This window comes from Cryptomeria japonica, chromosome 9, assembly GCF_030272615.1.
Source record: "Cryptomeria japonica chromosome 9, Sugi_1.0, whole genome shotgun sequence".
NCBI lineage: Eukaryota > Viridiplantae > Streptophyta > Pinopsida > Cupressales > Cupressaceae > Cryptomeria > Cryptomeria japonica.
In genome coordinates, this window is record NC_081413.1 from 546,389,355 (window position 1) to 546,511,250 (window position 121,896).

A 121,896-nucleotide genomic window follows, 5' to 3' on the forward strand; every position below is an offset into this window, starting at 1 on the left:
AGTTTGACCATTTTTTCTACTTTGAGCGCTCAAGGGAAAACGTCGCTACGAGGTGGCTCGGAATGATCAAACATCTTGGAGAGCAAGACAAGGGCACACCTAGAATAAAACCGACCACCCGGACGCGCTCGTGCTGACGGTTCATTCCCACGACGATAATAATGAAAGATACTGACATTTTTTTATGAAAGAAGAGATAATTGGTTTGATTTGATGTTAAAATGATTGCTTCAACTCTTCTTTTATAATCAATTTGGATGAATAGGTGTGTCTCTTACCCTAAGGCCGACTTGTTATGGAATAAAATTTAAATGAAAACCTTACCCAAGTCGATTCATCCGTAGATAAATTTCAAATCTGTTTTGTGCACTTAAATCTTGTCTTAATTGGTTCTTGAAATGATGAACTTCACTCCATAAGCATGTTTATGAAATAATAGCTTCACTCCAATCTCTTCATGCATGAAGGAATCAAATCAAATTCACTCAATCAAAATACACAATATCAGTATTACCGGTGTCGATACTTGGGTATACACAATATGAGAAATAGATAGTTTAAAAGTATACGCCATATGAGTAACAAGTAATGAACAAATTGGATCACATTTCAAGACATATACACAATGAACAAGTTTGATCACATTTCAATAGAAAATAACTAAGTTTCAAGAATATAAGTTTCATATATATTAATGAACAAATTGGATGGAATATCAAGTTTCATATATATCAAAATGAACAATAATTGTGTACATATCAAAAAATGGAATAGATGCCAAACCAATAATAGTTACAAAAATGTGGCATGTGCCATGTCTGTCAAAGTCGATATATACATATAAAAATGTCGAATATATAAAAAAATTGGTCCTTCAATGACCACAACTATAACTATATGTCTCCATCGGTATCTATGACTATGGAAGATCATCAAAATCGAGCCTCTTCGGAGCAGTATGTGGTTGTGCAGGTGGCTGCACAAGGACAATTCAAATGTCGAATCAGATATATTTTCTCAATATAACATCAAAATAAGTAAATACTGAACTCTAAATTGTTTGAAGTTGAAATGTTGATTACCTCATCTCTGTCTTCTGCAATTGGGTGAGGCTGAGGATCTGTGGGATGTCCTGAAGGGGGTTGTAACTGGTAAAACAACATTAATACATGTTAATAACATATATGTCAAATAACACATAATAACTAAAAATGAATAGACTAAAAAACTAAAGCATATTGGAGCCTCAGATGGATGTGATGTGGTCGTAGGAGGGAAATTCACAGATGAAACAGCTACGACCATTTCCTATATCCATGGTAAGTGATCCAAAAGGAGTTAACTAGAGGGTTTCAACTTCGTTGTGCACTTAGTGAAAAGGAGTTGATCTAAGACAGACATACATTTTCCCTTGGTCGTGTTGGATCCCATAATATACGTGTAGGACTTCTACTGAAATGGAATGGTAGAATAACAGTAGGAAGTTTGGAAGGGGCTTGTAATAGGCTAAAGACAATTATACAAGTTAATAACCCAAAGTTATTGACAATCTAGATAAAACAAATATTTTTAACATATGTAGAACAAATGCACACCGAAGCCTCGTATAGTTCTCCTGTAACCTTAGGAGGCCTAGTCAAATCTGATGCAGCTATTACCATTTCATGTATGAAAAAATGATAACATATGATATAGACATAAAAGGATTTAGTTATTTTGAACAAGCAAGAATGCAATCCAAAGTGAATATGAAGATATTACCTCTTCCCTCTATTGAACCTCATTGACATCAGGTGCATTCATTAATTTCGTAAACCCCATATGTTTTTGTATATAGAACAAATAAATTAAGTGCATTTATCAATATCTACATATACATGTTTAATCATAATACATTTCAAAAAAAGAATTTAAAATGTACTGAATTACCTTATGTCATTTAGGTGTCTGAGAGGATATCTTTTTCTGCCTCGGATTGCTAGAGGATGGCTTTCTCACACGAGATGTGGGTATGTGCAAGATCATGGTGTGTCAAAATAGGCCCTTAAGTGGCAATGAAATTTCAAAAAATCAGAGTTATGCAACTTGACATGAAAATTTGAATAAGTTGTGAACATTATTTTTAAAATATGTAACAAGAGAATCTATAGAAAATTGAATGTAGTTTCTAAGCTACTAGTTGTTTTTAAGAAAAACAAAATCCTATTTGATGAAAATTTCAAATTTCAATGCAATAGTATTAAAATTTCAGGAAAAAGATAAGAAGTAGACGTATGTCTGACCACCCTAATCACAATAAAATCATAATATTTGTTTATAAAATTTATAATATAAGTATTAGACTCATGTCCGAATGTGGCAAATATTTTTTATAATTTTTTATAAAGTAAATAATTATTTATGATTTTTTTACTACAGCTTTTCAGAAATTTAGAAAGTCCTACATCTGTCCACCTTAACTTGGTCAAAACCTTATGAAATGTTATTTTTTTTAATTTTTCCCTATAGTAGACGAAGCATAGGATGTGATGCATGTTTCAAATTCAAAAAATGTTATACCGTTTGAAAGTTATTAGTGTTTTTCAATCAATCTATCAAACGGGACTTTTGTCAGAATTCAATTAGAAAATAAATAATAATTATTTATTAAAGTTGAACTAAGACAAGCCTTATATTGTTGGAAAGTTGAGAACGTCCTTAAAAAACCCTTTTCGTTTTATCAATTTTGGCTATAAAAAAAGTCGTCAGCCACTAGTGTAAAGTCTGGAAAATCAAGGAATACTGAAAAACACGTTTTTTCAATTGACTTTCCAGGCTTGTCACTTCCAAGCCAAATCCCAAAGCATTCTCGAGCCAAAATTTCAAATTTGAAATTTGTACAACAAAAATCGGATATCCAATAAAATTGGATATCCGATACAATCGAATATCCGATTTTAATAAGTAAGTTCCCTAACTAAATTTGCACATAATTAATCTATAGTTTATTAATATTTTAATATATTAATTTATAAATAAATTAGGATATGATATTAGACAGAGGGAGAGAGAGAGAGAGAGAGGGGGGGGGGGATATAGATATATATATATATATAGAGAGAGAGAGAGAGAGAGAGATAGAGAGATAAGGAAGGGGAATGGAGAGAGAGAGATGGGGAGGGAAAAGGGAGATAAGGATAGAGAGATTAGGGGAGAGGGAGAGAAAGATTATGGGTCCTACAATGTCCTAAGGGGTCATATTGTGCACTATGACCCCTTAGGACACCATATAACCCCTTAAGACACCAAATTGTGTCGTTATGGGTCATATTGTATCCTAAGGGGTCATATTGTGTCATAAGACCCCTTTAAGACACCATATGAGCCCTTAGGACACAGTATGACCCTTTACGACTCTATACAATGTCACTATGGGTCATATGACCCCTTATGACACCATATGATGTCGTTAGGGGTCATATGGTGTCCTAAGGGGTCATGGGACACCATATGACCGCGAAGGAAAACATATGACCCCTTCTGACATCATATTGGGTTGTTATGGGTCCTATGGTGTCCTAAGGGGTCATATTGTGTCCTACAACCCCTTAGGACACCATATGACCCCTTAAGACACCAAATTATGTCGTTGTGGGTCATATTGTGTCCTAAGGGGTCATAATGTTTCATATGACCCCTTTAAGACACCATATGACCCCTTAGGACACAATATGACATTTTACGACTCTATACGATGTCATTATGGGTCATATGACCCCTTATGATACCATATGGTTTCGTTAGGGGTCATATGGTGTCCTAAGGGGTCATGGAAAACCATATGACCCCTAAGGACAACATATGACCCCTTATGACATCATATTGGGTCGGTATGGGTCCTATAGTGTCCTAAGGGGTCATCTTGTGTCCTATGACCCCTTAAGACACCATATGACACCTTAAGACACCAAATTGTGTCGTTATGGGTCATATTGTGTCCAGAGGGGTCATATTGTGTCATATGATCCCTTTAAGACAACATATGACCCCTTAAGACACAATATTACCCTTTATGACTCTATGTGGTTTCTTTATGGGTCATATGACCCCTTATGACATCATATGGTGTCATTAGGGGTCATTATGGGTCATATGACCCCTTATGACACCATATGGTGTCATTAGGGGTCGTTATGGGTTTCTTTATGGGTCATATGACCCCTTATGACATCATATGGTGTCGTTAGGGGTCGTTATGGGTCATATGACCCCTTATGACACCATATCATGTCGTTAGGGGTCATATGGTGTCCTAAGGGGTCATGGGACACCATATGACCCCTAAGTACAACATAGGACCCGTTATGATGCCATATTGGGTTGCTATGGGTCCTATGGTATCCTAACAGGTCATATTGTGTTCTACGGCCTCTTACGACACTACATGACCCCTTAAGACACCAAATTGTGTCGTTATGGGTCATATTATGTCCTAAGGGGTCATATTGTGTCATATGACCCCTTTCAGACACCATATGACCCCTTAGGACATAATATGACCCTTTACAACTCTATACGATGTCGTTATGGATCATATGATAACATATGGTGTTGTTAGGGGTCATATGATGTCCTAAGGGGTCATGGGACACCATATGACCCCTTATGACACCATATTGGGTCGTTATGGGTCCTATGGTGTCCTAAGGGGTCATATTGTGTCCTACGACCCCTTAAGATGCCATATGACCCCTTAAGACACCAAATTGTGTCGTTATAGGTTATATTGTGTCTTAAGGGGTCATGGGACACCATACGACCCCTAAGGACAACATATGACCCCTTATGACACCATATTGGGTTGTTATGGGTCCTATGGTGTCCTAAGGGTTCATATTATGTCCTACGACCCCCTAAGACATCATATAACCCCTTAAGATGCCAAATTGTGTCGTTATGGGTCATATTGTGTCCTAAGGGGTCATATTCTATCATATAAATGCTTTAAGACATCATATGACCCCTTAGGATACAATATGACCCTTTATGACTCTATATGGTGTCGTTATGGGTCATATGATCGCTTATATCACCATACGGTGTAGTTAGGGGTCATATGGTGTCCTAAGGGGTCATGGGACACCATATGACCCCTAAGGACAAAATATGACCTCTTATGACACCATATTGGGTCGTTATGGGTCCTATAGTATCCTAAGGGGTCATATTGTGTCCTACGACCCCTTAGGACACCATATGACCCCTTAAGACACCAAATTGTGTCATTATGGGTCATATTGTGTTCTAATGGGTCATATTATTTTATATGAACCCTTTAAAAAACCATATGACCACTTAGGACACAATATGACCCTTTACGACTCTATAGGATGTCATTATGGGTCATATGACACTTTATGACACCGTATGGTGTCATTAGGGGTCATATGGTGTCTTAGGGGGTCATAGGAAAACATATGACCCCTAAGGATAACATAGGACCCCTTATGACACCATATTGGGTCGTTATGGGTCCTATGGTGTCGTAAGGGGTCATATTATGTCCTACATCCCCTTAGGACACCATATGACCCCTTAAGACACCAAATTATGTCATTATGGGTCATATTGTGTATTAAGGGGTCATATTGTGTCATATGACCCCTTTACAACACCATATGACCCCTTAGGACACAATATGACCCTTTACGACTCTAAACAATGTTGTTATGGGTCATATGACCCCTTATGACAACATATGGTGTCGTTAGGGGTCCTATGGTGTCCTACGGGCTCATGGGATACCATATGACCCCTAAGGACAACATACAACCCCTTATGTTGCCATATTGGGTTGATGTGGGTCCTATGGTGTCCTAAGGGGTCATATTATGTCCTACAACCTCTTACGACACCATATGACACCTTAAGACAACAATTTGTGTCGTTATAGGTCATATTGTGTCCTAAGGGGTCATGGGACACCATATGACCCCTAAGGAAAACATATGAACCCTTATGACACCATATTGGGTTGTTATGGGTCCTATGGTGTCCTAAGGGGACATGTTTTGTCCTATGACCCCTTAGGACACCATATGACCCCTTAAGACACCAAATTGTGTCATTATGGGTCATATTGTGTCCTAAGGGGTCATATTGTGTCATATGACCCCTTTAAGACACCATATGACCCTTTAGGACAAAATATGACTCTTTACGACTCTATATGGTGTTGTTATGGGTCATATGACCCCTTATAAGAACATATGGTGTCGTTAGGGGTCATATGGTATCCTAAGGGGTCATGGGACACCATATGACCCCTAAGGACAACATACAACCCCTTAGGACACCATATTGGGTTGTTATGGGTCCTATGGTGTCCTAAAGAGTCATATTGTGTCCTACAACCCCTTAGAACACCATATGACCCCTTAAGAAACCAAATTGTATTGTTATGGGTCATATGGTGTCCTAAGGGGTCATGGGGCACCATATGACCCCTAAGGGAAACATATGACCCTTTATGACACCATATTGGGTCGTTATGGTTCCTATGGTGTCCTAAGGGGTCATATTGTGTCCTACAACCCCTTAGGATACCATATTACCCATTAAGACACCAAATTGTGTCGTTATGGATGATATTTTATCCTAAGGGGTCATGGGACACCATATGACCCCTAAAGACAACATATGACCCCTTATGACACCATATTGGTTCTTTATTGGTCCTATGGTGTCCTAAGGGGTCATATTGTGTCTTACGGCCCCTTAGGATGCCATATGATCACTTAAGACACCAAATTGTGTCGTTATAGGTCATATTATGTCCTAAGGGGTCATATTGTGTCATATGACCCTTTTAAGATATCATATGACCCCTTAGGACACAATATGACCCTTTACGACTCTATACGGTGTTGTTATGGGTCATATGACCCCTTATGACACATAATGGTGTCGTTAGGGGTCATATGGTGTCCTAAGGAGTCATGGGACACTGTATGACCCCTAAGGAAAGCATACAATCCATTGTGACAACATATTGGGTTTTATGGGTCCTATGGTGTCCTAATGGTTCATATTATGTCCTATGACCCCTTAGGACACCATATGACCCCTTAAGACACAAAATTGTATCGTTGTGGGTCATATTGTGTCATAAGTGGTCATGGGACACCATATGGCCCCTCAGGACAAAATATGACCCCTTTATGACACTATATTGGGTCATTATGGGTCCTATGGTGTCCTAAGGGGTCATATTTAATCCTATGACCCCTTAGGACATTATATGACCCCTTAAGACACCAAATTATCTTGTTATGGGTCATATTGTGCTCTAAGGGGTCATATTGTGTCATATGACCCCTTTAAGACACCATATGACCCCTTAGGACACAATATGACCCTTTACAACTCTATATGGTGTCATTATGTGTCATATGACCCCTTATGACAACATATGATGTCGTTAGTGGTCACACGGTTTCCTAAGGGGTCACGGGACACCAAATGACCCCTAAGGACAACATACAACCCCTCATGACACCATATTGGGTCGTTATGGGTCCTATGGTGTCCTAAGGGGTCATATTGTATCCTACGACCCCTTAGGACACCATGTGACCCCTTAATACACCAAATTGTGTCGTTATGGGTCCTATGGTGTCCTAAGGGGTCAAGGGATACCATATGACCCCTAAGGAAAATTTGCAACCCCTTATGAGACCATATTGGGTCGTTCTAGGTCCTATGGTGTCCTAAGGGGTCATATTGTCTCCTACGACCCCTTAGGACACCATATGACCCCTTAAGACACCAAATTGTATCGTTATGGGTCATATTGTGTCCTAAGGAGTCATATTGTTTCATATGACCCCTTTAAGACACCATATGACCCCTTAGGACACCATATGACCCCTTAAGATACCATATTGTGTTGTTATGGGTCATATTGTGTCCTAAGGGGTCATGGGACACCATATGACCCCTAACGACAACATATGACCCCTTATGACACCATATTAGGTCGTTATGGGTCCTATGGTGTCCTAAGGGGTCATATTTTGTCCTACGACCCCTTAGGACACCATATGACCCCTTAAGAAACCAAATTGTGTCATTATGGATCATATTGTGACTTAAGGGGTCATATTGTTTCATATGACCCCTTTAAGACACCATATGATCCCTTAGGACACAATATGACCCTTTACGACTCTATACGGCATCATTATGGGTCATATGACCCCTTATGACAACATATGATTTTGTTAGGGGTCATATGGTATCCTAAGGGGTCATGGGACACCATATGACCCCTAAGAACAACATACGACCCCTTATGACACCATATTGGGTTGCTATGGGTCATATTGTGTCCTACGACCCCTTAGGACACCATATGACAACTTAAGACACTAAATTGTGTCGTTATGGGTCATATGGTGTCCTAAGGGGTCATGGGACACCATATGACCCCTAAGGACAACATACAACCTCTTATAACACCATATTGGGTTGTTATGGGTCCTATGGTGTCCTAAGGGGTCATATTATGCCCTATGACCCCTTAGGACACCATATGACCCCTTAAGACACAAAATTGTGTTGTTATAGGTCATATTGTGTCCTAAGGGGTCATATTGTGGCATATGACCCCTTTAAGACATCATATGACCCCTTAAGACACAATATGACCCTTTACGACTCTATATGGTGTCGTTATGAGTCATATGACCCCTTATGACACTGTATGGTATCGTTAGGGGTCATATGGTGTCCTAAGGAGTCATGGGACACCATATGACCCCTAAGGACAACATGCGATCTCTTATGACACCATATTGGGTCATTATGGGTCCTATGGTGTCCTAAGGGGTCATATTGTGTCCTACGACCCCTTAGGACACCATATGACTCATTAAGACACCAAATTATGTTTTTATGGGTCATATTGTGTCGTAAGGGGTCATGGGATAGCATATGACCCCTAAGGACAACATATGACCCCTTATGACACCATATTGGGTTGTTATGGGTCCTATGGTGTCCTAAGGGTTCATATTGTGTGCTACGGCCCCTTTAGACACCATATGACCCCTTAAAGCACCAAAATGTGTCGTTATGGGTCATATTATGTCCTAAGGGGTCATATTGTTTCATATGACCCCTTTAAGACACCATATGACCCCTTTAAGACACCATATGACCCCTTATGACACAATATGACCCTTTACGACTCTATACAATGTCATTATAGGTCATATGACCCCTTATGACAACAAATGGTATCGTTAGGGGTCATATGGTGTCCTAAGGGTCATGGGACACCATATGACCCATAAGGACAACATACGACCCCTTATGACACCATATTGGGTCGTTATGGGTCCTATGGTGTCCAACGGGGTCATATTGTGTCCTATGACCCCTTAAGACACCATATGACCCCTTAAAACACCAAAGTGTGTCGTTATGGGTTATATGGTGTCCTAAGGAGTCATGGAACACCATATGACCCCTAAGGATAACATACAACCCCTTATGACACCATATTGGGTTGTTATGGGTCCTATGGTGTCCAAAGGGGTCATATTGTGTCCTATGACCCCTTAGGACTCCATATGACCCTTTAAGACACAAAATTGTGTCGTTATGGCTCATATTGTGTCCTAAGGGGTATATTGTGTCATATCTCTCTCTCTCTCTCTCTCCCCTAATCTCTCTCTCTTTCTCTCTCTCTCTCCCCTAATCTCTCTCTCTCCTCTCTCCCCCTACCCCCTCCCCCCCCTCTCCCCTAATCTCTCTCTCTCCCCCTCCCTTGATCTCTCTCTCTCTCTCCCATAATCTCTCTCTCTAAAATATGAGTAATGAAATCAGATATCGGATTTTATCGGATATCCAATATAATCCGATATCCAATTTTTATAAATAAAAAGGAGCCTTGTGGGCCATTTTGTGGATTTAAATGGCCCACATTCTTTTTTTTGTCGACAATCATGGGTTTTCAAAGAGGTTGAGACAAATTTGTGCTTTTTAGAGATTCTTAAAGTCAAATCTTACATTGTCAATCATTTAGGAGCATCTTTGTGGAGGTAAATGGGGAGTAGTAGTCGTCGAAAGTCTAAATGCAAAAGAAAACTTTCAAATGACCAAATTGAAGTGTATAGAGAAAGAGATAGAGAAGGTCATAGTAGGAGAAGACAAGGTATGTTAAATATTGCTAATGTTACTTCAAGTTAAGAGGAAATTGAATTTGAAAATTTTGAACAAGTTATTGAAAATGAAAATGTAGATTTTGAAAATGAAAATTTTGAATATGTTGAAAATATTGAAAGTGATAATGAAAATGCTCAACATGACGTGAGAATGGAAAGTGAAAATTTGGGAGTTGACAATGAAGGTGTCCATAATTTTGGTGTAAATATGAAATTTTTTGACATTGGAGGTGAAAATGTAGAAAATTTTGACATAGGAGGTGAACATGTGGAAAATTTTGACATTGGAGGTGAAAATGTGGAAAACTTTGACATTGAAGGTGGAATTGCTCAACCAAGTGAACAATATGTAACACCTAATTAATTTAGAAATGAAGACCCTCTCATGGTGAAAGACAAACTCCAAATCCAAGACCTTCAAGAACCCAGAAATAGTTACTTGAAATTGATGAGAACATTATTGCGAATCTTGAAGGCAAGAGGTCAACAGGAACCGTTTGGTTGTGGGCTACACAACTTTTCGACCAAAATTTTAGCAATAAGACATTGACCGAGCAATGCCAACTTTTTGTGCAATTTCTAATTATGGTAAAGATGAGACCATTGCTAAACAAATTGAAGCTTTGTATGAACAAGAAGATGGAGAGATTCTATTATTGCCAGAAATCTATTTGATGCTCTCAATTCTATTGGAAAGAATATCAAAGAAAGAGATAAGAGAGCCCCTCGAATAGTGATTACAACCTCCTTAGTAAGCCATGAATTGAGGAAGGCTAGTCAAATGAGACAAACTTGTGTTGGTTTGAACATAAACCATAAAACTTTAGATAGATCACTTGCACGAAGACAAAGACTTGACAATCCACTTCAACATGATACATGGGATTTTGGTGGGAGGCTTCCATGTGTTGATAGAAAATTGACTGACAATGTGAAGGAGGAGATTCAACAATTTTGGCACTCTAATTATAGAGTATCACCCAATGTAAAGGACATTTTGAAATTAAGAATTGACAACCGAGACTGCACACCGCATCCCAAACATTTCTTGGAATCAAGCCAAACAATGTTGTACAATTTTTTTTGTGAAGTACATCCAACTTTGAAAATATCACAAAGGGCCTTTGAATCTTAGAAACCATTTTATTTTGTTCCTCTTAAGATTCGTAATACTTGTTGTTGCAAGTACCATGTGGAGTTTTCCAATATCTAACTCGTTTATCTAAAACAATATCCTTGTCAAATGATGACATGGAAAGTTCACTTGAGTATGACCGTCTATCAGATCTTGTACAACCAAGACATGTTTTTGCAGTTGTTGCACCACAAGGGAATGAAGAGAGATCAAAATATTGGTTGACACGATGTGTACAAGGAAAATAGAAGCTAACACAACCAGTGACAAATGATGATGGGCTCACATATCCGACAGGTTCAGTTATTGTTGTGGGAACTTGGTTGCGAACATACATGATTAGAAAGAATGGCATACCTGCATTTGAAGACTATGAGAGACACAAAACCATTCTAATGTATTCACACCTTATTATAGCTACAATTGTCAATTTGTTGAAGCATCAAGCAAAACTGAAGACCGAAGACCTATGGACAGTGACTATTGTTGATCATGAAGCAAAATTGGATACTCTTAAGTAAAGAGATGACCCTTTAGGCATACTTGAGTAGTAGGTCTTTAATGGTGCCTTTTTTTTTTTATCATGCATTTCATTTCAAACAATGATCATTAAACCTTAATGTTCAAGTTTGTTACGTGTATATTAAGGATGTGTTCAAAATGCAAGTCTATTGATGAACATTTTTTTTTGGCAACACAGTTTTTGCATGCACATAGTGGGTACACTCGATATAATTGGAAGGAACGTATTTTTTCAACATGACTTATTATCATGCATTTGATGAGCTTTACAATTTTTGTTATTAGACAACACTATTTGACAATTTTTGATGATATAATTATCGCAAAACCTTTATCCTCATGCAGGTCTTTTTTGATGATATACAATTTATCGCATTATGATTTTTGCGTCAACATAGTGGGTTTTTTTGATATAATTCGAAGGGACATATTTTTATGGTATATAATCCCACCTTTTCATTTATTATCATTCATTTTAGTTGAAGTGATTATCATAAAGCCTTTATGTTCATCCATGCATTTTATGTGTAGACTAACAATTCTTAAAAGTACAAATTCATGCTAGATCATTCGTCGTTGACTAGTTTATTCTTGGTGATGGTACATATTCCTTTGTGCATAAACACTAAGTCAAGTGAATGTATTTCTATTTATAAATGACAATATCTACCATCATCTTCAACCATGTAGAGAAATGCAGTGAGAAGGGCTTTAATCAACATGTGTCTTTCTTCAAAGTTATGCTTGTAGAATTTGCAGAGAAACTGGTAAGTTTCATAATTATACAATCTTGTACGTCTTAAAAATGTTTGAAATGATCTATTTATAATTTGACAAAACAATTTGTATTAAGTGTTGTAATTTGTTTCTTGTAGCACATTCATTCCACATAAAAAGGTTGCTTATTTTGGTCTTCATTTATATGCAGGCATTGTTGTACGTAAGCTTTTCTCTTAGGACATGAGGATGTCTGATGCTTGGATGAAGTGGGATTTTGTATTTGTATATGGATTTGAATTGATGTAACTTTTTTATGATGATATACAATGTCCATGAGAAAATTGATCATGTTTTCATATTCCTTCATGGATGTCACATGCGAGTGCAATGGTAATTATGTGTATACAATACATGGAAATATTGATGATCATTATGTGTCTACAATCTAATGCTTATTTATCTATATTTTTCATTGAATGAGACTGACGATTTTTTCGCCAACCAAAAAAATGCTGCCCTAATAAAACCGTAGGGAAACTTGAAAAACCAAGATAGGATTTTGTAGGGACCCCTCTCATAGCCCCATAGGTTCAAATGGATCGTTCGCAGGTGCCCCTAATTCTGAGTTAGGGCCCATCAAAATTTGACAATTTTTAGCACTTAGGGTGCTCAAGGGACGACGCCGGTAGGGTATGACCCTGAGCGTTTGACTAAGAGGGGGTGAAAAAATAGGAGCATGCATAGGGTAATAATTCCTAACTGGACATGTCGGAGCCAACGGTTCATTATCACGGTGAAAAGAACGAGAAATTGGCCATGTGACAACATTCGATTGAATGAGACTAACGATTTTTTTGCCAACCGAAAAAATGCTGCCCTAATAAAACCGTAGGGAAACTTAGAAAACTGAGATAGGATTTGTAAAGACCCCTCTCGTTGCCTTGTAGGTTCAAACAGATTGTTCGTAGATGCCATAGATTCCAAGTTAGGGCCCGTCAAAGTTTGACAAGTTTTAGCACTTAGGGTGCTCAAGGGATGACGTCAGTAGGGTATGACCCCGAGCATTTGACCAAGTGGGGGTGGAAAAATAATGCATATCGGAGCTGACGGTTCATAGGGTAATAATGCTTAACTAGACATGTCGGTTCATTATCACGACGAGCAGAACAAGAAATTGGCCACGCGACAACATTCGATTGAATGAGACTGACGATTTTTTTGCCAACCGAAAAAATGTTGCCCTAATAAAAATGTAGAGAAACTTGAAAAAATGAGATAGGACTTTGTAGGGACCCCTCCTGTGGCCCCATAGATTCAAACGGATCATTCATAGGTGCCACAGATTCTGAGTTAGTGCCCGTAAAATTTTGACAATTTTTAGCACTTAGGGTGCTCAAGGGATGACGTTGGTAGGGTATGACCCCGAGTGTTCGATCGAGTGGGGGGGGGGAATAGGAGCATGCATAAGGTAATAATTCCTAACTGGACATGTCAGATTCTACGGTTCGTTATCACAACGAGCAGAATGAGAAATTGGCCATGCGACAACATTCGATTGAATGAGACTAACGATTTTTTTGCCAACTGAAAAAATACTGCCCTAATAAACCGTAGAGAAAATTGAAAAACTGAGATAGGCTTTTGTAGGGAGCCCTCTCATGGCCCCATAGGTTCAAACGGATCGTTTGCAGGTGCCACGAATTCCAGGTTAGGGCCCGTCAAAGTTTGACAATTTTTAGCACTTAGGGTGCTCAAGGGATGACGTTGGTTGGGTATGACCCCAAGCGTTCAACCGAGTGGGGGTAGAAAAATAGGAGCATGAATAGGGTAATAATTCCTAAATAGACATGTCAGACCCAACGGTTTATTATCACAATGAACAGAACGAGAAATTGTCCACATGACAACATTCGATTGAATGAGACTAACGATTTTTTTGCCAACCGAAAAATGTTGCCCTAATAAAACTATAGAGAAACTTGAAAAATAGAGATAGGATTTTGTAGGTACCCCTCTTGTGGCCCCATAGGTTCAAATAGATCATTTGCAGGTGCCACGGATTCCGAGTTAGAGCTCGTCAAAGTTTGACATTTTTAGCACTTAGGGTGCTCAAAGGACGATGTCAGTAGGGTATGACCCCGAGCATTCAACCAAGTGGGGGGGGGGGGAAATAGGAGCATGCATAGGGTAATAATGCCTAACTGGACATGTCAGAGCCGACGGTTTGTTATCATGACGAGCAGAACAAGAAATTGGCCACGCGACAACATTCGATTGAATGAGACTGACAATTTTTTCACCAACCGAAAAAATGTTGCCCTAATAAAACAGTAGGGGAACCTGAAAAAATGAGATAGGATTTTATAGGGAACCCTCTCGTGGCCTCGTAGGTTCAAATGTATTGTTCACAAGTGCCAAAAATTCCAAGTTAGGGTCTGTCAAAGTTTGGCATTTTTAGCACTTAGGGTGCTCAAGGGATGACACCGGTAGGGTATAACCCTGAGTGTTCGATCTAGTGGGGGGGGGGGGGGATAGGAGCATGCATAGGGTAATAATGAATTGTATTGTATTGTTTATTAAATGAATTATATTGTATTGTTCATTAAATGAATTGTATTTTTCATTATACAAATAACACTTATGATGAAATGAAATGAATTGTATTGTTCATTAAATAACCATTATTAACCATTGTTAATATTGGATTGAAGATTAAAGTTTTCCATGATAACACCATGCACACATGAGAAACAATTTAGATGATCAAATATCAACTTCTGTATATATGAAAATGTCAAATGATTACAAATCTATGTCCATACACAAATATGGCATAAACGCCAACTCAAACAAAATGTATGTCTATATACATGAATGTATGTCTATATACATGAATGTATGTCCATATACAAAATATACATGCCAAATAAACATGTAAGCATTATAAAACTATCTATAACATCCTAATCTACTGATGGATCATCAAAGTCGATCCTCTTCACCGCACTGCTCAACTTTGAAGGATCTTGCACAAGAAAAAACAAACCACGATTAAGATTTGTTATAATATGTAACTCACATTCAAAAATTTAACATAAAAATGAACTATAATTGAACTATTCTTGTTTACCTCATCTCCATGTTTTCTCTTCGGCTTTGCAGGACTCTTGATGTATGTCTTCGGTAGAGGAGTATGTTTTCAATATTTTCATACACAGCCTACATATGTTCACAAACATGACATTGATACAAGTTAGCATATAATTATTACTCATAAAAATGAATTATATATACTAAACACAAAATAAAATAAACACACATGTACTCGAGACATCTTTTCTTCTTCATCATCTTCAGGTATAGTGGGTGTAGTCAATAAGGATGTGAAGCCAAGATTTCTCTGTACATATACACAAGTAGTATATGAAACTATCAATCTATGTCTAGATGTGTATAATCATTATAAGTTATTTAAACTATTCATTCAATCATATTTGCATTCAATTACCTTTCCCTTGTCTCTAACTGCACTACCAAATCCTAAATCTCATAGCCCCGCACTCATGCTGCTTGTTCCCTACAAGAGTAAAATAAGATATACATGCAAGTTACTACATAATCTAATTAATACCAATATAAATGATGAGCGTGTATGTACAATAAAATATAAACAACTAGGTGCAATAACATATGTACCGTAAAGCTATCAAGGCCAAATGAAATGGCTGTCAAGGTGCCCTCCTGGATCTGTGTCGACTCCTCCTTGGTCATCAATTGTTAAATACACCATGTAAATAAAAATTAGTACTTAATAATATCTAGATTATAAATATTCATTTAAAATATAGAATGAATTATGAAAATACAAATCTTACCACTACATCATCAATGTATGATGAAGATGCCTCCTCGCCTCTAGCATGCGAGGACTCTCCAGGGTATCCTCCAGTATGTTTCATAACATCTGGTGCTTCGTGCATCTCATGCACCTCATAATTTTCATTGTGTGCAGGAGGATCAATAGGTTGTCCAACTGGACCCAACCATACGTGCCCACACATGACACAACTATGAGGCACACAAATGTGTGGAGCCGAGGAGGACGTGTCAGCGCCACCAAATGCACCGCTACCATCAAAAGTAGGCTGAGCTACTGACCCAACCTAAGAAACCAAAAGGCTACTCAAAGAGTGAATATCCGATATGGTCTGTGATGCCACCTCATAAATAATATATGGATGTTGCATTGGAGGTGGGGGATCAACGAGAGGAGGGGGGATATATGGATCTAACTATTTGGAGATGTTGCTCCAACAATCATGGTGTTCTTTTTAACTTTCAAAGGCAAAATGTGTTGTATACTAGGAACTTGAAATCCTGGTCAACTGAATTGAAAAACAAGTTTTTGCTTGAAATAAAATCACTTTTGAACTTTGAAGAAAAAAATGGCTTGTTGTTTTTAGTTGGCCCCAAAATGAAATGTTGATCGTGAATTTCCTTAAGTTGATGCAAGAAATGAAAGTTGTGTTGTTGATTTTAAGCACCAAAATAAAGATTGTTCCTAACTTGAAAATAAACTTTGAAGTTTGTGGTTATTTTTAATTTGCAAGTGGGGTTGTTTTTACAAACCAAAACTAAAGATGTGATTCTTTTTATGATCCAAAATGAAAATGTGAGGTTCAATTTTTAAGCTAAAAGAGACAATGAATTTGTTTTAATCCAACTTTGAAAACAAAGTGAAAGAAAGAATTCAATTCTTTCTAATCTAACTCCTCCAATCCTGCATAAACAAACAAACAATTACTCCAAAAAATAAATAAAAAATGAGGTATTGGTGGGCTTCTACAAGCCTAGGTTTTGATTTTTGGTTACAATAAAAAAAATTACAACTCTCTGTTACAATAGCGCCACTCTGTGTAAACAAAGAAGTGCTATTTAACACGAAAGCATTAAAGCACAACCTGTGTGGTAATTTAAACAAAAAACTTAGTAGTTAGCAACACACACAAGAGCACAAGAAACAAACGTTAGTGTTAGCAACAAAAGATTATCCTAAACAAGCATATCAAGAGAGATATTAAGCATGAAATAGAAAGCATACAAACATATAAGAGATAAACTATACTCCTTCAAATGCTAATCAAGATGCTCATAGTTTCTCCTCCCTTGTTCCTCTCCTCTCTAAGTTCCACATGAGTGTAGCTCTCAGCTTTTAGCACTAGCCATGGATGCCATATAGAGATTCAAGATGGTTGAATATGATAAACAAATGCTATGCAAGTGTAGATAGCGATGCTATGAAAAAGCTCTATGCTAATACCAGTATAACAACAATACTCTAATGCTTCCTCCTTTGCTTGAGGAGAAGGGTTCTATTTATAGAATAAATGGGGAAATGAAGGGTTAAGATTGAGCAATCTTAACAAGGATTAGGATTGAAAGATATTCAATCCATGTGAGACTTTCAACCCAATCCCATGTTGACAAGTGTCACCATGAGGAGGCTTGAGAGGAGAGATAAGGAGCATGAAATACTTGAGGGGACACGATGGTTACCCTGGGGGGTTGGGTTAGGGTTAGGTTAATGGATATTCTTTTTATCCAAGGGATAAATGAATGTGCAAGGGTTAAATGGTTACCTTAGTCAAATAAATAAATGCTTTGAAGAAACCCATGAGTCAAAAGGATGGTTAAGTTAGAGGAAAGTCTCTAACCAAAGGTAAAAGGTGAGTTAACCATAAATGGTTATGTAAGAGCCTTTAATGGTTTGGAAGACTTTAGAGGTTAAACATTTGAAGACATAAAGCCTTTAATGGTTATTGAAGACTTTGGAGGTTTTTGAGAAGTGACTTCCTTTTATTTAGGAATGTGACAATGATTAGGATAGGATTAGGCTAATTAGGAGTTAGAAGGGATTTAGGCATGCAAGTGGATTTTGTAGGAGAATGCAAGTGGGGGGAATTTTGGGATTTTCAATTGAAATAAAATTATTTATTTCAATTAAATAGTGTAATTTGCATTTGGATAGTTATTTAAATAAATATTAATTTATTTAAATGTGAATGTGAATTTTGGATTTTATTTAAATAAATCTTAATTTATTTACATGAGAAAAAGGAAGATAAAGGATTAAATGTTTCAAGACTTTGAGGGAAACCATTAAAGGCTTGAGAAGACTCTAGAAGGAAGCCATTAAGTTTGAAGACTTTAAGGGAAACCATTAAAGGCTTGAGAAGACTCTAGAAGGAAGCCATTAAATTTGAAGACTTTAAGGGAAACCATTAAAGGTTTCAAGTGGGTGAGGATAAATAGGATTTTATTTATTTAAAATAGTTGTGCAACTTGCATTTGTAGGAAAATGCAAGTGGGTGGAGGATAAAGGTGATTTAAGTAAATGTAAATGTTAATTTATTTAAATGTGAGAGATGGGATTTTGGGGGATTTAAATAAATATTAATTTATTTAAATGTGAGAGAAGATTTAATTAAACAAATATGATTTATTTATTTAATTAATGGTCTGAATTTGGTTAAGTGAATTAAATCAAATAAATTAAACAATTTATTTAATTAATAGGAGAAGAGGGTTGAGATGAATTAATTAAATATTAATTTAATTAATTATTGATTGATGGGCAAATAATCAAATAAATACTTAATATTTATTTAATTAAGTGGACAGATTTATGTGACTACATTTGCCCCTCTTTGAGACGATGTGGTTTTATCACGACGTTAATATGCCCCAGAAATGTTAATTTAGTGGGTGGTATACCCCCTTGAGAGATGGGCCGAAATTTTTTGAAAAATCGGGTGATCTCTCGAAAAAGAGAGAGAAGTTGGGGAGAGGTAAAATAGAAGAATTTAGAAGTTAGGGTGAAAGAATGGAAGAAAACAAAGTGAATACAGAGAAATGGCAAGCCTCGAAAGCACACGGGGTCACGGTGCAAATGTAGTGTTTGTGCTTTTGATTGATACTGTACAATTGATCGAAATGGTTGGACAATCTGGTGCAATCGGTTTAATTGCCCCGGTCGAGTCAAAGCATGACAGTTGATGTCAATTGTTTGCTTAGACAAGATAAAGTCTGAGTAAGTGAATCAAAGTGACTTGTTGTGACTTAGACAATTGATGTAATTGCCCAATGAAGTCAAGGTATCTGAAGAAAAATACTCATTGAGACTTAAGACAATCGATATAATTGTTTGTTTTGATTGTGTTTGATTGGTTGATCAATTGATAGTGTGTGTGTGGGATGGATGATTGTAGTGAATCATAGCAGCCCCGTTGAGACTATGTCATTATGATAAATGCATGTTGTAGTCTAGGTGTGCCATGATCTATTACCTATTGAGATTTGAAGATACTTGATTAGAGTATCTGTCGATAGTCTAGGTGTGCGTGAGTCGATGTACCTATGTAGATAGAGTAACTTGCTTGATTGGGTTGATGGGAAATGATGTAGGGTATGTGATGTTGATTACCAAGATGGGGAGGGTGAGGGGGGGTTCGATGTTAGATAGAAGAAATGGAGGACCTATGATGCATTCCTATGGAAGAAGAGGAAAATAGAGTATCCATTGTCATTACTATGTATGCATGATATGCATCTATTATGAATGTATGGATGGATGGAATGCAACGGAATGCAATATATACAGATGAGATGGAATGACCATCCATAGTGCTTTATTTTTCATCATTGAGCATGGTAGTATCAATCTTGGATGAGGCAGTAGGAACCAAGGATGGAGCATTGTACCTACAAGCAAGCAGCATAAATAAAGAATAAAGAATATGGACTCTCCATAATGGTCTATGCTCAATTGGTCGAGGTATACGCTATAGTCAACAAGTTTTAGTGATCCATGACTGTATTTTGCATAAGATCATGTAACTTAGTGAACTTCCCACGTAGACACCATTAGTACATGCCTTATAACTTCATTGGAATAATTCACAGAAGACATACAAACAAAACGATACTTAGGAACCATCCTGGATACTCTAATCACTTGTGGATATCCCATAGTAGCGTAGGAACCTGATATAAATGAATAAATAACTAACAAATCGACCAAGTAATTGATAGCTTAAACATAATTTTCTTGTCAAAGAAAATGTCATCTTTGTCTTTATTTTGGTAAGGAATGAAGCATCCTTGTTAAGACAGTTGGCGTGTTGATGTTGATTGTTTGGTTGATTTGATTTAATGGTCATCGTTTGAGTATTTCACAATGTTTGTTTGGTATCTACTTGGATGGGTATGTACAAGGTGTTTGCCATGTTTTTGATTGATTTTTTATGTTTTTTGGATTTTTGTGAGTGTTTTTTAATGTTTTTGGTATTTTGTGAGACAATTTTTTTAATGTTTTTGGTATTTTGTGAGACAGTTTTCAAATGTTTTTTGGTATTTTGATGATTGTTTTGAATGTTTTTGGATTTTGTGAGACATTTTTGAATGAAGAACTCAATGAATTACAAGTAATGCAGAATCCACTTCCATCAATAGGTTAAGGGCATTGTCCCCAGTTTAGGCATGACTATGAAAAAGCAGGATGCAAGATGCATGAAGTATTATCCTTGATTGCAGATCAATAACAAGTCATAGTTTTGATGGATGGATGTGTGTATGTAATGAATGTGATCGCCACAAGTCTGAAATACAATGGAGCCATAACCTTTATGAGTGGTGCATGTTTGCCAGATTTTCACCATCGCACTTACCCAAGGTGCCACCGGAGTGGTTGTTCACTGTTTGGATGCATGATTTTTCTTTACTATTTTTATTTTATTTTTTTAATTTTTTTTTAGGACATTTTTCCTGAATGTTTTTGGTGTTTTTCTGGTATGTATGGGAGCTTGATGCTCTGGATAGCTTATGTATAAAACCATTCGAGGTGCATGTTGTTGATCGGATCTATTAGCGGTTCTCCTTTTGAAGTAGCCAACTGATATGCCCTGGATCCAAATACAGCAGTGATAACATATCGACCCAGCCAGTTTGATTCAAAATTTCCCTAATGTTCTCTATTTGGTTGGTTACGAGGATTCTCTCAAAGAACAAGATCACCTACCTCAAATGTACAACATCTAACTCGATGATTATAGCTTATGCTCATGCACTGCTGATAGGCTTTGAGGTGATTGTATGTAGCTTGTTGCTTCTCATCAAGTATCTCTAAGTCTTGCAGACATAAGACTCAGTATGCTTCATCATCTATGAGATGATGCAAGGAAACTCGTAGTGATGGTATCTCAACCTCAATAGGTAAGATAGCTTCTACACCATAGACCAGTGAGTAGGGAGTTGGGCCTGTAGGGGTTCGAATGCTAGTTCGATATGCCCATAGTGCTGGATTCAATTGAACATGTCAATCACGACCAAAATCATTGATTGTCTTCTTGAGGATTCTCAATATGTTCTTGTTTGATGCTTCGGCCTGACCATTTCCTTGTGGGTAATAGGGAGTGGAAAAGCGGCCTTGGATGTGAAACTTCTCACAAAGTTCATGGACATCCTGATTCTTGAAAGGAAGACCGTTATCAGTGATGATGGACATGGGTACACCATATCAGCAGATGATGTAATTAAGGATGAATGAGGTGAACTGCTTACTGGTGACTTGGATAAGTGGAACAACTTCAATCCACTTTATGAAGTATTCGGTGGTTATAATAATAAATTTGTGGTCGTTGGATGAAGATGGATGGATTTTACCCACAAGGTCAAGTTCCCATTGACAAAAAGGGCCATGGTGTTATGATTGGTTGCAATTCCTATACTGGTGCATGTATTAGGTCTCCATGAACTTGGCATTTCTTGCATTTTCTGAGAAAGAAGTAAGAGTCTTTTTCCATGGATGGCCAATAGTATCCAGCTCGTATGATCTTTTTGGCTAGTGAAGGACCACTGGCATGAGTTCCACAAATACCTTCATGTACCTCTTCCAAGGCCTTTTTTATTTCATCTTGTTCCAAACATCAAAGGAGAGTACCATCAAAACCGCGTCGGTATAGGGTTTCAACAATAATGGTATATCAAGCGGTTTGGTGAATGAAGATTTTACGTTGGTTATTCGATTGGTTAGGAGGAAGTGTGTGATCACGTAGATAGGTGTAGAACTCACCATACCATGGGGATTCAGAACCGATAAGGTGACATATCATCTCAGATTCATGGATATCATAAGTGGGAATCCAAAGTTGTTCGACCAAGAACTCGTAGCGTGTTGAATTATGTGGAAGATCTAGGAGAGATGTAATGGTAGCCATAGCGTCAGCAAGTCGATTCTGATCTCTGGGTATCTGCTCAAAGGTGGTAGTAGTGAATGATGCTTTTAAGTTGTTCACCATTTGTTTGTACGATAGGAGTTTGTCATCCTTGGTCTGATATTCATCTGTTACTTGTCGGATGACCAGTTGGGAGTCGCCATATATCTGTAGCTCTTTCAATTTCCATTGTATGGCTAGTCTGAGTCTTGTAATCAAGGCCTCATACTCTGCTGTGTTGTTTGTGCATGGAAATGTGAGCCTATAAGACTTCGGGATGTTGTCACCTTGAGGTGTGATAAACAAAATGCCTGCCCCCGAGCCATGCCTAGTGTATGAACCATCAAGTATAGTTTCCATGGTTGTTCTGCTGTGATCATGAATATCTCTTCATCGAGAAAATTGGAAATGAGAGGATGATCGCCTATGAATGGTGCATCAACCAACTGATCTATAATAACTTGACCCTTGATAGCCTTACGATCCACATACTCCATGTCAAATTCACTTAGAATCATTACCCATTTGGCCAAGCGGTCTGTCAATGCTTCTTTGCTGAGTAAGTACTTTAGTGGATCGATCTTAGCAATGAGTTGTACTTTATGTGTTAATAGATAGTGCCTTAGTTTAGTGGCTGCCAAGATTACTGCTAGGCAAGCTCGCTCAATAGGGGTGTAATTGAGTTCATAGCCAACCAGTGTGCGCGAGATATAGTAAACAACATACTCTTTCCCTTTTGCATTGTGTTGTGCCAGTAGTACTCCCAATGTTGTATTAGTTGCTAAAATATAGAGCAATAGAGGTCTACTTAGATCTGGGGGGATCAACAATGGTGTATTCATGAGATAGTCTTTAAGTATCTGGAATGCTTGCTAGCATCTGGTATCCCATTGAAAGTGGATGTTCTTGTGTAATAAGTGTGTAAAGGGGTGACACTTATCTACCAGTTGTGCAATAAATCTTCAAATGAATTGAAGCTGCCCTTGTAATGTCATGAGCTAACTAATGTTCTTTGGTGGTGGCATGTCCATGATTGCTTTGACTTTTGTTGGGTCGACCTCAATGCCTTTGCTTGAGACAATGTATCCTAGAAGTTTCCCTGAGGTTACTCCAAAGACACATTTCTTTGGGTTGAGTCGAACATGATATTGTTCCAGTCTATCAAAGATTTTCTCTAATATTTCTAGATGACCTTCTCTTGTTAGTGATTTTGCCAATAAGTCATCAACATAATCTTCCATTGTGGTATGCATCATGTCATGAAAGATGGTGGTCATTGATCTTTGATAGGTCCCTCCTGCATTCATTAGACCAAAAGGCGTGACATTCTAGCAGTATGTGCCCCATGGACATTTGAAGGTTGTCTTATGTTGATCCTCTAGTGCGATCTTTATCTGGTTGTCTCCTGAAAAGCCATCCATGAGAGAAAGCATGGCATGTCCTATTGTTAGGTCCACTATTATGTCGATGTTTGGTAGGGGGAAGTCATTTTTAGGACATGCTTTGTTCAGATCTCTGAAGTTAGAACAGATACGGATGCCCCCATTTGGTTTGCCGACAGGCATAATATTGGATATCCAATCCGCATAATCAATTGAACTAATAAAACCAACATCTAGGAGTTTCTTAAGTTCTTCTTTGACTAGTACTATAATCTGAGGATGCATCTTGTGAAGCTTCTGCTTGACTGGTTTGGCTCCTTCTACTACGGTGAGGTGATGCATGAGTAAATAAAGATCAAGCCCAGGCATGTCTGCATATGACCATGCGAAGTTGATTTGGCACTTCTAGAAGAATTCTACAATCTTAGGTTGTTCCTCTGGAGTTAAAAGAGATGCCAGATGTTTGTGGTGAGGAGTTTGAGAAGTCCCCACGTTGTATTCTTTGGTTTCTTCGATGAGAATTGTTGATCCTTCCTGTTGTGTACTAGAAGGGAGAATGTCAAACCTTTCATCCTCCGGCACCTAAAAGAGGTTTTCACCATTAGATACGCTCTTTCTTTTTACTTTTGTGGGATCAAACAGTGCCACAGTGTGGTTTTCACTGGAAGATCCATGTTTTATTGTTATATTTTTACAGCTGAAAGGTTTGGCATCCACCCCGAAGTATACTACGCTATTAAGTTCAATGGCGAATCCAACTTTGTGATCCCCGCTTGGTATGTTATCCCGTAGTTCCAAAAAGTCAATGATCGCCTCATCGTTTTAGAAATGGTCAAGACATGGGGGATTAGGTTGGTTCCATTCGATGAGTTTAGGATGGATAATGGGCATTACCTCATCAATTAGGTTAAGTTCGTTAGATGTGTCAATGAGGGTTAAGACGTTGTGGTGAAGGTCATTGATGGTACTCTCCCTGTCAAAATCAGGTGTAGGATGTGACGTAGGGTCTATGGAAGATGTTTCCAGTTTAGGAACCCAAGAGGTTTTAATTTGCGCTTCTCCATAAACAAGGATGTCTTTACGAGGTGGAGGTAGTGATGTGTCTTCCTCATCTGAAGTATTAAGTTGTGTTGAATCAAATTCCCACTCACGCAAGTCGGTCTCTGAGTCACTTTCCAGGATCCGATTACTATACCATATTGGGATATCCTTTGAGTTAAACATTGCAGGTGTGATCAGTTGATGTACCATTGTAGATGAAATGATCGGTGTTGTAAGAAGAATTATGGGGATCAAAGAATCTGATATCGGGAGTATTAGTAGTGTTGAATCTATTGCTTCTGCTAGAATTGTCAGTGTTGTCGATACTATTATGGGTTCTGATACAGTTGTTGCTACTAATGGTGCTATTGATGTTATGGTTGCTGCTGATGGGGTTGCTGGTTTGATCGGTGGGATGACTAGTGTTGTGGATGGTTTTGTTGGGATTTTTAGGCTCAATGGGGCAGTTGCTATGGTGCGCGGTGTTGTTGATATAATCAAAGGTGACCTCTTTAGAGTTTTAGGCTGATATAGAGGTTTATTGGGTTCTCCTTTGAATCTGAGTTTAGGAAGAATATCCTTTTGAAAGCCTAAGACTGTGTTATCTTTGGGCTTTAATTTCGGCTACAGTAGTTCATGTATTCCTTGCTTGCAAGGTCCCAAAGCACTCTGACCATCATAACCCATTCTTTGCATAATGAGAAGGCCTTTGCCATACTGATATGTGGGAAGCTTATCTTGTGGGATGTCCACGGTGATTGGGTCTTTATAGATCCATTCTGCTAAGTCTTCATCTCTGGTTTCTTCTTCTTGACTCTTTCCAAGGATGAAAGGCGTCAAAGTGCATGTTGGCTTGACGAGTGGTGTTTGAAGTAACCGTTGAGTTTTACCATGAGTTATAGGAGAAGTAGGCATTTTTCCAACACAAAAGAGTTGGCTCAAATTGTACTCCCTAGGACCTTCCTCTGCCATTTTCATTTTGAGCTTCTCTTTCTTGGGTATAGTGGTGTTTGAACTAGAAAGAGAGGCTGGACTAACATATGAGTTGGATGATATAGCTTCTTTTTTGTTAGGAACGGTAATCTCTGGTTGATGATTGATATTGTGACAATATGAAAATCCCCCAGGATTTTAATTTCTATACCATTATGAGGAAACTTGATACACTGGTGGTAGGTGGATGGAATAGCTTGCATGGCATGTATCCAAGGTCTTCCTAATAATAAATTATACGGCAGAGGAATGTCCAAAACCTGACATATGATGTGCTTCACCACTGGGCCCACTTGGATTGGTAGCACAACTGCTCCTTTGGATGAATGCTCTACATCATCATAAGCTTTTATGGCTATCTTTTTGCGAGGATCCACTGATTCAACTGTATAGCCCAATGTTGTGACCAGTTGTAGTGTACAGGTATTTAGGCCTACTCCATTGTCAATCAAGACTTGCTTGATCCTGTGTTGGTTGATAAATCCTTCAATATGGAGTGAGGCATTATGAGGTTGTTGGAAGGATGTATTGTCACTTTCAGAGAAAGTGAGACAAAGTGATGACCTTAGATTTCCAACCATGGCTTGGAACTGATCTGTATTTAGGTTTGCAGGGATTTACGCCTCTTGGAGAGCTTGATCCAAGATTTTTTTATGAGATGGGGATAGGCGCAATAGCTCTAAGTTAGATATCAGTGCAAGTGTTTTATCTAATTGGTCCACAAGGTTATACTGCTTTGGGATAGATGTGGTGCCTTGTGGAGCTTCTTTTATGGTGATCTTGCCGCGACGTGTAACAACATTGCAAGTAGAGTTGGGATTTTTTATGGTAATAGTTGCAATTTGTTCACTGGCATCATATAGGTGATTCATAGTGTAATTATAGACGACGCACATATAAGCAGTGGTATCTGTGTTTCACCCTGAAGTGAAAGGACCCCTTTGATCTTGTGATGGAAGTGGATTTTTGAACATGAGATGATCATTGTTTGCTGTCTTTGGGTCGTGTCCTTCTATTTCAATTTCACCTCAGTCAATAAGATCCTGAATAAGATCTTTCAATCTGTGACAATTGCTTGTCTTATGTCCTTTCCCTTGATGGAAATCGCAATGTTCAGTATCCCTTCACCATGAAGGTTTGACCTGAGGTTCGTAATTTGATGTTTTAGGTAAGGTCACCAGATTTTGAGAAACCAGCTGACATAACACCGTTTCAATAGGTTCCCCTAAGGGAGTGTATGTTTGTTTTGGTTTAAAATTTTGTTGGCGTTGTCTGGGTTCCTCTTGAGATATATTGCATCCTTGATTTGGAGGAGCAACTGTGTTATTCTTGGGTGGGGGGTTATGTCCTACAAAGCGGACCGTGGGTTGTGCACTTTTGATAGTTCTTGCATCTACAACCCCATCATTGACAATGTTTTTGTTTTTGTTCCAGAAGTTAGGTTTATCACCGTTGAATCGCAGGTGAGGCGCATCTTTGGGTTCATTGTATATTTTGATAAGCCCCTTTTTAATGAGGGCCCTTTCACATTTTAAACCCTGTGTGATCATGTCATTGAAATACTATGTACCTTTCATGTCTAAATGAAATTCCATTTCTTCATTCAAGTTGGAAATAAATATTTCCACTAGCTCTCTTTCAGGTAGCTAAAGGGAACGTCTGCTAGACATTTGTCGCCATCATTGCAGGAAGGCTGAAAATAGCTCCCATGGTTTTTGCTTAGTGTTACATAGATCGGCCATGGTGATATCAAGTTCAATGTTGTGTGAGTAATCTGCCAGGAACTTCTAAACTAGTTCTTTGAAGGTCTTAATGCCACCTGGTAGTTGGGAAAACCATGATGTGGTTGTTCCTCCCAAACTTTGAGGAAAGAGACGCATTAGGTATGTGTCTTCATAGGCCACTTTGAGGCAAGTGGGGTGAAATTCTCTAACATGATCACGAGGGTCTCCTTTTCCTTGATACTTTTCGAACTTAGGTGTTTCAAACCCTCATGGAAAAGGTGGCATATGAATATTCCTATCAAAGGGATAGGGACAAATATCATTAAATGAAAACTGGTTAGTTTTCACACCACTCTGAAGTTGTTGGGCGAGATTCTCGACTTGTTGCCGCAACATGTCTATGTCATTTGGAGGAGGAGGTGGTGGGGGATTTCCTTGATGAAGGTTGTATCTAATGTGATCTTGACCTCTTTCATCCTCATAATGACTTTGGCATTCTGATGCTTCCCTTATTTGTGCCACATGAAAATCAGAGGGTAGTTTGGCCCCCTCTTGAGCAAGTCTTAAAAAATGAGCATCAGAATTGCTCCTAAGTATTTCATAAAAAATTTGATTGAAAAGAAGGTTGTGTTGTGCCCTTTCTATTGCTGCAGGAGTAGGAGTACTTGGATTTTCATCATTTGCGTTTCCTCCAAGGGCTTCTTGTAATTCAATGATATTTTCCTCCTCTTCTTCCTCAATCTCTATTTGTCTAGATCTGGATCTAGTTTGAGCCATTTTGTTTATAATTTTTTGTTGAAGTTTGATGAAAATGATGATGAGTTGGTGATGAAATGAAAGATTGATGTTTGGTGAAGTGTTTTGCATATGGATCTCTAACACTAAAGGTAGATGTTACCAAAATTTCTTCCTTGAATTGCTTGTTGTGTTTGATTGACAAAGTTTGATGTGATAAGGTTTTGAGAGATCTGAGATGTGTTACAGACCCAACTACCTAGTAATGAGAGGATTCACTCATAGACTAGTTTTAACCTGCGTAGAAATGACTCTTAGGATGAGTTTATCCTAGATGTAGAGACACTCTAAAAAAAGGTGATATGTTGTGTTTGATTCAAGCAGTATTGAAATAGAACTTAGGACAAAAACCTTTGATGTTTTGAGAGTTGAAATGGATTGATGATATGTGAATGTGAGAATGGATGAAATGTTAACTTCAATATAAACTTTGTGTTACAAAAGGAACAAACTCTACCTCTTCTTGTTCAGGGGTTGGTGGTTCTTCCCTAGCTAAGTTATATGTGATGCAAATGTCTGGAAAGAAGGTAGGATTGATCTTGCCTCCCTTGCTTTTGTGATAACTCAAAGCTCTATATTGAATAAAAGCTCCGTGATTTAATGACTCTTGATCAAACTCGTTTGATTTTCCTTGAAGATATAGACGCATGTGACGTAAGAAGGTTCTATGTGAGACAGAGATTTGTCTATTAAGATAGAAGAATTTCCTCCTTTTGATAAGAGCCTTTGAGCTCAATGGTCTTCTCTTCAAGTTGACATGTTGATGATGATTCTTCTTCTTAAGATGTGAAGAATGGTCATATAGTTTTGACAATTTGCTTTTGCTCTTTATTTTTGATCTTTTTGCTGGTATTTGAAAATGTTGTGTTGGATGAATACTTGTTTTTCCAACTGATTTTTAATTTTTCTTTGACAAGAAAACAAAGCAAGCACACAAACACAAGAATGTTTCCTCAAAAGGCACAAATAGGTGTGGGTCTAGATCAACCCAATCCTTTGAAATTTTTATGACCCTTTCCTTCAAATGTTATTTTTTAGGTGCTTTTCCAAAGTTTGAAGTCAGCTCAATTTGTACTGGTCTAACACGAAATGAAGACACTTCAAACACACTTTATCCCTAAGGTCAAATGGCCAGTTGTGATAATTTCAGCCCACATCTTGATATTTCTTCAACTTTGGTACTACATACCTTATGAATCTCGTCGTGGCAAGTAAGGATGCGATATACTAAGTCTTGCACGAGCATAACAAATAGATGATCCCTATGATGGGGGAGTCACCACTTTTATCAAGCTACAAGTAACCTTTCAAAAAGCTATGTTTCTACTCTAGGAAATATGTATGGTAAGTATCTTGGGAGAAAAACCATCTATGCTCTTGCACTGAATTTATCACAAATATCCTCAATCAATAGAACGGGTGGGCTACTAAATAAAGGTGTTTAGTAATTTTTGATGTTTTTGGACATAAGTTCATTCTACAGTGACTCACTTAAGAGCCTTGTAACTTGTGGTGGGGCCCATTTGTCCTTTCGGCAATTTACACTGTAGGAACATCTATACCCAAGGCTACAACTTTCACTCACACCTAATTTCTATAGTGGCTCGAAGGATTTACCGCGTGAGGTCGTTCCCAACAGTGATGTGTCTCTTGACAGGCCTCTCTTAAACATATAAAATCTGAGTGTTACTAACACTTTTCTCTTGCACCTAGGACCACGAAAGCCAAGGGAGAGGATAGTGTGTGTTCAGAAGTAGGACCACTCTATAGATTTTGTACAAGTGTGCCAAACAAAAAATACACTTGTTCTTTTTAACTGATTTTCATTGCAATGTGATCTAACTATTTGGAGATGTTGCTCCAGCAATCATGGTATTCTTTTTAACTTTCAAAGGTAAAATGTGTTGTAAACTAGGAACTTGAAATCCTGGTCAACGAAATTGAAAAACACGATTTTGCTTGAAGTAAAATTGCTTTTGAACTTTGAAGAAAAAAAATGGCTTGTTCTTTTTAGTTGGCCCCAAAATGAAATGTTGATTGTGAATTTCCTTAAATTGATGCAAGAAATGAAAGTTGTGTTGTTGATTTAAAGCACCAAAATAAAGATTGTTCCTAACTTGCAAATAAACTTTGAAGATTGTGGTTCTTTTTAATTTGCAAGTGGGGTTCTTATTACAAACCAAAACTAAAGATGTGATTCTTTTTATGATCCAAAATGAAAATGTGAGGTTCAATTTTTAAGCCAAAAGAGACAATGAATTTGTTTTAATCCAACTTTGAAAACAAAGTGAAAGAAAGAATTCAATTCTTTCTAATCTAACTCCTCCAATCCTGCATAAACAAACAAATGGTTAGTCCAAAAAATAAAAGTAAATGAGGTATTGGTGGGCTTCTACAAGCCTAGGTTTTAATTTTCGGTTACAATAAAAAAAAATACAACTCTCTGTTACAATAGCACCACTCTGTGTAAACAAAGAAGCGCTATTTAACACGAAAGTACTAAAGCACAACCTCTGTGGCAATTTAAACAAAAAAGTTAGTAGTTAGCAACACACACGAGCATAAGAAACAAACATTAGTGTTAGCAACAAAAGATTATCCTAAACAGGAATATCAAGAGACATATTAAGCATGAAATAGAAAGAATACAAACATATAAGAGATAAACTATACTCCTTCAAATTCTCATCAAGATGCTCATAGTTTCTCCTCCCTTGTTCCTCTCCTCTCCAAGTTCCACATGAGTGTAGCTTTCATCTTTTAGCACTAGCCATGGATGCCATATGGAGATTCAAGATGGTTGAATATGATAAACAAATGCTATTCAAGTGTAGATAGTGATGCTATGAAAAATCTCTATGATAATACCAGTATAACAACAATACTCTAATGCTTCCTCCTTTGCTTGAGGATAAGGGTTCTATTTATAGAAGAAATGGGGAAATGAAGGGTTAAGATTGAGCAATCTTAACAAGGGTTAGGATTGAAAGATATTCAATCCATGTGAGACTTTCAACCCAATTCCATGTTGACAAGTGTCACCATGAGGAGGATTGAGAGGAGAGATAAGGAGCATGAAATGCTTGAGGGGACATGATGGTTACCCTGGGGGGTTGGGTTAAGGTTAGGTTAATGGATATTCCTTTTATCCAAGGGATAAATGAATGTACAAGGGTTAAATGGTTACCTTAGTCAAAGAAATAAATGCTTTGAAGAAACCCATGAGTCAAAAGGATGGTTAAGTTAGAGGAAAGTCTCTAACCAAAGGTAAAAGGTGAGTTAACCATAAATGGTTATGTAAGAACCGTTAATGGTTTGGAAGACTTTAGAGGATAACCATTTGAAGACATAAAGCCTTTAATGGTTATTGAAGACTTTGGAGGTTTTTGATAAGTGACTTCCTTTTATTTAGGAATGTGACAATGATTAGGATAGGATTAGGCTAATTAGAAGGAGTTAGAAGAATCTAGAAGGGATTTAGGCATGGAAGTGGATTTTGTAAGAGAATGCAAGTGGGAGGAATTTTGGGATTTTCAATTGAAATAAAATCATTTATTTCAATTAAATGGTGTAATTTGTATTTGGATAGATATTTAAATAAATATTAATTTATTTAAATGTAAATGTGAATTTTGGATTTTTTTTAAATAAATCTTAATTTATTTACATGAGAAAAAGGAAGATAAAGCATTAAATGCTTCAAGACTTTGAGGGAAACCATTAAAGGCTTGAGAAGACTCTAGAAGGAAGCCATTAAGTTTGAAGACTTTAAGGGAAACCATTAAAGGCTTGAGAAGACTCTAGAAGGAAGCCATTAAGTTTGAATACTTTAAGGGAAACCATTAAAGGTTTCAAGTGGGTGAGGATAAATAGGATTTTATTTATTTAAAATAGTTGTGCAACTTGCATTTGTAGTAAAATGCAAGTGGGTGGAGGATAAAGGTGATTTAAATAAATGTAAATGTTAATTTATTTAAATGTGAGAGATGGGATTTCGGGGGATTTAAATAAATATTAATTTATTTAAACGTGAGAGAAGATTTATTTAAACAAATATGATTTATTTATTTAATTAATGGTCTGAATTTGGTTAAGTGAATTAAATCAAATAAATTGAATAATTTATTTAATTAATAGGAGAAGAGGGTTAAGATGAATTAATTAAATATTAATTTAATTAATTATTGATTGATGGGCAAATAATCAAATAAATACTAAATATTTATTTAATTAAGTGGATAGATTTATGTGACTACAATTATATTATATTATTTTTTTTATTAAGGAAAAAGCAATTTTTGAAGGGGCCCCGAAACCCTTTACAAGCAGAACATAAACAACAAAGCTATGAGAAACAGAAAAGAACAGAACCACAAAAAAACCAGCAGAAAACCGAAGAAAACCCAAAAAAGCCCCATAAAGCTAGCAGGCCTTGCAGCATTTAGATTTTTTCCAGGGCTTTAGCCAGGGTGTTGTTGATTTCATATAGCTCTTTGATGTTATCTTTGAAGTTAGGGGGATCCTTTGCTGAAGCAGCCATAGCTTTCTTGATACTGGCCCTAGTTCTCTTCGTTGTACCACCCACCAGAGTAGCATCTCCACTTCTAGTTTGGATGGTCTCTTCCTCCAGGTCAAGATCCACGGCCGATTTTGGAGTGGAGGTATGATCAACAACCTTGGCGATGTCCTCCAGGTTTTTAGTGACAGCAGAGAGGATACTTAAGATAACTCCCATCAAATTTTTCATTGCTTCTTTTCCCTCTTCCAGCGATTTTACCTTATTCTCCATTTCCTGCTTCCAATTAATCCACTCTTTGTTTTCATCCTCCCTCTTTTCATCCATTTTTATCCCTTTCTTATCCAGGTTTTTCAGGGTCTCGTAGGTCCATCTATTGAAATCCATTCTAGCCTCAAAGAGCTTCTTGAGGTTATCTAGGATAAGCCCTTTACCAGCACTTTCCTTGTCCTCGATATCCCTATCCTCAGTCAGGTCCTTCTCAGAGTCTTTGTTCATTTCCTTCTCAAAATTCACACCAGTTTCCTCATTGTCCTTGGGATCCGCTTCTTCCATCAAATGGTTGTTGTCCTTACTAGGGCAATCGCTGAGGGTAGGGCTTTCTTGACCAGGCTCATTATTGCCACTTTCTTCCTCGTTACCCAGCTCCTCGTCTTTCCAGTTGTCTTCACTGTTGGAGTCATCCATCTCCATTTCACTGCTTTCCTTCACAATGTCCTCTGTTTCCAACCCAGGGATGCTTTTCCTTTTTTTACTGGAGGACGCCTTCTCCTTGCTAGTTTCTCCCTCTTCCATCTTTCTCTTGCCTGGAGAGGCAAAAATCCTCTTATTTTCCAGCAAGGCGAGGGATTTGCAATGCTCATCTATAAATAATCTGATTTTCTTAGGTGTTTACCATGCCAAGGTGTACTGACACCTAGGCCAAGCAAAAAGTCAACACGGATTTTCACGTTTTTAGGCGACTAGAAAAGGCTATTTTTTTCACATCGCCACTTTTTGGCCCCCCATGATCCTGCACTAACCCATGTCCTCGAGGTAGGTGGGGTAAACTAACAGAAGGAAATTAACATAAGGGAAAAGAGCATGTATTTAATATATCACTTAAGTCAAAAATATATAAATCTAAATGGTACCGCATAGCTATCTTGGCCAAAGTCAATGGCCAAAAGCATGATATCATCAAGTTGGGACATCTCAGCCATTGATAAGCCCTATAAAACACCAAGTAATGATACATATAATTAACAAAAGATATTTTGAACCTAATGTATTAATATATTTTTAACAAATTTACAAATATTTACCTCTAGTGGCGAAACTACCCGTGACCGTGGAGTCGACTGAAAAGTATGGGGTGTACTCCCACCACCTGCTACACCCTCCAATGCATTTTATTTATATGTCACTTTAAATTATTCTAAAAATAAAAATTTATTTCTTTTTATAAGATTTAGTCACTTAATTGATAACATGTCATAAACAGAATTAAATGCACCTGTGTCTGATAGAGAGGGTACAACATATTGATCAGTTCGTCGGTGAGGGCCACATCCTCTACATTAGAAGCATGGCATCTACTCCTGCAACATGTACATGAATGATATGTTGAACCATCCTCGTCCGCATCAGTGTTTACACCAGAACATACACCCTGTCACGTGGGGCACATATGCTGAATGGGTTGGCTCGTGCCAAATGATGCATGAGGTGATGTTGATGAAGGAGGTGTCGTTGATGAAGGAGGTGTTGACGATGAAGGAGGTGCCACTGATGAAGGAGGTTTCGTTGATGAAGGAAGTTTCGCAGGTGCTGGTACATCCTCTGCTCCAACCAGCTGTGTGCCATGTTGAACAATGACATCAGTCAATGATGCAGCTGCCTGAAGAGTTTGTAATTCCATAGACTCCTTCAAGGATATAGGGATAGTGACATGAACCATAGGTTTAGGAGCTGTATGCCTCCTATGATGTGGCTCTACCACCCTATGGGCCCCAGGTCTATCCTACACAAAGCCTCTCCCTCTATCTTGAAATTATCGGATGTCAAAGTAATTCAGCTTCTCGCCGAGGCTAAAACTCACAATACAACTTTCTCAAAAAATATAGAGGCACCTCCCAATTATTTCAAGATGGTTGGTCAAAGACCATATACCACCTATCCCAAAAAGCTTCTTTCAGCCTAGCATGAACATGCAAATGTATATGAAATCGAGTCGTATTTAGTTCTAGGTTGTTACTGGTAACAGGATCGGTGAAAAGAGCACATATGTCAACTTTACCTATGCCCTTTCTTTTCACTTGATCATATGACAACCCATTCGCATAAAATGTTCGACATTTATCCCTCCATAAACCCCATTTCATAACCTCCCTAGATACCTCATTTGCACTATTAGCCATTGTTTCTAGTGTCCTGGCGAGGGTTGAGTGGTGCTCAAGCCTAGAGGACCTCAACCTATTCACCAATGTAGAAATTTGGGCACTATTTTGTGTAAGGCGGTTGATGAGATCCTCTTGTGTGGCATCTACATGATCTAATGGAGGATGTGGAGGGTTTCGGGGGTGGCGGTAGTTGTTGAGGAGCAGCATTTTGAGGATTTTGAGGGTTTTCTTGTTGCTCATGTGCAATTTTTACAATATTTTATTGTGTTTCTTGTGTAGGAGGAGGTCTTTGTTGTCTATTTCATTTTGGGGGATTGCTTGAAGAATCTGACATCAAATTAATAAAAATAAAACTTAAATCAATTAAAAAACCCTACTTCAATTAAAATGCAAACAAAAATAATCAAACCAATCAAATCTTACCTTTTCGATGGGGTGTCGTTGTTGAAAATTGATCTCAATGTTGGGAAAATCCAAAATAATTGCAAACCTGTGCGGGTTCTATGGTTTTTTGGATTTCCCTTGCTGTTGTTCTATGGGTTTTGGCATTGAAAATGGCCAAAACCCGTGGCCTACACAAAAAAATAATGTTTTAATTTTTTATTAAAAAATAAAATGTTCCTCAAAACCCATACGAGTTGTTTTTTAAATTGTTTTTGGCTAGGCATGGTGTTACCAAGCCTAGCATGTTTTTGAATTTTTAGAACCCGCATGGGTTATGAAATTTTGGGGTTTTTTTTTGCATGTGGCCACTTTTCTATTCACCATCTTGGTGCACTTACCCTAGTTGATGAAATTATAGGGTTATTTATTTAAATCTCAAGTACATCATAAGAATGGAGTAAAAGACAAAGAAAAAGTTGGAGTAATAATTGGGAGAAAAAAATAGTTCCATGAAAAGAAAATACAAAAAGGTAGAGTGGGAAGAAATAGCAAGGAAAATTTGGCTCCCTAATGAAGCATACATGGACCTTATCGCTCAAATTGAGAAATCATCATTATAATCACCACAAGAGGAAGAATAGTGGGAAGAAAAATCCATATGCTCACTACTATCTAAATATATAAAAATAATTTCTGACAAATTAAATCTACTACTTATGGAAAATTTGATAGTCAAAGGATCTGAGTCTCAAACTCGAGTACAAAGACAACATGGGAAAGATTTTGAGGGAATCCTAAGCATATGAAACATTGAGATAGTATGAGTACATAATTGTTATGTGGTCGAGAGTGATGGGATCTCAATTTATCATTAAGTTGTTACTTTTTGTCTTGCTATTTCTCATGAGTTGCCAAAACTTTCAAATATTTCAATGACAATTTCTAAAACTTATGTTAAATATAAAGCATTAAATGTACTTGCTAATGTTTTGAAAAATATTTTCATATGTATGTGATTTTTGATTGAAATGTGAGATAATATGATAAATTATGATGAATGATTGCTTTTTGGAAAAGACTAAGTTTATTTTGTAGTAGTTAGTTTGTAGATCTTTGTAGATCATTGTATGTGTTATATATTACTAGATGATATTCATGAAATTACCACACCCTAATTGTGAGTGCTATTAATGAAATTTTGGATTCTTTGATCTTTTTTTATATTTGATATTATCCATGAAGTGTGAGTTCTAAATTATATGTGTCCTTTGTGTTGGAGTATTGCATTAGTTAATAGTTTTTTTTTTAATTTTACATCACTAAACTACTGCTTGATTAGTTTTGTGGTTATGTAAGAGTTTTGGTTTTCTGGTCTATTGCTATTAGGATTCAACTGTGTAATTTTTGAGTCAAACTCATTGAACCATGTTTCATAAATATAAATTCAAATCAATTTTGATTTTATTTTTACTGCCTACTTAAAGACATTTGCTTTGAATCGGTATCATAAAGTTTTTATCTATATTCTCATATGGTATCAGAGCATGCAATGATTTTGTTCTTGTGTGTAATCTAAAGTTTGAAGAATAGGTGTAGTCAAGAAGGAAAGTGATGTCCATGATATGCATTGTCTAGTGGTGAGAAGATTTCCAACATTTTGGTGCCAGGTTGAAATTTTTGCTATAGTCATTTGAAGAAAAGGTATTCATTCGTATTGGTAGCAGTGATTCAACCTAGAAAATTTAGGAGACTTGCTCCACGTGGAGAGTTAATTGGAATTTTGTAGCGGCTATCTGTTTGACCATTTGTACCTAATTTAAAGTTACAAATATGAGTTTGATGGTTGATCCAAATTATGGATTCAGATGACAATACCTAAGTGAGAACCTGTGGTATTGTGGATTTGCTTACACAAACAAGGTAAACACAGAGTTGAAGCAAGCCAAAAAGTAGTTCATTCTATTTGAAAATCCAACATATAATAATTCATGAGATTCCAAGGGTCACCAAAACCCTTTGAGAATTGAAACTCAATAGTCATATTTGTTTATTACATAATAAAATCAAAATCTACAAATTTTTTTAAAAACTATATCAAATTTTGTCCTAACTTTGAATAGACCTAACTTTCTACTCAAGGCTCAAAATTGCGAGCTGTATAACTCATTGGAAATGTCTCCAAGAGTTGGAGGTGAAGTCCTATACAAGTTTTCCTATGGCAAGACTCTAAAGGACCGAGCAAAGTTTCAAGGGCTAAAAATACCCCGAAGGCCTTCAAAAATCTCAATTACTAACATGTAGAAAAAAACTAGAAAAAAATATGAATTTTTTTTTTCGATATTTCAAAATTGCTTTTGATCATTACTTCCCCCTTGAAAATAAATGGGCCCCATAGCATCAACACTCTAGATGAGATGAGGAAAACGGAGCTGAAGCTGCTCCCGAGTAAGACACTTTCCTTGTTGAGCAACCTGACTTGCTCTAACCACTTTGTATAGATAGATTTGTTGTTGTTTCAAGGTTTTCACCATGGTGTCCACAATCTAATCACATTGCAATGGAGGGGCTACATGTAGATTCAATTCTGTAGTGGAAATTGTTTCTGCAACATCCAATAGTGGGGAAAATATGGCTTCAAGAGTTCCACATTGAATATTGGATGAAGACCTAGAAAGGGGAGTAAATTGAGCTCAAAATCATTATCACCAACTTGCTTGATGATTGTGTATGGTCCATAACGCAAAGGAAAAAGCTTCATATTGGCACCCTGCAATCGTTCCTTCTAGATATGCAGCCACACCATGTCCCCAACTCGAAAATTATGGGGAGTACGATGCTCATCATGTATCTCCTTATATTTCTTATTGGTATGCTCCAATATTTCATGAACTTGTTGTTGCAGATGATGAATTCTATCAATGAACCGTGCTGCATTTTCTTCCTCATCAACACTTGGAACCAAATCAAATTGAATAAGTGGTATGGAAACATCTATGGGTGCAAGTGGTTGATAACCAAGACAAACCTCAAATGGGTTGTGACCAGTTGAACTGTGAATTGCCCTGTTGTAGCTATGTTGGACGTATGGAATACTTTATCCCATGTGCGGGGATGTTTTGAGTGATACATGTGTAGGATGTAAATGATCATCTGATTCACTACCTTTGTCTGGCCATCTGTTTGAGGATGGAAAACAATAGACTTTATTAATTTTGTGTCCATCTTCTCCCATAATGTTGACCAGAACTTACTAAGAAACATGTTATCCCAAATGGACCCAAATGTGTTCAAATAAAAGCTTTGCAGTGTCCTCTATAGAAATTGCCTTTTTACAAGCCACTATTACTACCATTTTTTAGAACCTATCTACCACAACATACACACAATCATGGCCTCTTTTGGTGACAAGAAGACCAGACATAAAGTCCATAGAAACTGAATGCCAAGGTTTTTCAAGAATAGGAAATGGTGAATATAGACCAAGTTTACGATTGGCACGATTAGCAATAGCACATGCAATTCAAGCTTGAGTATATGAAATGAAATCATTTCTCAACTTTGGCCAATAAAAATATCTCTGAAGTATAACAGTAGTCTTACCTATTCCAAAATGACCAGCAACCTTACTATAGTGAGCTTCCCATATCATCTTTTTGGATTATACATTGGGAACACAGATTTGACCAAGGTGACAAAGCATTCCATCCTACAAATAGAAGTAATTCACTTGATTTCCCTTCACCAATTGATTATAAACATCTGCAAACTCAACATCATTCTCGTACAAGTGAGCCCAGGCTTTAGTTTGATGACCACATGAGTCTAATACCATACTTATAGCTACAATCGAAGGCCTTCTCAAATACTCTACTACTTTTTTAGTGCTCCCCTTCTTGTGGAAAATATTGAGATGAAATTGTTGAAGATAGGCTGACCATCTTTAGTGTCGATCACTCTGCAACTTTCCTTGTGTTTGCAAAAATTGAAGAGGTTTGTGGTTTGTGTGGATAATAGTCTCCTTACCCAAAATATAATGTTTCCACTGCTTACAAGCCTGAATGATAGCATACAATTCCTTGTCATAAGTGGTATACCAACGCTTTATATCAAAAAAATTCTCACTATGATATGTAACTAGGTGACCATGTTGCATGAGGATTGCTCCTAGGGAATATTCTGATGCATCAGTTTGTATTTCAAACGACTGTTGTAGGTCAAGAAGAGATAAAACTGGTGCAGAACATAACCTACATTTTAACTCCTTGAATGCTTCTTGTTTAGCACCTATCGATTTGAACTTTTCTTGTGTTCCCCCCCGCAATGATTGATTTAAAGGCCGAGACAAATGGGAAAACCCCAACACAAATCTATGATAAAAGTTTATCCTGAGGAAACTTTGTAACTCTATGAGATTTCTAGGAGATGGCCAGTCCTTAATCACTTGTATCTTGTTAGGATCAACATGGACACCCTCACTATCAATAGCATACTCTAAGTATCTAATACTCTACATACCAAAGGAGAACTTCTCTTTGTTTGCATAAAGCTCATGATCTTGTAAAGTTGAGAGAATTTTTTCCACATGTTGCAAATGTTTCTCCCAAGTTTTGTTGAAGATGAGTATGTCATCCAGATATACCACCACAAAGGAATTAGTGAACGGTCTAAGTACATCATTCATCATTCTCATGAATGTCACTGGGGCATTTGTTAGACTGAAAGATATCACTAGCCACTCAAACAATCCCTCTTTAGATTTGAAAGTTGTCTTCCATACATCGGCTGAGTCAATTGGTACTTGATCATATCTCTATTTCAAATCAATTTTTGTGAAGAATTAGGCCCCTCTAAGCTGGTTCAAAAGGTCATCTATCCGGGGAAGTGGATACCTATTTTTTACTGTAATTTTATTCAAGGACCTATAGTCAATACAAAGTCTCCAAGTTTCATCCTTTTTCTTTGCCAGAACAATGGGACTACCACAAGGTGATGCACTTGGACAAATATGTCCCTTCTCAATCAATTCTTGTATTTGCCTCTTAATTTCATTATTTTCTAATACTCATCTACAGTAGATTGGTTCATTAGACAATGGAGTTCCCGGTATCAAATCAATAGTATGTCTCACTTGGTAGTGTGAAGGTACCCCAATTGGTAACTTAAACAGATTCTCATTTTTATCAAAATCTGATCCATTGATCTTTTCTGCGGTGTTGTGGTGTTTGTGATGGCATGGGAATTATATACTGATTTCCTTTCTTCTTCAAGAGGAATCATCAATAATATGAATGTTCTCGTTTTAGCAATTGACCTCCTACATTGCTTAGCACTAATCAAAGATGTAGATTGTGCAAGGCATACCTCTAGTATCTGGTATTTCTACTCACCCAATCTGATTGTCATGCTACAAGGTATGGATTCATAAACACCATGGAGCTGGTACATGTATGGTTGTCCCAACAAAACATCACAAACATCTAGAGGGGCTACATCACAGATTACCTCATCTTTGAAAGGATTTATAGAGTATGAAAGGAGGCATTACTGGTGCACTTGAATATCTCTCCCTTGACTTACCCATCCCATTGAGTAGGGTTGTGGATATGTTGTTGTTTTCATATTCAATCTCTTCACAATCTCTGTTGATATTAGGTTCTTTTGACTTCCACTATCAACAATAAAGTGCAGGGCTTTTCCTTTGACCCACATTTCTGAATAAGACAATCTTTCCTCATCCTCTTAAGGCAATATTTTTGTAGTAGCTATTGTTCCATATGGATCAACCTCAATGACCTGTTCATGATTTTCTTTTGTACAAGATTCTGCCACCTTAGGTTATACCTTGTCCTTATGTGTCTCCATCATTAAACTTTTTATAGTCCTGCAATATTTTGTGTTATGAGAGGGACTTTTATGGAATTCACACCACATACTGGTTTCTTGTGCTTTCTTCACACCCCATGCCTTTTTCAGTGGCGAATTGGGAGAAGATTCCTTGGAAGTTTGTTTCCCTACAGTTTTACCACCTTCACCCTTCCATTTGTTGTTTGTGATGTTTTCCCTCCTCCCTTCCTGTTTGAATTTCTCCTCAATTTTTGTAGCAAATTTATATGCACTAGGTAAAGTCTCTATGTTCAGGAACTCAATTTCGGTTTGGATATACCTATGGATCCCACCGTGATATTTCATAACTTAGTGCTTTTCACAATCTTTGATGCCAAGTTTTGCTGATAAAGTATGAACCATATTAGTATATACCTGAACAGTTTGGTCCTTTTTCTATCGAAGAAATTGCCACTGCATATATTTATGTTCATATGTATCTACAAGAAAGTATTATTCCTTTATGTGCTCCATGAATTCTCTCCATGTGGATTTTTGATCAAAAATAAAAGTACTGCTAGTTTCTACTGCCTTGGATGCTAAATTTTCTTCCCACAAATCTTTCACATGATTTTCATCTTTGAGAAGAGCGAAGGTAAGTTTCTCTTCATCTGAGAACTGGATGAGAAAGAAATACCTCTCCAATTTTGAAACCCAATCATAAACAACATCCACATCAATCTTTCCTTGAAACGTGGGTATATCAAAACTCACTTGCACCTTGAATGGTGTATACCCCGTGAATGGTGGGTTTGCTTGTGACTCGCAACTTTCCAGCATTTGCTTGAACTGCTCCATCATTTCTTCACGTTGTTTTGTTAATGCATCTGCAACCAATGCTTTAATGTCATCATCAGTCTACAACTTAGCCATCTGTGATCATGTGCATCTCAAAGGAAGCTAGTCTGAAGGATTTCTTGTTTCCAACCCCAATCTTTGATATGTTGATCATTTGTGATATGACATATAGGAGCGAACTTTCTATGATACCACTGATCCAAATTATGGATTCAGATGACAATACCTAAGTGAGAACCTGCAGTATTGTGGATTTGCTTACACAAACAACGTAAACACGGAATTGAAGCAAGCCAAAAAGTAGTTCATTCTATTCGAAAATACAACATATAACAACTCATGAGATTCTAAGGGTCACCAAAACCCCTTGAGAATCGAAACTCAATATTCATATTTGTTTATTACATAATAAAATCAAAAACTATGAAATTTTTTAAAAAACTATATCACATTTTGTCCTAACTTTGACTAGACCTAACTTTCTACTCAGGGCTCAAAATTGTGAGTCGTTTAACTCATTGGAAAGGTCTCCAAGAGTTGGAGGTGAAGTCCTATAAGAGTGTGCCTATGGAAACACTCTAAATAACAGAGCAAAATTTCAAGGGCTGGAAATGCCCCGAAGACGTTCAAAAATCCAACTACTAACATGTAGAAAAAAAACTAGAAAAAAATATGAAAATATTTTTTTTGATATTTCAAAATTGTTTCTGATCGATGGTGGTGTAGACAATGCATGAGGATCAATACTTATTTTTGGCTCATAGTAGGATCTAGCGTAGTGTAGAGATATCACTTTGAGAAAAGAAAAGCATAGCAAGTTGTTGCCAGATCTCCTTTGCGCACAACCCATACAATAAGTGGATATCAAATGACGTAAGTTGGTTATTGAACTTTTCCTGTGTTTTTATTGTAAATAGTCGCAGAGTAATTTCATAAAAGGAAAAAGAGAACAGAATAAATTGATCATTTTTTTGTGACTGCAAGTGGCAATGGATTTGCTCTAGTGAGTTGTGCAAAGAAGCTCTTGAATAGATACAAGTGATAGCAAGAAGACTATATTAGTTTCTATCACATTACCAAATTAACCACTAGTGTTTAAAAAGAGGAGACAATGGGTGGTTAAATGGTGTGGTTAGTTATTGACAGAAAGTGCCAAAGTTAAGTAATACTGATAAGGCTTAATATTGTAGTTCATGCTCAGGACGTAGAGCTCAAAATTATTATGATTATATTCCTATAAATGGGTATTGTCGGTCTGCTACATGAGATTCTATGAAAGAAGGTGAAGAGAATTTGATACCATACTTAATTTTAAGTTGAAGATTTCCCAAGTGTTTTATATGAATGATAATCAATAGATGCTTTAACAATTTTGGTCATGTAGATAAATTAGAGGCATGTGTTTTGAACCTAAAAGGTGCAAAAGGAATTGCATTGATTCATTTGTGTTTGCATTCTATTGTAAAGGTTTATTTTCTATTGAATCAGATGTTCTCTCCATTTTGTTTTTATCATGGTCACACATGTCTCAAAGATTGCTAGTATTATCAAGGCCATTTATGCTATATTTAGTAGGGATTTCAATGCTTTCAAATTTTCATATGTGAAATCAGATGAATAGAATGTAACAAGGTCCTAATGAAGGTTGGAGGAAGGATGTCTTTTATCATAGCAAATTAACTTCTCACTTAGGGATAATTAATTACATGAGAAGTACCCTAATTGTGTCCCTAAAGAAAAGAGGGGACTTGGCATTATGTGCCCCTATAAGAAGCAAGGGAGGGAAATATTTATTATGGGTGCACTTTGTGTATTCACATTTGGTTGGGTCTTTGTACAATAGAGGAGGGATTGTTTCCACAACACTTAAGGAAGTATTTGACATACTCAGAGGAGATGTGGACTTTCAGAGGAAAGGTATCTCATGAGCAATGCTAGAGGACACAATAGACACACTCAGAGGAAATGTGTCTCATTGTGCAAAGAGGTTGGGAACACTTCATGTGAACTCTCATGTTGTGCAGATGGTTGCAAGTTCTACAATTAGGAGATCCACTAATGTAGTCAATTAATTTTTTCCTCGGTGAAGGTGCCTCATCAAAGTTTCCAGAAGGGTTTTGTTCAACCCTTGCAATGTTCCACTCTTGTTTAAATTAATATAATAAGGGGGGAATGTTGGAGTATTATATTAGCAAATAGATTTAGTTTATACTTTACATTAATAAACTATCGCTTGGTTAGTTTTTGTACGTTTATGTAATAGTTTGTATTTTGTTTTCATTTCCTATTTAAGGGCATATTCTTTGAATCAATATCATAAAGTTTTCATCCAGTTCTCACTTTGTTGGATGTTCACATTATACTATAGTGCTCAAAATTTACTTATGTATGAAGAATAATGTATATTCTAGGACTTGTGATTATATATTGCGTTGGATATGTTGATTACAAAAGGTATAATTTTGATTATGAATATACCTTATTCTTTAATGTATTATTAGTTGGATGTGTTATAAACTAGATATGGTTTTTACTCCATTTATATAATTGATGATTTTTTAGTATCTAATCAAGCCTATTGTTACCATTTTATTTGATATTTGTGTTCAAATATTGAGTTGAGGTAGGATCCATTATTCTATATGGAAATAATTATGGAAAATATTTTGGACAAGATCTTATCTTTTATGCATTCACATAATGGATAATGAGTGGGTTCTTGTTTGAGATTATGATCGCCTTGATTGTTGTTGTAGGTATCTTGATGGAGCACTTAGATATTTTGATAGTACATGGTTTATATTATATGGATTATGTTTTTGATGTTTAAGTTTAGTTTTAACCACTTATAAAGTGTATACAAAAGGTGGGAGAATATAATTAAAGGTGTTTTGCATAGCTTAATAATTAATTGATAATGCTAGCTAATAATGTAAAGATAATATTAATTATGGTTATCTTAGAGGTGTGGACATCAAAACAGGTTAGGCATTCTTGCGGACACTTTTTGTTGTATGTGACATTGGAATAAATATTTTATTTTTTTCGCAAATCTTGGGAATTTTAGTCTGGCCCAAGTCTAGGGGAGCTCACAAGGCGAACCTACTCCCCAATCGACATATTCAACTAATAATCCACTTATTCAACTCAAATAAACTTAGAAGCCACAATGGAAGTCTAAGAGCCACCACTTGCAATTCCAACATAGATGTCACTTTAGGGATTTGAACATGGATCTTCATCTTGAGAACCATATGGCCTTTGCCATTAGAGCACAACCCCATTGAGAAATATTTAATATTAGTGTCACATTGGAAAATATTTAATAGTGAGAAAATTTAGTACTAAATATTTAATTTTGGGTCATATTCTAGTGAGCTCATAGTTTTGAAGTAGATGGTCTATATAGTTCCACTTAGTGGTTTTGTACAAGCTTATTTTAATATAACTAGGAAAATTAATAGTGGTTTAGTGTGGCTTGTGTAACCTTTGGGTTATTAGCTTTAAATCTTGGATTGATCATCTGTTATAGTTTGCAAAGTTGAATAATGGATTGGGATGTTTGGATATAAGGTTCTCATTTTCTTGTTCATATGGAGGAATACAACTAGGATGCTTGATACCTCAAAAGTCTTTCATGTAGACTCTACAACTATATTGTGGTCTTTTTCTTAAGATAATATATTGAGTTGTATGGGTGCTTGTAGATGCTAGATTTTCCCATCGGGGGGTTTTCCTATGGTAAATTTGGTGTTATATTGTGGTATTTTTATTATTCTTTTATATTATAGATTATAAATACTTTTTGGCATACCATTCTCTCATCAGATTTATATGCAATATCGATATTATTGTAAATTTTTCTTTCAAAGATTTCATAATGTAATGAGATAGTAGTATTTTCCTAAGATAATGGGCACTAGATGGTTGAATCACCTATAGGTTGGTAGTTAGTGATGGGCCCATAATATCACATTATCACTAAGTTGATAATACACTAGAAAATACATATCATCTTTTTAGTGAAACAAATAGAAACTCGCTGATAGGTAAGCATTAGCTCATACATATATATTTTATCATCGTGTTTTATCTTTAAGATCTTTCTCTCCCTTATTGTTAACACTTAAATATTTTTCTAGGTGTTGGGTTTTTATTATTGTTCCTTCTGTGTTGGAAATTGAAATATTTTTATGGCATGTGTATTTTATTAGTCCATATTTATGGCCATGAATTCCTTATGTAGGATTGACATATATCAACTAGTTACATTATCCCATTTCCTCTAAGATTGTGTAAATGGTGGGATATTCATGGTTAATTGGATTTTTGGTCTTATGAGAGACCAATGAGTGACTATTGTAAGGGTCTGTAAGTGCATATGAAATGAAAAGAGTTAATATGGTTATAATTTAGTCATAGTGTGGTCCTTTTGGTATTGTTTAATGAGCTCAATGATTTTTTAAATGTGAAAATAATGTATAGATGGAGCCAACACTTCGTAGTTTCTTACTAGCTAGTAAGAAAAAAATATTTATGGATGATTATTGTTTCACATCTTAACTATTCCACCAAAATTTACCCACCAATTTCAAGGATCAATCAATACTAAACATTCTTCTACGATAATTTCTAAAAGGGTTAAAAATATGTTATTCCTAAGATGAAAATGTAATTTACCCCAATTAGGGGCATAATAGAAAGAAGGTTATAAGAGAATGAATATGTAGGAAAATAACCAAAGGCTTTGGTGATTATATGGGTCTATTGGACGGTTAAAAGGTTATCAATGGATTCTAGTGCCTTGGGAAATTCCTGAAATAGATTTTCAAAAATTAGAATCATGTGTGCAAGGCCAATGCTGACAATGAATAAAAAGTGACTATAGATTGTTCCATAAAGTATACATTGATGAATCATAAAAGATGACATCTTGAGGTTGAGAGATACACTTATAGTATCTATTTTTCTTAGATATGACTTCAATAATGAAGATTCTTATACATAGCTATCCTAGAAGAATATGAAAATTCTTCACTTGTTCATACACAACAATACTTACAAGAAAAATTCCAACTTGCTTGTAATTTACAAGTTGATGAAAATACTTACATGTTTAAACATGGGAAGGCCTTATTCAACTTCAAAACTCTTGTAGGTCTAGAAATTATCTCTCAAACACTAAGGTAGTATCTCATAAGTAAAATTTGGCCTAAATGATTACTACAAATACAAGTTTTTAAAAATTGAAACTCATAAGTATTCTTGTCCCCGCTTTTATATTATGTTTTTTATCAAGAACATCAATAAACAACTACATTGTCAATTCATAATTTGAAAACAAGATGACTAGGAAATACTCAAAGTTTAAATGAATAGCACTTTTAGTTTTAATTTGACTCATTAATGTCTTTCAATTATCTAACACATCAAGAAAATCTTCCTTAAGAGATTGACATTTAATTTTTTATTAATATAATTTTATTGCAATAATAATACTTAGTATTTTATGTTTTTTATTTTTTATTTTTTATAATAATTTTGATAATTATATATATAAAAACTTAATTGTCTCATAAATCATTATAGTATTTTTCCATCTCCATAAGAACAAAATTAACATAGCCAACTGTCTCATGAAATGTTTTTTTAACTTCAGAAGATCAAAACCTCTTTTCTATGATTGTATTCTTATATTTAATGTTTGTCATGTCAATAATGCTTAACTTTGCTGGCTCTGCTGGATTTGTGAGCGATATATTGCAGATCAAACGCATGAACTTCCACGTAGAATTTCTTGAGAACGCACAATTCCACAAGAATATTATTATTATGTTGGATGTATTTCTCTATACTTTCAACAAAAGAAACCGTCAAATAATATTTTTCTCTAGCTCATTAAAATAGGTAGTATCCTCTGATTAAAAAAGATGAATAACAGGAGTCAAACACAGATCATTTGTTGTCACATAACAGTAAAGTACAATTCTCATTTAATGGAGACAACAATATATGTTCTGAAAACAGTAGGGATGCTCTAGGAATTGAATAAAAGGAGTCAAGCTCAGATCATCTGATGTCACTTAACAGAAAACAATCAACCACATTGAAGAATTCTGATAATGCCAGGGTGCATCTAAGTTGTGAAAATCTTGTAAGAATTGTATATGAACTACAAGAAGAGTCAATTGCGTCCTTTAGTAACAATACATATATTTTATATTGACTTAACTCTTGCATTTCTAATATAAAACGTTCCAGGGGCTATATTGTCTCTATACTACTGTCTCTATTGTTATATTGGTTCAGAAAAGAGCAAATAGAAAATAGAGAATGTAGTAGATTTGAAATTTAGATTATTTTGATCTAGTATATAAGTTCTGATTATGTTTGGTCCATTTTATTATCTTTTATTGCAAAATATCCCTTTAAAATTTTGACCACGCTATAGCATTTTACATTGTCTTAGGGTTAAGTGCGACCCACTTCTTTGTAATGGAGTAGGCTTCTTCCTTTTTTCAAATAGATGAAATTGTATCCTCTTCTAAAAATAGTCCTTTACATGGAGTGAACATAATAGTCATAGAAATAGGTCATACTTATACAATTCTATTGTGAATCAAAAGGTGGTCATTGATAGATGATTTTACCTAGGAAGCAACAATAGAGATAAGGATTTTGAATTCCATTTCCATCAGGAGATCTTAGATATCATTGATGAATATAAACATGAAACTAGAATCCTTTTTTTCTTAGAGGTGTGCTTTGAAAACACATTTTTTTATAAATAGGCTATCTTAAATTGGGAAGATGGAGAATGGAGAATAGAATCTATTAGGGGAATAGGTAAATATTATTTTAAGTCTCTAAATCATGTGCAAGTGGTACTTCGATCTAGAAATTATAATTTTTGTAGCTAAGGATGTTATCTTTAGGCCTAAAACTTTGAATTTCACCCTTAAGGCACTTCTCACTTGACATACCCAATATGGAAGCAGAATCCCCTTTCATTTAACTTGTATGTCATTTGTTTCATAATATAAATGAAGAACAACTACAAACCAATATTTAGTGCAAATGTAATGTAAAAAAATTCATTAACCTGTAATGGAAGAAATGTGACTCTACCAAAGGAAAACTATGTTCCTTCCAAAGCCAATTTCACAACATACATTCAAATAGAAGGGGAAGTGAAAATGCAGGTTTGTGAAAGGTGTGAGCAAAAACAAAGTGGACATTAGGCGTCAAAAGACAAAACTAATTACCAAACAAGAGGAGCAAATGTATTTTGACTTAGGAAATTTTTTCTTCTCATTGTGAACCTACATTCTATGGCCCTATGACCAAACTAATTACAAGAGAAACAATAACCAAGAAAGGAGTGATTGAATCTAATTGCTTGTGATTGTCTGGAAGGTGGAGATTGCATGAACCTTATTTTTCTTCTAATGACTCTAGTGAAACCATTATCCTCCTTATTCTCTATCTTCTTGTTTTCAACTTTCTTTTTTGTATCTAGTTTGTTCTTCTCCTCATATTTTTTTTTATCTTCAACAGCACCCTACTGCCCCAGTCCTATTAATCAGAACTTGGATTTGAATATGGGTTATAAAGGTAGTTGAAAATGTAGGTTTCAGGTAGGTGTGAGAAGAATCAAAGTAGACATTAGGAACTGAAAGACTGAACACCATGGTGAGGTCTAGGTGAGGATGCAATTGTATGCGGATACGATTTATAGTGTTACAGTTGGTATAGGAGATGGTTGGGAAACAAGTGGAGTACTCATGGAAGGAAGTATGTAAGAGTATTTATTAATAGGATTTCCCCCATGACTAACATGTGTAGGATTAGCATTTTTTGTAAAGTTAGTCATGATAGAGGATGTATATGTAGGCACTCTAGGCAAGGATGTAGGCATAGGAATGGAATTCTCAACTTGGCTAGTAGGATGAGAATAACCAAGAACTTTGGCACAAATTTGAATAGGTATAATATTGGTATCAACTATATGAGTAACGCCACGCAACACTTCCACACCATGTGCGTCATTTTTTAATCATTCTCCTCAATCCTTCAATCAAGGTAATTGCCTCACTATTCGAGTATGGGTGGCTGCAAGAAGTTGAGTCCCACTTTTGGGCAAAAAGTGGAAGTGTTTTCTCTGTTTTTTAAATTTTCTGTCGATTGATGTCAAAATTTGATGCACTTAGAGATTGAATCTCAAAAAAATTCAGTAATAGAAAATGTAGTGCTCAGAGTCTACTTTTCAAATATGTAATTTATTTTAATACCCACATGCTAGAAATCCCTTTTTAGTAGGCATGTTTAAAAACCAGTATTTCAAAATGCCTGTTTCGGGACCATACCACACATGTGTACGACCACCCTTTTTTGATGCAAATAAACGAATTTTTGCAAATCCTTCTGGGAAATGATACCTAAGACACTAAATATTGATGAAAATATTTTTGCTTATTTTTTTATTGAATATTTTTTTTTTATTAATTTTTAACTGACAATAAAGTATATTTTCAAAACATCAGGTGTACAACCACCATAATTTGATGAAAATTTCATATTTTTCAATTTTTTTTTTTAATATTCAAAAGAATTGTATGTAGATTGATGTCATACAATTTTTTTTTCTAAAATCCTATAAACAAAAAAGTTATTAAAGTTTTAGTGAACCTTGGTATTTTAGGTTTAGGTTCCACTTTTGATTAATAAATAATACAAAAATAGTAAAAGTAATCTTATCACTATGAAATTTACATTTCTGAAATCAGGACGCTGAAAACTCTAATGGGTTTTCGTTTCATCAAAAAATTCAATCAGAAAGGCCCTCAAAAAATTAGGCCAAGGTAGAAATCTAATGTCATTTTACCTTAGTAATTTTTTTGGAGGTCCAAGCATAGGCTTTGTCCCACCAAGGCTATCCCAAAGCAAAAAACAAAGCTGAGGGTTGTTTCCCACCCCTAATTTTAACAAATGGGCGCCCGTTTTTTAAATTCAAAAAACGGGCGCCCGTTTCGCTTTCAACCGTTTTTTAAATTCAAAAAGCGGGCGCCCGTTTCGCTTTGTACCGTTGAAAGCGAAACGGGCGCCCATTTTTGAAAAGATCCGTTGGGCCAGAATCTGGCCCACAAGCATAAATCCTAATGATTGAATGATTTTTCAATCATTGCCTGATAGGTACGATTTGCAAAGAGAATGTTTTGATTAATCATTCTCTTTGTTTGTCTTATTGTCGATTTGGTAAGAAAATCGATTTGAATTCAAATTTTGGTGTAGCCATGGGATCAAATCAATGCAGGAAGAGGCAAATGAAGGTTCTGACAACTGAGGAGATTGCAACAAATAGGGAGAAGGAGGCAATGCATCAACGAGAGAGAAGATCAAGAATGAGAGAAGGAGCTTCAAGTTCCACAATCATTTTAGAAGAGGAGAACATCAATGAGACCATAAATGCTAACGAAGTAAACACAATAGAACCATTTAATTCAGGTGCATTTTCTAATCCATTATTGGATACATTTATGTCTTCACAGCCCTTTTTTTTTTCTCATGAAGAAATTGGTGATTTAGTAGAAGCAGGTTACTTATTAAATGAAATTCTAATTGAAAATCAAACCCCAAATGAAATTAGAACTCAAGTTGAAACTGAAATTAAAAACCAAATTGAAACCCCAAATGAAACTAGATCTCAACTTGAAACTGAAATTGAAATCGAATTTGAAACTCCAAATGAAATTGAAAATCCACCTACAACTAAAACCAATAATGTGTATGTAGACATGGAAACACCAATTGAAAATGAAACATGTTTGAATGATAATCATCTTCTTGAAAATTTTGAAATTAAAAGTGATGTACTAAACAACCTTCCTGGCTTGGTTTCATGGAGACAGATTAGGACACATGCAAATAGATTGTTTAGACATTTTTTTTATAATAAGAAATTTGGGTTTCAATGTACATTAATGGTACAACTAATTAAAATGACTAAAATGCGAAAAGTGATGAAGAAGTTAGGCTTTTATGTCAAACCCAAGAAGAAGGACGAGTCTTTAAAACAAGTTGTATTGACTGTTGCTAGCACCTTTGATACAATTGGAAAGAAAATTCGTTCTAAAGATAAAAATGCAGCGTGACAGGCAATAAAAACAACTTTAGTAAGCCAAACAACTTCTAATAAAAGAATGATGAGTAACATAAGTGGATATCTTAAAATTCGTTGCAAAACTTTATCAAGAAAAAAGAAGAGTTAATTTTGAAATTGATCCGGCAAACAAATTGTGGACTTTTAGTGGTAGACTACCAAGGTCTGATATGAAACTTACTGGTGGAGTCAAAAATTTGATCGAAAAATTCTGGCACGATAATACGAGAGTATCACCTAATGTTAGAGATGTTCTTAAATTAAGAGTTGGGTCAAAAATTCATGATCCACATCCAAAACACCTATTGGACATGACTCAAATTGAATTGTATAAAAAAAATTTGGATGATAAGATGTTGACTATTAGCATTTGTCAAAGGTCTTTTGAAAAGTGTAAACCTTGGTATGTTCGAATTAACAAGGAAAGAGTCACATGTTGTTGCAAAACTCATGTTCAATTTCACTACCATTATGATGTATTTCGATATATACGTGTTACCATGCATAGTAATGGAATGTTCCAAGAATGTGGTATAAATATACCACCTAAAACTATAAAGGAGTTTATTTCAAGTTTGTTTTTCAACCCACTAAATGAACAAAATCTTGTTTTCAATGCATGTGTTTATGGTGTATGTGATATATGTGGCAATCTTGCATTGTTGGATGAATGTTTGCATGAAAATCTTTTAAATGATTTTGGACAACAATTAGTTGATGTTAAAAGATTTAAAACTATTGAGTATCCACTGAAGGATGGAAAGGTTGGAAAATGATGTGATCTAATCACTGAAAAAGTTAGTGTTCATGCATTTATGAATGAATTCAAGAGTAACATCATACCTAAATATGTTAAACACACTCAAAATGCTAGATGGCTTGATGGTCAGTTTTGAATATGTAAGGATACATTTCCTGTTGCTAGTATACTTTCGGTTGTTGACTTTGCAGAGAACTACACACTTGCACCACAAGATGAGGTCCAATCACAATACTACAATTCAGTGCAAGTATCAATTTTTGTCCATATTGTCTATAGGCATGCACCAGATAGTACAGAAGGGGATTGCAAAATTTTGAGAGAGTACCATTTCTATATGAGTGATAATAAATTACACTCATCTGAGTTTGTCCAGTTTTGCTTCAAGACCTTTTTTGAGAATTTGAGGGAGAGAGAAATTCAGATGACACAACATCTAATATGGTCTGATAATTGCACAGGGCAATTCAAGAATGCTAGAATGTTTTATTGGTTGAGTAGGATTCATAAGAAAACTAATATCGAACACATGTGGATTTTTTTTAGGCTGGACACGAGAAAGGAGAACATGACAGTGTCGGTGCATGTGTTAAGAGAGCCCTTTGCAGAGAGCAACTCAAATTCGAGGAAAAGGCTAAATTTAAAAATGCAAGTGCAATTGTGGATTGGTGTAGTGCAAATTTATCCACGGGATCAAGTCGGAACTCTACAATTAGAAATTTCTTCTAGCTAGTTAAAGAGGATAATATCCTTCCAAGATATGATTGTGATACAATCAATGGGTCAGCTAGATGGCATTCATTTAAGAGTTCTAATTCTAACACTTGGACTATATGGACTAGAGAGCTTGCATGTTTTTGTCAATATTGTGTTGCAGGTGATGGGAAGAATGCAAGGATGCGGAATGGGTCGAAGAATGGCAACACAAATCCTTAACACCTACTGAGACACAATATGAAGATGTTAGAAGAAATGAAGACCCCGATCATGCATTTGCATCAGAAGATTATGATCGTGTTTTAGACCTCATACAACCTAGTAATTTAATTCAACTTATTGTTTATAACTTTAAATTATATATTTTTATGTATTGTCATATAATTTATGATTTCATATTTGAATTATAAATTCTAACAAGTTTTATTTCTACATGTACTTAAATTTGTTTTCTAGGACATGTGTATGATGTTGTTGCACCTGAGGACAATGATGAGCAGGTTGAGTATTGGCTAGCTAGATGTGTAGAACCTAAGAAAATGTTGATATGTGATCAAGTAGATGATGATGGTTTTCAGTATCCAGTTGGGTCTGTTGTGGTAGTTGGTACATGGCTACACAAATACTTAACAAGAAGGAATGGCTTACCAGCTTATGAAGACTACCAATCAGAAAAGAAGATTATACACTATTCTCATTTGGTGGTGGCAACAAACATCAAATTAGAAAGATACAAAGGTAGACATTCTAATAAGGTATTGTGGACACTTTCAGTAGAAGAGCATGAGGCAATCATAGACGCATTGTAGAAGAGAGAGGATGCAGATGGTACATTAGGTTGAATCAATTTTATATGCATGTAAGTTTGTGTTACTTGTGTGAACTCTTTTATATTTAATCATGATAATTGTTTTTCTTTGTCCCTTTAACATTGTATTTGTCTACATTTGATACAATTTTGGTTTCATAAACAACATTGTATTAGTTATCTTCTTCTTAATGTTATTTTGTGCACATTGTAATTGTGTTACAATTGAATTCTAATTTTTTATGATATATTTATTTTATCGTAATCTCTTCATAGATTAATTGTAAGTTAACTTAAGATGAAAGTCAACTAGTAAACCACTACTATCCACAGTAATAAACCATCAATACACTAGTAAAGTAGTGTGGTCAACTTAAGAGGAAAGTCAATACTATGTTTGTAGCTTCCTTTACTTATTTCAATGTAATTATTCCATATAGCAGGGCTTCCTTTACTTATTTCAAATCATTGAATAATGTTCTTCAAACCTTCCTAATAATTTGGTTAGCCTTAGTTCCATAAATCTATTGGATTCCTCTATGAGATTTATTTATAATTAAATATCCTTTTATAATTTTCATATCAAATTTATATGCATGTAAGTTTGTGTTACTTGTGTGAACTCTTTTAAATATTTAATCATGATGATTATTTTTCTTTGTCCCTTTAACATTGTATTTGTCTACATTTGATACAATTTTGGTTTCATAAACAACATAATAAAAAAATAATGTATCACATAGATAATCACTAGAGTGTGCCAAATCACATAACACAACCTGATATCATAATAGAAAGGAAATGACATAATAAAAAGTCCTATATATAATCACATAACAACAAGTCCTATATATAATCACATAATAACAAGTCCCAGGATAACATAACAAGTGTCGTCATAAAAAGTCCACAATACAATAACATGACATGATCTAAAATATACAATCTAAGAACTCGCATGCATCTCATCTGCAGTCCACGTGAAGGTAGCTGAGATGAATCATCCTGTTGCACGTGGTCCTAAGATGCACCATCCTGTGTCTGTGCAGTATCAGTGTCTCCACCCTCTTGTGTAGTATCAGTGACTCCACCCTCCTATGCAATATTAGTGTCTGCACCCTCCTGTACATTATTAAAAGATTTTACATGAGAAGAAGATTTAACATGAGAAGAAGTTACTTGCATAATTCACTTATAAAGTAATTAAATACTAAAAAAATTAAAATAAATTACCATACGACCGTGCTCTACAATGCCCTCACTGGTACGTGGAGGTCCACTATCATGAACAAGAAAAGTGGTCGTAGTCAAGTCCTACAAAAAAAATATTGTACATCAATTTTGATAATCCTTATAAAAGCCAGGTACACAATATAAACAAATTAGAAATTATTTTTCTAATCATCACCTCAAATGATAATGTCAATGGTTGCATCTGGCTCAATCCCATAGCCATACCAATACTGGTAGTGGTATCGACCTGAACAACATATATAAAACATGAATCAAACTTGTATATATACATAAATTATAAAGTATATATATAGGCTACAAGATTATCACATAAAAGCATACATGTGATGCAGGCAAAGTAACTGATGGTCGAAGGCGTACATGTGATGCGCCATCAAACAATCCAGAAGCCTACAATTGCAAAAAATAACGAACATGAATCAAAGTTTTACATAAATTAGTAAGCATGTAAACACTTCAAATTAATGGATGAAAAACATACTAGTGGTATATGAGGATGAGCCTCAGTGGTCCACGGGTCACGTGAAGAACTACCCACCTCAGTGCTACACGAAGCACCCTACAAAATTGAAAAAACATATCATATACATCATTACATTAAAAAAATTATTGTTTATTTTAAATGTACATATCAATACAATGTATCTAGATGAAAGTGCATACCGTAAATGGGTACCAACATCTCTAGGTATTGAGGTAACATGTTGTCGGTTCCTCAATGATGTGGTATGATCCATCCTCTGTTCAGAAAAAAAATGACTCATGTTATGGTTCATATGTGTATATATAAGGAATTTAATATTGCACTGTAAATTATACAAATAAATTTGTACCTCTATAGGCTGATCATCATTTGCCCACAGGAGATCAACATATGAAGAGACGACATCAGCATGTGCAGCCTCCTCGGTATCATCATAACCACCATGGGCAGCATCAACATCATCAAAATCACCATCTCCTTCAGGGGCAGCCTCACTTTGTGGACCCCTACATACATCCCCACAGCTTGTGCAAACATGTGCTAAGCTGGGGGCAGCCCTCACCTCCCGCAACTGTTGTACCAAACTGCCCGACAGGGCACTCAATGAACCTAGAGTAGAATCCACTGCTCGATGATGGGCAGGTGCTGGAATAACTGGTGATGGAAGAGGAACCAATGGATCATCGCGCACACGGTTTCTAACCCTCTCACTCAATTTTGCTCCTGGCCTATCCTGGGCCATGCCTCTCCCAACCCCTGAAATGATCTAATATCAAAGTAATTGGGCTTTTTGCCTAATTCAAATTTGGCCCATAATTTCTTCAAAAAATACATCGGGACCTCATGATTGGAGTGTGGTGGATGGTCAAGACCATCCACCACCGCTCCCAAAAGTGGCTAGCAATGCCTAGGTGCCTACACCATCAAATAGAGATTCGTGGCTTCTTCGGATCTATCTCTTCACCCGTCTTAGGGTTCACAAAATATTTTTTCAAATCCATTTTTGTTATTTTTAATTCATTAACTTGTTTGTATGTGAGACCATCAGCGTAAAATGCACGCAATCCCTCACGCCAACTACGATAGCTATCTAGCTCGCTATCTAATGCCTGCACAAACTGTACAATGCCTTGCATACTATCTGCAAGGTGTAACAACTAAGGAGGTGGATGAGGCTCATGCCTAATAGTATGAATATCTCTAATCAAAGCATCAATATTCGTCCTAATTCTGTCTCAACTGATCGAGTGGAGGTGGAGGTGGAGGTGGTACTAGACCTAATAGCTCATCTATCTCAAACTCATCCATCATGTGAAAATAATCTGCATATATATACAAACATGAAAATTTACAATTACAAATACAAACATGAAAATTTACAATTACAATTACAAACATGAAAATTTACAAATACAATTACAAACATGAAAATTTATAATTACAAACTATTTAATTTACATTTCACCTTCCAAAAAAACTTATAATTAAATACAATTTAGCAACTTAAATATAAAAAAAGGAAACTCACATAGATCTATAATATTATTAATGGGTGGGTAATAATAAGCATCATTTAAGAAATATTATCCACTTAAATCAAAGTATAAGAAAAATTCTACAAAATAAAACATCATAATGCCCATGCAACTCAAACAATACTTTTTAACATCTAAAGATGAATTAGGATAAGTTCCATCAAAATCATAAAAATAATCATAAGTTAAAGTCATTTAAGTTATATCTATGAACTTGTCAATACATGTACTACTTTGTTGTGTTCTTTTCTAGAATCATTGGATGATTTAGTGATCACAACTAGTACTACTACGCTAAGTTGAAGCTTGAATAAATAGTAGGTTCTCTACTCTTGGAGGAGTTAAAACAAAAAAAAATTGTATTGATCTATATTTGATTCTTAGTTTTATTAAATCTGCCACTGGTGTGATTTATTGTCCTCTTAACTTAAATCAAGCTATGTAAATTTAAAGCCTCGTAACTTTTGATAGAGAGCATATTTTTTCATGCTTCATGTGGCATTGAAAAGGTGGTTCATAAATCTTCATAGATCACACAATTATTTTTTAGAATATTTCCTCATATTTTATATTTTATTTTTTGTGATTTCACATTCTAGTCATTTACTTGGACATCTTGGCACTTGAAAATGACCGTCTTACATGAGATGAATTTGTTTGATATGTTTTATATGTATTGATTTTATTGATCTTTTAAGTTTTTTAGGAGGTATCATAGGTTTCTCTATTCATCCTTTTGTGGTAAAATTAGAAAGGGATAACTATGATTCTTTTGTAAAATGGTATCTTGATAAGTTTTAGGTGGTGTAATCACTTTCCTTTTATGTATGGAGTCATACCTAAACTAGAAACACTAGAAATTATATAATTTTGGTGTAACATCATTGACCATGTAGAAGTGATTTGATCCAGTATCAAGATCATGATTCTATGTGTATTGCATTGGATATTGATTTCCCCCACACACTTTGGAACAAACTTTAGGAGATCCATGGAGACCCACATATCTCTCCATTCCTAGAGGATCCTATTGTAGATTGTTTCATTCCCTTTGTAGATGAAGATTACGTACCCTTCAATGGTGATACTTAAGAGGAAATTTATTATATCATATTAAATAATTTATTTACTTAAGATCAACTTTTATTTACATATTAAATAATTTTCAAAATATATTATAATTATGTACATCAATTATATCAATTAGAATAAACATTTGGTAATTTTAAATACAAGCAATTATCAGAAAAAATTTAGAATCAATTCATTCTAAATGTAAAATGATACATACACATATAAATATATAATCAGTTTTTTAATTTAATATATACTTGGCAAAATAAATTTATATAGAAGTGTAAATTTTTAAGTAATTTAGTGGGGTTTATAATGAAACCTATCCAAGAAAATTTGTCATATATTAGAATAAGATATTTTATCTTACCATATAAATTAAGGATCATGACTCACAAGATTTCTATATATCTATGTGTTGTAAACAAAATATGTAAAATACGTACTACTAAAAAACATGTTTCTTTATAAAAGAAAAGATATGGACAATTTCCTATAAAATACAAATGGAAAAAAAATACATAACTCATCTACCCTATATAGACACCACCCTCAACTCTCCCTTCTTGTTGGTTCTTATTTTACTATTTCAATTAATTCTTTCACATAATATAATACATTCACTTCCAACACACACTCTACTATTTTCATGTGCATTTTGCAAACCAGCCAACACTTTACTAATATTGCTACAATAAGATTGCAATACCTCAAACTCTTGATGTACACCTTCTATTTATACTTTCTTGCTTTCCATTTGAGGCAAGTAGGTCACTAAGTCCAATCCTTTCGAGAAATCAACAAACATTTCTTAGACAACCCTACCTTGATTCTCCCTTAACAATTTTCATGTCCATAATTAAAAGGAGTCTTAAGATCCATTTTCATAAGCCTACATTAATAATGAACATAATTAGGTTGAAGAAAAACCCCTCTTAGATAAAAAAAATTTGTGATGTTACCTACCTCCATACTTGTCTCTTCTAGTGCAACTTTCATGAATCCTAGAGTTTATTTTGATTTGTAAATAAAGATTTGGTTAAACCTTTTGTAAAATAAATTATTACAGGGTTTTGGATCCTTTCCTTTCTCTATGTTTATTATACTTATCATCCAATCCAATGGAAAAATACACTCTCCTATAACCAAAAAAAACTAAATTTAACTCTAAAAGCTCCAATTAAAAACTAAATATATGTTCCATTTGATACAACACTGCTAGGAAAAACACGGATCACTAAGCACCATTTAATACCATAAGCACCAATAACACTCCTTCAAATTTTATAGCACCACCTTTATTAAGTTAATCCATTAAATTAGCATTCTACAAAATGAACACTAATCTAATGAAATTAAAACCATTTATTTAAAACTTATAATTCTCCTTAATAGAATCCTTATCAAACCTCAATAATAGTTAAGGAACATTAATCCATGGTGTCCAACTCAATTGCTTTGGACATGAAAACGTTAAAATTTCTGACACTAAATATAGCCACCATTACGAATGCTTAAGGTGGTTGATAACATACATGTTACTCTAAATGTTTTCTTGAGCTAGGAATCATGGTATATTGCCACTATTGAATCTTAATCCAATGTTGTATTGACCAAGTAATCAACCAAGATAGTCAAATTTCTCTTGGGACTTGTTCATTTTTTTCTATTTAGGGTTTAGTGTTCATTTTTTTCTATTTAGGGTTTAGTGTTCCTTTTTTTCTATTTAGGGTTTAGTGTTCGTTTTTCTGTTCATGGTTTATTGTCTGTTTTTTGTGTCTAATGTTTATTGTTCATTTACGTTTTTGTTTTTTGTTTTTTTCCTATGGTTCAAATACTATTCATGTTTTTGGTTTTTTTCCTACGGCTTTTACTATTCATGTTTTTTGCAATATTTGAAAACTAAAAACTATTTTAAACATGAAATAAAATAAAATAAAAGATGATTTTCAAACTTTAAAACATAAAAATTAAAAAATAACAATACATTAACATTTTTTTATGAAAAACAATAAAAATAAATAAAATAGAATATAAAAAATAAAACTAAATACCTGGAAGGAGGTAAAAATGGTCTAGGGGGTCAGCTGGGGTGAAAAAAATGGGTACCCGTGCTCCTTAGAAATGCCTACCCGTTTTCCAAATAGTGAAAATGATGGAAAATGGTTTAAAAAAAAAAATACATTTAGAAAACGGGTGCCCATTTTTTTCAAATCGGGCGCCCCATTTGAAAGAAACGGGTGCCCGTTTAGCTTCGGGCACTTGTTGCTAAACGGGTGCCCGTTTCTTTATGGCTCAGGCACCCGAAGCTAAACGGGTGCCCGATTTGTAAAAATCGGGCACCCATTTCTAGTGGGCTCATTTTCCAACCCGCGGACTTCCGTGGGATTGGGACCCAACTTTGTGCGTTTACCCGTATTCTTGAAGCATATAATTTTGGAGATCATCCAACTTTTGGTCAATTTTTCCCAATTTATCAATTATTTATCGAGTAGGAGAGTCATCCTCATCGTGAGAATTAGGAGGTGAATGGGCCTCCATAATGTTAGGTATGCCATGTGTGAGATTAGAGGAAGTACCAACACTCACATGGAATAGATTAGTCAACTCAGGGACCATATCCTTGGTATTTAAAATTTAGGAAGACCTAACTCTACAACTTCTTCTCATTGGAATATTGGATGTAGGACCAAGGGTAACAAAACTCATGCATAGAGAAGGAAATATTGAATGCAAAATTTTGAAATCACAATAATTTTGGTAATGCAAGTTATGCATATGATTAAACAATGCAATATTTTTGTAAAATGATTGATTAACCAATGAATTAAGAAATGTGAATCATGAATTTGAACACAAGATGCTTCTAAATCTGAAAATGATATGTGATAAAAATCATATCTAAGCATATAATTTAAAAATTATGTAACTCGCAATCTGTTTTAGCAAAATATTGAGGTTAAATTGATGTGATTCAAGTGCATGAATGAAAGGTACATTGAATTAAATGCCTGAAAAATTAGAGTTCTAAGAATAAAAAATCATAAATAAGTATGAGCTATGATGGGTTCACCAAAATGTGAGGTGGTGAAAATAGGACTTCACCAACTAGGTAAATAAAGCCACTAATTTCATGAGGCCATCTCACAATAAGGAGGAGATTAAATTTAATTGATCCAACCCTGAAAGAACTAAATGCATTTTAGATTTATCCTCTTTATTTGAGTTGAAATTGTGTTTGAATTAGGTTTGAATTATAATGCAAGATCTAGGACAAAAAATGAGAATTTAATATAAAATAATAGTAACAGTAAGTTCTAGATGTCATGTAGAGCTGTGAGGTTGAATTTGAGAATGGGAAATAGATCAGAACCTATGAAAGAAAATTCAGGTTGAATTGTCAGGATCGGGAGGTGTGGGGTGACCTGGTTCTCTGAATGTCAAATGTAAACAAGATAAATCTTTTCCAAATCATAATGACACATACAATCTCTTGTCAAAATCTTATCTGAAATTTCCCAAGCTAGGAGGTGTGGGGCGACCCAGTCCTCCAATTTTTGTACCTTCTAAAGCTAGATTTGATTGTCATCATCTACTCTGTTGAATTCCTCACTCATGGCTCTTGGGTCAATTTCCTACACATAGGATGATGGAAATATGTTTGTTGATGGGGCTTTGCCTTACGTCAAACCCTAGTTTATGAATTAACCTTGAAATTGAAATAGTAATTGAACTTGGAAATGGAATTGAATTGAAGTAGAATGCTTTCTTTTTTAAAGCAAGGCTAGATCTAAAATACTTGAAATTGAACTTGATATCTTGATGAAGCTTTCTTGAATCCTCATACAAGTGCTTAGGATGTCATATATAATGCCTTCTTAGAAATTTGATCATGGATGCTTGAACTTGACTTGACATCTCCTTCAATGCTTGATGAATTCTTGATTGCTTGCTCACTTAGGCTTTAACTTTGCTAGAGTGCAATTGATTTTTTTGAATTGATAGATTGAGAAAGATAGATCCCTAAATAAGGGTGTAATAATTTCTTTTATACCTAATCATGCCACAATTGTTTGGATTTTTGGAGTAGGCCGACATAGAGCCATATTTCCTACCCACAAGAAGTGACCATTGTGAGGTCCAATTTTGAGCCCCAATTGGGAGGACCAAGACGTCCTAATCCTATCAATCGGGACTCAAAATTGAATAGGAGCTAGAGAAAGAGTTAAAAATGTAGATTCCAGGATTGTGTGAGCAACATCAAATCTTGTACAGAGCACTACATGCCAAAATGTCAAGGTGAGGCCTAGGTGAGGATGAAATTGTATAGGGATACAATTTACGATACTACACTACCTACTTAGAAATAAGTGTTATGATGTTTTAGGTCCTCTCTATCTCCTAGATTGGATCACTCTCACCACAATTATGTTTTGGTGGCCAACTTGATATGACCTATGTTTGTCTTCTACTATGGTTGACCTAATTGATGTTGAAGGGAGAATTATGGATCAATGTATTTGTTGTGTGTACATGATTATATTACTTGCAAAAGTCAATTGTGACAAAGTTAGTGTGGTGATTGTTGTGGAGTTGGTCCCTTGAGACAAAGATTCAAGGCAGCTTCATGTCTGGAGATTGCTAGAGGTAGTATTTCTAACTTGGCCTACTTGGTTTTTATTCATATATTCATTGTACCTTGCTCTAGAGAATTGATCTTCAAATTGCAAGTATTGTATATTGTCCTAGGGCTGTGCACTCTAGCCTGCAAGTCCTTTAGGGAGAAATGTGCTTCCTTGGTAGTGAGCCTAAATCTATTGTATTCATTTCATATATTGTGAGTTGACTCTCATCGTGGTTTTTCCCTATTTGGGTTTTCCACATAAATTTGGTGTCCTCTTGTGCATGGTGTTTCATTGTTATATATTTCATTGTTGTTGATTAGAGTAAGGTTAAAGATATTGTGGGTTAAGTAATAAATTTAAATCATTAGGTCCAAATTGGTTCACCCCCCACTTCTCAATCCTAAGGTGTGTTCAACAATCTATTTTACAAGTCACAACATTAATATATTGGTCATAATGATAAATATGCATGCACTCTATCGTATAGATTCATTATAACTTAATTGATGGATATTTTTATGTTAGATCTCATGATAGTTAAAAATTATACACCTTAAGAGCATGCATGCTAAAATAATTATCTTAAATTGGTCTTAATTATAAAAAAGGGACCATCTAAATTTTGGTGATCATTAAAAATATGTAATCATTTCCATTTTCCTTTATATTTTGATACTATTTTGATTAAATCATCATATATATAATGGTATTTTAATAGGTGGCATAAATATGCATAAAATTGGCTTGTGGCGTCCATATTTCAATCCCCTTTATCATTGATTATTATATTTTCATTCATAATATCTAGACCCATCATTTGTCACCCTATATTGGATTCGTGAGTTTTAACTTGGCCTTGTTCACTTCTGTAATCATGGATTTTCTCCCCAAAATTTTAGATTTATATTTCATAAATATAGGCTTATTCTCCCCTTCCTTACGTATCTTTGTGAATTTACTTAGTGCATATAATGTTGATCTTTTTGTTATATTGTTATAATTAAGGACACTCATTTAGTTATTTTACAATAATTCAAGAAGATCCTCCAGGTCATATTATACACTTAGCTAGATTTACACTAGAGATCACTTCATCCTAGCCACATTGTAAGATTTTTTATTAAATCCTTGATCTTTTCTCTTAAATACATAAGGATATTCCATCCAAGTGTCTAGCATAGTAGAAGATGAACTTTGTGATCTAGAAAATTATTCAAAAGTGTTTATAAAGATTGCATATCCTTGTATCAACATAAATATCAAGATGAAGGTGAGTGAATAAAATTAAGTTAAAATCTCTTAGACTAGATTTTATCCACTAGATAAGTCCACAATCATTGAGGTTAAATCCATAGGTGCATAAGTGAATTGAGATGATAAACAATGAATCCTAGAGTATATGATATCTTTCTTATATAGAGATCCCTAAAACTTTGGAACCAAGGCAAATTATTAGAATGTGGCATATCATTTATCCATCATTGCTTATCAAACTAAAGTATTGCATTCAACTATTTTAATTTTCATTTAGTCAATCGTACTAGATAAGTAATGTAGGGTGATTATTCTATCACAAATATTAATAATGGTGAAACAAAATTCATTCAATAATAAACATATTATTAAAATTAACTAATATGATAGAACTATTTTTTAATTAAAAAATATATATATATATATATATCAAATGTGACTAATTTACATATAAAGTGAGGAACACTAATTAAAATGTAATCAACTTAAATTCGTAAAAAAATTAAATTTAAAATTTAGCTTAATGAATGTATTTGTGATCCTTGATGAAGTTGAATGGTTATGAAATCAAATATTTGCCAATGCAATGCCTCGACATCTTAAAAACTAAAAGATCCCCATATCTTAAAAATAAGACTTGGATAATATTTTAGACTAATAATCTTATTAGAAATCAAGACCATCAAATTTAATTAAGAACCTACAAAATGTCAACTCTAGAGAAAAATTCTTAATTTAAATGTACCAAAATATTATCTATAAAGAATAGGATCGAAAATTCCGACCAAAAAACATCAGGTTTTGTTCCTCGTGGTCGGTACCTATCTTTCTTGATTCCTCAAATTCCAAGTAAAATTATATAAAACAACTTCACGTGTAACATACCACAATCTTGAAGGATCTGCGAAGCTTCCTGTTTGAGAAAACAGTTATGAAGAACCAGCCATTCCCAATATTTAATTAGATAAGATCAGCATTACAGTCAGTTGAATCTTTGAACAAAGAAAAGTAGTTTGGCTTTTACACTGGAAACTGACGACATTTCTACCTGATAAAAGAAATCTTCATAAATTTCTCAAAATCTTAAATTTGCGATATAAGGAAAAGAGGTTCTTGAATAACCTTTCTTACCTGATGTTTGTGAACTTCTGTAAACTAATCTGATAAATCAGACTTAAAAGTTCAAACCTAAATTGTATGTTGACAAACAGTGATAATATATATATATATATAAACTACATGTATAGAATTGGAATTACAAAAAAACAAATAGACTGCACGTTGTTTGTTACTTTGAATGTCAAACAACATGTGGATTGTTTCAGATGGTCACGATGTGGAAATGAGAGAACAAAATATTTTTTTTACAGGAAAGATTTTGACTTGAAAACCAATCGTGGTTATCCTGACCTGAAAGAACTGTTAACTAAGGAACAGGAAAGTTGTTATCTTCCTTCATTCTCCACATTTTAGATAACGTGTTCAAAGTTCGAAATAACGACTTGAATCGTAATCCCAAATAATAAATTAGGGTTTCTACAAACTTCAACTATCATATTTAATCACAAGAAATTCTTGCAAGCGCTCAGTTGGAATTCTTCCGCGTCAGAGTTATGTGCTCTGCAAGCAACCAATTTCCTTCCATTACCTATCTCCTTAAAATACCTGGACTCATATGCCGACTGCTCGTCAATTGTGTTGTCAGCGCTTTCCTCATCTCATAGAAGAAATACCTACTCAAAAACAGCTCAAGATCGGTGTCTTAGGGTTTGAAACAAAGTAGAAAGCTACTCACAAACAGCTCAAGATCGGTGTTTTAGGGTTTGGAACATTGAAGGAGAAAGCGTAGCAGATAACGATGGGTGGCAGTGACTTTGGAGGGATGCAATCAGCTTCTTGCCAAGATGAAGAAAAAGACGGGCTTCTGGAGAACATATGGATTCGATTTCTTGCCGGAGGCTGTGAAAGATCCTTTATAACCTCAGATGGGCAAACTCCCGCTTCAGACTTTGCAGAGGAGGAAGGAGTGATCATCAGCTCTTTCAAAGAAAATCAAATCTCTTTGGAAAGAAACAGGGGAAATCAGATTGAGTTGCCATTACAGCAATCAGAATTCACTTATGCGGGATTCTCATCGGCAGAAGATGTTGAAAGCCTCCTATACCTTGAAGAACAGAGTAGATTGCCATCAGTTGGAAATCTGGAACAATGGATGCCTATTTCAATGGCGGCTAATGTAAGAACCCGTTCTCAAATAGAAGAATCTAAGCATTTAAATGTGAGTGCCGCCATTCCTGATAAGAATGCTGGGCTTTTGCCGAAACAGGGTGGAATAGAAAAGCGTTACAGAGGGGTGCGGAGGCGTCCATGGGGGAAATTTGCAGCGGAAATAAGGGATTCGACGAGGCAGGGGACGAGGCTTTGGCTGGGCACATTCTCAACTGCAGAAACGGCAGCCATGGCGTACGACAAAGCTGCTTACAAAATGAGGGGACCTCGCACATTCCTCAACTTTCCAGTTGAAATTGTGTGTAGGGCATTGGCGCATGACCTCAAATTGGGAACCGCCGTCTCTCACACCAGTTCTGGAACTTTCCATGATAATCTGTTCAGAAAAAGAGGATCTTTGGAAGAGGAGCAACAGCCACAGATGAAAAGATTCAAAACCCAGCCACAAGTTTGGAGTTGTGATGGCGTTGGTGATGATATTTTGAGCTCATTCGAATTGGAGGGAACAGACATGGATGCGGATTATTGGGAGGAATTGCTTCTCTCCGCTGAAACTAACGAATTCCTGAGCTTGTTAAATCCGGAAATGGCTATCTCCCTAGAATGCATTAGTTAGGGGCTGGATAGCCATTTCTGTTAAATCCCGATATTAGAGATGGCTTATTGTAAATCGTTATAGATCTGCAGAAATTAATTACAAAATGAATTAAGTCATTTTGTGTTGATTAAAATTAATTAGATGTTAATAAAGTGTTTTTATAATAACAAGTAATAAAAGAGAGACAAAGTTACTTGTTAATTGGTTTATCTTTTTTTTTTGACTTTGTAATAATAGTTATTTGAATGTGTAGACAAAAAAAATATTTATTCAATTCATTCATATGTATAATTAAATTAAAAATTAATATAAAAAAATTATGTTTCTAAGATATGATTTGATTTGTTAATATATAAGAAAATAGGGTCTAGTCTAGATGTATACTTCAAAATTTGTAAATTAATTGTAATTTGTCTTTTTTTAAATTTATATCTACAAAATTGATTTAACACATAAAATCAAATATGAATCACATGTAAGAAACATTTTTTTTTATAGATATACCTCTTTCAATTGATTACATAAGAAAATTTGTTTGCCTAGACCCCTAGATTTACCTTCTTCAGACTTTCTTATTTACCTTTGTCTCTGATATGCCATTAGTAATTAATAATATATAAGATTTAATATAATCTTCTATATAATTTTACTGTTTAACTCTTTTAACTCTTTAACTTTGCCTCCGTACTCTTGTTCACAAGTGATCATATGTACTCTTGTTATTTCTTCTCCACATGTGATCATATGTTTATTGTGCTCTCTTGTTATAGTCATGGCAATACATATATATTATGTTATGTTCTTACTAATCCCTAGACAAGGGATGTAATGTTAATATTAAATCAAATTTCAATTGATTAAGTCATTAATGTGTAAGAGGTATATAATTCTCCATTCTATGACTATTAGTATAGCTAATAATTGTATATATCTTATTAGTTATTGAATCTTAGTATAGGTCACATAGGCTATAAAGACCTTCAAAACTTCATAAATAAGAAAAAGTAACTAATGGTTTGTCTAGATCTTCTATTGATTTTTTTAATTTTTTTTAATATTTTTTGTATGAAAAATAAAACATAGTATCATTTAAATCTAGAGTATTAGGTTTAAGAAAATTTTGTAGGATGTTTAATTTTTATTTTGGTATTTTAGATTTTCTTGTGATTAGAAAGTAATATTTGTATGTTTTCTTTAGTAATAATTATTCTATATATATTAATGAGTTTACTTTATCAAGGAAAAATATATTATATTTTCTATATTTAAATAAATATAGTACTTGTTATGAATGGTTGTTTGATATTTCTTTGATTTGAGAAGCTTACCTTGTTATTTTACTGATATAGATGATTTTGAATATACCTTATTCTTTAATACATGGTTAGTTGGATGTGCTATAAACTAGATATGATTTCTACTTCATGTGTATAATTGACATGGGTTCTTAGTAGTGTAAGCCTATTTGTTACCATTCAAATTGATGTAATCCTATTTGTTACCATTTAAATTGATGTTTGAATTCAAATATTGAGTTGAGGTAAGATCCATGCTTCTATGTGGCAATGATTATGGAAAATATTTTGGATAGGATCTTTTATTTTGTGTATTAACATGATGGATGATGATGGGGTTCTTGTTGAAATGATGATCACCTTGATTGTTGTTGTAGGCATCTTGATGGAGCACGTGGATATTTAGATAATACATAGTTTCTATTATAGGGATTTTTATTTTTGTTTGAGTTTAATTTTAACCATTTATAAAGTGTATACAACAAGTGGGAGAATATTTGTAAAGGTTTTTTGTGTAGCTTGAATAATGAAATGATAACCCTAATAATGTAAAAAATATTATTAATTACGGTGCATCTTAGATGTGTGGACATCAAAAGAGTTAATGCATTCTTGGGGACACTTTTTGTTGTAAGTAAAATTGGGATAAATACTTAATACTAATGTCACATTGGAAAATATTTAATATTGGCTCATGGTTTAGTGAGTTCATGGTTTTGAGGCACAAGATTTATGTAACGCCATTTAGTGGTTTTGTACAAACTTATATTTATACAAGAAATAATATTAACAGTTGCTAAGGTCGACTTATGTAACCTTTGGCTTATTGGCTAAGGTTGTATTGATAATCTCTTATAGGTTGCATATGTCGAATAATGGATTGGGATGCGTGGATAGATGGTTCAGATTTTCTTGTTCGTGTGGAGGAGTACAACTAGGATGCTTGATGCTTCAAAAGTCTTGCACGTAGACTCTACAACTATATTGTCATATTTTTTTTAAGATAATATATTGAGTTGTGTGGGTGCCTTTAGATGATATATTTTCCCTTGAGAGGGTTTTCCTAGGGTAAATCTATTATTATATTGTGTTATGTTGTGTTATTCTTTTATATTATGGATTCTAAATTTTTTTTGCATATTTTTCTTTCATGAGATTTACGTGAAATGGTTAATATTATTACAAATTTCCTTTCAAGGTTCCATAATGTAATGAGATAGTAATATTGTCCTAAGATAATGGGATATAGGTGGTTGAATCACCTATAGGTTGGTAGTTAGTGATGCACCCATAGTATCACATTAACACTATGTTGACTATACATTAACAATTTAAGCATATCATATTTTTAGCGAAACAAATAGAAGCTCCTTGATAGGTACAAGTATTATCATGCGTTGTTGCATGTTTCTGGATATTTCTAATGGTATGCTACAAATATGTGCTTTAGAGATATCTGAGAGATGTGTTGTCATTGATGTCAACATATTTAGATCTGTCTATGATAGTGTTGCAGTGAAATTCAGTTAGTTGGTGAACAAATTTTGTAGATTAAAGGGTTTGTAGATGATTCAATGCAATTTTTCAGAGGTCCACATGAGATTTGAGTGAGTTATAGTTATCTGTGTTGTGGTTGGTTTTTTAGTTGGTTAGTTGTGATAGAGTGTCAGTATTTTGATATGCATTGCTCCGCATTGCAATATCTTAATCTGCGGACTTGGAAGAATGTTTGGGACGTTCATGTGTATCTTCAATTCAAGTGGTTCATGGTTTAGTGCTCTGCATGTGATTTTTCCAGGTTGATAGTCATTGTAGTCAGTATTTTTGAAGTTCGGCATAATGGTGATATTATTCTAATAATTTGAGTTGTTGTGAATGTTGTGGTGGTAATTCATGATGCTTGTGGATGTTTTTGGATCATGCGTCTTTTGTGTTGGTCGTCTGTATTGACCATTGTGTGTGTGATTGATGATTTTCTTCGATGTGTTGGTGTTCTTCATTAATTTGGCCGACCAGATGCTTGTAGCATGTTGCGGATGTTTGATTCATAATTCTTGGAGGTTTTTTTCATTTGAGGCATGTGATATGGGTCCCTACTATGTCTTAGCCAACATTGTTTGGTTTGCATGTGATATTGTAGCATGTGTGATTATATATTTTTAATTAGGTGGTGATTGTTGAGCTGACCTTGTGAAGAGTTGATGTCATGTATAAATAAATATAATATCTTAGTAAGTGTGTGAGTGTGGATGAGAATCAAAATGTGTATGAGCAAATAATGTATACATCTTTCAGAAGTAGAGAAGAAGTTGTTATGTGCTTAAAACTAGAACTATAACTAGGCATTAGGAGATGCTATTTTACCAGTTCATGATCTTCTAGATGTGATCCGAATCTAATTTGTAAGACAGTGAGTCTTCCCTAGGTTGTAGCCCTTTTCTTGTTTTTGAGCAATGAGCTCTCTGTAGTGTGCCTGAATGCATGTGCATTCCCTATTGTAATATTTCATAAACTTCTAACAGAGTATCATCATATTGTGAGTAGGTTCCCACCATGGTTTTTCCCTTGACAAGGTTTTCCACAACAAAAATCTTGGTGTTATGTGTGTTTATGTTGTGTTGTTGATTCATGCTTTCGTGCTTAATTATCATATTTGAGATAAGTTTAATTTGTGTATGTTTCTAAGACAACTAATTCACCATCCCCACCCCCTCTCAGTTGTTTGCATAGAATTAGAGCTATTTCATCACTATATTCTATCCTTTAGATCTTGCTCTCCCTTATTATTAGCCTTTAATCATTTTTCTAGGTGTTAGGTTTTCATTACTATTGCTTGTGTTAGAAATTGAAATATTTCCATGCCATGTGTATTTTATTAGTCCATAGATACGGCCATGAGCTAATTATGTGGGTTTGACACATATCAACTAGCTACATCATCCCATGTCATTTAAGATGGTGTAAATGGTGCTAACCAACATGTCATATTCATAGTTATTTTGATTTTTGGCCTTATGAGTGCATATACTATGTGACATACACATGGTTCATGTCTTCTACTCCTTTAGACCAATCAATGACTATTTCAAGGGTCCATAAGTGCATATGAAACAACATGACTTTATGTAGTTATAAGTTAGTGATAGTGTGGTTCTATTGGTCTTGTTTAATGAGCTCAATAATTTTTTAGATGTGAAAATAATGTATAAGTGCATATCAAATGACATGAGTTTATGTAGTTATAATTTAGTGATAGTTTGGTTCTATTGGTCTTGTTTAATGAGCTCAATAATTTTTTTAATTGTGAAAATAATGTATAGATGGAGAAAAAACTTAGTAGTTTCCTACCAGCTAGTAAGAATAAAGGATTTATGGATAGTTATGGTTTCACATCTTAACTGTTCCACCAAACATTTCCCACCAATTTCAAGGATCAATCAATTCTAGCCATTGTTCTATAATAATTTCCAAAAGGGTTAATCATATGATATTCCTACAACAAAAAATGTAAATTGCCCCAATTAGGGGTATAGTAGGAAGAAGGTTATAAGAGAATGAATATGTAGGAAAGTAACCCAAGACTTTGGTGATTATATAGGTCTAATGGAAGGTTAAATGTCATCAATGGAACTATTATTGCCTTGGCACATTCTTGAAATAGATTTTCAGCAATTAGAATCATTTGTGCAAGAACAATGTTGATGACAAATGAAAAGTGACTATGCATTGTTCCATAAATTATAAATTAATAAAAGATCGCATCTTGAGGTTAAGAGATACACAAGTTATAGTATTTGTTTTGCTATATGACTTCAATAATGAGGATTATAATACATAGCTATCTTACAAGAATGTAGAAATTCTTCACTTGTTCATACACAATAATACTTACAAGAAAAATTTGAACCTACTTATAATTTACAAACTGATAAAAAGACATGTTTAAACATGAGAAGGTATTACTCAACTTTAAATTTCTCAAACAATGTACAGTAGTACCCCATTAGTAAAATGTAACCTACATTACTACAAATATAAATTTTCAAATTTGTAATCCATAACTATTCTTCTCCACTCAGTTCATTATATTTTTTATCAAAAACATTAAAAAACTACATTACCAATTCATAACCATCTAAAAATTCACAAATAAAGTGAAAATCCATTGACCTAATATTTTAAAGAAAAATTGTTTTTTTATTTAATTTCAAAAGATCAAAACCTCTTTTCTATAGTTGTATTCTTACATTTAATATTTGATAATGCTTATCTTTGCTCGCTCTGCTGGATTTGTGAGCGATATATTGCAGATGAAACGCATGACCTTCCACGTAGAATTCCTTGAGAACGCACACTTCCACAACAATATTATCATTATGTTGAATACTGTATTTCTCTATACTTTCAATGAAAGCAATCGTCAAATAATCTTATTCTCCACCTCACCAAAATAGGTAGTATCCTCTGATTAAAAAAGATGAATAAGAGCAATACAGCGCAGATCATCTGTTGTTACATAACAGAAAACAACTCTCATTTAATGCAGACAACAATGTATGTTGTGAAAACAGTGTATTATTCTCTGGAAAAGGAATAAAAGGAGTCAAGCTCAAATCATCTGATGTCACTTAACAGAAAACAATAGACCACATTGAAAAATCCCAATGATGCCAGGGTGCACCTAAGTTGTGAAAATCTTGTAAGAATTGTATATAAACAACGACAAGAGTCCATTACATTCTTTAATAATACATATATTTTGCATTGACTTAACTCTTGTATTTCTAATATAAAACCTTCCATGGTTATATTTATATAAATGGCACAGATAATACCGAATTTTCAAGTAAAAATGGAGGTGAGCAAACGTTGGAAGGGCTTTCGTTGGGTTATCATTTTTTAATCGATTACGCCATTGTTTAGCTGGTTATCTCTTGTGAGATTTTTGGTATTACTTAATCATTGCAAACTATTGCCCACCATTAAAGACTTTATTTATTGATCAAGGTTGGTGAGGTTAACTGGTTGACTTATTGTGAGTTCTTTAATACCTAGAATTGAACACCGTAATTCAGGTGCCCGCACTGATCAAAATCTCAACAACCTGAAGGTAAAGTTTATATTATTTTAATTAAGAAGAGTCTTTATACTACTGTTTCTATTATTATGTTGGTTCAAAACAGAGCAAATAGAAAATAGAGAATGTTAGTTGAAATTTAGATTATTTTGATCTAGTATATTTTATTATCTTGGTCTATTTTATTATCTTTTATTGTAAAATCATTTCTTTGAGATTTTGATCATACTATAGCACTTTACATTGTCTAAGGGTTAAGTGCAACCAACTCCTTTGTAATGGAGTTGTCTTCTCACCTTTAAGGCACTTCTCACTTGAGATACCCAATATGGAAGTAGAGTCCCCTTTTATTTAACTTATATGTCATACATTTCCTAAGATAAATGAAGAACAACTACAAACCAGTATTTAGTGCAAATGTAATGTAAAAAAATTCATTAACCTGTGAAGAAGGAAATGTGACTCTACTAGAGGAAAACTATGTTCCTTTTAGAGTCAATTTTACAACATACATTCAGATACCTCCAACTAGTTAAACTAGAGGAAATATCTAATTATAAATGAATAAAATAAAGTTTCTTCTTTTGAAAATAGAAAGTTGTTTCTTCTTTTGGTCTAAATTTGAGCATTTCAACTAGGGACGATAGCACAATGTGCAGACATCTATGCGGTGGGTTTTAATCTCATACAAATCATGATAGGAAATACTCAAAAAGTAGCAAAGACCCAACTTTATGATTTAGCAAACCTACAAAACCCAGGAGCCAAAATATACCAACAAATACTATATAAAAAAGATGTAAATGATCTAAATTGAGCTCTCCTTCAATTCTTGATGAATGCTTGATTGATTACTCACTTGAATTTCTAAAGTAGGCTGGCATGGGACCTAAATTCCCACCCACTTAAAGTGACCATTAATAGAACCAAATATTAGTCTTGATTAGGAGGACCAAGGCACTGGGGTGCCCTAGTCTTGATCTAGGACCAAGGCACCATAGCATATCAGTCTTATTAATTAGGACTCAAATTTGAACATGGGTTAGAAAGGGAGTGAAAATGTAGGTTTCAAGAAGGTGTGAGCATAATTAAAGCAAGCATCATATACTGAAAGACTGAACAACACAGTGAGGTCTAGGTGAGGACAAAATTGTGTGTAGATATAATTTACAATGCTACAATTGGTATAGGAGATGGTTGGGAAACAAATGGAGGACTCGTGGAAGGAGGTATGTAATAGTATTGATTAATAGGATTTCCCCCATGACTAACATGTGTAGGATTAGCATTTTGTTTAAAGATAGTCATGAGAAAGGATGTATATGTAGGCACTCTAGGAAAGGATGTAGGAAAAGGAATGGAATTCTCAACTTGGCTAGTAGGATGAGAATAGCCAAGAACTTTGGCACAACTTTAAATAGGCATATTATTGGTATCAACAATATGGGCAATGTCACGCAACACTTACACATCATGTGCATCATTTTTTAATCATGCTCCTCAATCCTTCAATCAAGGGGATTTCCTCACCATTAGAGTATTCTTGAATCATATGATTTTGGAGATCATCCAACTTTTGGTCAATTTTTCACAATTAATTAATTGTTACTTGATTAGGAGAATCATTCTCATCATGAGAATTATGAGGTGAATGGGTCTCCATGATGTTATGTATATCATGTGTGAGATTAGAGGAAGTACCAACACTCACATGGAATAAGTTAGTTGACTCGAGAACCATATATCCTTGGTATTTAAACTTCAAGACGCCCTAAGTCTACAACTTCTTCTCACTGGAATATTGGATGTAGGACTAAGGGTAACAAAAGTAATGAATAAAGAAAGAAATTGAATGCAAATATTTGAAATCATAATACTTTTGGTAATTCAAGTTATGTGTATGACTAAACAATGCAACTTTTTGGTAAAATGATTGATTAACCAGTGAATTAAGAAATGTGAATTATCAGTTTGAACACAAGATGCTTCTATATCTGAAAATAATATGTGATAAAAATTATATATAATCATATAATTTAGAAATTTTGTAACCCATAAATCAATTTTAGCAAAACATCTAGGGTTTTATCAATTTAACCCTTAAAATTGATGTGATTTGAGTGCATGAATGAATCAAATTGGATCGTTCTCACCACAATTATGTTTCAGTGGCCAACTTGATATGACCTATGTTTGTCCTTTGCTCTAGCTAGCCTAATTAATGTATGAAATGAAGAAGAGTATGATTTAATTATTGTATGCTATTGATATATATTTAAGATCAAATTGATGTTGAAGGGAGAGTGATGGATCAATGTGTTTGTTGAGCGTACGTGATTATATCACTTGCAAAAGTCAATTGTGACAAATTTAGTTTGTGGTGATTGTTGTAGAGTTGGTCACTTGAGACAGAGATTCAAGGGCAACTTCATATCTGGAGATTGCTAGAAGTAGTATTGTTGAAGGCGTACTTTTTTCTAATTAATATATTCATTGTACATTTCTCTGGAGAAGTGATCTTGAGATTGAAAGAATTGTATCTTGCCTTAGGGTTGTGCACTCTAGCTTACAAGTCCTTTAGGGAGTAGTGGTATTCCTTGGTACTGAGCCTAAAACTATTGTAATCATATCATATATTACAAGTTGAATCTCACTGTAGTTTTTCACTATTTGGGTTTTCTACATAAACTTGGTGTCCTCTTGTGCATGGTGTTTCATTGTTATATATTTCATTATTATTGATTACTGTAAGGTTAAAAATATTGTGGGTTAAGTAATAAAGTTCAAGTATTAGGCCCAGATTGGTTCACACCCTCGTCTCTATTCTACAAGTTAAAATTATATACCTTGAAAGGATGCATGCTAAAACATTTAGCTTAAATTAACCTTAATTATATAAAAAAAATGACCATCTAAATTTTGGTGATCATTAAAAATATATATCCATTTCCATTTTCCTTTATATTTTTATACCATTTTTATCAAATCATTATAAATATAATGATCCATTAATAGGTGGCATAATTGTGCATGAAATTGGCTTGTGGCATCCATATTCCAATCCCCTTTATCATTGATCATTATATTTGCATTCCTAATATATAGACCCATCATTTGTCACCTTATTTTGATTTGTGAGAGTTAACCTTGTTCACTTCTGTAATCGTGGATTCGCTCCCCAAAATTTTAAATTTAAATTTCATATAGGCTCAGTCTCCCCTCCCTTACTTGTCTTTGTGAGTTGACTTGGTGCATATAATGTTGATCTTTTTGTTAGATTGTTATAATTAAGGACACTCATTTAGTTATTTTACAATAATTTAAGAAGATCCTCCCTCATATTATATACTTTGAATTGGAGAAAAAAATAAATTTAGCAAAATTTACATTAGAGATCACTTCATCCTGGTGTATTGTATGATTTTGTATTATCCTTGATCTTTTTTCTAACCCATAAGGATATTCCATCGAAGTGGCTAACTTAGTAGATGGACTTTGTGATCTAGAAAATTCTTCAAAAGTGTTTATTAAGGTTGTATATCCTTGTATGAACATAAATATCAAGGTCAAGGTGAGTGAATAAAATCAAGTTAAAATCATTTAGACTAGATTTTATCCACTACATAAGTCCACACTCATCGAGGTTAAATCAATAGGTGCAAAGTGAATTGAGATGACAAACAATTAATCTTTAGAGTATGATATCTTTCTTATAGAGAGAGCCCTAAAAATTCGGAACCAAGGCCAATTATTGGCATGTGGCATATCATTTATCCATCCATTCTTATCAACCTAAAGTATTGCATTCAACTATTTCAATTTGCATTTAGTCAATTGGACTAGATAAGTAATGTAGGGTGATTATTCAATCACAAAGATTAGTTATGGGGAAACAAAATTCATTCAATAATAAACATACTATTAAAATTAACTAATATGATAGAACTATTTTTTAATTTAAAAATAAAAAATATCAAATATCAAATGGGATTAATTAATATATAAAGTGAGGAACATTAATTGAAATATAATCAACTTAAACTCATAAAAAAAATTAATTTAAAATTTAGCTTAGTGAATAGATTTGTGGTCATTAGTGAAGTTGAATGGTTATGAATGAGTCTTCTAGAGATCAAATCTTTACCAATACCATACCTCAACATCTTTAAAAATAATAAAAGACCCCTATATCTCAAAAATAAAACTTGGATAATATTTTAGAAAACTTTAATAACCTTAATAGAAATCAAGACCATCAAATTTAATTAAGAACCTACGAAATGTCAACTCTATAGAAAATTTCTTAATTTAAATGTACCAAAATATTATGTATAAAGAATAGAATCGAAAATTCCGACTGAAAAAATCACGTTTTGTTCCTCGTGGTCGGTACCTATATTTCTTGTTTCCACAAATTCCAAGTAAAATTATATAAAACCACTTCACGTGTAAAATACCAGATTAATGAGATACCTGCGAAGCTTCCTATTTGAGAAAACAGTTATGAAGCAATGCAGTTCGTTGAATCTGTGAAGGAAGAAAAGTGGCTTGGAAATACAGAGGATTTAGGCTTGAAAACATAATGCACAGACGTAAGATCTGACGTCTGGACTGTTAAAAAACAAATAGTTTGTTACTTTGAATGTCAAACAACGTGTGTTTTGTTCCAGATTAACCATCTCGAAAGTTCAGGATGTGGAAATGAGTTCACAAAATTATTTTTTAACAGAAATTTTTTTTGACTTGACATCCAATCGTGGTTTTCAAGGAAAGTTCGGTTCTTCATTCTCCACATTTTAGATAACGTGTTCAGAGTTCGAAGTAACGACCTCTATCTAATCCCACAATAATAAACTAGGGTTTCTACAAATTTATTTAATCACAATGAATTCTTGCAAGCGCTCGGTTGGAATTCATCCGCGTCAGAGTTATTTGTTCCGCAAGCAACCAATTTCCTTGCATTACCTATCTCATCATCTCCTTAAAATACCTGGACTCATATGCCAACTACTCGTCAATTGTGTTTTCAGCGCATTCCTGATCTTATAGAAGAAATACCTACTCAAAAACAGCTCAAGATCGGAGTTTTAGGGTTTGAAACAAAGTAGAAAGCGTAGCAGATAACGATGGATGGCGGTGGCTTTGGAGGCATGCAATCAGCTTCTTGCGAAGCTGAAGACAAAGATGCGCTTCTGGAGAACATATGGATTCGATTTCTTGCCGGGGGCTCCGAAAGATCATGCATCACTTCAGATTGGCAAACTCCGGCTTCAGACCTTGCAGAGGAGGAGGGAGTGATCATCAGCACTTTTATAGAAAATCAAATCTCTGTGGAAGGAAACGAGGGAAATCAGATTGAGTTACCATTACAGCAGCAATCAGAATTCAATTGTTGTAGATTGTCATCAGTAGAAGATGTTGAAAGCCTCCTATACCTTGAAGAACAGAGTGGATTGCCATCAGTTGGAAATCTGGAACAATGGATGCCTATTTCAATGGCGGCTAATGTAAGAAGCCGTTCTCAAATAGAAGAATCTAAGCATTTAAATGTCAGTGCCGCCATTCCTGATAAGAAAGCTGGGGTTTTGCCGAAGCAGGGTGGAATAGAAAAGCGTTACAGAGGGGTGCGGAGGCGTCCATGGGGGAAATTTGCAGCGGAAATAAGGGATTCGACGAGGCAAGGGACGAGGCTTTGGCTGGGGACATTCTCTACTGCAGAAGCGGCAGCCATGGCGTACGACAAATCTGCTTTCAAAATGAGGGGGCCTCGAACATTCCTCAACTTTCCAGTTGAAATTGTGTGTAGGGCATTGGCACATGACCTCAATTCGGGAACCACCGTCTCCCACCCCAATTCTGCAAATTTCGATGATATTTTGTGCAACTGCAGCCCCAATTCTGCAAGTTTCCATGATATTTTGTGCAGAAAAAGAGGATCTTTGGAAGAGGAGCAACAGCCACAGATGAAAAGATTCAAAACCCAGCCGCAAATTTGGAGTTGTGATGGCGTTGGTGATGATATTTTGGGGTCATTCGAATTGGAGGGAACAGATTTGGGTACGGATTATTGGGAAGAATTGCTTCTGTCGGCTGAAACTAACGAATTCCTGAGCTTGTTGAATCCCGATATTAGAGATGGGTTATTGTAAACCGTTACAGATCTATGGAAATTAATTTCAAAATAAACAGTTGAATTCATTTTGTGTTGATTGAAATTAATTAGATGATGGCAGTCTTTTTTATCTTAACCAGTAACAGAATAGGATAAAGCTAACCGTTAACTCGTTTCTCATAATTTTTCTTTAGCTTTAGTAATTATAATTATTTGAATGTGTAATTAAAAATTAATAAAATATCTATTCAATTTATTCATATGTATAATAAAAATAAATGTTTTTAAAAATATATGTTGTGAAGAAGTGATGGCTTAATTGCTACAAAATAGGTTCTTATTTAGATGTATATTTCTAAATTGGTAAATTAGTTTTAGTTTGTTTTAATTCAAATCTATGTGTACAAAATTGATTTTTCATATGTGTAATGAAAATAATTGTTTTACATAAAAAGTTATGTTGTAAAGATATGATGGCATAATTTGTTAATATGTTACAAAATAAGGTCTTGTTTAGATGTATATCTTGAAATTTGTAAATAAGTTATAGTTTGTTTTAATTCAAATATATGATTATAGAACTAATTTAGCACATATGATCGAACATGGACCTACAAAAGTAAACTTGTTGAGAATTGATTATTATAGTAGATGTGCCTTTCCTCATTGTACTTGTGTTTGAAGTGGATATTTGTCTATAGACATCATTTGGGAACTCCTTTGATCAAGCCCTCAAGCAAGCTTATTCTCGAATGCTTTGAAGAAACAATAGAGATAGCAAGCAAACATGCAAGGATAAAAAAAATTAGAGTTACTTTTCCCTTTAAACAGTTCTTTCTGAAAAGGAACTATTTTTCTCATTATTAAATTTTCTTTACCGCAAATGATTAAATTATCTTTTAATATGTGTTATTGCACATCATAAGGCAACCTTGTTTGGGGAATAATTTTGGCACCAATTTTTAGCAATTTTAGCTCATAGATTTTTAATCACCATTTGATGGTTTTACATTTTGTGTCTGTTATATATTAGATGCTTGAGATAGAGGTTGTATGTAGAGTTTTATAAATATTATTTTAAGTTTTAATAATTCCTCTATATCTTTACTTGTCGGTACTCTTGTGAAATCTTTCTACGAGTATATTGTAATCGTTATTTACTTTATAACACATTGAAATACTTTGAAGTGTGGTGTTTCTCTCCTAAAGATTTTTCTCCACATGCACCTGTGTTATGTTATTTGTTATTTACTTTCTATGAAATATGTTTTTTTCTTTCTATTATTGTTAAATTAATTAAAATTTGCACAACACTCTCTTCAAAATATTAGTGCAAGAAGTTCTCTGCTTACTTTTATTTGGTATTGGAATCTAATCACCTCAAATTTTAGGCATTTAGTAGAGGAATTTTTATACTAATATTCATTTTAGTTGGAGCTTGTAGTTAGAGAAATAGATTTCTATTAGTAATGTTCTACTTGTTTGGTAGTCAGCATGATTATTTCCTTAAATGTAAGTTTTTGTTATTGGTCTAGTTGTCGATAGTTGGAAGCTCTTAGCAATCGCCAGTTAGTTTATATACTTCAATTGTGTTTGATAAAAGAGACCACATGTTGTGAGAAAATTTCCTAAATAAAATTATAAATGCATATGAATAAATACATCATGATATCCTTATCCAATTACAAGTATGAGTTTCTTAATTAAATTGGTATTCATCTATCTTATTTACTTAATTATAATATACTTTAAAGTATATTCAACTAAATAGTAAATATTTAGCATCATTGCCTACAAGAAATTAGGATGATTTTGAATTAAGGTTGGTGAAAATGGACATATAAATGGGGTAGCCAATGGAGATGGAACTAGTGCAATCTAACAAAGAAAGAGAATATGGTCCCTTACATAATTTCTCATAAATTTATGGGATATATCCATGAAGGAGATGGTATCAGAGGAAGCTACACAGATACAAATATAACATGATGTAATTTAGGTTGTTTTGCAAGTAAACAATGAAGTAGATCACCTTTTGAACCATCTACAAAGACACCTTGCATGGTAATTTTTAATTTTTAAAAAATAACAAGAACAATATCGTCAACAAATATTCCAACACTGTGAAGAAAGGAACCAACAGGAAGAAGAATAATGAAACATTGATCAATGATGCACCTCTTAGAATTTCCTTACATCTAAAATAAGGATAGGAAAATATCACAAAGTGATCATGAGCCATTATAAAAAAAAATTATATGGTCATTAAGAATAAGGGGACAAAAGGAATGAAGAAGAAGGATGAAGGGAACACTTAAATAAGTTGAAGGGTTATTGATCAAAATATCTAGTTCATCTTGAGAACAAAGTAAACACCTAAGAATAAATTGGAGTTATAGCCAAGAGGAGAAAAATACTTCCATGAAAAGAGAAAACGCAAAGATAGTGTGAGAAGAAACAAAAAGACAATTACTTTTTCCTGACAAAGCATACATTCACCTTGTCAATCAAGTCAAGAAACCATCAATATAATTACCACAAGAGAAAGACGAGTGGGAAGAAGAGTCCACAAACTCACTAGTATCTAAATATATAAAAATAACATTTGAATAATTAAATAAATATTATTTATGGAAGAGCCAATATTTGAAGGATCTAAGCCTCGCACTCTAGGACAAAGGGAGCATGGGAAAGATTCTGATGGCAACCCGAGCATGTGAAACATTGAGATAGGACTAGTAGAGGATTCATATATTGTCTGCAGTGATGGGATCTCAATTTTTCCTTATGTTGTCACTTTTTGCCCTATTATTTTTCATGAGTTACCAAAAGTTTCAAACATTTCTATGATAATTTCCAAATCTTTGTTAAATATGAGGTACTAAACATACAATTATTAATTTTTTGAGAAGTATTTGCATATGTATGTGGATATTGATTTAAATGATATGAAGCAATATTCAATACATTGTGATTAATGGGTATTTTATGGCAAAGACTAACTTGTAAGCAACAAAAAGGAAGAAAATAGTATATCACAAAATTTATATCTAAAAATAGTATATCACAAAATTCATTTTTTATTAAACTTATATATATATTTAGTCAATTATATGTTTATTTTATATATAAAATATAGATTATAATTTTGTTTATTATTGTAAATAATATAATATTTAATTAATTTGTATAAGATATATTATTCAATCTAACGATAGGGAGTGAGAAGGATAGACAAACATAGAGAGAGGTAGATTAAGAGAAATAAAGATAGAAAGACAGAGAGACAAAAGACAGGGAGAGATGGAGGGATAGAAAGATAGAGTTATCATTATCTCTCCTCTCTTTCTCTCTATATATTTATCTCTCTTTAATTCTCCATCTTCATTTCCACATTCCTCTCTCTCTCTCTCTCTCTCTCTCTCTCTCTCTCTCTCTCTCTCTCTCTCTCTCTCTCTCTCTCTCTCTCTCTCACACACACACACACACACACACACACACACACCCTATTTCTCCCTCCCTATCTCTATCTTCCCCATCTCCATATCTCACTCCCTCTCTCTATACATCTCTATCCCTCATCTCTATAACCTTATTTCTCTCTCACTTTTGCCCCCTCTATCTCTGACACCCTATCTCTCCCTTCCCCATGAGCTATCTTTGTCTCATTATCTCTACCTCTCTCTTATTCTTTCTATGTATCACTTCCTATCTCTTTATCTTTTCCTCTCTCTCACTTTCCCTCTTCTAGGTCTCCTTTCTATCCCTATCTCTTGCTTTCTCCCTGTTCTGAGAACCACCCCTTTGATTCACTTCCAACAAGCACCATCCAACAAGCACCAGAATTTTGCTCTGATAGAGAAGATTGCTCTAATAGCTAGCCGCAGGAGAGAGCTGACAGCACCTTCATGACCCGTCAAACATTGCAGGCACTATTAAACAGGTTTTTACCTTGCTTTAAAAGTTTTGATTATACACATATCTGTGGATTCTTTTGCTAAGAGTTTAACATTTCCCTGTTTTCCAATGTCCGCTTCCATTTTTTAATTATTAAATATTAATTCAATATAGATGAGTCTCAGTTGAAAATATAGAAGGTCCATTTCATGGTATGAGAAATAAAATACAAAATCAATGTCTTTTTCTTTTTAATATTTTCCCATGACTTATACGAATCTGGTACAAAATGCCAACTATGCATCAAATCTAAGTAAATAGCTTCAAATCAACAAAATGTTAGTTTCAAATCAACTATGCATCCTCTTTTTAATATTATTGAAACATGATAATTATTGGCCCATATAAAATACATTAAATTTTATTATATATCATTGTCGAAATATTCATTTATAAGCCCTAAAGGTATTGGTAAGTTTGTCTTTATCTAAGGTTTTATCATATCTATTTTTTTGAACAGTTCCCGGTTGAAAATGGTAGCTGCCTAGTCCCTCTCCATGAGACCACGACCAAACTTGCCCTTCATTAAAAATTGTGTAGCAGCACTGAAGCATGGTTGGTTCCAATCGGTATCGAGATTTCTTTTTCTCTTGACAATTAGAGTGCAGGCAAGTGCCCGTTGAGCTGGTGGCGTATTGTCGAAGATAATTTTTTTTCGTCTCTCCACCTTTGTTCCTACATATGCTACAACTTCCTACAACTGAGTTGAGCGAAGCAGGAGCAGCAGCACAGGGCGCAGGGCACATACAAACGAGGGGCTTTGATGGGGTAGAGTGATTGAAGGCAACAGAGGATACTCCATTCTCTATTTTTCAAGTTGCGGAATACAAGGCAGCAGCGAATATGGTGCTGACAATTTCGTGTGCTGCCCATTTGCGCCCTCTGCAGGCATCATGGAACTCCCTCAGGGCGTCCACCCAATTTATGCCCATTTTTTCATCGAGGTGTTTCAGGGTCAAATCCCCTCAGAGCTGGCTTGTCCCTACCCTTTTCTTTAAGAAGACCGAGGAATATTCCTTTCGTCGTATGCGCTTTTGTGTTCGCGCGGGAAACGAATTGAATAAGAAGTTGAAGGGGGAAGGAGGAGGAGTAGAGGAGGAGGACGAGAGGCTGCAAGACGTGCTAGTTGATAAGCAGCAAATCCAGGCGTTGGACAATATGGGCTCCTCTACATCAGGAGAACTTCATCTCATTGTTGGGCCCATGTTTGCTGGCAAGACTACCGCCCTTATTCATAGAATGCAAACAGAAATTCAGATGGGCAGGTATGGAGATTTTAGGCTCTTCTGTTTCATCTGGGCACAAACTTTAAAAGGTATAGTTGGGTTTCTGAGGCCTCTGTAAAAGTCAAATGGTATGGTTAGGTTTTTAAGGTCACCGATCTAGATACCCATTTGGCAAATGAGACTTCAACAAGATCGTTCTCCATCTATCTTATATATTACATATTGTTTAAATTTTGTACTCGTGGGTTTGGCCTCACGTCTAAGTTCACTTAAAGTTACCAATCCACGTATACGTGGAGTAGATTATAGACAATTAACAAAGTGGGTCATGGGTCATGGGTCATGGGTTATGGGGTTAGTTATGATGGAATCGTGATACGTTTGGTTCTTGCCTTGTTTCACTTTAGATACTCAATTTTGGCAGTGCATTCATCATGGAATCGATCGGAGTACTGATTAATGTTGGGTCAGTATCTATCAGTACCTCGGAAGGCATTCTTATTTACCCCATAAAACGCCAAAATATTTCGTCCTCCAGTGTCTAACACACAAAGAAATTTAGAGAATTGTAAGTGCAAAGATCTCCCTACATCCCATTGAGTCCACTTCCTTGTCTGATTCTTTCAAGACCTCTGCAAAAATCCAAGACTTTTGATTGAGGCATGGGCCTCAGATTTTGTGAGAAACCTTCAGCATGCATTAAGGTTAAGTTGCAGCTTTTTCTGAAAAGCATGTCCTGAGCTGCATGATGCTATGGATTGGTCTCTCCAATGGCCAGAAATGGCTAGTTTTCCTTTGGCACGCCCCATCTGATGACCCATACTTGTCCGTTTTCCATAACATTGCATTACATTACCAAAATGTTGCCGGGACTTCTACTCATTCCTACATTTAATTCCATTGTGCTCTCATCTGTTTCACATACCTCAATTAAAGCATTAGTTAAATGTAGTTACATTCCTATGCCATTATTCATCTCTCTCTCCCACCAGTTATTCTGTAAATTGGATAAAAAGGAGATACAAGGATCCACTACAAGTCTTCTCAGGTTTTGGCTTTTTATTCCTTAAACGCTATAACAACAACCGGGAGTACTTTGATTGAGGTAGGTCACCTTTGGACATGCTCCTCTTACAGTCGATTGACTGTGAGGACTTATTGCTCTGTAAGGAGAATTCTTTTTCTTATTTATGCTATCAGCATGGTTATTTGTATGCCCTTTGATTTAGATTACGAATTACAAGTTAATTAGCATATTGTGTGTGAGATGTTATATCATTTTGTTTTTCTCTATCTAGATTCCATTGTACTTAGTTATAGGTTCATTTGCATTGGTCTTGTAAACTAGATCAGAAGCCTGATATTAGTCATTTGAGATGCAATTTGGTGTATTGGCCTAGTCCTAATAGTTATGGTGAACCCTTTTGTTGTGCTTTTATGATTGCAATCTTGAATCTACTTACCTAGACAAGTCCTCTTTGCCAATTACTAGCACGGCACAGTTGGGGTTTTTCCATCTACACTCTACACAATTCTTACTTTAGTTTAAAAATTTGTAAAAAGACAAACTTTGCACTACTACTATGACTCAACAATAAATGCTAGTAAATCAAAGCACTATAATTTTTTTGAAAAAAGTTTTTGCAAACAACCGACTAGGTTCTTTAGCTACATAAAACATTGTTTCACAAATGGTAAAAAATGAAAACTGTATATGCACTCTCTTAATATAAAAATAAAAAATAAAAACTGTAAATGTTAACATATTTAATAAAAATAAATATTATTTTATACATGACAAAAAAATAATACAATGACATACAACATGACACACCACAAGTTAAAGTGAGAGAAATGTATTACCAAATTTACAGGGTTCAGGGTTTTATGTCTTTTTAAGGTATTTATAAGGTATTTTTTGGATGTTTATATAAAAAATTCCTACAAAAAATAGTGTGCCTGAGATTCACAAGGTTGTTGCGGGTCTTGCCAAAATTGTGAACTTGGCAAGTCAGTTAAGTTGAGGCAGAAATTCATGCTGCCTCTTACTTTGCTGAGTATGTGGAGACTCACACAGTCTTGTGGCCAATGTTTTGTAAGTCATAGAAGAATCAGTGCCTTTAGATTCTTGTATCAGGTTTACTTCAATACACAATCAAATATGAAAGTTCCCTCTTATAATTGTATTTGGATGTTGTCATACCAGATTTAGTGCACCAAATTTCTTCTGTAATTCAGAGTAAGTCACTTTTGGGCCAGGGTAGTACTGGGGTAGGCAACCCAAAAGATGTGATTTTGCCACTCTTTAAGATTTCCTTTTACTGTTTAAGCCCAAATACTTGTAGGATTTATTTTTATCGTTTGAGCCTTGTTCTTTTCCAACAGATATTAAGGTTATGAATCATGCATATATAGAGTGTGTTAGCTATTTTAAAGACATTCAGAGTTTTCCATTACTATGCTTATAATAACTGCCATTTCAAGGAGATGGCTTTTGTTCTTAACTAGAAGTTAACGAATCTTCTCATGCTTGGTTTGGGTACAAGGCTTATGAAACTTATTGGGGATTCAAACCACCCTTACATTTATTTAGTTTTGATTTCTGTTATGAAATAGTTTCTAGATGACTGAGTTGTTATTCTGCTCTCCAATTAAAGTTTTCCATCTGTTTGCAATATGCAAGAAGTTATTTGTTGCAAAAGATATTCGCTCAAAGCATAAGATTATACCCACCTTTTATTGTAGGTTACTATCTTCATTGTTCAAAAGTTTCTTTTCAATTGGTATAGTCTTGGATTACATATATGCCAGTATATTTAATGGTATGTGGAATATTACAAACTACAATAAGTAGTTTGTTTATGCATTACTAACATGTGAGGTTGATGCCACATGTCCATACATAAAAGTTAAAACAAATAATAATCACCACATACACAAGAAAGGGCATCAATAAATGTTAGTGTTGAGAGACGTCAAAGAAGAATACAATATTGATGTAGGAGCATCCTAGTGAATCTTACCGCATTCTACCGCAACAACAAATTTCCCTTTGCGGATTGGAACGAAGATAGAATGGTGACTTTACTACAACATACCTAGGTGGCAGCTATTGTGGACCTATTTTTTGGAAGATATCTTCACCAGAAGTTTGCTCTGTCAAGTAGCCTAAACTTGGACATATGGGAGGAAGCGTGCGGAACTCCTCTGGACCTTGCAAAGTCTTCACAATTCATCACATGGCAATTATGGGGCAAAACAACCCCAAATGGACCCACACCCCTTCACATCAACCCTCAGTGTCTCATCATCTACTTTGGGCCAACATACATGTTTCGTTGGGCATTGGACTTGGGGCCTAGTTGAGGCCAATGTGGATCACTTCTAAGGCTTGGAACAAGTATTTGATCATTCTTTGAATTCAATAGAAGGTAGCTAGGGAGTTAGGGATTAGGTGATAGGAATTAGGATCCGGAATTGATTTTGCATGTAAGTTGGTAATAAGCTTGTGGCGGCCCATGAGCTTGCTAGGGTGGCCAATGAGGCCTATAGTAATCTGCATATAAGAGGGCTTGTGGGCATGTTTAGTTTTTGTTTGGGATTTATAATGTTGTGTATTTGTTTCAATTTCTTGAGTTGTGTTGGATTTTGTTGCAAGGTTGGACGGTCCATTTTGGACCCTCCATCCTTGACTGCATGAAGTGGTATTAGAGTGAGATTTGAATCCTTTGGGAGCAAGGACATTTGGGAAGATTCTTGTGTGGATAGATTGCCAACCTAAGGCAGTCACATCAGATTAGAAGGAAGGATGCCACCAAGGATGATGCTTGTAATGGCCAATGTTACTGGAAGTATAGAGGAAATGAGGGACATGATTAGAATAATGAAGAACTCGTTGGATGCTGTCAAGGAGGATAGGAAAAAGGGCCTAAACCCTAGACCAGAGGAGAGTGACAATGAGGAGCTAAGGATCCCGGAGCCGAATGAGGAAAGCCAAGAAGATGAGTTAGACCAAATCAAGATGATGAAAGCCATTGCCAAAATTGTTAAATGGCCCAGAATAGAGATTCCTAGTTATGTTGGTAATTTGAACTTGAAGGAGATGATTGACTAGATAAATGAGATGGAAGAATACTTAGTATGAAGAAGGTGAGGATCTAGAGAGAGTCAGATTTGTAGTGAGGATCTAGAGAGAGTCAAGTTTGCAAAAACCAAATTAAAGGGGCACATTGCTATTTGGTGGAAATAAGTTCAATTGGAGAGGAAAGGAGAGAATCACAAAATGGGAAAGGATGGTGGTGAAATTGAAGAATCAATGCATACCCATTTACTATGAGTTGGAAATGCTGAAGGGACTTCAAAAATTGAGGCAAAGGGAGAAAACAGTAAAAGAGTACACAGAGGAGTTCTGTAAGATGATCATAAGACTTGGCCATTGTGAAGCTGACAAGGAGAAGATGGCATGGTATATCACTAGCCTCAAAACCAACATTTAAAACGAATTGTCTGGTCCAAATGACAACCATGGAGGAAGCCTACCGATTTGTGTTGAAGGTGGAAGAAAAGTTGGCTAGGAGGTCTAGGCAAAGACTGGGAAGGAGTTGGAGGTCTTCGAAAGAAGGGTTGCAACAAAATGAAAGGAGGCCATACATGGAATGGAGTAGAGGAAGGAGCCCTTACCATAGAGAAGAACGAATGCCCAAAGAGGATTCCTACCGCAATAGGAGGGAAGGTGATGACTACCACTGCAATGGTGGATACCAAAGGAATGAAAGAGGATTTGACAAGGGATCATTTTAGGGAACTTCTTTCAAGTGTGGGGAAGTAGGATATCGCGCCTTTGAGTGCCGCAAGGGAAGTGCAAGAAGGTGAGGAGAGCCCAATGCAAGAGCAACATACACAGAGGAAGAATTGGACAGATCATCAAGGTCTATGGGACATTTGGAAAAGGGGAAGTCCCTGTCATGAGAAGAGCCCTACTACAGGTTGAGATCAAGGAGAAACCAACATAGAGGAAGAGCTTGTTCTAGACAAGGTGCAAGTTTGGAGGTAAGTGTTGTAATGCAAACATTGGCAGGAGTAGCAAAACAACTTGGTTTCAGAAGAAACATTCGAACTTGTATTGAATTGCTTGAATTCAAGATGATCACAAAATCATGGTAAGTGAACAATGCTTGGTCAAATTTCACACTGGATCATACAAGGATGAAGTGTTGTGTGATATCATGCCGATGGATGCCTGCCATCTATTGTTGGGAAGACCTTGGCAATGTGATAGAAGGGTGATACATGATGGGAGAAAGTACACCTACATTGTGGCCTTAAATGGGAAGGCATATCTTGATTTCTCTAGAGGAAGAACGAAAGGATGTGGTATGTGGTAATGCCAGGATTTGTTTGATGGATGAGAGGAATTTTTTGGATGGACTAAGGCATGAACATGTGTTTTGCTCTCAGTCGGGGGAAGTGTAACAACCATAACATAGAGGGCATCACCTCAAAGAGAGAAGTACTGTAGAAGGTCTCTGAGCTATTGAAGGAATATCAAGATATAGTGTCAGAACAGGAGCATCAACCATCACATAGATCTCATACTCGGAGCTAGTTTTCCAAACAAGCCAGCACACTGGATGACATCGACAAAGAACATGGAGCTAAGCCTAAGTTACCAGTTCGGGTTCGAAGAACCCGGTACGCCGGTACGGCAAAATTTTGAAAAGGGGTTTGGGTTCGTTAGTACAAAAACATGTAAATTTTATATATATATATATATATTGATATTTGTGAAGCCTATAAGCATGAATTAAAATTTGCATGTCACATAGCATCATATAAACAACAAAACAAACATAAACTTGTAATCATAGCATCATGATCATACCATAATAGCATCATATACATCAAGTTTAATATCAAAATGACAAAATATTCAAGTATCATTGTTTCAACTTTCAACAATATAAACTCAAAGTTTAATCATCAAATGGATCATCCAAAAGTGACTTTCTTTTCCAAAAGCAACACGACACCCCTACCTTGGCATATACGGGTTTTTCTATAGAAAAGAGAAATCATTTTCCAACAAATGACGCATTAGCTCTGACAGACAAAAGAAACTGCAGCCCAAAATTGTTTCAAAAAGAAACGCATAAAGTAGAAATTGGTGCTGGAAAGAACATTTCTAACCAAAAAAATCATCGAACAAACTCACAGCCACAAAAGAATAACGCATATTGCTTGGAATATGCGCCATTTAATATGTGCCAAATACAACGGCTGCCAAAAAGAAACGAAGCTCAAGAATAAACACAAGCAATCGACTGCTCCAGACCACACACATATAGCTGTCAAGATAAACACTGTTGGGTTCGACCTGGGTCCGCCCGGATTCGACTGGGTTCGACCAAGGTTGAACCACCTCTAGGTTTTTCGAACCGGACCCGTACCATGGACCCGGTCGAACCAGGACCCGTACCAGGGGGCCTAGAGGCGAACCCGGTAACCTAGAGCTAAGCAGATAGGTTCAAGATTTGATGAAGAAGGGGCTGATTTGGGAGAGCTTAAGCCCTTGTGCAATACCCATTGTCCTAGCACCAAAGAAGGATGGAGAATGGAGGATGTGTATGAAATTTAGAGCCATCAACAAAATCACCATTAAGTATAGATTTCCCTTGTTGAGGATGGATGACATCATGGAGTGTTTGAGTGGTGCAAGGTACTTTACCAAGTTGACCTCAATAATGAAGACCATCATATAAGAATCTGGGAGGTAGATGAATGGAAGACTACGTTCAAGAGTAATGAAGGGTTGTATGAGTGGTTAGTCATGCCCTTTGGACTAATTAATGCGGCAAGTACATTCATGTGGTTGATGAATGAAGTGTTGAAGGAGTTCCTAGGTAAGTTCCTCATTGTTTACCTATATAATTTTTTGATTTTTAGTGAGGCAATGGAAGAACATTTGCGGCATATCAGACAAGTCTTCCAACGACTAATAGAAGAGAAGTTTCTAATCAACATCAAGAAGTGTAATTTCATGAAGACAAAGTTGGTCCATTTGGGGTTTGTCATCTTAGTTGGAGGATTGAATATGGATCCAAAAAAGGTGAGAGAAATTGCGAAATGGTCAATATCAATAGACAATGGAGAGGTGAGATCTTTTCATGGCTTGGCAAGTTTTTACTGGAAGTTCATTAGAAATTTTAGTACCATTTGCACACCAGCTAAGACAATGAGAGAGACCATAAGGAGTTCAAGTGGACATCTGGAGCACAAAAACTGAAAAAAGTTTTGAACTATTGAAACAAAAAGCAATGGAACAATTGGTATTGGCCTTATTGGATTTCAACAAAGTCTTTCAAGTGAATTGTGATGCCAGCGATAGTGCAATAGGAACAATCGTGAGTCAAGGAAGTCCGATTGCATATTTTAGTGAAAATTTGAATGATGTTCAGAGGAGATACTTAGTTTATGATCAGGAGTTGTATGCCTTAATTCAAGCTCTAAAGAAATGGAGACACTATCTACTACCAAAGGAGTTCGTGCTATACACTGACCATGAAGCTCTTTAGTACCTGAATAATCAAGGTAAATTGAAGCAAATGCACATGCGGTGGGTTGAATTCATGTAGAGCTATACCTTTGTCCTGAAACATTGGAGTGGGAAGTCAAATAAAGTTTCAGATGCATTGAGCAGGAGAAGGAACTTGATGATGCAGATGAGGGTTATAGTGATGTGATTTGATGAGCTAAAGCATTTGTATGAGGCTGACCTTGACTTTGTGGATGCTTGGAAGGCAAGTGGGTGTCCGATAGTGAGTTCATAGAAGCAAGTGGCTAGACTATTTCATTCAGGATGACATGTTCAAAGGGAACCAATTGTGCATTCCTAGGAGTTCAATGTCGGAGACTTGATCAAGGAGAAGCATTCCAGAGTATTAGCAAGACACTTTGGCATTAATAAAATTGTGGCTTTGGTGAGTGAGCAATATTTTTGGCCTCAAATCTACAAGGATGTTTGTAAGTTTGTTAAGGAATGCAGGTCCTATCAAGTAGCTAAGGGGACTAGTTAGAATATTGGCTTGTACCAACCTCTTGCGGTTCCAAAAAGGCCTTGGGAGGATGTGAGCATGGATTTTGTGTTGGGATTGCCAAGAACCTAGCGAGTATATGACTCCATATTAGTGCCAGTGGACTGGTTCTCTAAAATGGCACATCTCATTTCTTGCAAGAAAACCAATGATGCGGTACATATTGCTGACCTTTTCTTCTAGGAGATTGTGGCGTTGCATGGATTACCTCAGAGCATCGTTCTAGATTGTGATACCAAGTTTACCAAATATTTTTGGAGAACATTGTGAAAGAAGATGAAGTGAGACTTGAAGTTGAGTTCCACATTCCATACCCAAACTAATGGACAAACGAAGGTGGTGTACAAAAGCTTAGGAAACTTGCTCAAATGCTTGATAGGAGACAAGGCAGGGAACTGGGACTTGATTCTAACACAACCAAAATTTGCAAACAACAATTCAGTAAATCAGAGTACAAGGAAAATACCATTAGAGATTGTTATCAAATTGCATCCTAAGGGAGTTGTAGAACTCAGAGACATCAACTCAAAGGATAAACGGAGTGCAGAGGTAGATGAATTTGCAAACCACATAGAGATTGTGCACAGGCAAGTCAAGCAGCATTTGGAAACAATGAATGACAAATACAAAGATTGGGTAGATGCCATAAAGAGTGTGCCGTTGGAGATGAAGTCGTGTTGTACCTTTGGAAGGAGAGGTTCCTAATAGGCACATACAACAAGCTAAAGATAAAGAAGTTTGGACCGTGCAAGATTATTTAAAGATTTGATTCTGGAAATGCTTATGAGGTTGAGTTACTAGAGGGCATTGGCATATCACCAATATTCAACATTGTAGATCTCTACCAATTTCATGGAGTATAGTCGGATGGGGACAACATAAAAGATCCTCTTCAGGACCTATTTATGGCTACAACAAATAGAGCAAATTTTGGATAGTCGGACTAGGCACAACACCCAAAACAAAGAGGCTAGGGAGTATCTGGCCAAATGTAAAGGCAAGTTAGTGGAGGATGTGACATGGATCTCAAAAGTTGAATTGGAATGACTTGGATCATTCTCGAAGTTGGCAACGTGCAAGGCACACTTCTCAAATAACCGTGGGGATCTGATGTAGGAGCATCCTAGTAAATCTTACCGTATTCTACTAGGATGTGACATGGATCTCAAAAGTTGAATTGGAATGACTTGGATCATTCTCGAAGTTGGCAACGTGCAAGGCGCACTTCTCAAATAACCGTGGGGATCTGATGTAGGAGCATCCTAGTAAATCTTACTGTATTCTACGGCAACAACAAATTTCCCTCCGAGATTGGAATAGAGATAAAATGGTGGCTCTACTACAACATGCCCAAGTGGCAACAATCGTGGACTCATTTTTCGAAAGATTTCTTCACCAAAAGTTCGCCTTGTCAAGCAGCCTGAACTCACACCTATGGGAGGCAACGTGTGGAACTCCTTTGTGCCTTGTGGAGTCTTCACAACTCATCACACAACAAATTTGGGTCAGGACAAATCCCAAACAGATTCACACCCCTCAATCCTTGGTGCCTCATCATCTACTTTGGGTTAACACATGTTTTGCTAGGCATTGGACTTGGGGCCTAGTTGAGGTCGACATAGATTACTTCTAAGGCTTGGAGCCAGTATTTAATCATTCTCTAAACTTAGTAGAACGTTGCTAGGGCGTTAGGAGATAGGGAATTAGGATCCAAAATTGATTTTTCATAAAAGTTGGTAACAAGCCTATGGCAGCCTGTGAGCCTCCCAATGTGGCTAGTGGGGCCTATTGTAATCTGCATATAAGAGGGCCTGTTGGCATATTTTGTCTAATACATGACTACAACCTATAATAGAAAGAGTTAATCCATCTACTATATAATGCTTTTCAATGTTAGGATTGCCAAGCTTTTGGATAGATTACTATCCATGCTATATAAAAAATTTATCTAGTATCAATTGTTTTGTAGGGATGTCTCCCCAAAACTTAGTTTTCTAAGATGGGAATGTCCTTTGAACTAGAAGACATCACTCATCATCCCTTCATTGCCACCTACCTGTGGAAATATCCTTGGGATGGGTAGAGGACTCAAGAAACCTAAAAAGTGACAATTCTTTTGAATCAAAATTACGCAGGAAATTTTCTTTTCATAGAATGATAAATATTTCTTGTTCTTGTTCATAGCTGTTCAGGGTGGATTGACATTTAAGTTGCCGGTACAGGTATGGATACGGGTATGCCAGTATGACAATTTTTTTTTCCTTGTCTATGATATATCTGGGTATGGTGTGTGTGTGTGTGTGTCTATATATATATATATATATATATGCAAAAAAGTAAAAATTTAAAGAAATATAATTCTAGAACTAAATACATTTGAAAGTATGATACTTCATCATTTATCAATGCCAAATGCCAAATGCCAAAATGGTAGTGATAAAGATAAATATTAAATGCCAATTGATAGTTCAGAATTTCAATATTATGTCATATGCCATATAATATATATCAGCTGACCTTCAAAACGCCAAAATGAGAAAAGAGAGAGTGGAGAGAGCAAAATGATCTTTGTATTGGGCACAATGATGCTTTTAGGGTTTTTGGATGCAAAATAAGAAATGTCTTTTTTGTTACTTTTTGGCACTTAGTGCCTTTGGGGAACAACAAGGACTGAGTAACTTGAATTTTCGTAGTAGTAGGATAAGCATTGGATTGCAATGATTTGATCTGTCCTTCACATTCCTTATTCATCATAACATGCTCATTGAATTTTTGTTTGTTTTCTTGTATGGATACTTGCAGATCTAGGCATGGGTTTTCATAAGATTGAGGGCTACTTGAATTGCATGAGGAAGCATCATAAAAAACAATTATGGGAATTTGATTCAATATAGTTCCTAGGAGTTGAAACAGGTGAAGGAACACTCATTAGATAACTATATCCATACCAATCAGCCATGATTATAGATTTTACAAATTTATATGTTTGCTTACCATGAAAGAGACTACACTTCAAAAATTGGAAAGAAAACATGTGTACCTTTCATAACCAACTGCTATGCTTACCATGAAAGAGACTACACTTCAAAAATTGGAAGGAAAACATGTGTACCTTTCATAACCAACTGCTATAGATTTGAGACGTGTTCTTGAAACAGTAGACAAACTGTAGCAGTAATAAATTGTTCTGGACAGCAGAGTCACCACCTTTTTTGAAAGAGGAAATCCTTGAGGCACTTCAAAACTTCAAGGCAATAAAATATTTTTGAGTTAAGCTCATTAGCAGAGTCTTCAACTCTATTTCAACTTAATTACACTCATCCTAGGCACCATTTATTGGCATAAGTTAATGGGCTGCCAACTCACCCAAACTGGCTTTTTTGTCTAGTGTTGAGGGGGACTTCAAGATAAGGACCAACATGTTATATTCCTGGCAGTGGTGCCAATTTGTTGGCATAAATTGACAGGGCAATCAAACTTACCAAAACAAAATGCACAGCTGCACAAACTATTTTGTTACTGAGGTTTTCAAGATATCTCTAATTGCCTTAGACCTGACAATGGCTACTTGTTGATGGTGTTTTTACGCACTATGCAACCCAGAATAAAATACTAAGTATTCTATCCTCTCTTGAACAAAGACTCCCAAATGCTAAGCTGCGTGAACAAGTGGGATGACTCCAAGGTTCTCGAATGTCAGGTCTTGACGTGCTCTTGGATAGACTCAGTTGTATATGATGTGATATTGCTGGGATCACAAGGTGGACTCATGTTGAATGCTTGAATGCTTTGAATATTGTTGGAACGTGGGATTTAACTTGATTTGGAAAAAAAAGGAAAAAGGATAAGGGTTGAGAGAGATCTAGTCTACTCCTAAGAATGTAAGAGCAATGGACAATCTTTGGTGAAACTCAACTAAGTCTTGCTTCCACATGCAGCACTCTACAAGGCTAGTGCAATCTTCTAGGTATAGCTTTTTTATTTTCAAATCACCACTACAAGCATAGACACCATCAAGTTGATGCATATCAATGAAGAAGCGATAATTGAAGTTAAGCTTTGGCTAAGATGGATCTAGTTGATTATGCAAGGCACTTTACTATCGGCAAGGTGGTAGTGTATGGATGTACAAATTTCACCATTGATCATACATAGTCTTTCATTCAATTAACCAACATGAAAATCAAATTGAGAAGCAGAGACCATGCAAATTGTTGAATCAACATATCATTTTCACCATTTCTTCAATGAAGTTTACATGCTTCTTGCAACAATGTCTTGGCAACAATCTTTGCCTTCTCTTCCTACTCGAACTATTTGCTAGCTGCTTTTTTACTAACTATTATCTATTCACTATTCACTATTCGCTTTTAAAAATGAAGAAGTGGAGCCTTATATAGTGCTCACATTACAATTGAGTGGCTCGGATTGATTCACAATCAATGGCCAAGATCGAAAGATAGAAAATGTAATTAGGGTTTGTTATACCCATTACAAATCATTTAATGCTTGACCAATGATAAAATTACATTTGATGGGACACATGTCCTCCTTTGAAAATTCAACCAATAGCTGGTGATGGTAGGTACATCAAACTTTGTGTCCATGTGGCAGTTATCTCTTTGTTGGATGAGTCAGGTACATTGAATCTGGATGCCTTATCCTGAAATGATTGGATAAATGAGGAATAGGTGCCACCTCAGCTTGTTCGATCTTTGTAACTCCAAGCTCCTGATGTGATGATGACTTTGCTCATGTCGACTTTCTAACTTTGATTAACTCTTGTGAAACTATCTCTTGTCTTTATCACTTGCATTCTTGAGCTTCCTTCTGGCTATACTAACAATGATTCTTGGATTTCCGAAGGAAATTCAAGATTGTGAAAAATTTCCATCCTTGAATGCTTGATGTTGATTCCTTTGCCTTGATGTTGCTTTCCCATTACTTCTCATGATGATTGCTTGCATCAGACCTTGTCATTGCCTTGGACAGATCTCGTTCTTGTCTAGGACGGATCTTGTTGAGAGTTCGTCGTGCTCTGGCCATCCTTAACCTATGAGAGATGTTCAAATTTGCATCTTGATATGATATTCGCTTGTAAAGTGAAATTGATAAACCTAAGATATGCATTTTAACTCTAGATTTTGATGACTCATTGGAATCCTAATATTGCCTAGAACCTTAGATTACATTTCTAACCCTTGACATGAAATATGATCACCTTGCAAATAGTAAATCATTGAGAATGCACAAAGGATGATCAAATTATACCTAAGTTACCGGTTCTTCCCCTTTTGGCCTGGGTTCGGGTTCTGGTTCTTGCCCGGTCCTGGTTCTCCTCGGGTTCTCCTTGGGTTCCACCCGGGTCCTTCCCAGGTGGTCGGGTTCCCTGTGGGTCCTGCGATGCAGGACCCACAGGGAACCCGACCACCTGGGAAGGACCCGGGTGGAACCCAGGTCGAACCTAGGAGGACCCGCATGAACCCAGGCGCGTGGTTTCCAAAAAACAGGGCCACGGGTCAAAAAAACAATAAAAAAAGACTTTTTAAAATATTTTTTTTATAATAAAACTCTAATTCGCCCCTTTATGACTTTTTAAAAAAGACTTGAAACTTGAATATTATCTTTTTTGCAAATTATGAATATAATATTAGACTTTAGTTATTAGTTTACTGATTACATTTGTGATATATGAATATTTATTGGCATTGGCAATTAATAATTATGGATTTATCATTTATCATTTATCATTTATGTATGGAAAGTCACATTGTATGTTTTATTTTTGTATGGATTGTATATATTGAACATATATATATATATATATATATATATATATGTATGGACGAACCCGTACCCGTACCCGTAACCAAGATTTTTTTTTTTGGCCGAATCCGCGAATCCGTACCTAAATCCGAACCCGAACCGGTAACTTAGAATTATACTAAATAAACACCTCTAAAATGAAGATTGATAAATGACAGGGTATACCAACACTTAAATAAGGTCTGATATGACAAAATTAATCTGTCTCAGACCTGCGATCTAATCTAAAATGGGCTGGTAATCGCTATTTAGACAATTGTCTTCCAATGCTGATGTAAAGATGATATTCCTGCTTCCAAAGTTCACTGGATCCTTATATCAAAATTGCCTTATTGACAAAGTAATTCGCTGTGATTGGTGAATGAACAATTGATCCAAATCAAATCGCTAGCTTCGGCACTTACAGGTGGATCATATTACCATGTGAAAACCTTAATTGCTGTGAAACACGATCGCCTGTTGCTCTGATAAAATTGCTGATCGCTAAAGAATAAATTCGCCTCTTATCAAGTGACAAGCTCAACTGATATTTATATAATGAAATCGCTGTCTTGAAATATCAAATTTCGCTGATCAAAATGAGATGAGTTTGCTGTAGCTTAGGATGCCATCAAACATAAACAATCATCTCTGAATGAAGTCGCCAATTGTAGAAATGAATTCGCTGATATTGCACTTAGAGGTTCAATCGTTTCTTAAACTCAAAGGTGATATTGATCAAATGAAATGATCAATATAAAATCGTTTGTCATTCCTCATCAGAGGCCGCTAGATGACTTTCATTTAGTGCATTTAAAATAATGAGGCGAGCTGGCCACATTCATTTAATGTTTGCATAGCTATCACTTTTAGTTTGTAAATGAAAGCACCTCATTCAAAATTGTGGTATCTTGGAAAAACAAATTCATTTTATTTTGCGCCTCACATTAAATGCTTCTCAACCGATTCATTAAGGCAAAATATCATTCATTAAATGTGTTGCAATTGATTTCAATAAAGGACTTCGAGTTTTGCAATTTAAATCATTGAATGAAATAGCCTTGCAACCATTTGTAAATGCAATCCGCATGCATTGAATGCATTGTAATCATCATTTATAGCTTGCATCTAGAACTTAAAAAATTCGAATTAAATGAGAACAACCGGCTATTTCAGATTAAATGGCTTGCATTGATCGAATTAAATTGAAGTCACCAATTTTAAATGCTTTCCTTTCGCCTTGCATTTACCATTTGAAATCATCTTTGAGTTTTAAAAACTCACATTGAATGCACCTCGTACGGACAATTTAGAGGTGTGATGGTTTAGCCTTGAAAGGTGCCATTTAATCATGCCATACACCATGTGAACTTTTCAATGCTATGCCTTGCATGCATATCATCATCTTTGTTCAATGCACCTGCTAAATGAATTGCATCGTTTTGTAGTTCAAGGCAACACCATCTTTCTTCATCAAAGCAAACTTTGCTTACCAGGAGAGATCGCTCCACTCATAGATCATCACAGTCAAAGGACGAAATGTCCTTGGTCAAAGGACAAGGCGTTCTAGCCTAGATCAAGAAGCTTTCTAGCCTAGAACGACTAGCTTCCTAGCCTAGAATGGATAGCTTCCTAGCCTAGAATGGCTTGATCATGCAATTGTATAAATGCTCTAAGTCAAAGGACAAAACGGTTCTAGCCTAGAACAACTGGTGTTCCTAGAATGACAAGCTTGTTTTCATGCCTTAGACAAATTTTGGATTTCATTTCCATTAGAGCGAGCAAAGATGTGAACCATTCACTTCCTAAACCTTGAAAATTGACTGACCTCACTAGAGAGACTTAACTTGATTGGCTCTTGACCAACTACACTTCTTCAAATGAAAGGCAAATAGCTAAAGGACTCAAAAACTAGATTGGAAAGCAGAAAAAAGTGGGGGTCTCCATCTGGAATGGAGCGATGTGTGAAAACGTCACAACACTACTTCATCCCAACAACAACACATTCTATTAGTGCTTAGAGTTGTAGGCTCCCGAATCTCAAATGCCAAGATGTTTTGAGTGCCAAGGGTGTCAAACTTAGAGGAACAAACCTCTAACTTATGATTAAGCAGGGCAACATTGGACCAATTTACTAAGGTGAGTAAGAAGTTCTTTGACTTTAGGCTCGGCTAGACCCAAGGGACTTACCTAGAGGTATCCTAAATTATGTTAAACACAATTGAAAATGGACAAATGGGTAAACTGTGCAGTAGTACTTGGTGTACACCTGACCTGAAAATTTGTCACTAGGTTTGAGGTCTAACCTATTATTATAACCTCTATTAAGCTGATAAGAATACCAATGCATTACAAAAGGATGTGGGTATGCACAACATGACTCTCCAAAGATAAATAGAGTTTTGAATCGTTAAGGATGTTCTTCCAGGTTAAAATATTGAGTTACAAAATGCATATGAACTACTTCCCGTTCCTAATCTATTGGTGAAAGATGTGTTCATTTAGAGTGCATGGTGGATCGTTGTATGTAGGATAGATGCCTATTCATTGGGTTATAGAGTCCAAGAACACCTTAAGGAACAACAACTTGAAATCACAATGGAATATGAGCTACGCATACACATACATCACAAATAATGATATCAAGCAACTGAGCATACTTGTAATCTATCCTAGATTGCAAAAATTCATATGCAATGAAGAAAAGACCATTAAAAAGTTCTCAAGGACTCGAAATGTTGTCTCATTCATCTAATCTTTGAATACAATCATACTATAGAACTTGCAAGAGGAAACCCTAAGCTAGAATTTCTCAAAAAATCCACAAATGGAATTGTGGAGACATTTAGTTGCAAGAATCATTTACAATATTAACCTCCTTGAGATTTACAAACATTTGTTGCCCAAATGGTGATTGGATTTGTAGGAGTTGAAACCTTAGAAGCTCCTTTAGTGTTTAGTCATGTTGAAACTCAAAATGATTGACCCTTTTGGAAAATGAACTAGCATATATCCAATGTTCTATTGGTTACCTTGTTACTTTGGGGAGAAATTGGTAGTCAATGGATATTGTGTGTAAGATAAGCTTAGATCCCATGAAATCTGCAAGATGAACAATTTAGATCAAGAGTGAGGACCATTAGGAGCCGAAATGCAACCATTGTATTCATAAAAAAGCATTTTCTTCATCCTCCATCGCCAAAAATACATGTGAATCTATGCCCTTGAAATGGACAATTGTTTTTTGTGGGAAAATCTGATTTGGGTAGTTGCAGTAACTTATCGATTCATTGATGGTGTCATCAGTTGTGTTGGGAGGTAGGTGAGAGTGAGCAGTGCAAAATGTGAGAGTTTCGAAGTTTTGGGGATTAGGGGTTAGGGATACCTCATGACCCATATCATTGTTGAGGAGTTGGGGATGAGAAGGAATTCATCCCTTTTGGGATGCACATAAGAATAAGTTTAAACTTAGGATCTTGATAATGCAATATAATGTGAGACGTCAAGGATCAAGAGTTCGGAGTATGTCTTATGAGTTGCCCAAATAATGTCATGTTAGAACATGCGATCTTAATGAGATAGTGTAGTGAAAAGTGTCAGGGACTGGAGTTCGAGGATACTTCACACCCTATACCACATTAGACGTATTACCACATTATCGACTTCAAAAAAGTGTATCGAAGCTAAAGTTAGAAGTTGGAGATTAGGGATACCAACGAAAAGGTACTTGAATAAGGGGATGGCCAAAATTGTGACTTTGAAATGTAACTTAATGTGAAGTATCGGGGAGTCGAGGTTTGGATGAAAGGCATGTTGTAAGATGAAGTTTGAAACTTTGACAAAGGTAAGGGAAAAGAGCAGGGAATGGATGAAAGGGATGCCTGGGAGGAAAACTCTGAACTTCTGACAGGGAGGGAAAGGGGATGAATGTGGGAACAAATGAAAGGTATGTGAGGATGGTAAAGTCCAATAACCCAACAGAAATAAAGGAAATGACTGAGTTGGGCCAAAAAGCATTTTGGGAAGGGAATCTCTGAAACTTCGACATAAGCATAGTCCCTAGAAATTTGATTATAGAACTCCCCACAGAGATCTTTTTTGTGATCCTTGCAACCTCCAACACATGATAGCCAAATGGGGGATGACATAGGACAACACTTCAGAAAATTTGACACATGGAGATCCATACAAAGATTTCTTAGATTGGTTATATGGGGGATAGGCAAAATGATGCCTAAATGCATAGAGGAGTTGGGACTCAAGCACAAATAGACATAGTCAAGCTGGGTAACAACACCTCCCTTGCTTGCACATTAAACATATTTGTGATTGCATTCATTAATGAAAAACTTGTAGCTTTCAGTTTTCGGCATGATTCCATTGCGCTCACCTCAATGGTCTACCTGAAAGTCCAAAACCTTGTGGTGTACAAGAAATTGTTGTAGTGATGTTCCCGTGAAATAATTTGATCATCTCAACCCTTTCCTTAAATATGCGTTTCAAGCAATACCCAACCCTTTAACAAGGGTGTGCATTTAACCTCGCAATACTGCCACTCCAGCACTTCAGATAAATGCTGAACTTCCATTGCCAACTTCCACATTAATTAGGTATATTGTTGGTGTCAAATGTTGTTGTAAACTGGTGCAAAACATTTTTCTTGTTAAATTGCCCTCTGGTATATTGTGCCAACAACTTTGAAGGGCATTTGGATTTCAATGCACTCTGAGTTGAACTGTCTGTGCCTATGGTTGGGTTTAGGCGCCCTCAAGTGATTCCTCATTAATTTCATTGACCAATTCAAGATCCTCATTGACACTGAATGAATCCATCTTGATTCTGGTTGGCTACGATAAAAAATAGCACACTTTTAATTTGATGATTTCAATACATCTCATTCTCAGCTTAAAAAACAACAGATTGTGCTTGCAGAAAACAATTAAAAAAATTTGTACACCAAAAGCAATTAAAAAATATTGTTAGGTTTGCAAGTTAATTTTTGTTTTTGAAGGTTTGAAGGCTGAAGGCTGAAGGCTTGAACAAGGAAAAATGAAAGAAAAACCATAAAAACAAAAAGGATTTGTTACAAACATTCTAAAAGGCTGAAAATAGACAATGCAAATAGAATAAATGAAATCATGGTGGGCTAGGAAAAATTGAGATAAATGAGATATATTTTGTGCAGGGAGGCCTTGTGGGGACCCCACAATAGATTAGGGTTTTTGAAGTTTTTGAAGTATTCAATGTGTCTTTTTCATGTCCAATGCTGACTGTGTGGGGTGGATGTCACAGGGATGGCTTGACTCTTCTTAGCATTCCCAACTAAAAGGTGTCCCCAGGGTATGTCCCATTGTAGAGGGGGTGCCTTGGGATGTCCCTAGAAAAAAAGAAAGAAAAGAAATGAAATGACCCGTAGCTGCTGCCCTAAGGTTTCTGGGACCTGAAACTGCTGATCTAGGGTTTTTGGGTGATCTGTCAGTTACTTGTTAGCTGCCTAGGGTTTTAAACAGTTATGTATCTTAACATCAATATGAATTCGCATTCAAAAATTCGTATAATATACTTATAAGTTATAACAGATATGTTGCATCAAGGTTTTTGAGCTGGATGAAATGTTATTTAGTAACATGTGCTAATACATCAATATAAGTCTGGTTTCAGCCCCCCTTCCCAAACAGATTAAATGACAAGCTCAATTTGGCCTGAGGTGTTATATTTGCCAGCACTGATAGTTCAGCTATCATATACAGTAACTGTAGCCTACTCTAACAAAAGGTAATACACCTCATAAAGATTCAGATCTGAAACAAATATATTTAAGCACTGTAATAGTTCTCCTTGCAATTCTGAAAACACACATGCATAAATTTCTCTGGCAAGTTCCATGCTACCGCTGGTATGTCCTTATTGCAGTGATTCAGAATGCAAACTGAATTGGGTACATATAAGATTACCTTCCCTTGCTTGTCTAGCTTTCTGAATGATAGATCTGATTTCTTTAGTTCGCATCGCCCCCGATGGAATTGGTTGGCTAGTCACCTGGATGAGAATGTGCCCTTGAGGTGATGAAGATTTCTCTAAGCAAATGATGTCTCCTTCTAGAATGTCCATGGTATCCTTCAGAAATGTGGGAGCAAGAATAAGACGATTGGTCTTCACCTGTCTGTTGTCTTTCAATGGAATTCTTCTGTTAAAGTAGCACATTAGAAACTGCTGTTTAGCTTGCTGTTGGCACCTCCACAGTTTTGTCTTCACCTAAAAGTTACTTAAATGGAGATGCCAGGAGAGGCGTGGGGTTTTGTCCTCACCTCTGCAAATCAGAATTCAAGGGTTTTTGTCCTTGACTGAATTGCTCAATAATTTAAAGAAGAAGAAAACTTATCCAGAATTGCATACCCCCATAGCGAGAATTGAATCTCCTCTTATGCCTGTCTGAATTTGGTCCCAAGGGCCCAAAAGTGGCACCAGATTTCAAATTATCACTATTATTATAACAATATAATTATTAACAATATAACAATATATAATGGGGACAGAACGCCCCTCTCTCCTTTTCAACACTAAAATAACAATATAATTATTAGTATTGTTATTACTACAATACTAATTATTATATTGTTATTTTAGTGTTGAAAAGGAGAGAGGGGCGTTCTGTCCCCATCCCCTGGACGTCCCCCTTGAAGGAAATGATGGAAAAGTGCAGGGGACTTGTCCCCAGGGAACACTGGAAATACATCATATGCCAACATCATGTAATCAAGTACAATGGCTCCATCATTCTTCTTATACTTCTTGCGGCACTCCCCAGACAGAAAAAAAGACAAGATTTTTTTTAACATGAGCTAAATAATCCCCAATACCATCAAATAGCAAAGTATCAAATTCATATGGGTTGAGATTTATTTTTTAAATCCTCAATTCATTAATTTAAGTGTAAATGTTTTTGAAGTTTTGATTCCTTAAGGTGAAAATGAATCTCAAGGGCTGCATAGGTCAGCAAAGTCCGTGTTTTCTGATCCTCCTAATGGTAGTAGGTACCCTTCTCCTTGACAGAAGGAGCTTTACAATCCGACATGCAATCCACTACAATCCCATGGATCTTTAGGGCAGCTCTCCAAATGATTGCCAAGCTTGATGATTGGTCCCTTACCACAAGGACCCTTGGAATCCTCTCCATCTTCAGAGAAACTGAGACTATAGAACACTGCAATGCTGATAAAAATACTACCATTGTGAAGAGGTCTAAAATTGAATTTCAGCGATTTGAAAATAGGCTCAAACAGAGTTTTTATGACAAAGTTATGGCCATTTGAATTTCAAATACAAAATATAAGTTTTCCTTGACATATAAGTCAAATGTAAAATTGCCACGAAAAACAAAATTTGAAAATTGGCTGTAAATCATTTGAGTGCTCCATGTCATTAGTTGAATTGCTTACTCTCCTGATCCTTGTCTGGCTAACTGTGTGCTAACGGACTACTTTGCTAATGTGTCACTGTCGCTTGTTCTTCTCCAATTTGTTGGAATTGCTGACCAGATAAGTCAAATAAACTGATAAAAATTTCGTCCAATTACACTTGGACATGTTTTGGCCAACTGAACCCTATTTCTGGGAATTTTTTATCTCCCAGGTCAGTTGTACAGAACCATTACAGGTTGCCATGTTCAAGTGTCACAAACAAACCACTAATAGACAAAAACTATTGGCCACAGCACATCTACTGGCTTAAGCATCATCAAAACCTTCATCAGGTTGGGCTGAGCGTTCTAGGATCTGTCATAATATTTAGGCATCCTTATAGGTTTCTCTTTGTAGAATCATTCTATCAGAATTTAAAAAATGTAAACCTTAAAGTATAGCATCCTTCTTCAATAAAGAAAAAAAGTAAAGCATTGTTATAATTTATTGCAAATTTACGGAAATGTAAATATTTTTTTGTTTTTGTCACATGCAGAAATGTGGTGCTTGTGAAATCTAACAAAGATACAAGATATGGTTTGAGCTCTGTTGTGTCACATGATGGTGCAAAAATGCCTTGTTGGGCTGCTGGAGATCTTGCATCCTTCAAAGCCAAATTAGGGGAGGAGGCATATAGGAAGGTGGGTTTTTTGAAGCAATTGTTTCTGGATTTTTGTTTATTATGAATTAGCTAATTTATTCATTATTGTTTTATAAACATGTGGATTGTGGTATCATTTCAAGCAGTTTTTGCTAAATATCCAGATGCCCTTGTTTTGAACATCATAGTTGGACATTGTGATGCTTTGCCTTTTGATGCATTCTTTGGTATGTCTTCTATGAAGGATTTGTAACTTATAAAGTCAAATCACCAGTCGTTGGTAGTTGACTGAATCAGAAACTGGCTTTTTTAGTTGACTGGCTCTGGAATCTGCCAGTTAGTTGAATACTTAAGGAATAGGCCACAGTATTCAGATCGTTAACACAACCTGGTCAAGAATCTGCTAATTGGTTGACTAATACATGAAGAGGCCATAGTACTCAGAATTTAGATCTTTAAAACAAATGCCTAAATTCGAATCCAGATCATTAAAATGGAAGCAAAGGTCAAGGAGATTGTTTCTATCAATAAAGATATTTTAGTGATTTGGAACCTGTATGTGCTTTACCCTCTACTAAAAAACTCTACAGTCTACATATGTATACCTCTTCCAGGCCTCTATTTAAGAAATATGGGCAATACCTGGTCAGTTAGGGCACTGACAAACCTTTTTCCTGGGCACATAGAGTTGATGAAATCAGGATTTAACCTTTCTCAGGAAAGAAACTCATTTTCTTTTAATGGTGGATCTTCCATGTTTGTTTATGGTTGGAGAATTCCTCTGTTTGGCAGTGTTGCATCCATTCTAGGTGGAATGGGCATAGCATGCACTAAGGGTTGCCAGCCGTGGTGTGAGCTCAATGAGCTTCCTTGGTGCACAAGGCTCAAATTTGTGCAGTGGTAAAAGGTGGGTGCAAGTTTTTGCGCCTTTAGCATGATCTGCTCAAAACTATCGAAGAAAGTGCTCTTGACATCTGTCTAATATACTTCTGACTCAAACTCTGGTGCTAGTAGCAATGTGGTGTTCCTCATCCCAAATATATAGTAAACAAAATATTGCAATTATAGAGACATAAAACAAAATTAAGTTTGGGAGCTCTGTATGCTTTAAATGACGAATGGCACATGTTTAGTTGAATTTGATGTTCTTATAATAATACTTGAGAAAGAGTGTAAGGATACTTTTACTTAACAGTGGTGCACATCAACAACACTGTTGGGAACTCATCTTCCTATGCCATTTTCCTACATGGTTCAATTTCACTTGCTTGTGACAATGGGCATTACTCAAGTTTGATAAGAAACAAATATTTGCATGCATCACATCTTGGGTCAATTTTGTTCATATCACTTAATGTGCCAACATGTGCAAGTTTACTCTACATTGGAACTCTTTGTTAATAATACTGTTTGTTGCCAGGGAAAGTAGTATAACCCACAGATGCAGAGGAGGAAAACATACCACAAGCCACTGCCATAGGGTTGCAAAGCTCCTGAGTCCTTGACCGACAAGTCACCTCTAGGAAGAGACATATTTTATAAGGAACGCATCACAATAGGAGGATATATGTATAAAGTAGAATAGAATGTATCAGAAGTAGAGTAAGAAAGAGAATCTATGTAAACGATATATATAATAGGGGATATATAGAAGGAAGACTATATTCAGATGGATATATGATGAATGAAAAATGTAATACAAGATCTATCATTATATTGGAGTTGATCAATGATTATGTATGTTAAGGATTGTCATTCGATCTCTGTTTATGAGTTATCTTGATACCTTGTCTGATTCCACATTATAGATTGATCTCTAATCCCTCTCCTACAATTGAGTCTGGGGTATAAATACAACGCAGAGAGAATACTTGGGGCATAGGACTCCAGTCTGTGATCCCCCACTTTTCTTGCTAACATTGGTTTTGTTGTCGGGATCTTGGTTAGATAGTATAGAGGACATAAGAATTCAAAATTGAAATTTGACTCGGGCAAGGATACTAGCAAGAAAGATAATGTTTTTCTTATAACTTGCAGCACAATCTCCTTGGTGTAGCCTCGTGAGAGGGGGTTAGGCATCCAAGGGATGGCAAATTGAAACAGGGGGATCTCCAAAAGGAATATTTGAAAAGATGTGACTAATCAATGTAGATTCAAAATAACTACGATTGGATGGAATAGATGAGTAATATAACACCAAATCATAAACACCTAAGCAAAAGGAGATAACAAGAAATATAGAGAAATTAGAGAAGTGATTAAGTTGACAAGGAGAACAAACATGACAGGACATGCAGGTAAGGAGACAAAGATATAGTGTTGAAAGACAAAAAGACATTGCAAAAGAATGGAGAATGCAGAGAAGAGAGAGAGTGAGTGCGGTAATGTGGATCCTGTTGAGCGTGCCAATGCGGGTGCTATTGAAAAGAAGAAAGGGAAAATCATTGAAGAAGAAGAATGGAAAACTCTTAAACAAATGACCTCCCGTTTGGAAAATGCCTGAGAAATTTTGATAGATTTAAAGGGGAGCATAGAAAACTATGAAGATAATGGTAGATGATTGTGGAAGCAGTAAGGTTCCAACACTACCACATTTCACCAAAACACCATTGATGGAAGCAGACTTATTAATTATCACAATCAAACTAGATGAAAGATTTATGGATTTCTTGAGAACCTTAGAGAAAGTATTATTTATTAATGAGGATTATTTGGAACAATTGGTTAATAGAAGTATAAGGAAATTAAAAGGAGAGTAGATAGAAGGAATTAAAGTCATGTTTAACTTGGAAAAAGACTTGTCAAACAAACAAAATGCCATTCACAAATAAAAAGGCATCACCAATTATGAAATTTCAATATGAACAGGCACAACCGCTGGACCAAAACCCATCCCCCATGTTATATAAAACTAGGAAAATTTCAATTCCAGATGCATTGCTAGAGGAGAGCAAATATTTGCAAGAGCAGTTTATCACAGATTGTGAAGAGATTCATGGAAAATAATACTTGAGACCAAGTTAGCAAGGGATAAAGGAAGAGAATATAAGCCTACGATAGCATAAGAAGGAAAAGAAAGGGGTAGAACCCTACCACAAAGAAAAAGATTTCAAGTACACCATGGAGCCTTCAATAATCTCCTAGAATTCGGCAAGGATACTATAAAAGTTGCTGAGCACAATTTTATATTAGAATCCTCGTGGCAGAGAAAGGGAAATGATGAAGACAAAACCAAGTTATTTGATTTTGTAATATCTGTAAGAAAGGATGCTTTGGACTGGTATAGAAAAGCGTATCCTAAACACAATGCTTAAGAAGGAATTTTTGATCAACTTTGATACTTTAAAAGTACCATTTGAAAGTGTGAGCAAGATGCAGGGCTTGGTACAGATAAAGGGGGAAACAGCTAAGGAGTATGATAAGAGATTCAAAGAAGTCTTCTGGAAACTAGAGGAACCCTTGATAGAGAAGCAAAAAGTTGAGTGGTTTATCTCTGGACTGGAGCAAGAAATTAGGGCAGCATTAGATGGAATTTTTTTTGATATGTACTTAGATGCAGTAACCTTGGTCTGCCGCATTGAAGCACAACCTTGAAGAAGAGAAGATAAAGAGAAAGAAAATGATGCACTAGAGAAGATGCAATTAGCAATTGAACGATTAACATTTGTGTTAGGAGATAATGGTAAAGGAGGAGACAAACAAGGGTAACTAGAACATCTGGTGTTCATACTACTCAAGAGAAGGCCAAATGAGAATTGACTGTCCTATGGCACAAGGTGAAAAAAGAGTCACTGCTTTAAGAGTATACCTTCAGGTAGTACCACAGAAGCTCTAATCAGTATTTTGTAGATTATGCAGTGAATGGGGTGACCATGAAAGAGATGATTATCCCTTAGTGAGGGTTCCAAATCAGAAATTAAGAAACAAACCGTGAGCCTTGTTGTCTTAAAAATTATGGATACGATAAAGAAACAGATTAGACCATGGGATATGTTAAGGGACTTGCGGATTGCCATGGTCAAATAATAATTTTATACTGCAAAGATGAAAGGAAGGAATGTTAGATAATCTAGCTCTTGTTTCCAAGAGGCCAAAACAAATAAATCACATTCAAAGGGGCATTTCACACATCAAGCTACATTGGTTCTCAAGAATTGGTGATTTAAATCAGAGTTCAAATTCTTAGACTTGACAATAACTTGGCAAGCCCAAAATTTTTAAAAACTCGGGACTTTGGTGAAAACTTGAGGTAAAACCTGTCAATAACTCGACAACTTTATCGAACATTTGGAAATACATAAATTAAAAAAACACACACATATATTGAATTTGTAAAACATATTAACAAGATTTCATGCTTTGGAAGAACATCTTCTTATAGTGAAGGACATTGGACCAGTCTTCGGTAAGGAACTTAAACAATTTCTTGTAGTTTCCGTCCTCTTCCTCATCAGCTCCCAAGATCTCCTACATCAAACACAAGGGGGTGGTGGAACTATGCATAACCCTCAAGCTGAATCGGGAGACACTCCCAAGAACCTAGCTTTGACCTTTTCCAGCTCATTGACAGTGATTTTACATCCAAAACAGGTCCCTTCCAGCTGGGAATTATAGGTCCCTTCTGTTTTAGGTTTGTTCATCTCCTCCTCAACAGGCATCATATCCTTGGTGAGATCAATTGGGCTCTCCGAAATATGGGTGGAACTGTCATCATTCCTAGAGGTTTCCCTCTTTGCCTCCTTGTCCCCCCCTTTGTCAATTTCCATATTTTTCCTTTCCTTCTCATCCTTAGTACCCAGTTCCACCTCATCCTCAGTATCATAGTCCAAAAGGTTCTTTAACTTTCCTTTCTTTGTAGAGCGGGTGCTAGCTTAAAAGATCGTCTAGGGTTATTTTCATTCTTGTTCAAATCTTCCCCAGCTTCCTCCATCTTGTCACTAACCTCTTGGATAGTCAGTTTGGCTTTATTGGTAGTTGGGGTAAGTTTTTTAACTTTTTTTGTAGCTGGTGCTAAAGAGTAGGGCTTTAAGTTTAGGGTCCCTCAGTTCATTTTCAATCCAATCACCAACGGGAATTCGAGAGACCTAGGCCAAGACACAATTTTGGCAGCACTTGGGAATCGGATGCACTTTTTCATGTTGGGGGTAGGGATATCAATAGTGCTGGCCGAGGGCAGAATAGCAAGTCGAGGGACTTCTTGCACAACATTTTGTCTAGGGGGCACAAAGCTGGGTGAAAATGTTAAAGGTGAAAAATCAGACCTTGGTGGAGCGGGGTAGGCTTTATCCCCTGGCTTTTGGCACTCTCAACCACCTCATTCACAGAGCATTCCAAAGAATTGAGCATGAAAGAAGGGAAAGAAATGAGACTATGATTCCTAATGGGGTTAAGCAACGACAAATGGTAAAAATAAAACACTTTAAATCTTCCTTCCAGGGTAAAGTATTTCATTATCATGAGACATACGCGGTTCCATGGTTCTCTCTATCAAAGCCACCATGCAGCTTAACATGACTCTCATTCCCCCTAAAAACCTGGTTGAGGCTATCATTGTCAGAAACTTGACTTGTCTTCTTCCATTTTCAACCTGTAGTTGGCAATCCCATTGCTTGAGCAATGACCTACTCATTCACCTCGAATGAGATTCTGCCCACAGAAACCCTTTTTGTCCGCCCACGAAGTAGTGAGCTGCATGGAGAGGCCCTCATCACAGCCATTGATGCTTTCAATGAATTGTTACACATGACCTTCGTAGCAAATATGCTAGACTGTGGTGTCATTTTTTAACTCATCGTGTTTGCTTGGCATCATTCGAACCCTGTCCCCACCTATTTTGTCAAACTCAACCACTGTAACTAAAAGCCCCACACAAGTTTCTGAATTACCACAAATCGCATTGAAAAGGAAGGCCGACATAAATAACCAGAAAAGAAGGTTGTAATTATTAGTATGCGTGCGAGCTCTGTCCTCCTTACTCCTTGTCCATCTCATAAAAGCCCGCTCGTGTGGACAATACCTTCCTTTACAAGTAATAAATATGGTCTAGATCACCAAATCTTTCTTTTGCTTTCCCAAATTAAAAATGCTTCGAAATTTCACCTTTTTTCGTCCCATCATGATGCCATCTCATCATTCGGGCCTCCTTCAAAATATTTACATGGCCCCTGTTTTCCCAAGTGTGCCATCTCATCTTACTACACGTGGACCCTGTTTTCCCAAGTGTGCCACCTCATCTTACTACACGTGGACCCCTCCATGTAAGTGTACCCTCCCCCTAACCCTAGCTGCCTTCTCAATTGTTTCAAATTCCTCACATCATCATAATTTTCCTACCTTTGTCTTTTTGGGGCGTTATCAATATTACATCTGTTCAACAACAGTAATATGTAGAATAGGGTAATCCATATCCATAGATTTTTAAATCCCATTTCGATTATGATTGACTTTGCTTTCTCCCTCTAGGAGAGTTCTAACATGCGGTGGGATACAATTGATATTTCTCTACCACCCGATTCCTTCAAATCAATACCCAAAGTTGCCATAGCGTCTGCGACCCAATTATCCTCCCTGTAGGAATGGTCAATGATAAACAAATCCAACCCAAGAAGGAGTTTTCTAGCATCCCCTATAATTCCTTCAATAGACCAATTGGTTTTAGTTCGACCTTTAACCGCTTCAACTATCAGTTTTGAATCCCCTTTAATAGCTAAATCCTTAACACCAAGAGAGGGGGCAAATTTAATTCCCCACAATAGGTCCATCCCCTCGGCTTGGTTGTTAGTAACTTAGTATAACCATTCAGGTTGCTAGTGAAGGAAGCCACCAAATCCCTGTTGGTAGATCTAATGCCACCATCCGCAGTAGCCTTATCCTTTCTAGCAACACCATCAAACTTGAGTTTGTACCAGCTTGGGATTGGTGGTTTCCACTTGGTGTTCCTTCTTGCCAATCTTTGAGTTGTCAAACCTAGCATAAGCATTTGGCAATTCCCAATTTTTGGCCATCATATCATCAAAAGGGTTGGGGGGATAGGATGGGCACTTCCAGGTCGTGACCAATAAATTTTCCTTGGGCAATTTATAGAGGATTTTAAATATCCTCAACCAAGTTTTACTCCCCTCTAAAAATTCGCTTGTTTCGTTCTTTCCACAAGCTCCATCCCAAGTTGGTGGGGGGGGGGGGCGGGTATTTGCTTCCAAAGTTGTTTGACCAAAGGGTTATGAGTAGGTCCCCACCATTTAGTGGCAAATTGTTGTAAAGTACCATTCCTGGCCCATTGTTTCAAGTTTCATAAGCACTTTTTGCCATAGCTCATGAGCAGATTTGCAATGGAGAAGAATACGAGGGATAGTCTCTTCATCCTGCTTGCATAGGACACACTTGTTAGGTAATTGGAATCCCCTCTTAATCAGGTTATCTTGTTAAGTTAGGATTTTATTGTGCATTGTCGTCCACCAAAAGAAGTTTATTTTGGGAATCAATTGTGGATTCCATATCTTCCTCTGCCACCCCGAGGATTTTCCATCAATCATTAGCAAATTGTAAGCCAATCTAATTGAAAAAACTCCCTGTGCTCCTTTCTCCAGATGAAATTGTCCTCCCTTGGAAATAGAGGAATTTTGACCTTTCTTAATATCATTTGCAACTTGGTAGCCTTCTGAGTCAGATGAGGTTGGATCTGACGACATTGAGCAAGATCCTTCCAATATTTAGAAGGGGAAATATAATTTGCAACTAGAGTACCAGAAAACCACCTAGCATGATCATAAAGGTACCTGAAGTTCTGATTAGAAGCCAAAGGTATGTCCCCAATCCACACATCCTCCCAGAACCGGGTTAGAAGCCAAAGGCATGTCCCCAAGACAACCCGAGTTTCTAACAATGATAGCCTCAACCAGTTTTTTAGGGGGAATGAGAGTCTTGTTAAGCTGCATGGTGGCTTTGACAGAGAGAAATTACCATTCCCATGGAACTAGGTATGTCTCATGATAATGAAATACTTTACCCTAGAAGGAAGATTTAAAGTGTTTTATTTTTACCATTTGCCATTGCTTAACCACTTTAGGAATCCTAATCTCATTTCCTTCCCTTCTTTCCTGCTCAATGAACTTCTGGCTATGATGAGGGCCTCTCCATGTAGTTCACTACTTCGAGGGCGAACATAAGGGTTTTTGTGGGCAAAATCTCATTCGAAGTGAATGAGGAGGTCATTGCTTAGGTGATGGGGTTGCCAACTACGGGCCAGAAATGGAAGAAGACAAGCTGAGTTTCTGACAATGATAGCCTCAACTAGTTTTTTAGAGGGGAATGAGAGTCTTGTTAAGTTGCATGGTGGCTTTGACAGAGAGAAATTACCGTTCCCATGGAACTGAGAATGTCGAGAAATTACCGTTCCCATGGAACTGAGAATGTCTCATGATAATGAAATACTTTACCCTAGAAGGAAGATTTAAAGTGTTTTATTTTTAGCATTTGCCGTTGCTTAACCACTTTAGGAATCGTAGTCTCATTTCCTTCCCTTCTTTCCTGCTCAATTCTTTGGAATGCACTGTGAATGAGGTGATTGAGAGTGCCAAAAGCCAGGGGAAAAAGCCTATTCTGCTCCACCAAGGTCTGATTTTTCACCTTTACCATTTTCATCTGGCTTTGTGCCCTCCTAGACAAATTGTTGTGCAAGAAGTCCCTTGCCCTGCTATTCTGCCCCTGGCCAGCACTATTGATATCCCTGGCTCTAGCATGATAAAAGAACAAGTACATAAAGTGCCGAGTAGACTTATAGGGTTCATAAGAAGCTTAGGCATTTTATTTTTTTCAAAAATGTCTGCATTTTAAACCGTCTTTGACTGCAAACTTTTTTTGGTCTGTCCTGTAAAAAGGGCACGTTCCCCTTGCAGTAAGGACATCCCTGGGATGTCCCCATTTTTCAAATAGAACCTGGAATGGTAGGGGGATGTGTTCTCTCTGTCCCCAAGGCATTCCTGTTTCTGGAAGTGGCAGAAAACCGGGGGGATGTGTCTCTGGGGATCACTGCTTATTTCAAATATTTTGGTAATCTATTTTATAAGATTGAGTTTTTAGCTTAGTCTGAGTCTGAGTCAAATTTTTGGGCTGCTGAGTTTTAGCCAAGTCTGAGTCTTTGAACTAGTTAACACTTAGAAGAGAAGCGTACTGACCCAAGAGCATCTTAATGACCTTTTTTTATGCAAAACAATGGCTGTCTTCAAATTAAAAAAGTGCAAGGGAAGCAGTTACATGATGCAACTGACTTTGATGACATCAATCTGTATATTGGGTTGCTGAAGATGTGGATGCAATGATCAATAAAAATCTTGAAAAAATGAAGAGCAGAGTGGAAGTGGAAGCAACAGAAGCATTGGGGGATGGTGGGATGACATAATTGGTGATGCATTCATTATTAACTTAAAAGGATAAGTTACCTTCCAGTTTGAGGATGATGACTATGAGGAGGCAGAAGAAGTAAATTTTTGAAACGATTTCTGATAATCAATCATCATACAGTACTATGATTTCTAACAGAAAGTAAACTTATATTTTCTCTAAATTCATTTTTTATGCTTCTTATACTATTAAGTTTATCATAGAATTTATGTGTTTATTTTACTTGCTGAGCTTATAATTTATTTTGGGTGCTGTGTGCAAATATCTGAACAGAGTGCTGTGCAATTAGAATATATTGTCATTTTAGCAATTGTGTGTTTAGTGTGCTTATTTATGGTAAATACACTTGAATGTTTTCAATCTAAGTTAGAGTTGTGTCTTTTGCGTGTATGCTAGATAGTTTGTGAATGTTTAATTGTTGTTTTTGCATGTAAAGCATCTGGCAACACATCTTTATGAAGGGAATAACGAATTTATTCTTCTTGAATTTTTGAATTAAAAATGCTTTTTTGCATTTTAGAAGTTTTCCATTAGCTGATGTTGGCAATGGTTCTTTTGAACAGAAATTTAACATTGTTTCTAATGTTCCTCTACTTTTGCAAACAGTTGGATGTGATTGGCATTGACGAAGCACAGTTCTTCATAGATCTATATAGTTTCTGCCAGGTAGCAGCTGATAGAGATGCCAAGACTCTTATTGTTGCCGGCCTTGATGGGGACTACTTGAGGTAGTGTTGATTAAAATTGAGTTCCTTTTTCTGCTTTTGTTATGAGATCACTAACCCTCCAGGCAGCTTGAAAGAGAATATTAAGAAAAATATCTCAATATTAAGAAAAATATTTCAATATTCTATTATGTTAACATCAATTTTGTGTTTGGAGTGCAAGTAAAGGAGTTACTAATTAGGAAAATTGTGTTTTATATATTTCAATGTTTGTAATGCTGCACGTGGTGTTTTATTAAATCAATTTTCTGGTTGTTCATGTTCTCTTGGCAGGAAGAGCTTTGGATCTGCTCTGGATTTAATACCCTTGGCTGATTCTGTAACTAAACTACAGTCCCGTTGTGAGATGTGCGGCAGGCCTGCATCATTCACGTTACGAAAAACTGGAGAGAGAAAGACTGAGGTTATTGGAGGTGCAGACGTTTACATGCCAGTTTGTCGACAGCATTATGTTAATGGACAGATTGTTGTTGATGCTACACGGACTGTGCTGGAATCTCAGCAGGTTCGATGTGATGTACATATTGTTAAGGCTGTTGGGTAAACATGTGACTATTTATCATATGTACTCCCTTTCCTCAGTCAAATGTTTTATCCTTATAACACAGTTTTGCTGATAATTTAGCAGTAATTTTGATTAGAGCAGGACTTTGTTCATGTAATAGTGAGGCAGTCAAGCTTGGAGTCCTGTCAAGGACGTCTATGACTATATTTTAAAGCCACCCAATAATTGTCACCTCAAGCACATAAATGTGGAAGATCATAGCTTGATAGCTATTGCTTATAATTTGATTCAGTTGATTTCAGTCTGCATTCATGTTGTGAGGTTGGTAAGTACGATAACAAACAAGAAAAGAAAGCTTTGAAATTATTATTGCTTTGCTGTCTAAATGAAAGGTTCATTCCGATCCATTTAGGAACAGGCTCGTTGCAAATCAATGTTAATTGTAATAGGAGATGTACATTTTGTGAAAGCAACACTGAAAATGTCATTGTTCATCAGGACACTGAGTTGAACTCCTAGCTTTTGGAACAAGATCAATCATGGTAGGTAGTCAGTTAGGTGGTTGATACAACTGAATTTAAAGGAAGCTTTGGTCTATGTTTGTTTAATAGAGCTGACAAGAAATCAATATGGATCAGATGAATAACGGAAACCTGCAGATGGGCAAATTTTTGGATAGTGAAATTTAGAATACCAAATTTGCTGACATTGCTCCAAGTGTTACATCCCTCCTTATGACACTGTTAATGCTTTTTACTTGCGTAGGAATTTTGTGATGAGTTAACATTTGATATGGTTTACATCAGTTGGGATGTTTAACTTTAATGATCTAATGTGATTAGTGATTTGTTTTTCAATACATTGAAGATGATTATATGTTATAGGCTAACTACAGTAATGTTTCTAAGATAGTTGCAAGATTAATCACCCCACCCTCCTGGAATAGAAGGAGAGCATCACTAGAGAGAGGACTATAGACATAAGAATAGACAAGAGTTGTCGTCTGGGTTGTCACACGCATAGGTTTGTCTTGTGGTTGTGTAAGGTTTGTTTCATCTTACCTCGCTGTGGTAAGTCATGAAGACTTAAGTCGACCCTAGTATATAAACATAGGCCTAAGCAGCAATCAAATTTCACCCTCGTCTAGATCTTTGCTTTTGGTCAAGTTTTGGTTGTCAATACTAATGACATTTAATATCTCATGAATATGTATACATACAGATGTATAGCTACATACGATGTAAATACGTGTGTGTCTATGCACACTTAGGTACAAGAAAGTGAGGGGTGAAGAAGTTGCACACTTCTCAACTTGAATGTCAAGTATAATATCAAGATGAGTTTACATCTTTCTTATCTATTCCTATCATGGAAATCAATGGGAATTGCCAAGTTTAGTATGAGAGTACGCATGACTAGAGGGACCATGACAACCTTGTTTGGTTAAGTTGAAAACTATAGAATGTCTGAAGTACCCAAGTCGAGCAAGGGTGGGTGAGTAGATGATTGCACTTCATGTAAGTGTACATCATAAAAACTTTTGGCCAAGGTGGTGCAAAAGGTCTACTTGCATCCAATCAGTTCATCGTGTCTAGATATAGTCTAATCTTTGGGTTGTGCATAGTTAGTAGGGGTCTGTAATTGTGTGACCAACTAGAATTGTGTAGGAGAGACATTGTCTAATCTTTGGGTTATGCATAGTTAGTAGAGGTTTGTAATTATGTGACCATCTAGAATTGTGTAGGATATAACACCAGACTCAGATGGCAACCTTGACCATCTCCCGTGTCTGTACTCTCATGAAGGGTAGGGCCACTTACAGTAGGAAGGTTTGCGGGGGATTGCTAGGTCTATGGTTGGATGTAAAGCGCTCATGTGATGCTCTCCCTCATGCAGATTCATGTTGAGACTTGTGATATATTTCAGATAGTCCAGAAAAATGGTAAGACTTTAAAAACAATCTCTCTCTCTCTCTCTCTCTCTCTCTCTCTCTCTCTCTCTCTCAATTGAAAATTTGAAGTTGTTAAGAGGAATGAACATGTTATGTTAATAATGAAACATGTCATAGCATTTCAAATTATTCTTACAAGTTTCTTTGTACATTGTTAATACATGAACAAAGTTAATATCAATGCAAAAAAAAATCATATACAAATTTTCCAGCTTTTATATTAATTTGTAATTAAATCTAGTTACTTTTCTTTGTTAGAAGAAATGAGTATGTTTTTTATTAGTAAAGCAACGTTGACTAGGGCGTTGACTCTTAACATAGTAAAAAACTAACAATAGACAACAAGCAACATCAAAAGATATGATGTTGGCAAAAAGAACAACAGCCCAAAGGCAATTAGAAACAAACACAGTCAAATAGGCAAGGAAACCTATCCAATCGGAGAACAAAAAAGACTCCACTCAAGGGGGGGCAAAGAGCCACCCAAACCCCAACGAGGGGGGGTTTGGGGCATGGGAGAAGACTTCCCCTTCCACCTGCGAGCAACCACAGTCCTGGTGATGTTGTCATTAGGTCCATCAAAAGAGAGATCAACCCAAAGGGACCCCGTAGGGTTACAATCAGTGGTGTCAACAAAGTGCTGCAACGAAACAACAAGAGGTTGTTGTAGAGCAACAACAAGCTGTGACGAAACAACAACACCAGGAGCATATCCAACAGCAGGGGATCATGGCTACAGAACAAGAGAAGCAGAAGTGGGGACCTCGAGATGAGGCCACAAAAGGAGCGACAGGAGCATCAGTAGTCGTGAGGGGCACGACATTGACATCATCCTCATGAGAGGAGCCAACAGACGCAGAGTCAAGAGCATTGACTATTAAGTGATCAGCAATAGCATTCTTTCACCAGGTAAAAACACCTTTGTGGCATGAAATAGAGTAGTCTGAAGCAAGATGACCCATAGAAAAGCATCTCCTGCAACAGAAGGGGAGGCCTTCAAAATCTAGCAGTTGTGACCAAGGCCTATCCCCCACCATAAGAACCACATCTCCCGGGAGAGGAGAGGAGATGTCAATGTCCACAAGAATGCGGGCAAAGGTAGTGTGGTCCATTGAGGACGTAGCTTCATCGACCTTCAGGAAATGGCCAATAGAGTTACCAATAGCCTCATAACAAGAGTTCTCCCAAAAATGAAGAGGGAGATTGATGAGCCGGACCCAAACTTGATGCACATTAAGTGGTTCAGTGAGAGGGTTAAAGGAAATTGTACAAGGCTTAATAGAGAGGGAGTGCACTCCCCAAGCCCACAGCATGCCCAAAACCAAATCCCGATCAGTGGAAGATGTGAAGGAAGTGGCAAAAAAGCCTTTAGCATAGGAGAAAAGCTCAATATTGTGAGCAACCAAAGGCTGCCAAGAGTCACTTACCCAACGATGAAGCTTT

The 121,896-nt window shown here is 35.9% G+C and overlaps 3 protein-coding genes across 3 annotated transcripts; all 3 read left to right on the plus strand.

Moving 5' to 3' along the window:
* The first annotated feature begins 67,281 nt into the window (after positions 1-67,281).
* Positions 67,282-68,268, plus strand: LOC131061054 (ethylene-responsive transcription factor 2-like). Its single transcript, XM_057994555.2, has one exon. It carries the CDS (start codon positions 67,282-67,284, stop codon positions 68,266-68,268), a length of 987 nt encoding a protein of 328 aa, XP_057850538.1.
* Positions 68,269-79,147: 10,879 nt separating this feature from the next.
* Positions 79,148-80,820, plus strand: LOC131061001 (ethylene-responsive transcription factor 5). Its single transcript, XM_057994499.2, has one exon. The coding sequence runs from the start codon at positions 79,749-79,751 to the stop codon at positions 80,769-80,771; it is 1,023 nt and encodes a 340-aa protein (XP_057850482.2). The 5' UTR covers positions 79,148-79,748; the 3' UTR covers positions 80,772-80,820.
* A 4,305-nt stretch (positions 80,821-85,125) lies between these two features.
* Positions 85,126-118,803, plus strand: LOC131061000 (thymidine kinase a). The gene is made up of 4 exons (XM_057994498.1): positions 85,126-85,956; positions 107,769-107,913; positions 117,879-118,000; positions 118,271-118,803. The coding sequence occupies exons 1-4, from the start codon at positions 85,535-85,537 to the stop codon at positions 118,539-118,541; spliced, it is 960 nt and encodes a 319-aa protein (XP_057850481.1). The 5' UTR covers positions 85,126-85,534; the 3' UTR covers positions 118,542-118,803.
* Positions 118,804-121,896: the final 3,093 nt, after the last annotated feature.

Excerpts from the sequence above, each read along its gene's own strand:
- LOC131061054 (XM_057994555.2), top strand. The coding sequence starts at position 67,282 with ATGGGTGGCAGTGACTTTGGAGGGATGCAATCAGCTTCTTGCCAAGAT.
- LOC131061001 (XM_057994499.2), top strand. The coding sequence starts at position 79,749 with ATGGATGGCGGTGGCTTTGGAGGCATGCAATCAGCTTCTTGCGAAGCT.
- LOC131061000 (XM_057994498.1), top strand. The coding sequence starts at position 85,535 with ATGGTGCTGACAATTTCGTGTGCTGCCCATTTGCGCCCTCTGCAGGCA. Across the intron at positions 85,957-107,768 it reads ACAGAAATTCAGATGGGCAG|AAATGTGGTGCTTGTGAAAT; the intron begins GTATGGAGATTT and ends TGTCACATGCAG. Across the intron at positions 107,914-117,878 it reads GGGAGGAGGCATATAGGAAG|TTGGATGTGATTGGCATTGA; the intron begins GTGGGTTTTTTG and ends TTTTGCAAACAG.